The sequence below is a fragment of the Arvicola amphibius genome, chromosome X (genome assembly GCF_903992535.2).
Source record: "Arvicola amphibius chromosome X, mArvAmp1.2, whole genome shotgun sequence".
In the NCBI taxonomy this organism is placed as follows: domain Eukaryota; kingdom Metazoa; phylum Chordata; class Mammalia; order Rodentia; family Cricetidae; genus Arvicola; species Arvicola amphibius.
Window position 1 is genome coordinate 121,522,839 of NC_052065.1, and position 144,179 is coordinate 121,667,017.

At 41.0% G+C, this 144,179-nt stretch overlaps 1 protein-coding gene and 1 pseudogene across 1 annotated transcript; one reads left to right on the forward strand and one right to left on the reverse strand.

Annotated features, from left to right (window-relative positions):
• The first annotated feature begins 748 nt into the window (after window positions 1-748).
• LOC119804474 lies at window positions 749-66,415 on the forward strand (annotated as a pseudogene).
• A 17,504-nt stretch (window positions 66,416-83,919) lies between these two features.
• Window positions 83,920-85,449, reverse strand: Gpr101 (G protein-coupled receptor 101). The gene has a single exon (XM_038315657.1). The coding sequence runs from the start codon at window positions 85,447-85,449 to the stop codon at window positions 83,920-83,922; it is 1,530 nt and encodes a 509-aa protein (XP_038171585.1).
• Between the last annotated feature and the right edge of the window lie 58,730 nt (window positions 85,450-144,179).

Here is a 144,179-nt window from a genome sequence, read left to right on the forward strand (position 1 = left end):
AAGAGAGCTGTTTAAAATCAAAATACTTGATTGACAGTTTCTGCCCCACATTTTTGAGACATGGTTTTATTGTGTAGTCCTGGATGGCCTAGAATTAGCTACGTAGTTTAAGGTGGTGCTTCAAATTCACAGAAATCCACCTGCCTCAGTCAAGCTGGGACCACATGGCCCTGAAATTCTCACACACCCTCCCCCTCCCCGTCCTCCAACACATCTCTGCAAGCTCAGCTGACAGAAAAGATGGGGGTGCTACGGTAATACTATCAAGAGTATTTTCTTTTTACATTTTAATCACATTTATTTTATTTTCTTTTACATTTTAATTACATTTATTTATTTGTTTGGGTGGAGGACATGTGTCATGGGAAGGCCAACTTATGGGGGTCCGAGGAGTACTTGTAGGGGGAGTTAGTTCTCTTCTTCCACTGTTGGTCGTGGGCATCAAACTCCAGTCCCCAGGCTTGAAGGAAGCACCTTGAGTCTTAGAAAATACCTCAGAAGTGAGACTTGAGGTTGAAACCACTGAGATGGTCTACCCTCCCCAGCCTTATACCACCTTGTTGACATGCTCCCTCCACCCAGCTGACTGTGAGGCAGAGCTTGACACGTGACTAAAATGGAGGGATAGTTGGGCCTGTCTCTGGGCAAAGAACAAGGAATACAGGATACACAGGCATGCATTCTTTGCCTGCTCACCAACTGTCACTGCTGGGTGTCCTAGCAACAGGGTCTTGAGCCACCAGCTAGCATGACCCTCTTAACAGTTCTTCTGGAAAGTTCTAGTCCTGCCCACTTGTCTATGGATAGTTTGCATTACAACTGGCCAGTAGTTCCCATCTCATCTCTCGTCCTTAATATGGGTGCTGGTGGTTTCCATTTGGCCACCAAACTCTGCCTTGCCCTCCCCAGGCTAAGGTGGCTGCTCTGGCTGTGGCTCTTGGTTGCCACCTGTGAGGCTTTCTACTTTCCGGGACTTGTTCCCATCACCTACTGTGAGGAGGACCATCCCAACTCACACTGTCAGGTAAGGAGCTGGGGAGGGAAAAGCCCTGAGGGGAAAGGCCCCAGCGAGGTCAAAGGGCTGTTCCATCCCAGGTGCACCGTCTTGGCATGGCGCCATATTTCCTCCTGGGTTTAGTCCTCGCAACATATCCACCGGTCCCCCAGCTCCTGCTTTAGCTTTTCCTTGGCGGTGCCCAGCCCTGCCTGTGAGCTCAAGGGGCTATGGGCTCCCCAGAGGCTCCTTGGCTCACTCTGCCTCCATTCTCTGCCTGCTGCCCAGCGGCCTATTCCACTCTCTCTTTCCTAGGAGTCCTTTTTCCCCCATCACCTCCTCTCCCTCTTCCACCTCTGGCCTCTTCGCTCAGCTTCTCCTCCTTCTTCCCCTTCCACTCACCCCCACCTCCGGTCTTGTCTTTCTGCTCCCCTCACTCGTGGGCTTACACACTTTTCCTGTTCTGATCCTTGGTTTCTCCCTCTGGCCTCCTGGGTCCTTCAAAATTTATAACACTCATTAGTAGTCTACTTCTATAGGCTGAATTTGCCACGTGGGGCATTAAGTCAATTTTCAGGAAATGGAACTGTGATTGTTCTGTCCTTGTCATCCTTTTTCTCCCATCCTCACCCTCCTGTCCCAAGTGCTTTTTCAGTCAGGATCTGAACTTGTAGTCCAGGCTAGCCTTGACCTCGGCAACTTTGCAAGTTTGTACTTCACAGATGTGCACCTCTGTGCTCAACTTATTTTTTTTTTTTCAATTTTGGAGACCTTGTCTCCTGTAGCCTAGAATGGCATCCGCCATCTCCAAGGTGATGAGTGTTAGTTTCCTTCACTGTGGGTTTTATTTGTTTTTTTTTTAAAGATTTATTTATTTATTATGTACATAGTGTTCTGCCTGCATGTATGCCTTCTCGACAGAAGAGGGCACCAGATCTCTTTATAGATGACTGTGAGCTACCATGTGGATGCTGGGACTGAACTCAGGACCTCTGGAAGAGGAATCAAGTGCTTTAATTTCTGAGCCATCTCTCCAGCCCTGTTTGTTTGTTTGTTTGTTTGCTAAGATCTCCTTGAATTGGCGATCTTTTTTTTTTAATGGCAGAGAGGGGAGATCTGGTTTTGGTGAGTAGCCCAGGCTGATTTCCAACAACAGCTTACCATCCCAGTGTTTCAAGCCTGTAGATGTTGGGATTGCAGGGTATGACAATGCATGTCCCGTTTGTTTGTTTAAAAACAGTCTCCTTTGTTTAACAGAGCCTGGCACTGGCCTCAAAATCCATTTGCCTCTGCCTCTCATATGCTGAGATTATAGGGTATGCCCCAGCACTGGACTCGTGCTTCTTTTTATTTTGTTATTATCATCATTAGTATTACTTATTTTGGTTTGTCCAGACAGGGTTTGCTCACTTTGTAGATCAGGCTAACCTCAAACTCAAAGATCTGACTTCCTCTGCCTCCTGAGTACTGGGATTAAAGACACGTGCGACCACTGCCCAACTCTTTTGAATGTTTAACCACTGTGATTAGCTCAACTTTTTGCACCTTGCTTCTTTTAAGAACAGAGCTTGCAGGTTATTTTATATCATGGCTTAAGGTATAGCCCTCCAGGTTCCCTCCCCCACACTTTATCCTTCTTGTTTTTTTTTTTTTTTGGTTTTTCGAGACAGGGTTTCTCTGTGGCTTTGGAGCCTGTCCTGGAACTAGCTCTTGTAGACCAGGCTGGTCTCGAACTCACAGAGATCCGCCTGCCTCTGCCTCCCGAGTGCTGGGATTAAAGGCTCCTTCTTGTTTTTTTACCCCTCCCTCTTCCCTTCCCCTCTTTCCCTTTTCTCTTACTGTTTTCTTTTTTAGACTTTCCTGTCTCCTTTTCTTTGCTCCACTTCTCATTTTCAATGGCCTCCTTCTTTTTCCCTTTTTTGCACCCACCTTTATACTTTTTGTGCATTTCTTCGTCCTTTCCTGTTTCATTATTATTTCTGTATTTCTGGCTCTTTTATTCTTCTTTCCATTTCCTCCTGTGGTTCCACTCACCCTTTTCTTTCTATTTTTCTCCCTCTTTACCTCTTTTTCTTCTTTCTTTGTCTTGCTTCTCTGTTTCACCATTTTTAACTTCTTCTTCTTCTTCTTCTTCTTCTTCTTCTTCTTCTTCTTCTTCTTCTTCTTCTTCTTCTTCTTCTTCTTCTTCTTCTCCTCCTCCTCCTCCTCCTCCTCCTCCTCCTCCTCCTCCTCCTCCTCCTCCTCCTCCTCCTCCTCCTCCTTCTTCTTCTTCCCTTAGCCAATGTCTTTTTATTTCTGTCGTTGTGTTTCTTTGTCCTCCTAATTCTTTGTTCTTTTTTTCTTCTTTGAAACTTTCATTATGTTGTCTTTGTCTGAGCCAGGGTCTCATGTCTTCCAGGCTGACTTAGAACTTGCAGTGTAGTCAAGGATAACGCTGGACTCTGATCCTCCTCTATCTATCTTCCAAGTGATGAGAGTAAAGGTGTACTCTGAGATCTCCTGAGTAAATTGGGAGCATAGGGACCTTGGGGGAGGGTTGAAGGGGGAGGGAAGAGTCAGGGAGGTGAGCAGAGAAAAATGTAGAGCTCAGTAAAAATCAATAAAAAAGGTGTACTCTGGCCTCTTGAGCCTTTTTTCTCACTTTCATTTTTCTTTCCTGTCTTTATTCCTCCTCCTTTTTCAGTTTTTGTTTTGTCTTTCTCACGTTTCCTTTCCATTTTGTTTTATCTTCCCCTTTTCTCTTTGGCTCTCTCGTTTTATTTATTTCTCTGTCTTTTTGCTTCTGTATTTTTCTTTTTTTCTGTTCATTTTCCTTCACATCCATCCATTCTTTCTTTGCTCTCATTGCTCTGTCTTCTCTAATTCTTTTGTTTCCTTTCTTCCTTCCCCTCCCATCACACTTCCTTCTTTTCACCTTTCATCCTCCTCTCCATACCCTCCGCCTCCCTTTTTCCCCTTCCCTTCCTCGCTCCTTTCCTGTTCCAGTTTTCTTCCCCCTTCCCTCTCATCACCTTACACCCTCTGCCTTACTTCTTTCATCCTCTTTCTTTCTTTACCTCCACCCCCTCTTTTTGTCCACACAAGGTTTCTCTGCGTAGCCTTCATCCTGCAACTCACTTTGGAGACAAGGGTGGCCCCAAACTTACAGAGATCCTCCAGCCTCTGCCTCCCAAGTGAGTGCTGGGAGTAAAGGTGTGCACTACCACTGCCCTTCTCTTATGGCTTCTCCTCTTTTTACTTTTTTTCCTTTCCTTTCCTGTCTTGTTTGTTTGTTTAAATTCCATTTTACATCCCAACCACAGTTCTCCCTCCTTTCCTTTTTTTCTTTGTATCTCTCTACTGCTTCTCTTCCTCTGTCTTTTATTTCCTTCTTTTCCCCTGTTACGTCCAGATCCACGAAGTCCCCCCAAAACTGACTAGGAGACCCAGTCCTGTATGTAAAAGCAAGGAGCCTTTATTTTATACAAGTTTGCAAACTCGGTCTCTCCACATTTCCAATGTATTGGAATAACTAGAGATCCCCAAGCTCAGATAGAGTTGGGTTTTTATAGTAGTAAAGTGGGGAGTGATGGAGGAGAGTTATCTGTCTATGTTACTTTCATTGGTTAATTAATAAAGAAAACTGCCTTGGCCCTTTAAAAGAACAGAAAATTAGGTAGGCGGAGTAGACAGAACAGAATTCTGGGAAAGAGGGGGAGACACTTCAGGCAGTCGCCATAGTGAGTCTCCATGCTTCTCCTCTCTGAGATGGACACAGGTTAAGATCTCTCCTGGTAAGCCACACCTCGTGGTGCTATATAAATTACTAAATATGGGTTAAAGCAAGATATGAGAATCAACCAATAAGAAGGTACAGATAACAGGCCAGGGGCCAGACAGTATTTAAATGGATACAGTTTCCGTGTAATTATTTTGGGTAAAGCTAGCCCGGTGGTGGGACACAGCCCTGCTTCCTTCTACAGGGGAGGGGTGAGGGGTTTCTGAGGTTCAGGACCCCTGATTGGCTGACATTTGTCTAGGAGCTAGGAGTGTCCTTGAGAGTGTATACTGGCAGGTGATCCTATCTACAACTTGGAACTTTAGGCATTTCTTTTGGGTGGTCTGTTCTTGGGCTGTGCTCAGGTAATCTCAGTTTGTGGTTCTTCCTGGAACCAGGTATTGCTTCAGGGTAAACTACTGAGACTCAGGCCTCCAGTATACTTATCAATGACTGAGTCCTACTCTGGCTGGTTGTAACGCCTGCATTACTCTCTACCAGTACAGTTTGAAAGCAGGGTGAGGGCCTGGAGATTAAAGGAACACACAAGACACGTGGGTCATTCCTGAGGAGAGAATGCTGAATGCTGTTTATTCAAGCTTAGGAAAAAAAACTTATATACCTAGCTGCTGTACAATGGAGAGCACTCCCCCACCACTCCCGCCAGGCAGGTGGGAAATTACCAGGCTCAAGAGTAAACAAAACCCCTAACCTAAGCACCAATGGGGGCAGAGGGAGCATAGGAACAAACAGGATGTTTAGCGAGAAACTGCAACAAGATGTTTGGCCAGAAACTGTCCTCAAGATGAACCCCTGGAGGAAGGGTAGCCCTGTGGGCCCTACAGCAAGGTGATAATGGTTGGAGAACTTCCTTTGGATGGTCTATTTTTATTTAGCTTATTATGGTTGGCTCCTACATCCCTTCTATATTTATATTGCATTTTCTTTCTTCCTTTTCCATGAACTTTCATTCCCCCCCCCTTGACTTGTTTCTTTACCACTTTCTTTTTTTAATTTCAATTTCATTTTCTCTCTGGTTTTATTCTTAATGACTCAAGTTTTAGGGGACTCCATCTCCCTCTTCTAGCCTCCTTGGGTACTGAATGCAGGTGGTGCACAGACATACAAGCTGGCAAAACATGCATATATGTAAAATAATAAAACTGAAAATGTTTTAAAAAGCTAGTCAGAGAATTTAATGAGTATGTGTTTTTATCATATTCTGAAAGGGTTTTATAATTGTTTTTAAAGTTAAGTATGAAGCTGGGTGGTAGTGGTGCATGCCTTTAATCCCAGCACTTGGGAGGCAGAGACAGGTGAAACTACGAGTTTGAGGCCAGCTTGATCTACAAAGCAAGTTCCAGGACAGGCTCCAAAGCTAGAGAGAGAAACTTTGCTTTGAATAACCAAGAAACAGTTAAGCATGGTGGAAGCTGGGTTTGGTGGTTTATGCCTTTAATCCTAGCACTTGTGGGGGGGGGGCAGAGGTAGGCAGATCTCTCTGTGTTCAAGGCCAGCCTGGACTACAAAATAATTTCCAGGACAGTCAGGACTACAGAGACCCTGTTTCAAACTCCTTCCCACAAAAGAATGGTAGAGAAACTAATTTCATTCATCTAGAGAATCCAGTTGTCTTAGTTGGGGCTCCTATTGCTGTGATAGAGTAGCACGGCCATGACCAACTTCAGGGGGAATTTCTAGCCTTACAGTTGTAAACAGCAGCAATAGGCCAGATTACCTCTTAGTTGTTTAGTTATGTGTTTTGGAAAGACTAGCTCATTGTATTATGAATAAACATTCTTTTCCTTTTTTTAGTCATCAATACAAGTGTATGCTGATAAATTGTACTCAGTGGAAACTGTATTAACTTATGACCATGATAGGTAAGCGTAGCATATATGTTAAAAACACCTTTAGAGTTGTTGCTTGATTTTACGACAGGAGAAAGGTTCATGTGGGAGTTTTTAGTGAATAATGATGTTTTGTTCAGTAATGTTCTGTTTTTATGTGATCAGCCTCAATATGACTTCACAAGTGGAAAAAACGAATTATCTATATTATAGAAAAAAAAGGAAGACATCTTTTGGTGTTACCTTATTTCTACTAAAATCAAGTCTGATATTCATTATAAAGAAAGGCATAAATATAGGGTAACATGAATAAAGTATATAAAATGCCCTGGCTTCTCTTTAGATTGTACAAAGATTTTGACTTTTAAAATACATAAAAGATTTCTATGTATCTTATTTTCTACTTAAATCATCTTATATTCATAATAATTGAAAGAAAATTTTAATTATTTTCATCTGCTATTTTTTGTGAATATATGAGAAGGAGTTTGCACTTAAAATTTGCTTCTGATCAGAACTAATATTTATGGTTTCTGAATATATAGAGTTAGAATTAATATGGACTTGAAATGGCTATTTTTCTTACTTTTGTGTAATTTGGAATTTAACCCACAAGATATTGTTGTGATGAGGCGAGCAGACCTGATTTTCGTCCCACCCGAATCCTGCATGGCTAGCTTTACACCTGAAATAACAACAAACAAATTGTATTCATTTAAACACTGCCTTGCCCATTAGTTCCAGCCTCTTATTGGCTAATTCTCACATCTTGATTAACCCATTTCTAATAATGTGTGTAGCACCACGAGGTCGTGGCTTACCAGGAAGATTCTTACCTGTGTCCATCTCAGAGAGGAGAGCTATGGCATCTTCATCACTGCCTTCTTCCTCCCAGCATTCTGTTCTGTTTACTCCACCTACCTAATTTTCTGTCTTATCAAAGGGCCAAGGCAGTTTCTTTATTAACCAAAGAAAGTAACACATAGACAGATGACCTTCCTCCATCAAGATATGAGTTTTTTTTAAATTGCCATTTCTCGTGTTAAGAAAAGCGAAGAGCTGTTAAAAAAAAAGCCTTTAAGTAATGCATTTAGCAATTACACACTCTAATGAGAAATTTATAGTGTGGTACATAGTTCATAAATTCTAGTTCTTAGTTTTATTTACAGCTCAATGAAAAAAGAAAAAAGGAAAAAAGAAATATGAACATGACTGCTCCCAAGTATGGTGGAGGTAGAAATGTGGGAGAGCATAGATAGAGGCAGAGACAGCAACATCTGGGACAGAACCAGACTTAGCTGTCCTATGTGGGGAGAGGGGAGAGGGGGAAAGGGAGAGGAGAGTGAGGGGAGCCAGGTGCAGCAGCCAGGAAGCACAAAGGTACAAAGAGTGTGGGTAACCAAAATGGTTGAATTATGTAGGGAAGAGCAGCCCAGCTCTTGGGCTGGAGAGTTCAGTAGGAGGCCAGTGTGCTGGTCAGGAGGGCTCTGTAACAGATAGGGATTGAAGGCTGCAGGGAGAACCTGGCCCCCAGTGGCTGCTTTGATATGTTAAATAGGCACCTCAGCCATTTGTTTCAGGTTTGAAACCTAACAGCAGTCTTGCTAACAATGGAGAGGCTACATGAATTATAAAGACTGATTTCTTGCTATTTTAAAGCATCTTACTCAAACCTCCTCTTTCATAGCTTTGACTTCTGCCAAGATCCTTTGAGAAAAACCCCCTCTGAAACTCTTGGAAGAATCCTATCTGGAGGATATACTCATTTTAAAAGTAAAATTTTGTGATTTGAGTTTGGTGAAAATTTAACTTAAATATGTGTAAGATCACATTTATGTTGCTTGATATGGAATACTTATTAAACCTCTTATTAAAAATATTCTTGTCTAGGGTTATTGATAACACACAAGTCAGATGGTGTTATGACATGGAAGATAGAGAACACTATTGCATATTAGGATTCCCAATAGGATGTTTTAAATGTCCAAAGTGACCATTTGAAAAGCCCTTGCCAGATTAATGTAAGTATTGCCATCTTAAAATGGGAGTACAAGAATGTCGCTTCATTTATGCCTTACTTTATATTTTACTCATTTAGAAAACATTAATGGGACACCATCTAGGCTATGTGCTATGTGTTTGGGGATACAAGAACAAATGTACTTTGTCTCTGTCTTCTTAAATTTATAGTCTTAAGTAGAGGAAATAAGCTAGTAAAGAAATCAATGGGTTTACCTTCTTATTTAGATTCTCTAGGGTCACGAATTATAGGCTCAGTGTCCTTTATTTATGGCTAGAATCTACTTATGAGTGAGTACATACCATAGTCATCTTTTTGGATGTGGGTTACCTCACTCATATCCTTGGGCAGCTGAGGACAGGGAGCCTGAAATGGCCCTATCCTATAGCCATACTGATGAATATCTTGCATATCACCATAGAAGCTTCATCTGGCAATGGACAAAGTTAGAGACAGAGACCCAGACTGGAGCACTGGACTGAGCTCCCAGGGTCCAAATGAGGAGCAGAAGGAGGGAGAACATGAGCAAGGAAGTCAGGATCGCGAGCGGTGTGCCCACCCACTGAGATGGTGGGACAGATCTAACAGGAGATCACCAAGGCCAGTTGGAATGGGTCTGATGGAGCATGTGATCTAACTGGACTCTCTGAATGTGGCTGACAAGGAAGGCTGACTGAGAAGCCAAGGACAATGGCACTGGGTTTTGATCCTACTGTATGTACTGGCTTTGTGGGAGCCTAGTCTGTTTGGATGCTCACCTTCCTAGACCTGGATGGAGGGGGGAAGAACTTGGACTTCCCACAGGGCAGAGAACCTTGACTGCTCTTTGGACTGGAAAGGGAGGGGGAGGGGGAGTGAGGAAGGGGGAGAGAAATGGGAGGAGGGGAGGAGGTGGAAATTTTTAATTAAAAATAAATAAAAAAAGAAATCAATGCATCAGCATGCTATATATAGGGAACTGGGGTCAGTGCAGGCAGGCAAATGGAAGGGTAAACATTTGTAGTCAAGAAATTAAGGTGATCCAAAATTTGGAAGTGTGAAATAGCATACTGTAATTGGGAGACTGTGAGTAGCTGAGGATGAGTCTGTGGCATAAGCTTAAGATTTATAGCTACAGAAATAAATAAAAAGGAGTTAAGCAGAAGCCTGTCAGGAGCTATGGAAAATATGATTGAATGCCAGTTACTGTGCAATCTTAGTGTTGCTGCTTATGTCACACGCAGTGATTAATTGAACAGTTAAGCTGCTAGTGCCTAGAACTGCAGTTTTAGAGATGAGGAAGCTGAATCTCAGATAAGACATGTGGCTTGACTAGGATCATAACAGCTGGGAAATGGCAGCGTGTTGATAGAGGTTTCTGTCCCACCCAGTCTTGCAGTCCTTTAATCCCAAAGAAACACACAGAGGTCTACATTAATTATAACCTGGTTGGCCTATTAGCTCAGGCTTCTCATTAACTCTTACATCTTAAATTAACCCATAATTCTTGTTTGTGTTAGCCATGTGGCTTGGTACCTTTTATAAGTGATACATTCTTTTTTATGGTTTATTTTTTTATATTTAAAAATTTCCATCGCCTCCCCTTTTCCTCCCCCTTCCCTCCCCTCCCCTCCACCCATACCCCCTCCCTCCCTCTCCAGGCCAAGGAGCCATCGGGGGTTCCCTACTCTATGTTAAGACCAAGGTCCTCCCAAATCCCCCCAGGTCCAGGAAGGTGATCAACCAAGCTGAGAAGGCTCCCACAGAGCCCATCCATGCAGAAGGATCAAAGCCCAGCGCCATTGTCCTTGGCTTCTCAGTCAGCCTCCACCTTCGGCCACATTCAGAGAGTCCAGTTTGGTCTCATGTTCCATCAGACCCATTCCAACTGGAGTTGGTGATCTCCCGTTAGTTCTGTCCCATCATCTCCATGGGTGAACGCACCCCTCACGGTCCTGACTTTCTTTCTCATGCTCTCCCTCCTTCTGCTCCTCATCAGGACCTTGGGAGCTCAGTCCGGTGCTCCAATGTGGGGCTCAGTCATTTTCTTCATCTATCGCCAGGTGGAGGTTCTATGGTGATATGCAAGAAATTCATCAGTATGGCTATAGGAACTGGCCTTTTCAGGCTCCCTCTCCTCAGCTGACCAAGGAACAAGCTGGGGGCGTCTCCCTGGAAACCCGGGAACCCCTCTAGAGTCAAGTCTCTTGACAACCCTCAGATGGCTCCCTTAATTAAGATATATGCTTCCCTGCTCCCATATCCACCCTTCCTGTATCCCAAGCATCCCATTCCCCCGAGCTCTCCCCATTCTCCCCTTCACACTTTTCTCTCCCCATCTTCCCTTGGCCTCGTCTCACCCTCAAGTGCCCAATTTTTGCCCGGCGATCGTGTCTACTTCCAATATCCAAGAGGATTACTATATGTTTTTCTTTGGGTTCACCTTCTTATTATCTTCTCAAGGATCACGAATTATAGGCTCGATGTCCTTTAATTATGGCTAGAAACCGATTATGAGTGAGTACATCCCATGTTCATCTTTTTGGGTCTGGGTTACCTCACTCAGAATAGTGTTTTCTATTTCCATCCATTTGCTTGCAAAATTCAAGATGTCATTGTTTTTTTACCGCTGAGTAGTATTCTAACATGTATATATTCCACAGTTTCTTGTTTGTGTTAGCTATATATATATATATATATATATATATATATATATATATATATATATGCGTATATATGCAGAGCACCTGGTGCAGCCCCAATGTAGGCCTTGTGCTTGCTGCTTCAGTCTCTGACTTCCTATGAATCTTGCTTAGCTGATTCAGAGGACTCTGTTCTCCTGGTATCCTCCATTCCCTCTGACGTTTAAATTCTTTCTACCTCCTCCTGTATGGGGTTCCCTGAGCTCTTGCTCTTGAGGGGGAGGGATTTGAAAGAAGCATCCTGTTTAGAGCTGTGTGTTCCAAAGACTCTCTGAGTAATGTCTGCCCTTTATGAGTAACGTCTGCCTGTGGTTTTCTGTATTTGTTCTCAAATGCCACAGAAGGAAGCTTCTCTGATGATGACTGAGCAAGGCATTGATCTATGAGTATAATAGAATAGCATTAGGAGTCATTTTATTGATACTTTTAGACCAATAGTATTTGGTTTTATTCTAGGTCTCTGGGCTATCTCATCTCTGGTGTGTAGTCATCCAGGCAGTGTTAGGTATGGGTTCCATCTTGTGAAGTTGGGCCCTTAAGTCAAATCAGGCAATGGTTGACTACTTCTGTGCCACCATTGTCCTCACATACCTTTCAGGCAGGACAGATTGTAGGCCAAAGATTTTGTGACTGGGTTGGTGTTTATGTTTCTCTTTTGGTAGCCTGTGGTGTACTGAGATCCCATGCTTTTTGAAATGTGTCTATGGTATGGCTCTCAAACCATGTTTCTTTTCTTTTCTTTCTTTTCTTTTTTTTAAACGAGAGATGATCTCATATAGCCCCAGTCAGTCTTCTTGCTTCTACCCATAAGTACTGGAATTACAGGTGCACACCATTACATGTGGCAGCTTTTAATATATTTTGTGTTAAAACTTTGAACAATGTTTAGGGATAAATGTGAAATACGAGGGAGAGTATAGACCAACCCTTAATTTCTGGCTTGGTTGAGCAGTTGCTAGTACTCTTGTTTCTTTTTGGTATGAAGGGTAGTTTATAGAAACTCTCATTCATTAATATACTATTCTGGGGACTTTTGCTACATCTGACAACACATATTATTTGCCTAGTTTTTACTTTTTTGTTTTGTTTGTGAGACAGGTTGAACTGGAAGTCACTATGTAGCCCAGGCTAGCCTTGAGCTCATGGGGAGTCTCCAGTATCAGTCTCTTGAGTGCTAGGATTGCAGGTGTGTGCCACATGTCTGATTTTTGTCTGCTTTTTAAAAATTCACTTTTAAATTCAGATTAATTTAGAAAGTAAATTACAATACCTTATAATTTTCAGATTTAATGTACCCCCAACACACACACACACACACACACACACAAGCAGGCACAAATGCATGGACATGCACACTCACACATACAGTGGGTGATTGGCTTTTTTTTTCTTGAGATGGGGGTCTCATGTCACTCTCTGGGCTGTCACAAATTCACAGTGACTCTATGATGACAATGAATTCTTTATCCTCTTGCCTTCACCTACTAAGTGCTAGTATTATAGGTTTGCCCTATAACTCCCAGATTTTAAGTTATTTTATGTGTCTCTGTGTGTGTATGTGTGTTTCCCTTTATATTTTGAGTTTTAATAAAATATATGTATGTAAATATGACTTACATAATCATAAACACTTTAGTATACCTAATTTTTCTTTTAATAATAGTTTTTGAATTTTAATTTTTTCTTTTTTTAGATTGATTGATTTATTTATTATGTATACAGTATTCTCCTGCAAGCATGCCAGCAGGCCAGAAGAGGACACCAGATCTCATTATAGATGGCTGTGAGCCAACAAGTGGTTGCTGGGAATTGAACTCAGGACCTCTGGAAGAACAGTCAGTGCTCTTAACCTCGGAGCCATCTCTCCAGACCCAAATTTTAATTTTTTAATTAAACTATTTTCCATACAATGTATTTTGATTATATGTTCCCTTCTCATCATGCATTCCAGATCTTTCCCCTTTCCTGTGCCCATCCTACTTTATGTTCTTCCCCCACCAAATGCTGGTTTTAAAAGGATACTTAAAATTTAAGAGTAAGAATTATGATACAAAAGAATTCAAGAACTATTGAGACTCTCAAAATCAAAGTGACAAAACGGTTGTTTGAGAGGGGATGTTCATGCTTTTAAATTTATAAACACATTACATTGTCATGCAACTATTCTGCCATGATTTGATTTTAATCAAAACCTGATACTTGATCAAAGCCAAACACAATTTAAGGAAGTACTTGAGTTTAACAATTTACAAATGAGATTCTTTTTCATTTTTAAAAGGTATATTAAAAACAACAGAGCAGAGTAACAATCTAGAAAGGGACCTAAGTACTCTTGGGAATGTAGATTTATCATAAAGGCAATATATCACATCAATAAAGAAAGTTTGATAAATGGAATTTGTACAAAGAAAGTCTTAGAAAAATTCTGTAGGGTGTCTCCATCACAACCTTGTCCTCACCAGGTGTGGTGGCACACGCCTTTAATCCCGGTACTAGGGGGCTGAGGCAGGTGGATCTTTGTGAGTTGGTGGCCAGATTGGTCTACAAAGGGACAGCCAGAGCTGTTACACAAAGAAATCCTGTCTCGAAAAACCAAACCAAACCAAACCAACCAAACAAACAAAAACAAAATCAACCTCCCCCCCAAAAAAATATCATTGTACTCAAATGGAGTTTAAGCAAATGGACCTGAATTTGTTTGTTTGTTTGAAACAGGGTCTCATGCATCCCAGACTGTCCTTCAACTCAATGAGTAGTCAACCAGGACTTCGAACTTATCTTCCTGCCTCTCCCCAAAAGATTACAAGTGTGTATCGCCATATCAGGTTTATATAGTGCTTGGGCTCAAACCAGGTGTTTGGTGCATACTAGCCAAGTGCTCTACAACTGAACTGTATCCATAACCCAAGGATAAAAATTTTCAAACCCCCAGTCATGACCTATTGTTTTTACACAAACTATTATGGAATGTGAACACTCTCCACCCTATCCCCCATAAACAAAACAGATAAAAATGTGATATAATTTTAAAAATCATAATGGTTTAATTTCAGAAAACAAAGACTTAATATTGCCTACTATCATTCTTCAGCATGTAAGCTTCAAAGTAGTCTGTCTTTGGATTATACAGTGTTAGAATGTTTGATTAACAACTGTACTGTTTGAGGGTCTGGAGACGTGACTCAGTAAAGTACGTGCCTAGCTTGCACAAAGCCCTGGCTTTGATGTCCACACTGCACAAACTAGGTATTGTGACATATACCTGTAATTCTAGCACTAGAGAGGTAGAGGGAGAAGGATCAGGAGTTTTTGCTACATAGCAACTGAGAGTCCAGCCTGGGCTACATGAGATCCTGTATTGAAAAAAGTGTGTGGTTTGAGTTGCTGACTTGAGTTTCATAAAAAAAGAAAATCTATTAAAAGGATTGTGGCTTGGAATTAGTATGCAATTACCAACAATTTCTGAAACAGCCTTAAACATTTGCATGATATTTTGTACTATACATTTATATGATGTGACCTTCTTAGTATTGATTATAAAAATCAAAATATTGATGAATGCTGAAAACACTGAAGATATTATTTTCTACAATGTCAATACTGAGCCAGGATTTTAATTCTCTCTAGAAAAATAATTAAGTACATCTATCTAATTAGTATTAGAAATTTCTTTCCTTTTTAATGCATGCTAAAATTATGATACCAAAGGATTATTTTTTAAATGATTTATCAGTAAATGTTTAATCTGCATATCTATTTTATATGCCTAATATACTCAAGGTCACGTAAAAATTTTCTTGGTTGAAAAAACACGGGTTAAATGGGTGGAGAAGGTGGGGCAAGGGAAATGGCTCAGCAGGTAAAAGCAATTATTGTGTAAGCCTGATGATCTAAACTGGTAACTCTCTAACCCATGTAGAAGTTGAACAAAGTGGCACATGTCTGTAATCCCTGCATTTGTATAGTAAGATGGGAAGCAGAGACAGGGAATGTCCCAGGGGCTCCTGCGTGTCCAGCATCTAGCTCACAAGCTATGCCATCGCTATACACAATGTAGCAATAAGAAAGACTCTTCTTCGAGACAAGGTGGAAAACAAAGGAATGTACGGGCGGGTACCGGCGGGTACCGGCGGTCGGAGGGGTTTGGAAATAACCAAAATAGTCCTCCTGGGGCAGCCACGCCCCTGAACGCAGGGATTGGGCCAGCTGCCCCAACAAAGGAAGACTTAAAAGGAGAAAGAGAAGAAGGGAGGAAGGAAGGAAATAAGAAAGAAAGAAGAGAAAAGTTAAAAATCAAAACAAGACAGGTCAAAGACTAGAACCAGTTTCCCAAAACTGGCATGTGCTTGCTCTCTTGCTGACACACTCAGACGTACCATATTTAGCTGCAAAAATAAATACAGTTTTAAAAGAGTGGATAAAGTTTAATAAGCCCTGTCCTTATCATGTCTTGTGCTTGTAGTTCCAACACACTGGAAAATGAGGCAGGGGAATTACTATGAGTTTGAGGCTACCCTTGGTTACTGGCTTTGTTAAGGTTTCTGTTGCTGTGATGAAACACACCATGACCAAAAGCAAGTTGAGGAGGAAAGGGGAGGAAAGGAGAGGAAAGGGTTTATTTGAGTCACACTTCCTATCACTGTTCGTCACTGAAGGAAGTCAGGACAGGAACACAAACAGGGCAGGAACCTGGAGGCAGGAGCTGATGCAGAGGTCGTGGAGGGTGCTGCTTACTGGTTTGCTTCCATGGCTTGCTCAGCCCGCTGTCTTTATTTGTTTGGTTTGGTTTGTGGTTTTCCAGGATAGTTTCTTCGTGTAGCTATCGCTGTCCTGGAATTCGCTTTGTAGACCAGCCTGGCCTCAAACTCACAAAGATGGGTCTGCCTCTGCCTCCCAAGTGCTGGGATTAAAAGCACGCACCACCTGGCTTGAGCCGGCTTTCTTATAGATACTAAGACTATCATCCGCAACGTACTGGGCTCTGCCTCATCAGTACTAATTAAGAAAATGTTCTGTAGCTGGATCTTACGGAGGCGTTTTCTCAACGGAGGTTCCTTCCTTTCAGATGACTCTGGCTTGTGTCAAGTTGACATAAAAGTAGCCAGGACAGCTTTATAGAGAGTTTCAGGCTGGCCTGGGCTACATGCAGAGTGAGCTCTGTGAGAACTTGTCTTAAAAACCCAATAAGCAGCCCTGTCCTAACCTACTAATATTGTATCACTAGTAGCCTGCCATTGTTACCTTATTTTTACTTGAATGTATCTGGAGAGACCCTATGTCTAAATAAAAGTCAGATTCATGGGTATTGGAAGTTTGAACTTGAGCATATCCCTTAAGGAGGTATATATTTTTAGGAGACATAGCCAACCCCGAATAACTTATTGCAAAGCTACCTGCTAATCCCCATTAGAAAAAGGTTTATTCACTCTTCGTAAAGCATTATTACCATAAACCTTTTAGTTAGTACAGTGAGATAGTGCTTATTTTCTTCCAAAATCTGTGGAAAAATGCTTATTTGTTCTTCCTAAAGCATTCTTACCTCTTACCATATTTACATATTACATATTTACATATTACAGTGAAATATTACCTATTTTCTTCCCCCCCCTCTCGCCCCCCCTCTGTGAATGTATTGTATAGCAATCAGAGACTGTTATCAGATGGATATGTTTTCCTTCTTTGCTTTCCACCTAATGTTTGAGACAGGATTTATCACTGAATCTGCCCCTTGCCAATTAGTTATACTAACTGGTCAGTATGTCCCAGAGACCAGCTTCGACAAGGATGCCACAATTTACCAGGATAGGGGCATGGGGATTAGAAAAATAAGTAAAGAGAACAAAGCCATGAGTGAAACTAATATAAAGAAACAGGATTGTATCGGGAGGGAGTCCCAGTGAATATGAAAATCGCCTCTGTTTAATTTCCATTTGCTTAAATACCCCGACCCCAAAAGATAGGGGTAAGATTAAAAACTGCATTCACAAGGAATGAAGAGACCAGGTGAGGGATTACAGGCTACATTCTTAGTTAAACATTCTGTTGCCACAACAAGACAAGTAATGCTCACACCCTAGACAAAAATATTCTGTAGGCAAACCTCTCCCTGAGTAGAATCCATAGTTCCCTCCATAAAGGAGTAGGAACCTAATTGAATCCTTAGACTTTTATTTGAGGGAGAAACAGACCTACTTCTTAATACCTGACATATCAGGGCTGGATATTAGCCATACCTGTTGACAATAGCCTTGAGAGAGAACTCTCTGTTCTAAATCAAGAGGGAATGGAGCCTTGATCTTTGTTTGAGGTAAAATCAGATCTACTTCTTAATACCCGAAATACCAGGTCTGGATATTAGCCATACCTGTTATTTGAACTGTTGAGAATAACCTTGAAGGAACAGAAGTAAGTCCCAACTCTCTGACCTTTAGTCAAAATCAACAGGAGTAAAGCTTACATGAACTTACAGAGGCGGAAGTGGCAAGCACGGGGCCTGCACAGGTCCGCACCAGATGGGCGCAGTTCTGGACAGGTCCTCTCCGTCTGCATTAGGGCTACTGCTTTAGTGCTTTTCTAGGATTCTCGAGTGTGTGTCCAAAAGGGGACAAACCAAGGTCCATACTAATGCAACTCTCTATAGCATATTTATAGCATATCCCCCTTTAAATGTAAAGGAACATTTATAAACAATATTTGGGAATATGGGCGTAGTATGTAAACAGAGACTGCGCTTTCATTTCCCAGCCACCCAGGCCCCCCAAATCACACAAAACTATATTAATTACAACAACACTGTTTGGCCAATGGATCAGGGATATTCCTAGCTAGCTCTTTTACATCTTAAATAACCCATTTCTATTATTTTATATTTTACCACGAGGCTTGTGGTTTGCTACTTCACATCTTTTTTTGGGGAGAAGATACATGGCATCTGCCTGACCCTGCCTTCTTTCTTCCTGTATTCAGTTTAGCTTTCCCGCCTAGCTCTATTCTGCCCTGCCATAGGCCAAAGGAGCTTCTTTATTAACCAATGGTAATCAAACCTATTCATCGCATACAGAGGGGAATCCCACATCACTGGTAAATCCCGGACATCGTTTGCCTTTGCTTCCCCAGGACTGGAAATATCTGTGCTGTTGAATTTAGTTTTGTACGTGGGTGCTGGGGGTGAAACTCAGGTTCTCATGCTTGTTTGGCACCCACTTTACTGATCAAGCATCTCCCTGTCCCCTTTCGGACAAGATTTCATGTAGCTTGGTGTGACCCCAACTTGCTATGTGGCTGAGGTGCCTTTGAACTCATAATAGTCTTGCCTCCTCCTCTTTTTCTTTCTTACCCCTCACTTTTGTTGAAAATGGGGTCTTTTCTTATACAGTATATCCTAAATACAGTTTCTCTTCTTTCTACTCCTCCCAGGTACTCCTCACATCACCTCTCATCTGAATCCATACCCTTTCTGTCTCCTGTTGGAAAAGAACGGACTTCTAAGAGATAAGAGCCAAACAGAACAAAATAAAATATAATAAGATAAAAACAAAACTATCACATAGAAGTTGGACAAGGCAAAGCATCAAAAGGCAATTAGCCCAAGAGAAGGAGCGAGAATCAGAGACCTATTCATTCACACGCTCAAGAATCCTAGAAAAGCACTAAAACAGTAGCCATAATGCAGACGGAGAGGACCTGCCCAGAACTGTGCCCATCTGGTGCGGACCTGTGCAGGCCCGGCGCTTGCCACTCCTGCCTCTGTAAGCTCATGTAAGCTTTACTCCTGTCAATTAGATGGCTTTGTTCTCCTGGTGTTCTCCATGCTCTCTGGTTCTTACACTTTTTTGTCTCCTCTTCTGTGGACTTCCCTGAGGTCCAAGGAGAGGGATTTAATGCAGACATCACATTTAGAGCTGAGTATTTCAAGGTATCTCTCTATCTTTGTGTTTGTCTCCCTCCCTGTCCCCTCCCCTGTGTGTGTGTGTGTGTGTTTGTGTGTGTGTGTGTGTGTGTGTAATGTTTGGCTGTGGGTCTCTATTTTTGTTCCCATCTGCTGCAGGAGGAAGCTTCTCTGATGATGAAGGCCAAACTCATGATGTGCTTAAATTTTATACACTGATGACTTTTTTTTTTAAGAAAGGCTCTCGTTCTAGCCCAGGCCAGTATGGAACTAGAGGCAGTTTTCTTGCCTTAGCCTCTCATGTGTTAGATTTTACAGTCATGAATAACTGCCTGGATCTATTGATATTTTACTAGTTAATTTTATTGCTCCATATCTTTGTATAGTTACAACCTAAAATGACATAATTTTATAACTATTACAATATTATTCTCTTTTTATATTTAATTTTTTATTGATATTTATTGAGCTCTACATTTTTCTTTGCTCCCCTCCCTGCCTTTCCCCTGCCCCCTTCAATCCTCTCCCAAGGTCCCCATGCTCCCAATTAACTCAGGAGAGATTGTCTTTTTCTACTTTCTACCTCCCATGTAGATTATATCTATGTAAGTCTCTCTTAGTGACCTCATTGTTGTCTAAGTTCTCTGAGACTGTGGTTGTTGACCGTGTCCTTTCCTTTAGAGTAGCTTTTCAGTTTCAGAAGGTCCCATTTATTAATTGATTTTCTCAGTGTCTGTGCTGCTGGGGTTAGATTTAGGAAGTGGTCTCCTGTGCCAATGCATTCAAGTGTACTTCCCACTTTCACTTCTATAAGGTTCAGTGTGGCTGGCTTTATGTTGAGGTCTTTGATCCATTTGGATTTGAGTTTTGTGCATGGTGATAGATATGGGTCTATTTTCATTCTTCTGCATGTTGATATCCAGTTATGCCAGCACTAATTGTTAAATGTGCTTTCTTTTTTCCATTTGATATTTTTGCTTCTTTTTCAAAAATCAGGTGTTTGAAGATGTGTGGATTGATATCCGGGTCTTCTATTTGGTTCCATTTGTCTTCCTGTCTGTTCTTATGCCAATACCAGGCTGTTTTCAGTACTGTAGCTCTGTAGTAGAGTTTGAAGTCAGGGATTGTGATGGCTCCAGAAGTTCTTTTATTGTACAGGATTGTTTTGGCTATCCTGGGTTTTTTGCTCTTCCATATGAAATTGAGAAACATTCTTTCAAGGTCTTTGAAGAAGTTTTCTGGGATTTTGATGGACATTGCATTGAATCTGTAGATTGCTTTGGTAAAATTTCCCAATATTATTCTCTTAATAATTATTAAATATTTACAGAGTTGGCTAATATTTTACTAGGCCAAATGCTCATGGTTGCAGTTTTAAACTTATAGAGACATATTAACTCTTTGTAGGCTTAATTTGTAGCACAGTTTTTCTTTAAAAGATATTTAGGTGTTTTTGTGATTTGTCTGTCTGTATGTATATGCACTCTATGTATGTCTGGTACTTGCAAAGATCAGAAAAGGGCATCAGGTCCCTTGGAACTGGAGTTACAGCAGGTTGTAAACCACCATGTAGATGCTGTGATTAAACCCAGATCCTCTGTAAGACCAAATGTTTTTAACTGCTGAGTTATCTCTCCTGCTCCATAGTACATTTAAAAAGTATTAATGTATCCAATTTTTATTGCATTATCAGGTTTTTTTATTTTTTTAGTTTCTAGAAAAAGTTTAGTTTAAAATTTCTTTTATCTTTTTGCAGTCTGAATTCCACAAAAGCAATAGCTTGTACCTCTTCAACCACGTTGATATTACTATTCCATAACACATGGAAAGCAACAGAACCAGGAGTGTTACAAAACTGATTAATTCCAGAGTTGATCCCAAAAGGTAATTATGGAGTTTCTTTTTAATTTGTTCTAATGATTTAAAAGTGGACTTAAACAGTAGGGATTCTTAAATTGACATTTTTACTTTTAGAATACATATGCATACATTACATACTCTATTTCAAGAGCTTAAGCATTCTTTTACTCTGTGTTCCATATGCTAAATGTCTGAGCATCACACAATGTTAGGAAGAATTAAGAAGAAGGATAGATCTATTGAGAGTATTCTAGCTGCTGTATTATTATAAATGGTTAATGAATATATATTTGCATTTATTTTTCTTGAGAGGACAGATTTAGTACCAGTAGAGTCTATTAGGTGAGTGGAAGAATCTGCTAATGATTAGAGCTCTCTTAACAGTTGAATTAGGAAGCTCAAGAATTATTGAGAATTCTATCCCTGCACATATGTAGGAAGAGCCTGGAGGCCCACTTTTAAAGACATTGAACAATTAGAGATCTACCATTGTACCTTGAGCCCTAGTAAATGTCCAAAGAGGTTTTCATTGATCTCCATTTGATATACCCAGAAGTTGGGTGGGTGGATTATAGGAACCTCTAGTCACTTTTCATAATGTCTGTACTAATTTAGCTACCATTAGTAGTATATATTAGTAACAACTTTCATTGCTTAAGCTTGGTGCTTTATACATAGTAGGCTCTCACATATGTGGGTGCTTACAAATATGATTTATTCTTCATGTACTTAATATCTTAGCCCTACAGTAAATTTACAAGATATTGAAAGCAGGTGAGTCAAAAGAAGAAAAAAGCCATTCTCTGGTAGAATTTATTTTGTTTCTCTTCAGGTGAAAGGAATGCTCTTTTTTTTTAAAAAAAAGATTTCATTTATTCACTATGTATACAGTATTCTGCCTGCATGTCTGCTTGCAGGCCAGAAGAGGGCACTAGATCTCATTATAGATCATTGTGAACCACCACATGACTGCTGGGAATTGAACCCACGACCTTGCACTTGCTAGCGCTCTACCACTGAGCTAAATCCCCAACCCCTGAAATTATTATTTTTTTTTTTTTTTTTTTTTTTTTTTTTGGTTTTTCGAGACAGGGTTTCTTCTGTAGCTTTTTGGAGACTGTCCCGGAACTAGCTCTTGTAGACCAGGTTGGCCTCGAACTCACAGAGATCCGCCTGCCTCTGCCTCCCGAGTGCTGGGATTAAAGGCGTGCGCCACCACCGCCCGGCTGAAATTATTTTTTTTGAGGGGGGAGGTTGAGTCAGGGTTTCTCTGTGTAGCTTTGGAGCCTGTCCTGGAACTTGCTTTATAGACCATGCTGGTCTCAAACTCACAGAGATCCCACCTGCCTCTGCCTCCCGAGTGCTGATATTAAAAGTGTATGCCACCATGCCCAGCAGGAATGTTCTTAAGTATAGTTTTAGGTAGTATATAGAGTCCCATTTGTTGGGTACATTTAGAAACAAATGTATTTTAAATCATGAAGAACTATAGGTGAGTATCGTATTCATTAGTGTAACTCCAATATTACAAGTCAAGAGGGGGAGGCCAGTGGATAGTGAGTTTAAAAAGTGCTCTAAATAAGGAACTAATGGAAAGTTTTTCCCCTTTCTTTTTTATTAGCTATAAACATACAGATGAAAATTACCTAACTTGCCGGGCGGTGGTGGCGCACACCTTTAATCCCAGCACTCAGGAGGCAGAGGCAGGCGGATCTCTGTGAGTTCGAGGCCAGCCTGGTCTACAAGATGTAGTGGAGGGGCTGCGGGCCAGCTTCCCGCCGCCAGGCTCCCAGCCACCAGCTAGCTTATAACCCGAAATAACAACACACAAACTGTATTCTTTTAAATACTGCCTGGCCCATTATTTCAGCCTCTTACTCACATCTTGACTAACCCATATCTAATAATCTGTGTAGCACCACAAAGTGGTGCCTTACCAGGTAGATTCTAGCGTACATCCATCTTGGGCTGGAGCTTCATCGCATCTCTCTCTGAGGAGAGGCATGGCAGTCTGCCTAACTTAGGAGAGGCGTGGCATCTGACTGAGCCATCTACCTCACTTCCTTCTTCCTGTTCTGTCTACTCCACCCACCTAAGGGGCGGTCTATCAAATGGGCCAGGCAGTTTCTTTATTAATTATCCAATGAAATCATCAGATAGATAGAAGACACACCTACATCATTAAGAGCTAGTTCCAGGACAGGCTCTAAAAAAAAGCTGCAGAGAAACCCTGTCTCGAAAAACCAAAAAAAAAAAAAAAAGAAAAAGAAAATTACCTAACTTGCAATGAACCCCCTTTGGAAATTACTGAAGAAGATACAAATAATTTTAACATGGTCTACACATATTCTGTGACATTTGAGGCAAGTATTCCATGCTCTCATCTTGTTTTTTATAGACTAGACACATAAATATTACGTATTTATATTAAAGCTGAAACTTCCATCACTTTAAAGTGGTAGGAATGAGATTAGAGCATGCATAAGGCTGTAGTTCCTTCTTGAATTAGTCTACCTGTCTGTCTCTCTCACTCCCTGCCCCTGTCCTCCCCTTCTACCCCTCTTCTCCCTCTTTTTCTACCCCCTTTCCCCTTCTCCCTCCAGTGTCTGCTGTATCCCATCTGTCCTTGAATTTCTGATCCTTTTGCCCTTACCTCTTAAGTGCTCTGATTATAGCTGTGCACCACCATGTCTTGTTCACATCTCATACATTTAATGCTTCTTTTCAGAATATGTAAGAGCAGATAATTTCATAGGGTTGGTATGTTTATATACATATATAGGTACACACATATGAAGCTTTCTAATGACTATTCTCTCTGATGTTCCCATTTCCCATTTTTCGTAAACTGCTTGCTTGCTTGCTTATTTATTTATTTATTTATTTATTTATTTATTTATGGGGATCAGAAACATAGGTTTATCCCTCTATTACGTTTTTCAAACCTACTTTGAAGTTACTACTTCAGAATTAGTTCTGTGAGCATGAGTCAAACTTGGGGTGCCTCCTGTGACTTGTGCCTGTTCCCTTGGTGGACGTATGGACTTCCACATGGGTCCTGTCTCTTTGGCTTCCACATAATATTTTTCCTGCTTCTCCTAGTATAGGAAATTTCATCACACCCTGTGACATGGGTTGATTCTAGACTCCGTCACTGGGTGAACTACAGCGCGGCATCCTGCTTTGAACCATGGAAGTCTTACAAGTGCTTCTGCGGTACAGTCATTCAGGAGATGGGGTAAGGGCACAGGTAGAATCTTGACATGAGGATGGCACAGGGGCATAAATGGAAAACCAAATTCTGTACACACATTGAACCACTTAGTGGAGGTCAGTGCCATGTAGCAACAGCAAGCTCCTAACCACCTGAGTTACAACCTCTGCACCTGGGACTGTTTCCCCTACCACCCTAAGGCAGCCAGTCACCTACAAACTGCTGTCTAGACTTACGGGTTTATGAACTGTGAGTGAGATTGTGATTTTTGAGCTCCTGATTACGCAAATATTGGCCACAGAGAAGTTCAGATGTGGCATGATAATCTTTAGTTTTTTTTTTCTTGTTTTGTTTGCCCGTGTTTTGGAAACGGATGTGAGAAGTATTGAGATAGAATTTTGCTTTGTAGGATGGGCTGACCTGGAACTCATTCTGCAGCACAATCTGGCCTCAGACTTATGTTGATTCCTGCTTTAACCTCCTAAGTGTTGGAGTTAACCAGTAAGAGCCATCATGCCTAGATCTTATTTTGCTTTTAATTTAAAAATCTTTGTGAATGTATTTTAATGTCTTCAGAGAATGATACATGTCCTCAAGTAATACAAAACCAGTTTATAATACATTTATTTAAAAGGAAAGATCGAATCAATTATATTACCATTTGAGTGAATACTGCTTTGCTTTTATGACAAATATTTGAATTCTGATTATGAACTCATTGCCTTCATTTTTACTATTATGAATCAGGAATATTGAGTTTATTATGAACTATTGAACACTGGTCTAAAATGCATGTATTCCTAATGCTCTTATAAATCGTTTTATAGCATTGAAAAGCCTGAGGCAGAGCAATAATGAGTCGGAAGCTAGCCTGAGCTACATAGTGAGACCCTATTTAAAAACAAAAGCAAATACTATACTTCATGTATTCTCATTTAACACACTAGGTTCATTTAGTGTGGGAAAGTAAATTAAGTTTGGGTAGTGGAGGACGAATTTGTTAAAAATATGTCGTATGTATGCAGTGACTTCCCAAACAACTAAAAACCCAGCCAAGCAAAAATAACCCTTACTGATTTGGGTTTTTTGGAGACAGGGTTTCTCTGTGTAACAGTTCTCGCTGACCTGGAACTCGCTCTGTAGACCGGGCTGGCCTTAAACTCACTGAGATCCACCTGCCTCTGCCTCCCAAGTGCTGGGATTAAAGGCGTGCCACCACTGCCTGGCCCTGCTTTCTTTTTTAAAATTTTTAGTGAAAATAGATTCTTCTCTCACCCAATATATCCTGGCTATGGTTTCCTTTCCTTTGACTCCTTCCAGGCCCCCTCAGCCAGATCCACTCCCCCTTTGTTTCCTCTTCAAAAAGGAGCAGGCCTGCCTCCCAGAGAAAACAGCCAGATAGGACACAAGATCCAATAAGAAAAGGCAAAGCTGTCATACTGAGGCTGGACCTAATAGCAGGAAAATAGTCCTAAGAGGAGACAAAAGAGTCAGAGACAACCCTACTCCCACTCTTAGGAGTCCCACGGAAACGCCAAGCTAACAGCTATAACATACAAGCAGAAGGCATATATATAGGTGCAGATCTGTACAGGCCTCTGGCTGTTTTTTTCCACCTCCGTGAGCCAATGCGAGCCCTATTGTTTCCATAATCTCAAACAAAGATCTTTGTGCTTCATTGTAATGATAAACGTTTCTGTTATGAGTTCTAGTTAAATAAGCTCTGCTTGTGAGTTAGCCTGAGGCTGCCTACATTTATGCACCGTATGCTTTGTCTACTTGTGGAGGGTGGAGGGTGGAACTCGGGGTTTTACACGTGTTAGGCACAATTTGTAACGCCGAGCTATACTTTTAGCCCTCATGCCCTCGTTTCATTGGGAAGAGCAGTTTGCATTCTCAGACAGCATAAGCCAATAGCGAATTATGAATCGCAAGTTTTGGGGTCTGGCTTGCCCAACTAATGTTGGACTCTGAGGACATTCATTTTCTCCTTGCCTGGGGCACCAGTTTCCTTCTAATAAAATGAGGGAGATACACTGGATCAGGGAGTTTCAAGTCTCTCAGAGTGATAGCCCTTTAATAACAAATGTTATGGAACGCTCCCTTTACTGTTCTGTGTTGTGACCAATAGGAAAAAAAATCTGTCTGTGTATGTAATTTTAACAAATACCAGTGTAACATCCTAAGGATAACATAAAGGAGAGATAGTAGTAACTTTAAAAAATAATATACCCTTTGTGTATTTTATCCATTTTATATGCTTGCATCTATGTGTATAGTCACTGTAAGCATGATAATGGGAAGACAAGAATATTGCAAATTGTTGACCCAAATACTGCTATTTTTCAAATGATGCTATGACTTCTTGAAATGTCAGTCAGTTTTGGTAACATGCCAAGACAGCTTTCTCCTAATTTAATAAGACAGTTACCTTCTTGAGCGGGAATATTTATTACATATTAAAATCATATGAAATGCTTTATGAAGCAAAGTTGAACTCAGAGGGTAGGCAATCACAAGCCGTTTTTCACCTATGTGACTTTTGAAAGGTGTGAGGCACAGCACAATTCTCCTGGGTGTTCTTTTGTGTCATCTCCCTGAGCCCTGCAGGACACCTGGCTGCTGAATGCCGGTAGCAGACGCATGTTTTCATTATGCCCTGTAGGGGGTGCTGCTCCTCCTGTTGAGAACCGCTGGGCTAGCGATGGAATTCCTGACAAAATTGAGTCTCTGCATAATTTCTATTGATGATGACACATCATGGGGTACTATATTCTGGATAAAGAAGTCTTTGTTTCCCTCTCGTTGCGGTGTCACTGTTACCAACATTAAAAACCAATTTGTCATGTATTATTTTGAGAATTGCAAGTTTACAAAAAGATTTTGATACTTTGGGATAGAAAAACCAAGAATAATTCATTAATTTCAAGCAGTTAAAGATAAGGTTCTCTCTTACTTCGTTATCTTTTTGTATTTGTCATTGTTCTCAAGTGCCTTAGATTTTTAAAATAGTTATTTTTTTCGGGATGACTAATTCACGTTATGACCTATTATTTCCAGCAGATGGCAGTGTTTGGTACAAAAAGATGTTTAAACACTTAGCTGATTTTTTTCCTCCAGATTTTGTTTTTGTTTTTGTGTTTGAGATGAGGTGTCATGTAGTGCGGGCTGCCTTGAACTCAACTATGTAGCCATGGATAACATGAATTTGTAAGAAGCAAAGTTGTTGAGTTATACTAAAAGAAGTTGTCTTTTATTTTAACGTAAATAATATCAATAGCAGCTGTAATATTTGCGGGTGATGTCTATTGGAAAATATAAGGAAATTCTCTACCTTTATTCTTGTATCCCTGATTTGCCTTTCTGAAAGCATAACCTTTGGTTTTTTCCTAATTTATCCTTCCAGAACAATATTTGCATCTGCCATATAGGTATCTAACTTTCTGGGGGCAGGGAATGCGATTTGAAAACGTAAAAGATGATTATTATGTGTTCGTGGTGGGTGGGTGTGTGTGTTTAGGTTAGGGGACTGCTTTGTGGAGTCTATGCTCTCCGTTCCCTGTCCCTTGGCTCTGGGAATCAAACTCACTTTGCCTGCTCATGCAGCAAGCACCTGCTGGGCTGGAGAGCAGAATTTTGCCATATGTGCTTCCCACCTTTTTAAAGTCAGCTCTGTCTTGGATATGTCACTTGTCAGTGCATTTTCCTCTTTCTAATGCCAGCGCAGACCACTACCATCTATCCTTATCCTGAAGAGCCTTTTGGTTGTGGGGATTAAAATTTCCAAATATTACAGGGACTCATTATGTCAAATTTTATGTACTTTTGCAAGCGTCATAAGAAGTTACAATGGAAATGGAACCATGTCAGGATAAAAGGGTAAAGGGAGTGTCTGATGGGTTTGAGACTACACAAAAAATAATAGCAGAAAGATGCTGTTTTGTTGGACAGCAACAATTTTCTTTCTAGGTCTTTCTTTCACCTTTTCCTTTTTGTTTTTGAGACAGAGTATTTCTGTGTGCCCTGCATACCATGCTGGCATTGAACTCACAGAGATCCACCTGCTTTTGCCTCCTCTTTTTTTGTAATGAGTTCAAACATTACTGAGTGAAATTAAGCTTAAGATATAATGGTAGCTATCATGATTCCATGAAGCTGGAAGTATAGGGGCAAAGGCCCATGCAGAATAAGTTTCTATATGCTTCTGAGTAATAAATCACAAATGGTCAGATAAAGTTCAGTCATTTGATTTTATGTTTTCATTTTAGGAAAGAAAAGTGACCAAGTGGTCTTCTGAATGGGATTATGATTTAGAGACCGCAACTGAGATCAATGTTCAGGGGACTGGGTAAGCACTTCGTAAAAGAAAGACAAAGTAGCTGCAGGATAGAAAGCATAAATGATGAATTTTTCTCAGATCTTTGAGGTGAGGGTGGGCACAGGGGATTGAGCCTGGGATCTTGTATATGCAAGACAAGTTCTCTACTACTTAGTTGGATCCTCCTCCTATAAATATCCCTTTTCTATTATTGTTTTGAGACAGTTTCACGTATCCCAGGTTTGCCTTGAAGTTGTTGTATAGCCCAGGATGGTTTTTAAACTTTGGTTCCTCCTGCCAGTTTCCCTCCAGGGGTAGCATATTTATTTTTAAGTTAAGGTATTTTGTCACTGGGATGATACTGAGTGGCATTTCCTTTGGGATAGTTTCCCTCTCATTCTCTTCTTCTACCTCCTAACATATCTGGTGAAAAGAAATATATTTTACATATACTAATTAGTGCTTATGCTGAAGAGAAAGGAAGCTGTGATTTCATAGATTCTGTGTCTTCACATAGACGACATGGGAGGTGGTTGGCAGAACATGTTTGAGGAAGTAGGCTTTATGCAATGGATGAAAACCAGAGTTGGCCATAGTGACACACACGAGTAATCCCAGAACGTGGAGGACAGAAGCACGAGGAGAGACCAGACACCTTGTAAGAAATAGGTAGGAGGGAGTGAGACAGATAGCAAACAAAATGCGAGGGTCTGTTTGTCTGTGGACTCAGATGGTCTGAGAAAACCCAAGAATAAGAAAATGTAAGTAACTGGGGAGAGGAAGGTAGGAATGCCATGAAAACTTGAGACAGAGAGAGAGAGAGAGAGAGAAAGAGAGAGAGAGAGGATGTGATCATGCACATTCCCAACTTCCCCTTTTTCTATCAGAGCCACTCTGACATGTCCCAATAGTTCCTCTGTACTCTCTTTGTTGTGCTAATAACCTACTGAGCACAATTCGTGATGATTGTTGGAATGCTGACTGACTGATCTTGTTGACTTGACCTGGAACAGTGAGATTTTTTTTTTTGGTACAATGGCTTTGTTATATCCCAAAGAAAGTATTTCATAGCACTTATCCCTATCTTTTGGCTCTTATATTTTTTCCATTTCTCTTCTGTGGTGCTCCCTTGCAGGTAAGGGATGATATAAATATCCCATTTATGGCTGACCACTCAATAGATGCTTATTCTCAGCATTTTGACTAGTGATGAGTCTATCAGTTGCTGACCACTGGAGACAGAAGGTTCTATGGTCGTGTCTGAGGGCAGCACTAATCTATGGGTATAAACAGAAATATTTAGAAGGCTGTTTAACAGCATGACATTTAAATCCCAGCCCTCCATGGCTTGTGATCTCTGTGGCCATCATGAGCTTTTGACCAGCTGTTTAGTACCAGGCTTAAATTCCTTCCTGTAGAACAGACCTCAAATCTAATCCCCAAACAACTGCTTTCTCTAATAACTTCCATGCCACTGTCTTAGTCGTGGGCACATCTTGCCTGGCATGGCAATTGAGTAGAGCATGCAGAGTTGGCTATGGGTATGTTTGAGACCTTGCTAGAAGCCTGCCTAGCACTTCTGGCACAATGAAATCTAGCCAGTAGAGAAGAAGTTTTCAGGTCAGTTCGAACTTGACAGAATAACAGATTTCAAATTGGCAGGTTATAAAAACTGGAGGATTGTATGAAAATAATGTCTGGCAGTGAGAGTCTGTTTACGCGACAAGATTTTCTTTTAGTTCCTGTTATCCCGAGTACCAGTACAGTTTCTAAGCGGTTAATGAAGCAGAAAGGTTTCTGCTTAAATGAATCCTCCATTATAGTATCTTCCCGGTAAAAAAAATCTTGATTTTTCAGGAGCCTTCAAGACGGTCAAACTACAAAATTGAAAAGCTGGCCAGGAAGGGGCAGTTTCAGTTTTAGGAACTGAAGAATGGACACACTGAGTGCACATTGATTGGGGTTGCAATGCGAGGAGGCAAAGCTAACAGCTTAGGAGGTCCTGCAGAGAAGAACTGAAGGTACATATTTAGAATTTGTTCCATCATTCCCATTTCCTAGAGTAAAGCAAGTGAGGCCAGGAGAAAGCTGTAAAAGCAAACTGGAAGTCAGGAAAGGGGTCACACTGTGCTAGAATATTTGTGAGGTGTTGATTCTTCTTATCTCCCCACTGCCTTTAAAATGAGACTAGCCTCTTACCCGAGTGTGGTTGCACACACTGAGATCCTAGCACGGACGCAGTTGGGTCATGGTTTTGAGGTCAGTCTACATTACAAAGCAAGATACTCCCTGTCACAGGAGGAAGGGACGGAGGGAGAGAGAAAATGAATACGGTCTTATCTTTATTCATGTTCTTCCCCTTCCTCTACCATACAGTAAATTTCTAGAGAAGTCTTTCATTTAGAAAGCACCCTATGTTGATCATACCCAGAAGTTCCCTTGGGAAAAAGAATTATTTATATTATTTTTCATTTTTAAACACACACGTGAGTGCGCGCACACACAGAGAGACAGAGACAGAGATACACACAGAGAGACTGAGGCACAGACATAGAGAGAGATGCCGGCAGAGAAACAGAGAAAGTGACACACAGAGATAGAGACAGACACGGAGATTTCCTATTTTTTCAAAGACAGCATCTCTTAGACTAGGCGGTCCTTGAACTTGTAATCTTGCTTCTACCCCCAGAGGCTGGGGTTACAAGTATGCATATCCATACCTATCTTATTCTTTTGAGATAGTGTCTCATTCTGTAGGGTAAGCTGGTCTTGAAAGTTTCAACCTTCCTGCATACTGGAATTATAGGCCTGCATCACTGCTCCTGGCTTTATATATTTTATTTTAAATCTACACATAGTAATTGTATTGATTACAGGGACAGTGTGACATTTCAGTGCATGCGCATTGGGGCAATTGGAATACCTATTCATATACATGTTACTTTATTTTCTGACTTTGAAATATACAATAATTGTTGTGAGCCATACGTATTTTACTGTTACTCCTTTTGGTGTCTCAGGAAAATAGTTCCAGCCTTTTCATTAACCAGTAAGTTTTTAATCGTGTAGGTTTGGCCGAGATTGCAAAAGCCATTGGTTTTGATTTTAGGATTTAAAAGAAAGAGGTTTAGTCTTATAAACAGTAATAGTTAATAGATAGGGAATCCTTGGAGCTTTGGCTCTGACTCTCAAGTATAAAAGGCTTAGTCGATTGACTAAGAGGTCAGTAAGCCTGTGACTCCTGGACTTTATCCCACAGTGTCATGATCCAAAATTAAGTTTGTGATATTGATTTTACCTTTATTTTTCCTTGGGCATAGATTTTTTAATTATTCATTATTTCTGCCACAATTGTTGCAAGAGATGGAGCCAGCCCAAATCCCAGCAGGGACGAGGGAGAGACTCACGAAGTTCTCCCTCTTGTTTAGGAGCTGTTGGTACTTGGCAGCTGCTGGGGGAGGCGGAGTCAGTTTGCTTTAGAGATGTGGCACCCGAGAGGCAGCCCATGCTTCTAGTCGGTACACAGACAGGCAGCATCAAGAGGACTCGGTGGGATTACAGAAAAGGAACACCTGAAGCTGGGAAGGAAAGGTGCTGGGCTCTGGAGATATAGGGAGAAGCTGGAAGGCAGGGAAGGGGGGAGACTTGATCAAAACACGTCAATTAAAATTCTTAAACAAAAACAAAACATTTATCATGCATGCGTGTGGGTATCAGTGGACAATTTGTGAGATTCAGTTCTTTGTTTCAGTATGTGGGTTATGGGGATCTAATTTGGATCCTAAGGCTTCCCAGCAAGTGTCTTTACCCACTGAGGTATCTTAATTGCCTGACTTTTTTTAAAAAAAAAATTCTGAAGTGAAGTGTGGTAACTCATGCTTATACATCTAGCACTTCAGGAACATGCCCAGGCTGGCCTCAAACTTATGATTCTCTGTCTCAGCATCCTAAGTGTTACAACCACAGGGGTGTACAAATATGGCTGTCCTGGATGAATTTAGTCTGTGGTCTAAGTTTATCCTTAGAAAATGGATAGATTGGGTAATAATTTTGGATGTCTTTCTTTTATAGCTCACATATTTTCTATTTAGTGTTCAATCAAACAATTTGAAATCAATTGTGATTACTGTCAGAAGTCCCTCACAAGACTGGGCCTGCCAACATCCTGTCATAGGTAGGGAAGGGCTCATGAGCAGTGCCCCCCTCCCCCAGACACACACAGGAGCCATAGGCAAATATGGGTAGCTCATGAAATCCTGCCCTTCCCTGGTTGCTGGGGAGGGAGAGACATTTTCTTCAGTGTGTAGCCAATGGTAAGGAGACCATACTCCCAAGTTTCCTTATCCTTTACCCAGGATTATATAAGCAACCATAATGAAATTCACGAATGAATGAATGAATGAATGAATGAATGAATGAATAAACAAAAGCAGAAGAGAAATTAGGTAGGAAGAGAAGGGTGACCAGTGAGAACAGAAGGGAAGCAGTAGAATGTAATGGGGAACATGCTAAAATTGCATTACATGTATGTGAAATAAATTTAAAATGCAACTTCTCAAAAAAAAACCCACAAAACAAATAAATCAAAATTTAAAAAGAAATTTAACATTCTTCTTTGAACTTTTTTATTGCATTTTTCTAAAGTTGCTTTTCTTTTGCTGTGAAGATATACCATGACCAAAGAAACTTATATGTACCTGTTATATTATATATATATATATATTATATATATATGTATTGTATTGAATGTAGTACAAAGCCTTTGTATACTTTGTTCAAATAATTATATCAATCAATAAATATACATTTTACAATTCTTAAAAAAAGCATTTAATTGGGGACTTGCTTACAGTTTCAGAGATTAGTCCATGACCATCATGGTAGATAGACAGGTATGGTGCTGGATTAGTCAGTAGTGGACAGCTTCCATCTTATCAGCAAGACGGAGGCAGATAGGGAGTGACTGGACCTAGCAAGGGCTTTGAAAATTTCAAAACCCACCCCCGGTGGCATATCTCCTCTAACAAGGTCACACCTCCTAATCCATCCATCAACTAAGTATTAAGCATTCAAATATGTGTGCCTCCAGGGGCTGTTCTCATTCAAACCACCACAGGCATTTACTGTTATTTATTTGTATAGTGTGTGTGTGTGTGTGAGAGAGAGAGAGAGAGAGAGAGAGAGAGAGAGAGAGAGAGAGAGAGAGAGAGAGAGAGAGAGATCTTCAACCATATGGGTCCCAGGATCAAATCCAGGTTCAGTCTTGGTAGCAGGCACGTTCATCTGCTGAGCCACCTTGCCCCACCTTGCCAACTGTAACTTTTTTTTTCCTTTCCAAAATTTTCTAGACTCATAAACTCCTTTTTTTTTTGTACTTTCCTTGTGTGGACTGGTGGTTATCCTCATGTTAAAGAGTATCTGTAAAGATATTGCCAAATACAATCATGTAAAACTTTCTGTAAGTGGAACTGCACATTTTGATTCAACGTGATATATATTCTGCTTAGCTGTCAGCTGTTGAATTCCTACTTAGAGTGTAGTACCTTGACTATACATATTTCTGCTGTGACCCTTTAACACAAGTCCTCCTGTTGTGGAGACCCCCAACTATAAAGTTATTTTTATTGCTACCTCATAGTTGTAATTTTGCTACTGTTATGAATCATATTGTAGATATCTGTGTTTTCCAATGGTCCCTGCGAAACAGCTCTTTGGCTCTGAAGGGATCGCAACCCACAGACTGAGAACCACTGAATTATACAGTCAGAAAGCATAGCGTTGTATGAATTTGTTTAAAAGTACAAGTTGATATAAGGAGTTGTTTGGCAATAACTCTGGTTATATTTGATAGGTATTTCTGATGACTTAAAATATTATTTTAAGAAACTCTTAATTTAGAGTTAGAAATTGAAAGATGAGATAGAATTATCAATGTTTCAGGGTAGGATAATTTATGTTATACCATATTTACTATCTTGGTTCTTGTAAAAGTTTGCATATTGACAAATTTTAAATTTCTATGAATCTGTTGAGTTCCTTAGGTTAAATAACTTTGCTTTCTTTATGAAAATACAGCAAACTGTGTGCTCTATATAATTAACACACCACACTAATGGAAAACATAACTTAAGGGAGTGATTTATTCATGTAGCAGGCTCAGAGGGCATCCGGAAACCTGCTGAAGCAATCCGTAGCCATTGCTTTCCAGTTAGCTTGTCTTGAGTGGAAAATTCCCTTTCATGTAACTTGTCATATTAACTAACATGTTTATTACAGAATTTCTTACTTGCAGGTATATGACTGGAGGCAATTTGGATGGAGAATAATTCATGGGAGTGAATTCAAGCTCCCAGAACATGGAATGTTGCTGTCGGTCCTTCTCGGCCAAGGAACGCGAGTTTTCATAATGACATTTTTTTTCTTTATGTGAGTACATTCAGGTATAACCTAAACATTTGTAGTGAACTGTTGACATGTGTTAGACTTTGATTTATAAGTACAAAATAATTTTGAAATATGTACCCTCAATTTTAAGAAAATTCATGGTTTTTAGTACTTATATTTCTGTCTTTTCAAATTCTGCATGTGAGTATGAGAATGTTCCCCCCATAAGTTCTAAATAATTTGCCTAAAAGCTTCGGCAAAGTCAGGCAAAGTAGCGCACGCCTTTAATCCCAGCACTTGGGAGGCAGAGACAGGTGGATCTCTGTGAGTTCAAGGACAGCCTGATCTACAAAGTGAGTTCTAGGACAGGCACGCTCCATAGTGAGACACTGTCTTAAACAAAAAGCAAAACCAAATAAAAAATAAAAACACCATATATTTCTTACCTTATAAGGTAGAGAGATGCATTGCTGAAAATTGGAACGGGTAGAGTATTTTCAGTGGACTAGTGGACACCTAAAACAAAGGCTAACATTTTGAAATACTATGGCAGGCTTCAGAGCAGGATTTTGATTTTTCTGTTTATTTTTTCCCTCTTTTTGAGACAAGTTTTTTCACTGGCCTGGAACTTGCCAACTAAAGTAAGCTGGGCAGCCAATCAACCCCATGAGAGCCATCTGTCTACCTCCCTGGAGCTGGAATTAGAAACGCACCACAATGTCCAATTTGTTTTTGAGACAGGGTTTCTTGGAGTAACCTTGTCCTGGAACTCTCTCTGTAGACCAGGCTGGCCTCAAACTCACAGAGATTTGCCTGCCTCTGCCTCCCCATTGCTGGGATTAAAGGTGTGCATACCATCACTGCCCAGCCTTTTTTGATAATTTATATTTATTTTATGTTCATTGGTGTTCTGCCTGCACACACACACACACACACACACACACACACACACACACACACACACACACACACATATGGGAGGGTGTTAGAAGCCCTGGAAATGGAGTTATAGATAGGTGTGAGCTGTCATGTGGGTGCTAGGAATTGAACCTGGGTCCTTTGGAAGGACAACCAGTGCTCTTCACTGCTGAATCATCTCTAGCTCATGTCCAAATATTTTAGCACAGGTTCTTGGTATCGAACTTGGTTCTTTGTACTTGCAAAGTAAACACTTTACAGACTGAGCTATGGCCTCAGCCTACAAGAGCAGATCTTTAAGTGTCCAATTAAGATGGCATTCTTATTTTCATTTTTAACCTTGCATTTACTTAGTTGGTTTCATGTAGCTGAGGATGAAATTGAACTTGTAATCCTCCTTCCTCTTCCTCCCAAGTGATGGTACTACAAATAGACACATGTCACCGCAACCATTTTGTGGAGCTCTGGAAATCAAACCCAGGGCTTAGCCTTCCAGGCAAGTGCACTACTAACTGAGCTACAATCCCCAGGCTTCTCTCTTTTTTTAAATTTTTGAGACAGGGTATCCTGTAGCACTGAATGGTCTAGATCTCTGTGTGTAGCTAAGGACTTGTTCTCCTGATCCCCTTGCCCTCACTTCGCAAATTCTGGGACTCCAGGTGTGTGCTACCATGCCCAGTTCTTGAACTGCATTGTTAGAAGGCAGTCTAAAGATGACCTAAGAGCATTCATGTGCTGTCTTAGTTTGTGAGCTCAGAATGGAGCTTGTCACTGCTTGATGGCCAGAGCAATAATTTTATAAACAAAGTTGTGCGGAAAATGGCTTATTAGATGTTTCGAAGGTCAATGGCATTTTAAAAGGTCCAGTATAAAGGCACTTCCCACTCCCGAAACTGTCTTCCTTTGAATTTTTTATTCCTCACTTTGACAAAATACAGAGAAAAGAAATTTTTCATTTGCTTTTAGAGGCAGGGTTTCTCTGTGTATCTCTGGCTGTCCTGGAACTCACTCTGTAGCCCATGGTGGCCTTGAACTCAGAGAGGTACACCTGCCTCTGCCTCCTGAGTGCTGGGATTAAAGGCATGCGCCCCCACCACCCAGCTGAGAAAAGAAATTTTTTTCTTTCTTTTTTTTTTTTTTTGGTTTTTCGAGACAGGGTTTCTCTGCAGCTTTTTTAGAGCCTGTCCTGGAACTAGCTCTTGTAGACCAGGCTGGCCTCGAACTCACAGAGATCCGCCTGCCTCTGCCTCCCGAGTGCTGGGATTAAAGGCCTGCGCCACCACCGCCCGGCGAGAAAAGAAATTTTTAAGGGAAAAATAACTTGCTATTCTTGGGATGACTATTGGAATAGGGAAGGGGAAACTGTGTGACTTTGACCTAGTGAAATTAAAGACTAATTCAACTATCAAACTTCCACATACCTTTAACTGAAAATCAAATCTTCACTTCAATGGTCAGGGAAGTAGATGACTGAATATTGTTTGCTTTCAATATGATTTAAGTACTTCTCTTAGAACATTCCCTTGTCTTTCGTTTTACATAATGCATTAGAGGCATAATATTTAAAGTCTCATGCAGCCCCCATTTCGTTTTTCTGTCTTCAGTTCTGGCTAGCCTGGGTTTTCTTACCCCTGCTGCTCAAAGTGCCTTAATGAACTGTGCTGTTCTGCTGTGGCTCTTACTGGAAATCCCTGCTGGACATGTCTCTGCCAAGATGGACAAGAGTAAGCATTACCACAGTTATTATTCCAGAAAGTCGGTGTGCTAAATGTAGAAATTAAAAGGCCTTAAAGAAAAAAAGATCAGAAAAAAAATTACAAGGAATTTTAGCCAACCTACTCCATTTTAATTTCGTACCATTACCCTACAGTGCAGTTGCAATGTACTGATTACACTTTAGTATTTTTTAAATTAAATTTTATTTTTTTGAGACCTGGTTGCTCTGTGTAACAGCCCTCTGCTGTCCTGGAGCTAGCTCTTATAGACCAGGCTGGCCTCGAACTCACAGAGATCCGCCTGCCTCTGCCTCCCGAGTGCTGGGATTAAAGGTGCGCGCCACCACCGCCCGGCTACACTACAGTATCTGGAAAACGGTTTCAATCAAGGCATTCCACTAACAATTCTGCTTTTTGCTTCCTCAGCATTTAAAGGTGTAAACTGGGAGATGCATTTTTTTTTTTTTTTTGCTGACAACATTGTTATTTCCTGGGTGAGTATCTCATATACTCATCTCTATATACAATTATGTTCTTTCTTAGGTTTCACCTTGGAAAAGACTGTGCACTATAATGAAGAGCAGGAAGGAGCTGAATGGCTGCTGTGCTCTCTGGAGCTGCAGTATTCCCTGACTTTTGTATCTGCAGTCTCCTCTCCATTTTAACTCCAGCATAAAGAGATGGCAATTATACAGTTACATGCTCCGTTTTGATCCTTGTTTTCGAAGCAGATTCTGTCAATGATCATCATAGTTAGGCATCTTGCATTGCACATCATACTGTAGTGACAATTTACACATGGCATTTTGTTATTCGCCTTGTTGCTGCCTTCGGTGATTATTTTTTCCCTGTATCTCCTTGTCACTGCAGCACCATTAGTGACAGTTGTAGGTACATTCAAAGTCAATATGGAGGTGGGGCTGTCGCTGTGCAGTACTTGTGAGAATAGTTTATTCAGTCTCTTAAAGACAGTGTGTGTGTGTGTGTGTGTGTGTGTGTAGGTAGTGTCTCATTGTGTCTTAGCCAGTTAGTTTCTCACCATACTTCACAGATAAAGACAGTGTGTGTGTGTGTGTGGATGAGTGTCCCTTTATGTCTTAGCCAGTTAGCTTCTCACCATACTTCACTGATAAAGACAGTGTGTGTGTGTGTGTGTGTGTGTGTGTGTGTGTAGGTGAGTGTCCCATTTTGTCTTAGCCAGTTAGCTTCTTACCATACTTCACTAATCAAGTTGGAGGTTGCTTAGGATTTTTACCTTCATAAACAGGATAACCTGGGAAACAGAAACATACTTTTACACGGGTCTGCAGGCACATGGGTTTGAGGGTGCTAGCATAGTTGTGTTCTACTGCTCTCTTCCTGGCTTGAAAATAGCCAGCTTCTCTCCAAGTCAGAGAGATTAAGTAGGAAAATTAGGGGAGGAGAGGGAAGGGAAGGAGGGCTGTTCTTTGGAGGCCCTCCTTTTGAGTTTGTGGTGCTAATCTCAGGGCTTCCCACATTCACAACCACATGTAAACCTAACTATGTCTCCAAGGGCCCATCTACAAATAGAACATTGGTGGCTAAGACTTTAACACATCAGTTTTGGAGAACACAATTCAGTGCACATCATGCTTTCTAACGCCAAGGAAAAGTATTCCCTAATGTGTTTTGAAAGGAGATCTTTTATTTGTAAGGAAAATAGTATTGGATTGTATCTTAACTGTATTATGGTACTGTAATTCCTATTTACTTAGAAACACGTCTTTAAAGCTACAGGTGCATCACAGCAGAAGAAGAGCTCCTATACTGGAAATGCCATAGAGCAGATATGAGTGAAGAGTCCAATGTGTCCTGCCTGGGGACAGAATGATGGCAAAGACTCTAATAATGCTGGGACTCTGTAGAGTCCCCTACATGCTACACATCAGTGATGTGGTCACTGGTAATCAGTGATGTGGTCACTGGTAATCATTCTCATCTATATGCAGCTTATTCACACTCCAGAGAAAAGGTTAAGACCGTTGCAACTTTACACATTATAAAATTGCACATCAGATCTGTATTCTTCAGGATTTTTGACTGACTTATATTAGCATAATTAGTTGCTTCCCCTCTTTGTGAGTGGAACCATCTGGTTTTCTGTACCATATGCTCGAATCAGAATAGGTGGTCTTTCCTGAGGTGAGTGGCTTAACCCACCTACGGAAGAAAGTCATGACCTCGACAACTTTCCAGATATATTGCAGATATACTCAGCTATGCTTCAAGTTCAAGACTCAGATGAATAGGAAACTGAATATATTTGGCAACAAACTGCCAGTGCAAGTGTCATTATTTGTCACTGTAATTCTCGGGGTAACACATACAAATGCCAGCTTGTGGGGTCCAGGGAAGTGGCTCAGCAGGTAGGAATGCTTCCTACCAGCCAAGCCTGAAAATTTGAGTTTGAGCACAGGAACCCACATTATTGACGAGAGAACCAACTCCTACAAGTTGTTCTCTGACCTTTACATGTATGCTGTGGCACGTATGTGCATGGCATGTATTTATCCATGCAAACACATTTAAAAGTATATGCTTTAGAAAAAGGATCAGTCACTGCGCTGGATAGTTATTCATTGATCTTTCTTACTGCAAGATTTTGTTGTTGTTGTTGTTGTTGTTTTACTGTATTTAGTAAGTACCTTGAGAGAAATAAATAGAACTTGACTTTGAGATTCTGTTTTTGAATAATTTAGGAGCTAATGCATTGTTGAGATCGGAGGAGGGAGTGAAAATGTATGTAAAATATTAACTCGGACAAATTCTACTTGATAGAAAGCCTAGAGCTTACAAGGGTATGTATTAAATGTAGTGGAGGTACCGTGGAAGAAAAGACTGCTTCAGCTTGACACACCTGGGAAGGCTTCACAAAGGCAATAATCCATAAACTAAGATTGGAAGGCTACTTTACCACTATTGGGATCCTTCCTGTCCCCTTCTCATTTCGTTTAGAGCCTGGCTCATTCAGATCTTGTTCTTCTCTTAGACATCTATTCTACCTTTTCACTGAAGCCATTCTTTTTACTGCTTATAAATCACTCAGGCCTTCCTTTCTATTCCTAAGACGACCACTTTCCTTCCTTCTCTCCCTACCCGTCTCCCTCCCTTCCTCTCTCCCTCCCTCCATCCTTCCCCTCTCTCCATCCTTCCTTCTCTCCTTCCCTCTCTCTCTCTCTTCTTCTATCCCCCCCCCCTCACTCCTAGTTCTACCCAGAGCACTGCTCATGCTAGGCATGTGAAGTGTCTATTCAAATCTTTACTTATTTCTAAAACTTCATTGCAAGTATGTATATATGCAAATATACATGTTTTGTGTTTATTTATTGAGTGTGTTCAAGGGCAAGAGTGTCTCATGCTGAGTGAGGTGTCTACTCAAATCTTTACTTATTTTTTAAAACTTCATTACAAGTATATATATATATATGTGTGTGTGTTTTATGCTTATTTATTTATATATTGAGTGTGTTCAGTTGCAAGAGTGTCCCATGGTGAGTGTATGGAGGTCAGGAGACAACAGGCAGGAACTTGTTTTGTTCTTCCACCATGTGAGTTCTGGAGATCAAACTCAGGCTAGAAGACTTCAAAGCAAGTGCTTTTATCCACCGAGCCATCTCACAATCCTAAATCTTTACCTCTTTTTAATTGGTTCTTTTCTCCACACTTCCTTGTCTACAATCTTCCACTCTTAGACCCTGTGGTGGTTTGAACAGGAATGGCCTCCATAGACTCATGTGCTTGAATGCTTGACCCATAGGGAGTGGCGCTGTTAGGTAGTGTGGCCTTGTTGGAGGAAGTGTGTCACTGTGGGCTGGGCCTTGAGTTCTCGTGCTCAGGCTACACCCAGTGTGGGATATAGTTGCTTCTGTTGCCTGTGGATCAAGTTGTAGAACTCTCCGTAACTTCTCCACCCCATGTCTGCCTGCACACTGCCATCTTTCCTGCCCTGAGAGTCATGGACCAAACCTCTGAAAACTGTAAGCCAGCCCCAATGAAAGGTTTTCCTTTATAAGTGCTGTCTTGTCGTGGTGTGTCTTTACAGCAATAAAACTCTAAGACATCCCTCTAGAGCTGGAATTTCAGGCATGTGCCACCATACCTATCTACAAGTTTCTTTTTTTTTTCCTTTTCTGTTATTGACTTTTTTTTGTGGTAGGGTCTCTGGTCACCCAGGCTATCCTTGAACTTGCCATGTGTCCAAGGATGACCTTGAACTTTTTACCCTCTGACTCCACTTCCCAAGTGCTGGGATTCTAGGTATTCACTACTGCACTCGGCTCTGTGCAGTTCTGAGAATCACAGTGGCCTTTGTGCTTGCTACTCTTATACTCTAGCAATTGAGATCCATACCCACTCCTACTTCGCTTCTTTCTTGTCCAATTTTGAGTTTTTTATGTATACAAGTCATTTCTCTGCTATAGCATTTATAACTATTTCTTGTAGTGTTTGTCTTTTGTATAGCAAAAGATGTGAACATGAATGCATCCTCTTTATCAATGTTTTCTTTATAGATGTGCTTTTTGTTTTGTATGACTTATAGTACTTTTATTTATTTTTTTTACAGCACGGAGAATTAAAACCAAAGCCTTGCACATGCAAGGCAGGTACTTTTCTATTGGGATCTTTCCCAAGGCCGATTAAAATTTTGTTTTGTTTTGTTGAGACAGGGTCTCACTACTATGTGGCCCTTGCTGGGCTGAAACTTGCTATGTATGCCGGATTGACTTCATGTTTGTAGCAATCTCTGCCTCTGTCTCCCAAGTACTGAAATTTGAAGCACAACACCCAGCTTTTGTTTCATTTTCTAGACTGTGATTTTTTTTTACTGCTTCTTTTGCATTATGACCATTGAGTTTTTAATTTATTCATTTTTGGTTTGTTTTTCTGAAGCAAGGTCTTGCTACGTTGCCCTAGGCAGGCTCAAACTTGAGTCAGTCTTCCTGTCTCAGCTTCTCAAGTACTGAAATTACATGCGTGCATCACCATGTTGGGAATCTTTCGGTTTTCTGAACGTTCCTTTAAAATATCGCTTCTCAGGGACAGAGCTCTTCTTACTGACACAGCAATTGCCTAGCTTGTATATTTTGTTACTTTTCTGTTGCTGTCATAAAACACTATGAGCAAGGCAACTTATAGTAAGGACAGGGTTTTGTTTGCTTTTGTTTTTGTTTTTGCTTACGGTCACACAAGGAGAGTCCATGGTGATAAGGAGGGATGGAGAGAATGCCTGAAACAGACAGCGGGGAGATCACATCTTCAACTATAAGCCCCAAAGCAGAGGGAGAACAAACTGGAAGTGGGCTAAGGCTGTGAATTCTCAAAGCCCTCTCCAGGGACATGCATCTTCTATCAAGGCTATGCCTCCTGAAAGTGCTATAGCATCCCTAAACATCACCACCAACTGCGGACCAAGTGTTGAAACACCTCAGCCTACAGGGTGCATTTCTCTCTCACATACACACCAAAACATCTTGTCTGTGTCTCATGGGTTAAGATATTAACGAGCTAACTGCGTATTCGTTTTTTGATGAATAGTGTCATTTCTTTGAGTTTAGTTTAGTTTCCAATTTTGAAAGTTATTTTTAGCCTCTATTTTTCATGTCTTTCCCAAAGGCCTGACAACTGCTGTTTTATATGTATGTATATATGTATGTATGTATGTGTGGGAATATTTAGGCATAATGGTGCATGCCACAATCCCAGCATTTGGGAGACTACTGAGGCAGGAGCTCACCTCAAGTTTGAGGTCAGCCTATTCTAAATAACGAGGTCTTGGCCAGAGTGGGCTACATATGGAGAGCTTGTTGAATGTCTGGGAATAAGATAATAAACACTATCAACATCATATAGAGACATGTGGAGACTCAGATCTTCACTGTATGTTGAACCAGACTCTCTAGCTATTGTTTTGTATTAATTCTCTCCCTCCCTCCCTCTCTCCCTTCCTCCCTCCCTCCCTCCCTCCCTTCCCCCTCTCTCTGGTATATGTGCTTATGTAGAGACCAGAGGAGGTCATCGAGTATCTTGCTTCTATGACTCTCCACCTTATTCTTCTTTTTTTCTTTTTTTTCTGGAAACCTCTTAGGACATTATCTTCAGGGTTTAAGTATTTGGTCACTTTCCCAAGAGACATATTTTCTAGTCTCCTGTCTGGGGAGTTACTATCTGATCATTAGCTTTCTAAGAGATATGTGGGAGAAGACAGAGAGTGTCTAAACCTGCAAAATTTAGTGTGCATTTGGCTACTTTAGCATTTCAGAGTAGCCATTTCTTTTGCCTTTTTTGCTGTTCTCTAGCACCGAGAAGACGCCTCCAGATATCTGCTGCAAGGGAGGGAGGAAATAGAAGTCCCCACTTCTCAAAAAGCTTTCACAAAAGTCTCTTCCTTTAGTCACTTCCCACCTCTTCTCGTTACTCATAGAATACCTGCTGTTATCAGTTTCTGACCCTTTCATGGGCTCCGTAGTGTGAATTATTTTTTTCTCACATTTCTCACTGCCTGCATGGCTTCTCACATCTTTTTTATTTTCCATTATCTGATTTCCTGTTCATTTTACTCGTGGAGACTTTAAAAACAAATGCTTCTTAAATTTTTTTTTATTTTATATGGATGTCTGTGTGCTTGTGTGTTAGTATGTGCATGTGAATGCTGGCATCTGCACCAACCAGAAGACAGCATCAGGTTTCCAGAATCTAGGGTTCCAGGCAGTGGTGAGCTGGGAGATGGATGTGGATGCTGGGTTGGGGTTTTTTGAAGAACAGGAATCACTCCTCTGCTTTTCCTATTCTATTTTTACATTTTTATTTCTGTAATTTTTTTATTATCTGTGTGTGTGCATGCATATGCACCTGAGTATATGCACATAACTGTGTAAGTGATGTGTGTGTGTGTGTGTGTTTAAGTGTGGGTATGGTTGTGTCACAGCATGAGTATGGTCAAGGAAAACTCTTGGGAGTCAGTTCTCTCTTTCCAGTGTGGGATCCAGGGACTGAATTTGCACCATCAGGTTTGCGCAGCAGCCAGTTCTGCTGGAGGGGACATGCCATTGGTCCTTTAGTGTTTTTTTTTTTTTTTTTTGAGACAAGGTCTTACCATGGGTGACCTAGACTTGCCTAGTGCTCACTTTATACAGACAGGGTTTGTAAGGAGTTGCTTACTGTTACTGAGACAGACTCTCACCTTGTAACCCTGGCAGGTTCAGAACTAGCTGTGTAAGCCAGGGTGGCCTCCAGCTTGCAAGTATCTCCATGTCTCTGCCTCCCACATCCAGTTCAGGAAGCACTATTAACTGCTAAGCATCTCTGTATTCCCCATACAAATGATTTAAAGTTTTTATCATATGTATCTATCAAGAATTCCACGCATGGATACAAGATATTTTGATGATACCTATTCCTTTTCTTCTTCCAACTTCTCCCAGATTTCCCACATCACCCTCCCTAGGTCATACCTTTTCTTTTTCTTTATCACCCACTGATTGCCGTCAGTGTTGAATGCATGAGTCAGAGCGTAAGGCCATCCATGGGAGGATGGGAAGAATTTAGGCCCAAGCAGTTTTGCTCAAAAGTAACTATACCACACAGTGCTACTCAGACTTGTGTGATCACTAAGTTGTCTCACATTTTATACTAATTATGAATTATGTTTTGCCAAATACGATTATATATGTTAGGTTTTTAGTATATTTCTTTAAATTGATCTTTTTGAACGACTATTTGTTCTTTGCCTTCCCCACCTTTTATATTCCTGTCTCACTTTTCTCTTCCCAAGCATTTCTGTTACTTTTGTTTTAGGTATGTAGATGTTTTCCAGAATGGAAGCCTGTGTACTACAAGTATATAGTGCCTACGGAGGCCAGAAAAGGGTGTCAGAGCCCTTGGGACTGGAGTTCCATCTTTTTGTTACCTGCCATGTGGGTGCTGGGCATCGAACCTAGGTCCTCTGGAAGAGCAGCCAGTGCTCTTAAACGCCAAGCTATCTTGTTTTTTTTTTTATGTTCCATTTCCTTTAGTATTTTCAAATTTTGTCTCTTTTTCAGAGAAACAGTTTTTGTTTGGTTGGGTTTTTTTTTTTTTTTTTTTGATGCTGAGAATGTAACTGAAGCCCTTGGGTATGCTAGGCAAATACTCTATCCCTGAGATACAGCACCATCTTGTAAAACATTCTCTTAACTCCCCTCCATTTTCCCTCCCGGAGTCTGAATACGCCCCTGCCTCTTAATTAAGTCCTTGTTTCTTGGTTCCTTTCCCCTCTCTTCTTCAAAATGTTCTTCTATTGTTCCTCCTCTACTTTTGACATTTCTCTCTTTAAGTTATGGCAGTAGTTTACATTTAACATAATATTAATCAGGATTTACACTTAATAATTTTGTTATTTTCTATGTATCTTGTGACATTTTTATCTCTGTTCCTTCCCTTCCTTACATGAAAAAAAAAACCATACTTTTCTTTGTGGAACAGGCTTTTTCACTTAACATGTTAATCTTCAGTTTCATCCAATTTTCTGCCAATATAGTTTTATTTTTCTTTATGGCTAAATAAAATACCATAGTTTTGCTCAATCGGTTGCTTATGGGTACTTGTGGTGATTGCATAGTTTGGTTACTATGCATAGTGTTACATAGCAAAACTGTAACCCTAACAACTGTTTTTTATAAAAAAAGGAAAAAAGAAAAGTATATGAGCATCTCCATTGTCATTGTTAGTAAGATTATCTGGTATTTTGCCTTAATTTTGCATATTATATATGTATACACACACTACACACACACACACACACACACACGCACACACACCTGTCAGTTGAATATTTGGCAAATATTTTGTTCCATACTGCAGACGTAATCCCATTGATCAAGTCTTGTAACTGTTTCCTGAGCTATTGGTGTCTTATTCTTCATAGATCTTGAATTGGTTCCCCCTATATTGTCCTGTAGAAGCTTCAGAGTTTAGGTCTTTTATGAGTCAATTGTTGTATAAGTGGAGAGAAAAACATAAAGTTTCTGTTTTCTACTCAGTACTGGAAAGCAGAATGCAGTTGTAAATTCAGAAACCAGATGTGGTTTATGGGGTATCATACGCAGATGATAAGCATCATAAAGTACTAGAATTATTATTTATTCAAATATACTAAGGTGAAGGAGAATTTAATTTTCTCAGTTTATAAATGGATTTAGGGTTATGCGCAAAAAGGCTATATGCTAGTAATAATAGCCTTTGCTCTATGTAACCCTAAAAGCGATATATACTAGACTAACAATATAAATCAATAACAACAGAGTGACGGGCTAGCATATACAAGGTACTGGGTTAAATCCTAGCTCTGTGAAAGAAAACATAAAGCAATAGACAAGGAAGAGGGAACATGATTTGATGGGTATATATTGCGACATTCAACTGGAAGAAAGCTTGAACTCTAAAATTCAGCACTGGTTGAGTGACTTTGGTAAGTCCCATAGCTTCTCTGAATGTCCAATTCTTTGCCTCTAGTGCCCATGTTGCAGTGTTGTTTAGAGAAGTAAACTGATGGATTGTGAAATTGGTTTTTGAGCTTAAAATGTTTTGTCCTTTTCTTCGAGTGTCTCAGTGCCCTCTGCTCATTCGTCTGCGCTAGTATTTCCCACACTGCATTGTAATGTGTTTGTCTGTGGTGTCTGGCTATTACTAGTTTATCTTTTCTTAAAAGCAAGATTTTTATCTATCTTTGAACATCAAAGATTAGCATGTAAATACTCAGCAGATACTTGATGAATATGTATAGAAGTGTTTCATGTGGAAGATGGACCCTGGAGACTCAAGTTTAACTTTAAATTTTCTGCTTATCACATGCTATTAAAAGACTAGAAATAATAAGGTTGACATAGTAGGAAATTTTCAGAATTCAAAAACATGATGTTGCAGAATAGTTATAGATTTATTAAACCTCATATTAACATTCTAGAGCTTTCTTTCTAAAGGAAAATTGTTGAGATGGTTTAATTGAGTTTATGTCTAAGAAGGGAGGCTCTGATTTGTCAAGTGAGAAGTAATTTTCTGGCTAAGGAATGATAACAGCTGAAATGAATCTCAAAAGTAGGAAATTTGGCAAAGGAATATTATGATTAAACAAATTCATTAGAACAGAAAGGTATTAAAAGCATTTTGGGGAGTGTGGTTAAATCATGGAAAACCAGGCTTCCTTATAAGGCACAAAACATTTTAAAGACAGGAAGCAGAGGCTTTGTTATTGCTTGAAAGAAATTGAAGGTGCATTTACAGGAAAGCATATCCAGTTAAAGAGTAGAACAGATACACCTGCTGGAAAGGGTCTCGCTAGAAAAGACCTTAAATACAAGTGTGTGTGTGGGGGTGAAGTACAAACAGTAAAATGAAAGAATAGTGGAAATTTGTTTTAAATGACTTATAATTGTAACTTATAATTAAAGAAGAACAAGTATCCAGTGCAATGTTCTTGAATAAGGCATTGAAAAGAGAGGGCAGGAAAGAAAGCAGCATTAGGATTCTAGTTTTGGACTGGACCTGAGGGAACTTAAAATGGAAGAGTTATTTCCGGAAAAGTATCAAACAAGCTCCGTAGATAGAGCCTGTTACGAACCTGGTGTGGTGCGCTCACCTTCAGCTCCTGCACCCGGCTTGTTCATGCAATTCTTTGCATGTGCTATTGTCCTCTTGTTGCGCTTTTTGCTGTTCTGTTGAGCTTCTCTTTAAGGCATTTTATCAGATATATCTCTCAACCATTTTATTGAGGTTTTAATTCCTCTTGTCATATTTTTAACTCCCAAGAGTTCTTTTATTACCTCAAAAGTCCTTAAAATTTCCTCTTCTTGTTTTATGGTTGTAATATCTCTGTTAATTGCTCCAAGGATGCCTTATGATAGACTTTGAAAATTATTCTCCTGCGTTTGAAGGCTTCTTCCCAAGAGAGTAGACCCTTCAGTCTTCTGCTGAGGTGGGGGAAGGGAGGTTGCTAGGCTGTGGTGGGTACAAAAAATTGTAGGTTTCTTAGCTTCTTAGGCTAACTTTCATAAGTCACCTTTTATGCATGCTTAGAGGAGGACTTGGCCTCTGAACATTCCTCAGCCTTTTTGGAGCTCTCAATATAAATTCAGTTGCCTCTCAGCCCTCCCTGCTATGAGGCTGGAAGGCAACTTTCTCAGATATATTGATTTAGTTACTATTTACCTGACCACTATTTAGAGCTAAAATTTGTTCCAATGTTTTTCTTTCCTATAACATCTAAAGTTTTGCAATTATGACCTTTTATAATTCCTTTACTGTATTTTTATCGTGGTTTTGAAAAGGAAGCAGATCCAAATGCATGAGTTTGTGCTGATATTTTGTTTGTGCTTTAACAAACAAAGCTTGCCTGAATATCAGACTAGCCACACTAGTTAGCCATAGAGGCCAGGCAGTGGTGGCACACACCTTTAATTCCAGCCGGTAGGAGACAGCGGCACACAGATCTCTGAGTTCAAGGCTATCCTGGGCTACACGAGATTGAATCAGTCTAAAAAAGAAACAGAGCCAAATGGTGGTGGCTCACACCTTTAATCCCAGCGCTAGGGAGGTGGAGACAGGAAGGGACGTGGCTGGGCAGAGAGAGGACTATAAGGCAGGAGGAGACAGGAGCTCAGAACATTTAGTCTGAGGATTCATGAGGACAAGATCGCCCCTTTGGTCTCAGGATTCAATGGAGGTAAGAACTAGTGTCTGGCTGCTCTGCTTCTCTGATCTTCCAGCATCAACACCTATATCTGATTTCGGGCTTTTATTATTAAGATCAATTAGAATTCATGCGACATGAGTTCAATATGCTATCTTTAGTCTGACTCTTGTCAGCTAGGTCTTTATATCTTGTGACCATCCCCTTTAGGTTTTAATTGCCACATTATACAGACTCTTTCTATGTTTAGCTTTCTTTTGTCATCTCCCCCCACAGGTTGATCGCCACCTGCCACACATGCACTCTGCCACACATTAATCTCCCCCCCCCCAAATTCACTTAATTATAACAAAGTGGAGTTTTAACCTCTTCAGCTCATTTTTTTAATTTTATTTTTGAGCAGGAAAAATGTAGATTAGGAAAGGTGAGAGGGAGCTCTTGAAAGTAGGAGTGTCTCTAAACAGGATGAATACCTCTTTAATTCATCCTGGATTTTGATGGAATAAAGTCTGTTTTCCTTAACATTCAGAGGCTTCCATAAGTTAGTCTTTGTCTGTGTCTTTTCAAGTTTGTATTTTGGGTATTCTAAAACAATCATAGTCATCCCCACACTGACACTTTGAACAGTATGGAAATTTATCTGGAACAAGTGGAGACACAATTAGTATTGCCGCTCTTGTAGCTAGTCCATTTAGCACTTGTTTTATTGATTCTGAGTGCATCACACAGCCTATTTCAGTCTGGGTTTCAAAAACCTGTTTTCCATATATGTCGCTTCTTCATTGGGTTCATTATATTGTATATTGATATATTAATCTATACATTATTTCTATTTTTGCTAGATTTTGAAGATGTAAAGACGAGAGGTTTGTAATCATATTTGTAAATCAACTGCTATTGCGTGATAGCATGTTTAAGTCTCAGCTCAAGGACCAATTTGTGCATTGTGATGTAATATGTTTCGAGGGCTTAACATTGTAATTAATTATTCTCACCAAAACAATGTTCTGACATTCGCATTAAATATGTTTATAATATTTTTCTGGCAGTATATTTTGTAATGGTATTCTCCACCCCTTTCCTCAGAATTGTCTTCACTGGTATCTTTATTATGAATCTAATTCTTTGGATGGAAAATTCATCAGCTTCTGTATCCTTTGGTTTATTGGCGAGTCTGTTTGCATTTTGCTTTGGAGTTTCAGCACCACTAACATTTTTGGGAGTGTACTTTGGGGAAAAGGAAGAGGTAAACTTTCACAACATTGCTTTTGACTTTTGACTGATGCTTGAAACACCTTACCGTGTATGTGGTATACACAAAATACAAAAATACCAATAAAAACAACCTTAAAATCATTTTTGAATTGAAGATATAAGAAAAAGTAAAGACAGTAGCACTTTAAGACACCGTTTAGTAGACATTCCACATCACAGGACATTTATCTTTGATGGACAAAATTAAAAGGACATAGTCTAGAAAGGCTAACATCAACTGCCTTGGACTGCAAATGTTTTTATAGTGGGAGAAGAGAGCAAAGACACAACCGAGAAATGGGATGATCAGTTACAGATTTGAAGTTAGCCTAATTCTGTGTATAAGAGAAAAGGAGCAGATGCCCGCCAAAGACTAAATGTGCCCGCTCTGCAAAAGGACTGTCCAAAACTAGTTTGAGATATAGGCGGAGAAGAGAGAAGTAAAACAAACAAACAAACAAACAAACAAACAAAAAACCCTAATGAAGTGGGAAATGGAGTTCTACAGAAAACAGGGAAAAGAAAAAAAATTGAACACTGTTGACAAATTCATGGATAAATTTATTTAGAAGGTAACTTTTTAGGTAAATTTGGAGGGAGCTTTTAAAGATGCCTATTTCATATTAGAATGCGTTTGGAAAAGCAAATACCCAGGGCTGCATCTGGAGATCAGTAGATAGAGTGCTCGGCTACCAAGCAAGAAGTCCTGGGTTCAATCCCTAGCAAAATCGGGATTTGATGGCACGTGCCTGTGTGTAAATCGCCACGCCTGACTTCAAAGGCTAGTTGTTATAGCAAATAAAATAGACTCCTGTTATAGCAAATAAAATATACTCTTAAAATGATTTTACCTGTTACTTTTTATATTTTTATGTAACCACTAAAAAAACCTTAAAAACTATATATATAAATATGTATCATATTTTTATTTACATTGTACTTTCATTGCACAGTGGTGCTCTAGTCCTAGCCCACATGACGTTCATGTGTTGTTCAGTTTCAGGATTCTGAATTGTATTGTCATTATGTCTGTGAATTTGTCTCACTCACTCCTATTGTTGCTTTATGTATTTTTAAACAGTTTGAGTTTCCAGTTCAAACACAAGAGTCTCCTCTTGTGAGTCCCAAAAGGAGTTTTTTTTTTTTTTTCCAAGCCAACTATTATACTTGGTAGTCTTTTACCCTTTGGCTGTATTTTTCTGCAACTTTCTTACATTCTAAACCATATTTGGTGAGTATCACATCTCAATAAACTCAAGTTTGGTTTAATCCATAACACTAGTGCATGTTTATATGGTAATAGTTCAGTGATAATGTAATGGTTCAGGACTTGTGTGCAATGTTCGAAGATAAAATCAAGGAAGATAGATGATGGGTACCAAAATAAAATTAAATTAGTAAGTTCTAATGTTGTACAGCATAGTAGAATGGCTTTAGTTTATAGTAATATACATATTTTATAAAGACTAGAAATTTTGTGTTGGTAGGATTGAACATAGGGCTTTCTTCATGCCAGTAAAAACCTCAAAGTTTTAGTTTTGTTGATTAACTTTCTATCATTTCAAAGAGGTTAAATTCTTGTATAATATTTCATCTATTTTTACTTCATTCAGGAAATATTAATTTGGCTTTGGGTAATTTCCTAGGGAACAGATTTAATTTGCCACTTTTAAACATGACGCTAATGGAATTCTCTATGAAGATTTACTTTAAAAAATTAATAACTAGGGTTTGGGGCTGGAATGATAGCTCAGCAGTTAAGAGTACTTGTTGCTCTTCAAGAGGACCCAATTCAGTTCCCAGCACCCGTGGCAGGTGACTCACAACTTCCCGTAACTCCAGTTCTAGTAGCTATGAATGACACAGTCTTCTAGCCTCTGTGGGCACGGGCACACACACACACACACACACACACACACACACACACACACACACACACACACTTAAGCAGACATCCACATAAATAAATAGAGGTCAATGAGATTGCCGGTCCACCTGCGTTTGATCATTGAATTCAATAATCTATGGAAGGAATGAATTGACTCCCAGCAGTAATCCTGTGCCCTCCATACAAGTGCAGTGGCATGCCTGCACCCCCACACATAGACACACAGAAAAAAATTAAAATTGGAAAAGTAACCTCTTGGTAAGCTGTTTTCCATGCCTTAGAGACATTTTCCAGGACTTAACTGAACCTTGTGAGACAGCAGGCATACGGAAACCCTAGGGTGGGAGATACCTAAATATGGAAAGGGGAGATCTGATTTTTATATTTTAATATTGCCCTTCCAAAGGAACATTTCATGCTGGGAACTGAATTGGGTCCTCTTGAAGAGCAACAAGTACTCCTAACTGCTGAGCTATCATTCCAGCCCCAAACCCTGGTTATTGATTTTTTTAAAGTAAATCTTCATAGAGAATCCCATTAGAGTCATGTTTAAAAGTGGCAAGATTATTGGCTTTATTGGCTTTTGAGTTTTCATGTGTACTGAACTGTACATAGTCCTTTTCTGTTTTCCTCCTGTCAACTATGAGATCTGGTGTCAGAATACCTGTTTCTTATACCGTTTTGTTTGCTACTTTTAATCTGTCGTGATTTAAGAATTATGATAAGGTTATGTTGATATGTATTTGCAAAATGAGTAACTGTGCCTTCTGTTTCAAAGCGCGTTAGCTTGAGCTGGGGAGGTAGCCTAGTAGTAGAGTGCTTGCTTAGGATGCACAGGCCCTGGGTTCTATGCTCAGAAGAAGAAAAGTCAGCTGTGTGTGATGGCAAATGCCTGTGACCCCTGCCATCCCAGCAATTTGTGACGCCGAGGAAAGAAGAGCATGAGGACAGGTCCAGCCTGGGCTACATAGAGCAAGACCCTCCAAAAGTATGGGCAAGAGCTTTACTACATTAGCTTGATGACCACTCTCTCATTTCTTCTCTATCGTCCCTTTCTTCTTTTTTTCAAGATAAGCTTTCTTTGTGTAGTCTTAACTGTCCTGGAACTAGTTCTGTAGGAACTCATAGAGCTCCGCCAGCCTCTGCCTCACGAGTGCTGGGATTAAGGTTGCGCACCATCATGCTGGCTTTACCCCTTTCATTCTTTCTGGTTCTTAGCTGGATTTAGAAACTGGCCAGCTAGCATATTGCTATGGAGAGGTTTGGAGACAGACAAAGGCAATAGGCAAAAGTCAGTAGTGACAGTGCTTGTGGGCACTTACTGCTCTTCCAGAGGTCCTGAATTTTGTTTCCAGCACCCATATGAAACAGTTCATAGTTGCCTAGAAGTCCAGCTCCACTGGATCTAACACAGTGACATGCACACACACACACACACACACACACACACACACACACACACACACGCACACACACTAAATACTTTTTTAAAAAACATTAGCTTTAAAAAAGAAGTAAAATGCAGTAGCTATGTTTTTATTATTTTTTATAATACTTTTTTTAACCGTAGTAGTCTTTCAAACAATCCTGTCCTAGAACTTGCTCTGTAGACAAGTCTGACCTTGAATTTAGAGATCCTCCTGTCTCTGTCTCTCAAGAGTTGGGATCAAAGGTGTGTGCCACCACTGCCTGGCTCAAACAAATCTTTTAAGTCCTCAAAAGTCAGAATTAGCTATGTCCATTCTAAGGCCTGACTTTTGAACTAGGACTGGGACAAATTGGTTTGAAAGGCAAACGGTCGACTCTGGGGCTTTCATGCTGCCTTTCTAGCTCCATGGGAGAAGGCCTGCTTAACACTTCCAAGGCCCTAGGTTCAACTTCAGAAAAAAAATCTTTCAAAAGGTGTCAAAATGAGAATCAATATTTTCTACATTGAAAATGGAGTGTGTACAACTTGTAACATGCTTATTAATTAGAGAATATTCCTTCTAACCTTGCTTATTATCCTCACACCCAAATATATTTCATAATATACTTCAGTGAAGTATTTACTAATTTAATGGTTTTTCTCAATACTCTCAGCTTTAAAAATGAACCACAGTTGATTAATTAATTTAATTATACTGGGACCTGGAATGAGGGCTTTCTGCATTCAAAGGAGGGGCTCCTCTGCCTTCCTTTTTACTACTAATTTTGAGTCAGCCTCACTAAGTTACATAAGCTGCTCTTGAGTTTGTGATCCTCCTGTCTTAGCTTCCTGAGCAGCTGAGTTCCCTCGTATGCCTGTACGAGTAGCATGTTACTCGATGCTCGGATTCAGGGGGCTTTTAAAGATGTTTGTTATTCTTTCCTATGTAATCAGTTCAGCTTTCCAATGACAAAGGTAGTCATTGATTTCTTTTGGTTTGCCCTAAATACAACCCACACACATATTTTTAAAAGATGCCTGTTTGAAAGATTAGTTAATAGAATTCCTTGCACCACACTATGAAGACATAGTTGGAGAGGCATCTTTAGAGCTTCAAAGGCAAAGGCATATTTGAGTCTGTCATTTTCTGGTATATAATATGTTTAGCAATATTTATGGCAATTACAAATCTTTCATTTCTAAAATGACAACTTCAATCTGTGTAGAGATATTGATGAGTCTCAAGTTTAAACTTAGTAATGTAAACAAACACGGGTAAAAAGTGGTGAATACTTCTAGAGAAGGTGGGGCTAAAATTTGAAAATATGTTAGTAAGAGATTACTTTTAGTACTATGTGGATGAATGAAGGCTTGGAATAAAGAGTTTAAAGGATTAATGGTGCTACACACCTTTAATCCCAGCACTTGGGAGGAAGAAGTAGGCAGATCTCTATGAACCTGGTCCACAAAGTGAGTTCCAGGACAGCCAGAGTTATGTAGAGATCCTAGATCCTATTTCAGAAAGGGGTAGGGGAAGATGAGAAAAGGGTGGGTTAGTGGGAGTAGGGGGTAGAGAAGGAAAAACATTTGAGAATTGTGTGATAGTCTTTTTCTATGTAATGTTAAAAATTTAAATCTTGTGCTTGTTTTTAGGTCTGCTCATATGCACTCCCTGTTTGCCTTCCTTCTCTTAGTCTTTTTAATTCTTAGGATTTCCTGTTCAGAAGTTACAGTTCTGCTATGCTATTTTCGACTGTGTGCTGAGGTAAAGACACAGATATTAATGTTACTTAAGTATTCTAAAATTGCATTATTGGAATTAGAGTGTGTTCTTAGAAGGGTATTGAAATAAATACTAACTTCGTGATTTTTACTACTTGAGATAAGTTCTATATTATACTTTCCTAATGATATATTTCGACTTTGATGTAGCTACCGAGTGCTACTTTAGATGCAAGATTTAAAAAGAAAGCAATTTCTCTTTGGGTGGTTACTGTAATTTCTGCTTGTTATTCAGTTAACATTGAAAAAATATGGCAGTGGGGGGCTGGTTTGAGTTTAAAAATATGGAGGTAGGTGACTAATTTTTGTTTAGACATGTAAAAGACATTGTACAGTGATTTTGAAAAACAATTAAAGGATTCTTTGTAGTGTCAGCAAGGATTATATTTTGTGGGATTGAGGTCCCCGCTGCAGGTCCTTTTCTCTTCTTCTAATATATTTCTCTTCTTCTATATATGTTCTGGAATTCGCTCTATAGACCAGGCTGGCCCTGAACTCACAGAGACCCACCTGCCTCTGCCTCCTGAGTGCTGGGATTAAAAGCCACCACCACCCGGTTATGTCTTTCTTAAAATCTATCTATCTATCTATCTATCTATCTGTCTGTCTGTCTGTCTGTCTGTCTGTCTGTCTGTCTGTCTGTCTGTCTGTCTATTTATGTGTGTGCCCTTTTAATTGCTAAGCCATCTCTCTAGCCTCACCTTGTTTTAGGGTTAGCACTAGGGTTAGGTTAAATCTCATAAATCATTTTATTATTGTTAAATGTCATTGAAGGTAACAATGAAGAATTATGAGAATGATTATAGTACTTGTTGCTTTGCAGCATTTTATTCTTTAGATGTAGGTATGAAATATATAATTAAATATGTATTATATTTAGCTACTGATAAATTTTCTGGTACATTTTTGTCATAAATAGAAGATGTAACAATCATTAATGAGCCTAAAGAAGCAAGCATATGGAACGGGACTGATGGAACATGTGACCAAACCAGACTCTCTGAATGTGGCCGAAGGTGGAGGCTGACTGAGAAGCCAAGGACAATGGTGATGGGCTTGGATTCTGCAGCGTGGACGGGCTCTGTGTGGGAGCCTTGTCAGCTTGGTTGCTCACCTACCTGGACCTGGGGGGAGTTGGGAGGACCTTGGACTTAACATAGTGAAGGGAACCCTGATGGCTCCTTGGCCTGGAGAGGGAGAGAGTGGGGGTATGGGTGGAGGGGAGGGGAGGGAAGAGGGAGGAGGAGGGGAGGAGATGGAAATTTTCAATAAAAAAATTTAAAAAAGAAAAAAAAAAAAGAAAATATTTGGGACATCTTGAACATCAATAATTAACCAGAAGATGTTGGTACCAAACATCAGTATACATGGGGCTAGAGTTTATTACAGAAGAAGGCACATCATAATGAGCAAGGGAAAAAGACACAGTTCATGAGTCATGGCAAGATCAGGCTTCATATTGACCTCAGTCGTGTCCCCCATAGATGCTGAATTTAGCTAGAAAATCCCATTAGCTACAAGGTCTATCTTTAATTTCCATAATATTTTTTCTAGTATCTGACCTAAGTCATCACTAGACATAGTATTACACTTTTTAAAATGGGTTTCATTATAAAATTTTCTTCTATTTTTTAGATTATAATTACATTTTTTCATTTCCTGAATACCCTCCCTGAATACCCTTCCTTATACCCTTCCTTGTTTTCTTTCAAATTTGTACCATCTTTTTAAAATTGATTTGCGTAATACATGTATATGTGTGCGTGTGTGTATGTGTACATATAAATCCTTAAATACAACCTGCTCAGTCTGTATAATGTTACTTGTATGTATGTTTTCAGAGATAACCATTTGGTATAAAATAAGCAATTGGTGTACTCTTCCGGGCAAAGACTGTTTCCCCCATCCTTAGTGTCCCTTAGTTGTTTTTGTGTAGTGTTGAGGCCTCATGGGTTTCCCTTCCCCATCCACTTCGATATGTTTGTGAAACTTCTCTTCCCAACAGATGGAGAACACTACAGCAGATCACACCAATCAAAACACAGAGTTTTGGAGCCCAGTTCTAACAGATACATCTGCAAAACACTTCTGTACCTAAGGCTCAGTGAATACTGAGGAAGACGGTGACAAAAATATTTGTAAGAGTCAGAGGATCAGGGAGCTTGCTGTGAGACTTCCTAGTAATGCCAAAAGCTGTACCCATGAAACCTCCACCAACATAACTGCCCAATCATGAGCTTTTCTTCTATTTATATGTATTTGGTCATATTTATGCCATAACTTTTTCTTTTGTGGCCCTTACTCCCTTTGATACCATTCTTTCCAACTCGTTCCCCCTTCGCTGTCATATCTTTTCCTTTTGGTAACCCATAGAGTTTAGTTAGGATTTCTTACAGGAGCATGGGGGAGGGGTTATGCATAGGACATGTGTAACTTACAGGTGGCTATATCACTGAAGAAAATACCTCTCCCTTTTCTAGCAATCATTAACTTCATTTACATACTCGGTGAGGGCGGGGTCTTGTGATCTGTTCTCTTCTGTGATAGAATGTTAATAGTCTCAGTCTTGTACATGCCTGGTGCTGAGAATCACAGTTTCTGAGAGTTCGAGAGTGCAGTGACCATGCCACGCACAGTAGAAAGCAGCCTATAATACTCTGCAACTTTCCTCTGACTTTTTTTCTGCTCCTTATTCCCATGTCTCCTGAGACTCAGCGGTGGTTATATAGGTGTCACATTAGGGCTAAACAGTAGATTCTTGCCACTACTGTTGGTTGCCCACTAGTATTAGATAGTCATTTGGTCATAAGACATGGATGAATCAAGCTGAAACTGACCTGGCATCTCCCTCCCTGTTGTATGGTTCTTATAGTAGTAAAGAGGATAGAGATTACCATAGGAGAATTGTCATATTAGCAGTCCTACTTAGCTATGGACCCTTCATGTTATATTATCAAATAGCCAGGCAATGCATCTGGCCATTGGTGCAATAGTGGCAAGTCTGTTACTGGGGAAGCCAATTGATTTTTACTGGACTTGAGATACTGTGAGCAGGCAGAAATTCATGCCTTCTGTAGTAAGCTTAGTCAACATCCTATTTGGTCAGATTATTAGCCCTAGTTGTGAACCATTGCTATTGCTTTCCTTAAGTGGGCAAGATGTGCCTGCCATATTTCCGCCTGAATATTTTTATTACCATCGAGCAGTGCTACTGTCCGCTTTTGCCAGAGAGACTTAGTTTTTGCAGTAGATGATAGTTACTACAGAGACTCCAAGCTGGGCACAACAGAACTCATGGCAGGAAAGGAAGTTGAGTTGAATGCCTTCCAAGGCTGAGGCAGTCTTAAAATTGCATTCCTTATGAATTATAACTCCATGCTTCAGAAGGCACATGTGATATCCCTGGAAATAGAGTTTACAGTAGCTAGAGCATCTCAAACATGACATAATTACGTGTTTTATTAAATTGCTTCTGGAAAATCAACTTTTCTTAATTTTTTTAGAAATTTGTATGGGTGCTTTGCCTGCATGTATGCCTGTGCACCATGTGTGCGCCGTGTCTGCAGAGGTGAGAAGAAGACATGAGATTCTCTAGAACTGGCGTTAGAGAGCCACCATGTGGGTGCTGCGAATCAAACCTGGGTCCTGCGAATCAAACCTGGGTCCTCTGGAAGTGCAGCCAGTGATCTTCACCACTGAACCATCTCTCCAGCCACGACATTTTCTACTTTTAATTAGTAATGCTATAGAGTTCATCTTGTGTTATAAATATAACTGCTAGTCCATTTATAGTTAAGATTTCACCTAAGCAGTGTTTATTTCTGTTTTTACAGGATTGTGGTTGGTGGTGGAGAGCCTTTTGGACCGGCAGTTTTACATCCATTTATATTCTTCTGCAGTTCATTACTTCTTTGCCAAACTCAGGTCACTGGCATCAGAAGCACCTTGATGTCCTTTGGGTACACATTGATTCTAGTGCTAGTTTTCTTCCTTTTCACAGGTACGGGACGACAAAATTATGCAGTATATTTTAGTATCTCTAAAAAGTCAGGCATTTGTAATCTTGTAAGCGTCAATAACTATTAGAGGAAGGTACAAAGAACAAAGTCACCATGTCCATTCATATGTTTTTGGCATCGAATATTATGACGCCTGGGGAACTAAATGTACCTTCCATACTTCCTTGTAAGATTTCTTTTCCTTGTGGATATTTTTAATCATCAGGGACATTTTCCAAACCACAGAATTGGTTAAATGTAACAAACTTTGAATAGGCTCCAAGTACAAAAATTAACAGATTTAAATACCTTTTGAATTATTAAAATTAGATTATTTGGCCACATAAGCAATTACATGTCAAGGACAAGATGTATATACTTGTAAGGATTAGTGAGTTGATGGCTATTATTTGCTTCAAATGTGGTAGAAACATTTTTCATACTTAATGAGTGCTTGAATTAGGTGAAAAAATGAAATGTTTTATAAAATGGCCTAGTTGAAAATATAATAAAATTTCAGAGGCATTAGACCTTCTGAACACAAAAGAATGTTTTAGCTTGCCTCACTAAGTTTGGGTTTTAGTAGCTTAGATTGTATCATTTTTATAAGACAGAGTAGAAAACGTAAGTATTTTCTCAGAGTTAACATTCAGGTTCAGCAAATACATAAAATGAAAACTGGGAGCTGGGGAAGTGCGTCCATGTCTAAAGTGTTTACCATACAAACATAAGGACCTAATTACAGGTGTTTGTCCATTATCATCATGGCAGGGAGCATGGTGGCATGTATGGTGTGGGAGAAGTAGATGAGACCTTTACATTCTGATACACAAGCAACAAACAGGAAGAGAGGGGGAGAGAGAGAGAGAGAGAGAGAGAGAGAGAGAGAGAGAGAGAGAGAGAGAGAGAGGGAGGGAGGGAGGGGAGGAGGGAGGGAGGGAGGCGAGACAGAGAGAGACAGAGAGAGACAGAGAGAGACACAGAGAGAGAGACACACACACACAGAGATACATAGAGAGAGAGAGAGAGAGAGAGAGAGAGAGACAGACAGACAGACAGACACAGACAGACAGACAGAGACAGACAGAGAGAGAGACAGACTCTGGACCTGGCATGGATTTTTGAAATCTCAAAGCCCACCCCTGGTGACATACTTACTCCAACAAGGCCATACTTCCTCCAGGAGGACACACCTAATCCTAGTCCTTTCAAAGCTGTCCACTTCCTGCTGACTAAGCATTCAAATGTATGAGCCTATGGGAGCATTCTTACCCCATCACTACACATGTAGCATCGCTTAGCTACCAGCAGTTCTATTTACAATAAAAGACAAGAGCACTTTTATCATTGTATTCTAACTCAATTCTGCATGTTATTTTCTTTTACTTTTCCCTCTGAAGTACGCAAATAGGGCCAAGGAAAGTAGCTCAGTGGCAGCGCACTTGAGTAGCATGTTCAAGACCAATCCTAGTTTCAGTTCCCAGCAGTACAAGAAAAAACGTTAGGCATATGAATCATAAGCATACATACACCTTGATGTGTTATCATAAAGTGAAACACCATTATTATTAGCACTCACACAGCACCTGATCACCAGCCCTGGAACTGCAGTGGGGCCTTTCTACTCACTTTCTACAAGTGTAGCTACTGCCTTGACTCTCAATAGCAGAGATCAATTTGTCCTAACTTTGAATATAGAAGTATGTACATGTATACAGAATAAAATCTTTTATGTCTGGTTTCTTTAGCAGCTGTTTTCTTTCTCTCACTATTGCTTGTGAGACTGATCATTACCAATGTCTATAGATGGAGTCTGAGTTCCTCATTTATTTTGTTTTGGATTACTCCATCCGTCCTCATAAGTTACTGGTTATATATTTATGTAGTGTACAGTTAGATACATAGTAATTTCCCCATATTCAGGTGATACCAGTCTAAGACCCCAAGTGGTTGCCTGAAATCATATATAATCCTGGGTCATATATACATATACCCACATAGTGTTTCCTTATACCTACAACTCTATAATAATTTTACATATTTGGCACAGTAAAGATTAACAGTGCTTGTTAATAAAATAGAAAAAATAAAGCATTTATAGGAATAAGTTATGTGACTATGATGTCTCACTTATTTCCTAAATATCTTTTGTACTTTTTTTGTGCTGATGTGAGATGATACAATGTCAACCTGATGAAGTGAAGTAAATGATATTATACATTTTGATATGGTCTTATATGCAAGGGTTACATGAACATGTTTTGATAGTTGACCTGAAAGCTGAGACACTTACTAAGTGAATAATAAGGTAGTTAGTATACACACCACAGTGGACAAAGGGATAGCTTAGCTTAGATAGAATTGAGGAAGGATGTAAAATTTTATCATGCTATTCAGAATGGCACACAATTTCCGAGTTATGAATTATTTATTTTTGAAATTTTCTACTCAATATTTTTGGATCATTATTGATTCATGCCTGGTTTTATTTGTTTCTTTTTCTTTTCTTTTCTTTTTTTGGGACAGGGTTTCTCTGTGTAATAATTCTGGCTGTTCTGGAACTCACTCTGTAGGTCAGGCCTGCCTCTGCCACCAAAGTGTTGGGATTAAAGGCATGTGTCCCCACAACCTGGCCAAGCCTGGCTTTCTATGTGGATGCTGGGATCAAACTCAGATCTTCATGTAACTAAAAGCAAAGCAAAGCAAAGCAAAGCAAAGCAAAGCAAAGCAAGCAAACAAACAAAAAGCCTAGCAAGACCACATATAAGAGTCATTTACCAGACAAAGCATAATCACTTCTGGCTTATTTTCTTTCATCAACAAGTACTTTAACTCACATTGCCTTTTCCTGGGAACCATATTGCAAGTGCTGTTTTATTTTCTTCCAAAATAGATGTAATCCTGAATAATCATGTTTTCTAATAAATCACCTTCCCCATTGGTGTCTCCACCAGCTGTTAACTTGGCTCTCTGTTTATCATAGTATTCTGAATAGTGACTCTCAATGATAAATAGCAATCTCTCTCTCTTTTTAAAGATTTTGTTTATTTTATATGTGTGGGTGTTTTGCCTACACGTATGTTTTCATACCACATGTGTGCAGAGATGTGGAGGCCAGAGATGTCAGCTCCTCTAAAACTGGAGTTACAGATACATTGTTAGCAGCTTTGTGGCTGCTGAGAATTAAACCGGGGTTCTCTGAAAGTGCAACCAGTGTTCTTACCGCTAAGCCATCCATCTCTCCAGCTCCTGAATATGATCTCTTGACAAAACAAATAGACCTTCTCTGGTTCATTCCTTGACTCCACTATATCATTTCTCAAACCTATTCTGTGAAATTCAACTTTTGCATTCTTCCCTGGTTCCCACTCCATGCTTTCTGCTTTCCTTTCGTGTGTTATCTAACTCCAACTTTATTACCATTTTAATCTTTCAGTCCTCCGTTCCTATACATTCACATCTTAGAGCTTATCCATTCTCAGTGTTCTCAAGGCTTACTGTCCTCTGTCCTCCATTCTGTATCTTTATCACCAATTGTATTTTGAGCAGTTGTGTGTCTTGTTGGTACTTCACATTCCACACATGATCCCAGCTTAAATAAGTGCTCCCTTTCCTTCAAGCTATGCACCTTAATCTTTTTCTCTCTTTCCTGGCTAAGCTTTTTGGCTGTTTTGATCTTGTATAGGTCTTGTGCACATAGCCACAGCTATTATAAGTTCATGACTATGATAGCCGTGTCATATACAGATGCCATTTCACAGCCTCCTCCGCATCTCACTTGTCCGCTGAAGAACTGAAATCCCGTTGAGATCAGGACCTGCTATTGCCTATTCAAGAGCATCATTCTTGAAGTGCATAGAGCATGGACGGCAGGAGATACTATCAAGTCACCATATTTCTGTATCCGGTTTACTATTAAATCACAGGTGTGAGAACTGTGTTAATTGTGGCTCTCAATCAGATCACGGAAACGTTATTAGATAATAAAGTGTGATTTTGGCATCTCTTTTTCAAGACAGTTCTTTTTGGAGCTCTGTTTACCTGCATTATCTTAAATGGCATGCTTTTTATATATATTTAAATCTGTATGTTTTGATCATATTCTTTCTCTTCCCTCAACTCCTTAAAGATCCTTTCCCAACGCCACTCACCCCCACAACACCAAAAAAACCCATGGAGTCCAGTTTTTGTTGACCTATTACTTCCTTAGCATGTGGCCTGTCCTGGAGTGTGGTTGATATACCCAATGTCTCTCCATTGAGGAAAACTTTTTTTTTTCTCCTAGCAGCTATAAAGGGAAAATAGATTTTTGGTTGGGGCAAGACCTTGTGTCCTCTTGCCTTTCTTTAAGTTTGGATTTTGTCTGGCTTGAACTGATGCAGTTCTTGGATATGCTTTTAGAGTCTTTGTGAGTTCATATGTGCATCAGTCCTGTTGTTTCTGGAAAATTCCACTTCCTTAGAATCATCTACTACCTCCAGCTTTTACCATTGTTCCTCCTCCTCTTCTGCATAGATCCATGAGCCTTGAGAAGAGGGGTGTGATAAAGATATTCCATTTAAGGCAGAGCAATATAAAGTTTGTCACTCTCTATACATTATCCAGTTCTGGGCCTCTGTCTTGATCACCATCTACTGCAAGAAGAAATTTCTCTGATGAAGACTGAGTGACGCACTAATCTTTTGGAATAGCAACATGCCATTAGGAGTTGTTTTACTTCCATTTTCACTTAGCTGAATACTAGCAGGATTTCTCTAGAGCCTATGACTTATTGAGTCTCAGGTCATTGGCCTTGTTAATAGTGCCAGATATTAATTAGCTCTCTTTCATGGAGCATAAACCATACCTAGGTCCTCTGCATTATTGCTCTTAACTTCTGAGCCATCTCCCCATACCCTCAAAAACTTGATTTTCAAACTATGCATACCACGTCAATGAAATCATAATTTCTGGGCTTGAAACACACAGGTTACATTTCACCAGGCATTTTTAAGTTGAAATCAGTGTTGAGGACTGCTGTATTTAGATAAATCCCACGTATTGATATATTTCAAGTTCCAAGACAGAATATTTGTGATGTTTCTTTAGTAACATTGGAGAGTTCTTATAATATGAAATTATATATGAAAGGAATATGTCCTGAAGTATATAATGATAACTTATACTTTCCATGTTCTAATTTATCCAATCCAGTTTATACTAATATTGGTGTGTTTTGGGGGAGTTAAGGTCTAAATTTCTGTCCACCTAGTACCATTTATAAAGATTGCAGCCTGTAATCCCAGCACTTGAAATACTGAGGTAGGAGGATCACCTCAAGTTCAAAGCTAGTAATTTTAAGGCCTGCTTTGAACTTTTTTCAAAACAAACACCCTAAAAATCATCAACCAAAGAAATTTCTTTATACTGTTATATTAGTTTTTGTAGTTGTTATTTTTGTTGAATAATTATTTCACTGTTTACATAGGTCACAGTGTAGCTAATGACCTTTTAGAGGAGGTTTGTTTGTAATTATTCAATGTTTTAAGCCATAGTATTAAGATTAACTTTGTGTTGGTGTTTTTTTCTATAAGATTGTAGGTTATTTTCATAAAAATCCTCACAAATAGGATATTGTTCCTGTTTATAAGACAATTTGATTTGAAAACTAATAGGTACTCTGGATATATATTTCATTTCCATTATTATATAATAATAATGATATTTTATATTTCTCTGTGTGTGTGCATGAGTGTGTGTGTGTGGGGGGGGGGCTAGAGTTTCATGTCAGGTATCCTCAGTCATTCTTCACAGTATTTTTTGAAACAATTATTGAACCTGAAGCTAACCAATTGGCCATACCAGCTGGCTGATCAACTACCAGGGTCCTCATGTTTCTGCCTCCCAACATTGTGATTATAGGCAAACACCATAGCACCCAGAAATTATAAGGGTGTGGGATCTAAACTCAGTCTCTCTTTCTCTCTCTCTCTCTCTCTCTCTCTCTCTCTCTCTCTCTCTCTCTCTCTCTCTCTCTCTCTCTCTCTCTCTCTCTCTCTCTCTCTCTCTCTCGGTTTCTCTGTGTAGCACTAACTGTCCTGGAACTCACTTTGTAGACCAGTATGGCCTTGAACTAACAGAGATCTGCTTGCCTCTGCCCCCGAGTGCTGGGATTAAAGTCATGTGCCACAATTGCTTGGCCCAGTTCCTCGTTTTTGTGTGGCATACACTTTACTGACTGAGCCAGCCATCCTCAGAGCCGGTTACTTATATTTTCTAAATTCTGAAACAAATTACAAGAACTTTATATCAGAAAGTGGTCTTGAGCCTCTTTGAAATGGAGAACATAAGATGATAATTTTATTTAATATTTGGGTCCGGTTAGAGACTTATAGAATTCAATCAGAAGGATGCTCTCACCTGTTTATAGGTGACTGCTTCTGGCCTTGTTGCTCACCCTAATTGCTTAGCAAGAGAGCCTGGTGATTTATCTTGTTTTGGTACAGGGTCTCACTATGTAGCCTAGGATGGCCTTGACTTAGTTTGATTTTCCTGCTTCAGCATCTTAAATGCTAGGTATACTGGTGGGTACCACTATGGCAGCTGAACCTGATGACTTTTATTTGATCATGTATAAATCTTGAGATTTAAAGATTCGGTACCCTGCCTCGAAGCAGCCATATTTGTATTTTTAAGAAATCTTCATTTACTGACAATGATACATGGCTAACGAAGATATTTTACATTGTGTTTCAGGGACAGTTGGATTTTTTCCTTGCTTCTGCTTTATTGTTACAGTCTATGGTGTGATGAAAGTAGATTAATGAATTTTCCCAGAGATGTGTCAAAGCACATAACCCTTGCTTTCAAACACCTGTGTATCTATGTAAATATCTGCTGTGCTACATATATATGTATTCTCTAAGTTACATTCAGTTAAAGAGTTCATAAAGGCAAAATCTCACTGTCTAGCCTCAGTTTCTTTGACATAAAATACTGATTAGTGGAAGAAAATAGATTGCTAAAATGATTTATTCTCAGTCACAGTCCCTTGAATAAAAAGATTTCATTTAAAGTAATCAGATCAGTCATTTTCTCCATCCAACGCCAGGTGACGGTTCTATGGTGATATGCAAGATATTCATGAGTATGGCAATAGGATCTGGACATTTCTGGCTCCCTTTCCTCAGCTGCCCAAGGAACTAGCTGGGGGCATCTTCCTGGACACCTGGGAACCCCTCTAGAGTCAAGTCTCTGCCAACCCTAGAATGGCTCCCTTAATTAAGATATATAATTCCTTGTTCCCATATCCACCCTTCCTATATCCCAACCATCCTATTCCCCCAAGCTCTCCCCATCCTCCACTTCACACTTTTCTCTCCCATCCCCCCATCCCCCCATCCCACCCCACCCCCAAGTTCCCATTTTTTTGTCCGGCAATCTTGTCTACTTCCAATATCCAGGAGGATAACTATATGTTTTTCTTTGGATTCACCTTCTTATTTAGCTTTTCTAGGATCACGAATTATAGGCTCGATGTCCTTTTCTTATGAGTGAGTACATCCCATTTTCATCTTTTTGGGCCTGGGTTACCTCACTCAGGATGGTGTTTTCTATTTCCATCCATTTGCATGCAAAATTCAAGATGTCATTGTTTGGAGCACCAGACTGAGCTCCCAAGGTCCTGATGAGGAGCAAAAGGAGGGAGATCATGAGCAAGGAAGTCAGGACCGTGAGGGGTGCGTTCACCCATTGAGATGGCAGGACAGAATTAACGGGAGACCACCAAGTCCAGTTGGAATGGGACTGATGGAACAGGCGACCAAACCTGACTCTCTGAATGTGGCTGACGGTGGAAGAGGACTGAGAAACCAAGGACAACGGCGATGGGCTTGGACTCTACAGCATGGATGGGTTCACTGTGAGCCTTGTCAGTTTGGTTGCTCACCTTCCTGGACTTAGGGGGAGTTGGGAAGACCTTGGACTTAACATAGTGAAGGGAACCCTGATGGCTCTTTGGCCTGGAGAGGGAGGGAGTGGGGGTATGGGTGGAAGGGAGGGGAGGGAAGGGGGAGGAGGAGGGGAGGAGATGGACATCTTTAATAAAAAATGAGGAAAAAAAGTAATCAGATCAGAAAAAGGAGGCATATTTTATTTTATTTTTTTTCCTCATGGTTTATTTTTTTTATATTTAAAAATTTCCATCTTCTTCCCTCCTCCTCCCCCCTCCCTTCCCTCCTCCTCCCCCTTCCCTCCCCTCCTTCTCCCCCTTCCCTCCCCTCCCCTCCACCCATACCTCCCCTCCCTCCCTCTCAAGGCCAAGGAGCTATCAGGGTTCCCCACTCTATGCTAAGTCCAAGGTCCTCCCAACTCCCCCCAGGTCCAGGAAGGTGATCGACCAAGCTGAGAAGGCTCCCACAGAGCCCGTCCATGAAGAACAATCAGAGCCCAGAGCCATTGTCCTTTGCTTCTCAGTCAGCCCCCCCTGTTGGCCACATTCAGAGAGACGGGCTTGGTCGCACGATCCATCAGTCCCAAGGAGGCATATTTTAAAAAACGATATACATTGGGATTTTTTTCACATGAAGTTTTTTTTTTCCCAATTCTGCTTCTTGATGCTGTTTAGAGTGCCTATTTTCTCTGTCAGAACAATATTTCATTAGCACTATATGACAACTTTTAGGTAAAATGTTTTTGTGACTGAAATTGATGATACAAGCTATATTATATTTTATATCTATATGGCTGTTTTAAAAAATGTACGTGTGTTAGTTTGGGTTACTACTGCTATTATGATGAATACCATAACCAAAAGTAAGTTGGGGAGGAAAGGATTTATTCAGCTTCCACTTCCATATCAGAGTTCCTTTTCAAAAGAAGTCAGGAGAGGAACTCAAGACTAACTGGAACCTGGAAACAGGAGCTGATGCAGAGGCCATAGAGGGGTGCTGCTTACTGGCTTCCTCTCCATGACTTGCTCAGTCTACTTTCATATAGAACTCAGAGCCACAAGTCCAGGGATGGAACCACCCAGAGTGGGCTGGGGCCCCCGCCATCAATTACTAATTAAGAAAATTCCCAACAGATTTTTCTATAGCTCCATATTATAGAAGTATTCCCTCATTTGTAGCTTCCTCCTCTCTAACGACTCTAGCTTGCATCAAGTTGACATAAAATTAGTCAGTAGAGTAGTTAGTTTAAATTGTAGAGTTTATAAAAAGATTCAATGCTACTATCTTATTGCTCAGTAAATCCTACACATTTCTAGATATTTGTATTCTATCTCCTCTAGCTTAAAACACATGTTTTGTTAGTCTATTTCTGTTTACAGTCATTTGGAGGGCAAGACTGTTCGATTTGTGTCTTAGTTTTACATAGGTAACATATCCTTGGATTCCAGGTTTATAAAATTTATCTTCCTTTACAATTTTCCATGAATGTGGGAGATGGGTGTATGGATCTCATGGAGCACGTGTGAAGGTCAGAGGACAACCACAGGAGTCAATGATCTTCTACCATGTGGGTTCCAGGGACTGAACATAGGCCATCAGGGCTTTTGTTAAGTGCCCTTATGTCTAAGCCATCACCAGTCACTGCTGTCCATGTTTATAATTACTACTGCTATTATTATGTCTTACTTTTCCTACATGGATGTGTGCGGGTATGTACATGACATGGCACACAAGTGGAACACAGAGAACACTTTGTGGGATTCTGTTCTCTCCTTCCATCACCTGGGCTCTAGGGATCACACCCAGGTCATCAAGCTTGGTGGCAAGTCCTTTATCCACTGAGCCATCTTGATGGTCCTTATGTATTGATTGATTTAGACTAAACAATAGGTTATTCTCTGAATATTGGACATTTCTATTACAAATATTCCTCGATCTTATTTGTGGTTTTGAGGGAGCAGTCACAAAAATCATATATATTTCATGTAGTAAATTTTATTGATAACTGTCTCAATTAGGAAAATATTTGAAAAATATTTATTCACACTCTTCAATTTATGAACATTCCCAACATATCCTAAAGATGAAGAATTGTTCTTGTGTGCCTGGCTCAAGGGCTCAAAGAGGTCATATTACCTTTCAGGGAAAGGATGGCTAGACTGAAATGGGGGAAAGAAGACATGAGACATTTGTAGCATGGGGGCCTGCTTGTTTGGGTTTCTGTCCTGCCCGGTTCCCACATCAGGTAAGCCCCAAAGAAAATTACGCGGTGGTCTCCATAAGTTATAAACTGATTGGCCCATTAGCTCAGGCTTCTTATTAACTCTTATAATTTATATTAACCAATTATTCTTATCTATGTTAGCCACATGGCTCAGTACCTTTTTCAGCAGGGCAGGTCACATCTTGCTTCTTCGGTGTCTGGACAGGATCAGGGAGGGAGCTTCTCTCTTCCCAGAATTCTCCTGTTCTCATTGCCCTGTCTCTACTTCCAATCTGGTTGTCCCGCCTATACTTCCTGCCTGGCTACTGGCCAATCAGCATTTATTTAAAACATAATTGACATAATACAGAATTGTTCCGCCCTAAAGATTTCCATTCTGAGAGAAGGAGAGGGCAATTAAGGAGTGATTGGTTGACACTTGGAAGAAAATCAGTCACTTTCTCGGTAGCAAGGCCTGCCATTATCTAAATAAGAAGGATCTATATTGTGACTTATGACAAATGAGCCTGACTCTATTGCAGAATTATTGGAAGGGTGGGCACAAAAGGGCCCAGAAGGTCTCCTGACTGGAGTTTTCAGATTCCTCATAATCTAGGGCTTAGGTCTTGAAGCCTGCCTAAGGAAAAAAAAACTGCTTGTTAGGATTCTTTGGAGCTTATTCCATTCTACAAATATTCTAAACTAAACAGTGTTGCATGGAGCTTCAGGGAGCACATTTACCACCAGTTTAGCTGCCTGAAAATGTTATGTAGGCTTCCACTACTTTTTTTTTGTTTTGAAAATGGTTTTCTAGAAAAGAAAATTTATTGCTTAAACAAAATAAAAAAGGTGTTGTTGCACGAGTGGTGTTCATAGATTAAGATAAAGGTAGGTCTCAGGACAACCATCTTTGAACATCTTGAAAGTGTGTAAGTCAATATTAGATTGGCTTTGTAGTTAAGTGGAGAAGAGCTCTTTAATTTGATTGAAATGAGGTTGAATAGCAACCTGAGCCTCCTTGTATAGGTTCATGAATATAACTTCAGCAGTATAAGCCCTGCATTTGCTTATACCACTGCTAATGAGAGGATCAAGAGAGAAGCCAATAGTAGGCCAAATGCTTTGTCTCAAAAAGAACTAGAGGTTCTTAAATACTAGACATATTAACCCATCTTATCTGTGTACTGTTTTCTTTTTTCTCTTTACATTTATTTTATTTTTTAAAACAATCCTTTTATTTTGCATACCAGTTCTAGTTCCCTCTCCCTCTTCTCCTTCTGCTCCCCATACCTTCCTCTCACTCCACCTCCCATCACTCCTCAGAGAGCGTGAAGCCTCCCATGGGGAATCAACAAAGTCTGGAATATCACTTGAGGTTGGACCAAGACACAACCCACCCCCCATATCTAGGCTTAACAAAGTATCCCTCCATAGGAAATGGGCTCCAAAGAGCCAGTTAATGCAGTAGGAATACATATTTGTTCCACAGCCAGTGGCCCCACAAACTGTCCAAGCCACACCCAACTGTCATCCACATTCAGAGGGCCTAGTTTGGTTCTATACAGGTTCCCCAGCTGTCAGTCCAGAGTCAGTGAGCTCCCACTAGCTTGGGCCAACTGTTTCTGTGAGTTTGTCCATCATAATCTTGACACCTTTCCTCATAGTATCACTCCTCTCTCTCTACCACTGGTCTCCAGAAGCTCAGCTCAGTGGATCTCTGCATCTGTTTCCATCAGTTACTGGATGAAGGTACTATGATGACAATTAAGGTAGTCATCAATCTGATTACAGGGGAAGGACAGTTAAAGCACCCTCTCCACTATTGTTTAGACTCTTAGCAGGGTCATCCTTGTTGGATTCCTGGGAATTTCCCTAGTGCCAGGTTTATCACTAACCCCATAATGGCTCCCTCTATCAAGATATCTCTTGCCTTGCTCTCCCATTCTGACCTTCCCCATCTCGACCTTCCCAATCACACATGTTCTCTTCCCTTCCCCTTCTCCACTACCTACTCCCCTTTCACTCTTTCCCCTCTCACCACATTCTCAATTTACTCAGGAGAACTTGTCTATTTCTCCTTCCCAGAGGGATCCATATATGTCTCTTTTAGGGTCCTCCTTGAATCCTGGCTTCTCTGGGGTTGTGGACTGTAGTCTGGTTATCCTTTGTTTTATGTCTAATATCCACTTATGAGTAAGTACATACTGTGTTTGTCTTTCTGGATCTGGGTTACCTCACTCAGGATGGTTTTATCTAGTTCCATCCATTTGCCTGCAAATTTCAAGATGTCATTGTTTTTTACCACTGAGTAGTACTTCATTGTGTAAATGTACCACACTTTCTTTATCCATTCTTTGGTTAGGGGCATCTAGGTTGTTTTCAGGTTCTGGTTATTATAAATAATGCTGTTATGAACATGGCTGAGCAAAAGTCTTTGTGGTATGATTGAGCATCCTTTGGATATATGCTCAAGAGTGACATTGCTGGATCTTGAGGTAGATTGATTCACAATTTTCGGAGAACCTGCCATACTGATTTCTAAAATGCCTGTACAGGTTTGCACTCTCACCAGTTATGGAGGAGTGTTCTTGCTCCATTTCCTCTCCAGCATGAGCTGTCCTTAGTGTGTTTGATCCTTAGCCATTCTGACAGGTGTGAGATGGAATCTCAGAGTTGTTTTGGTTTACATTTGTCTGATGATTAAGGATGTTGAGCAATTCCTTCGGTGTCTTTCAGCCATTTGAGATTCCTCTGTTAAGAATTCTCTGTTTATATCTGTACCCCATTTTCAAATTGGATTATTTGGTTTGTTCATGCCTAGTTTCTTGAGTTCTTTATATATTTTGGAGATAAGCCCTCTGTCAGATACGGGATTGGGTGAAAATCTTTGTCCATTCTGTAGGCTGCCATTTTGTCTTGTTGACATTGTCCTTTGCCTTTCAGAAGCTTCTCAGTTTCAGAGGGTCCCATGTATTAATTGTTATTTTCAGTGTCTGTGCTACTTGTTTTTCTTATATTTAGGAAGCAGTCTCCTGTGCCCATGTGTTCAAGTGTACTTCCCACTTTCTCTTCTATGAGATTCGGTGTGGCTGGATTTATATTGAGATCTTTGATCCATTTGGACTTGATTTCTGAGCATGGGGATAGATATGGATTTATTTGCATTCTTCTACATGCATCCAGTTATTCCAGCACCATTTGTTGAAGATGTTTTCTTTTCTCCATTTTAGCTTCTGTCAAAAATTAGGTGTTCATAGGTGTGTGGATTAATATCAGGGTCTTTGATTCGATTCTATTGGTCCTCCTGTCGGTTTGTGTGCCAATACCAAGTTGTTTCCATTATTATAGCTCTCTAGTAGAGCTTGAAGACAAGGAGTGTGATGCCTCCACAAGTTTCTTTATTGTACAGGATTGGTTTGTCTATCCTGTTTTTTTGTTTTTGTTTTTCCATATGAAGTTGAGTATTCTTTCAAGTTCTATGAAGGATTATGCTGGAATTTTGATGGGGATTTCATTGAATCTGTAGATTGTATTTTGTAAGATTGCCATTTTTATTTTATTACCTATCCAAGAGCATAGGAGGTCTTTCCATTTTCTGATATCTTCTTCAATTTCTTTCTTCAAAGACTTAAAGTTCTTGTCATACAGATCTTTCACTTGTTTGGTTAGAGTTACTCTGAGATAGTTTATTTTACTTGTGGCTATTGTGAAGGGTGATGTTTCTCTGATTTCTTTCCTAGCCCATTTATCATCTTTGTAAAGGAAGGTTACTGATTTTTTTAGTTAATCTTGTATGCTGTTTCTTTACTGAATGCATTTATTAGTTGTAGAAGTTCCTTGGTGGAATTTTTGGGGTCACTTATGTAAACTATCATATCATCAGCAAATAGTGAGTGTCTGACTTCTTTTCTAATTTGTATCCCCTTGATCTCCTTTTGTTGTCTTATTGCTCTAGCTAGGAACTAAAGTACTATACTGGATAGATATGGAGAGAGTGGACAACCTTGTCTTGTTCCTAATTTCAGTGGGATTGCTTTGAGTTTGTCTCCATTTAGTTTGATATTGGCTTGCTGTATATTGTCTTTATTATGTTTAGGTTTGTTCTTTGTATCCCTGCTCTCTCCAAGACCTTTATCATGAAGGGATGTCATATTTTGTCGAAAGTTTTTTCAGCATCTAATGAGATGAGCATTTGTTTCTTTCAGTTTGTTTATATGGTGGATTAAATTGACAGATTTTTCATATGTTGAACCATCCCTGCATCTCTGGGATGAAACTTACTTGATCAAGGTGGATGATTTTTCTTATGTGTTCTTGAATTCTGTTTGCCAGTATTTTATTATTTTTGCATCAATGTTCATGAGTGAGATTGGTCTGTAATTCTTTTTCTTAGTCATGTCTTTGTGTGGTTTGGGTATCAAGGTAATTGTAGCTTCATAGAATGTGTTTGGCAATGTTCCTTCTTTTTCTATTGTGTGGAACAATTTGAGGAGTATTGGTATTAGTCCTTCTTTGAAAATCTTGAAGAATTCTTCACTGAAACCATCTAGCCAGGTTTTTTGGGGGGGTGGGTTGAGAGACTTTTGATGACTATTTCTATTTCTTAGTATTTATAGGTTTATTTAACTTGCTTATCTGGTTTTGATTTAATTTTGGTAAGTGATATTTTTCTAGAAAATTGTCCATTTCCTTTAAGTTTTCCAATTTTTGCAGTACAAGTTTTTGAAATATGACCTAATGATTCTCTTGAGTTTCTCCATGTCTGTTGTTATGTCCCTCTTTTCATTTTTGATTATCTTAATTTATAAATTCTATCTCTGTCTTTTGGTTAATTTGGTTGGTTTAGATAAAGGTTTGTTAATTTTCTCAAAGAACCAACTCTTTGTCTTATGAATTCTTTGTATTGTTTGTTTCTATTTTGTTGAGTTCGGGTCTCAATTTGATTATTTCCTGCTGTCTAGTCCTCCTGGGTGAATTTGCTTCTTTTTGTTCTAGAGTTTTTAGGAGTTCTGTTAACTCACTAGTGTGGGATTTTTCCAACTTGTTTATGTAGGCATTTAGTGCTATGAATTTTCTTCTTAACACTGCTTTCATTGTGTCCCATGAATTTGGGTATTTTATTTGCTCATTTTTATTGAATTTTAGGAAATCTTTAATTTCTTTATGTCTTCTTTGACCCACTGATGATTCCAGTAAGAATTGTTTTCTTTCCATGAGTTTGTGGGCTTTCTGAAGTTAGCATTGCTGCTGAATTCTAATTTTAAGCCATGGTGATCCAGTAAGATGTGTGGGGTTATTCTAATTTTTTTGTATCTGTGGAGGTTTGCTTTGTTACCTAGTATGTGGTCAATTTTTTAAAAAGATTTCACGAGGTCCCAAGAAGAAGGTATATTCTTTTATGTTTGGATGGAATGTTCTATATATGTTTGTTAAGTGCATTTGAGTCATAACATATGTTAGTTCCCTTATTTCTCTGTTAATTTTCTGTCTGATAGATCTCGCCAGTGGTGAGAGTGGTGAGAGTGGGGAGTTGAAGTCTCCCCCTATTAGTGTGTACCATTTAATGTGTGATATAAGCTTTAGTAGTGTTTCTTTTACATATAAGGATTCACTTGTATTTTTCCTGTAACTAATATGAAATATCCTTCTTTGTCTCTTTTGATTGATTTTAGTTTGAAGTCTATTTTGTTAGATATTAGGATATCTACACCACCTTGTTTCTTAGGTCCATTTGATTTGAAAAGTCTTCCCCAACCCTTTACTCTGAGTGATGTCTGTCTTTGAGGTTGAGGTGTGTTTCTTGTATGCAGCAGAAGGATGGATTTTGTTTTAGTATATAATCTGTTAACCTGTATCTTTTTAATAGGTGAGTTGAGCCCATTTATATTAAGGATATTAATGACCAGAGATTGCTAGTTCCTGTTATTTTAGTTTTCATTGTTGGTGATGTTATTTTTTTTCCTCATGGTTTATTTTTTTTATATTTAAAAATTTCCATCTCCTTCCCTCCTCCTCCCCCCTCCCTCCCCTCCTCCTCCCCCTTCCCTCCCCTCCTTCTCCCCCTTCCCTCCCCTCCCCTCCACCCATACCTCCCCTCCCTCCCTCTCAAGGCCAAGGAGCCATCAGGGTTCCCCACTCTATGCTAAGACCAAGGTCCTCCCAACTCCCCCAGGTCCAGGAAGGTGATCGACCAAGCTGAGAAGGCTCCCACAGAGCCCGTCCATGCAGAAGAATCAGAGCCCAGAGCCATTGTCCTTTGCTTCTCAGTCAGCCCCCGCTGTTGGCCACATTCAGAGAGACGGGTTTGGTCGCATGATCCATCAGTCCCATTCCAACTGGAGTTGGTGATCTCCCATTAGTTCTGTCCCACCGTCTCCATGAGTGAACGCACCCCTCTCGTTCCTGACTTTCTCCCTCATGTTCTCGCTCCTTCTGCTCCTCATCAGGACTTTGGGAGCTCAGTCCAGTGCTCCAATGTGGGGCTCAGTCACCTTCCCCATCTGTCGCCAGCTGGAGGTTCCCTCACGGTCCTGACTTTCTTTCTCATGTTCTCTCTCCTTCTGCTCCTCATCAGGACCTTGGGAGCTCAGTCCGGTGCTCCAATGTGGGGCTCTGTCATTTTCTTCATCTATCGTCAGGTGGAGGTTCTATGGTGATATGCAAGAAATTCATCAGTATGGCTATAGGAACTGGCCCATTCAGGCTCCCTCTCCTCAGCTGCCCAAGGAACTAACTGGGGGCGTCTCCCTGGAAACCTGGGAACCCCTCTAGGGTCAAGTCTCTTGACAACCCTCAGGTAGTTCCTTAAATTAAGATATATGCTTCCCTGCTCCCATATCCACCCTTCCTATTGTGTGTATTTTTTTCCTACTTTGGGATTTGCTACTGTGAGATCATCTATTGTCTGTGTTTATATGGATGTGGTTAACTTTCTTGGGATGGAGTTTTCCTTCTAGTACTTTGTGTAGGGCGGGGTTTGTGGCTAGGTATTGGTTAAATCTGGTTCTGTCATGGAATATCTTGTTTTGTCTGTTTATAGTCATTGAAAATTTTGCTGGGTGTAGTAGTCTGGGCTGGCATCCGTGGTCTCTTAATGTCTGCATTATGCTTGACCAGGACCTCCTGCCTTTTCTTGTTTCCATTGAGAAGTTAGGTATAATTATGATAGATCTGCCTTTATATGTTACTTGATTTTTCCTTTGCAGCTCTTAATATTTTTTCTTTATTCTTTATATTTAGTTTTTTATTATTATGTGGCAAGGGAACTTTTTTTTGATTCAGTCTATTTGGTGTTCTGTAAGCTTCTTGTATCTTCATATGTATATCTTTCTTTAGGTTGGGAGAGTTTTCTTCTATGATTTTGTTGAATATATTTTCTTTGCTTTTGAGTTGGACTTCCCCTTCTTCTTTCCCTATTATTCTTAGGTTTGGTCTTTTCATGCTGTCCCATATTTCCTGGATATTTTGGGTTAAGCTTTTGTTAGATTTAATGTTTTCTTTGACCAATGAGTCTATTTCCTCTATTGAATTTTCAGCGCTTGAGATTCTATCTTCCATCTCTTATATTCTGCTCTTTATGCTTGTATTTGTGGTTCCTGATAGTTTTATCATAATTTCTGTTTCTATAATTCCCTCAGTTTGTGTTTTCTTTATTGTTTCTATTTTGGTTTTCAAGTCTTGAATTGTTTATTTCAGCTGTTTGATTGTTTTTTTTTCTTGGTTTTCCTTAAGGAATTTGTTGATTTCTTCCAATTTTTTTGTCTTTTCTTCTATTTCTTTGAGGGAACTTTTCATTTCCTCTTTAAGGGCCTCAAACATTGTCCTAAAGTTATTTTTAGGTCATTTTCTTCTGCTTCATCTTTATTTTGGTGTTCAAGTCTTGCTGTGGTAGGGCCAGTAGTTTTTGTCAGTGTCAATGTTGCTCTTTGTGGTGTTGAGTGTGTTGGAGGATTGTTGAAGGATTGCGGAGGCTGCTCTGAGTTCTTTGGGGCTTTGATGGGTGGGGTGGGACAGTAGGGCCTAAAGAGCAGGGCCCTCCAGTCTGAAATTGAGACACCTCTCCAGGTACAGTCACGGCCAAGGCACTGGTGGTCACAGTTGCAGTGGGGGATGATTGGGAGCATGGGGAGGCTGATCCCAGGTCTTTGGGGGCTTTAATGGGTGGGGATGAGGTGGGGTATGGGATATGCCTCTAGGGGATAGGACCTAGGGAACAGGAACCCAGATACTCACCTCTCCAGGTGCAGTAAGGGCCACGGCTCTGGTGGCCACTGATGCAGTGGGGGATTGCTGGGTGTGTGGGGAGGCTGTTTCCAGGTCTCTGGGGCTTTGCTGGTTGGGGGTGGGTCATGGGATGTGTCTCTGGGGGGGTTGGAACCCAGAAAACAGGTTCCTCCAGTTTGGAACCCAGATACTTTTCTCTCCAGGTGTTGTCAGATGTATGGGAAGGTGCTTCCGAGGTCTCTAGGGCTTTGCTGGTTGGGAATGGGGCATGGGTGTGCCTCTGGGGTTTAGAACCTAGAAAACAGGGCCCTCCAGTTTGAAACCCAGATACTTCCCTCTCTAGGTGCTTTCTGGGCCAGGGCTCTGGTGGCCACAGTTCCCCAGTGCACTGTTTTCATATGTGGTATCTGTATCAGGCTTAGGACTCCTTTCTGAGGCTAGGGGTTGGAGAAGGGTGCTTTTGTTCTCCTGTCCTATAGACCCTGGCGAGTTGGGGCTGAACTAAGAGACGGGAGTGTGGGTAATGAAGGTGAGCTAAACTGAGAGGTGATGAATGAGGTGCTCTGAGCTGAGATAAGAAAGCACGGACTTGAGCCTAGTGGCCGTAACTGAGGGACTGGGTAATTCTGTTCATTTCTTTATTTAGAGTTTTAAATTATTAATTCATTTAGTCTATGTGTCTTTTACATCATGTATCTAGATCCCATTCTTTTCCCACATTCCTTCGTATCTACCCTCCACCCCTGCACACCTCCAACATTAAAGAAAGTTTAAGATAAAAAAGAAAAGAAAAGAAAAAAAGGGAAAACCTTAAAAATCTCATTATGGAAGCTGCAGTATGACACAGTGAGTCACGCTCTAAACCCCTTTGTCCTTTATCTTTACTTGGAGGTGTTCATTTCAAAAGAGTCAGTGGTTTGACTCAAGGCCTTTGGTTTCTACTACCCTATCAAGGTTGGGCCCTTGCAGAGCCCATGTTGTGGAGATCCTGCAGATTTGGGTCTGCAGGTGAGGCCCCTTCATGTTCTTGAGCAGATCCTAGATGGTGGGGCAGACCAAGTCATGTCCTTGGGTCTGGGCCTAAGCAGCTGTAGGGTTGGTCAGCCAGGTGTGAAATGGGGACAGTTTTCGCATGGTCACAGTCTTGGGGCTGGCACACCCACTCCTGCACTAACAGGGTTGGCTCTATTGTGCTGCCCTGGCAAGGTGCGGGACCTGCTCTTGTAAGTGTTACAGCTGGCGGGGGTCAGGGGTCACTCTCCCACTCTTATGACAACAGGGCCAGCTCTCCCACCTGCCCCATACATTAATGGGAGGGTAGGGGAAGAGGGCAACTCTCTTCTGCCCAAGTTGCCACAGGACAGATGGGTAATGGGGACAGATCTCCCATGCTCACAACTTCAGGGCTGGCTCCCCACACCTGCAATAGCAGGATTGGCTCCAGTGTGTTGTCTTGGTGAGATGCAGGGCCTGCTCTCCCGAATGTTGCAGCTGGTGGGGGTCAGGGACAACCCTCCCACTCTCATGACTACAGAGCCAGCTTTCCCACCCGCCTCAGCCATTGATGGGTAGGCAAGAGGACATCATTCCCTTGTCCGTGTCACCACAAGACATATGGGTAATGGGGACAGTTCTCCCATGCTCACAGTTTCAGGACTGGTTCATCCACCTCTGTACGCACACCGTTGGCTGTATTTCGTTTTGCCCTGGTGAGGTACAGGGTCTGCTCTCCCAAGTGTTGGAGGAGGTGAGGGTCAGGGATGGGTCTCCCACACTTATGACCACAGGGCCTGCTCTCCCATCGACTTCAGGCATTGAAAGGCAGGGAAGCCTCATTGCCCTGCTCATGCCCGTGCTGCTGCAAGACAGCTGAGAACTGGGGACATCTCTCCCATACTCTCAACTTCGGGGCTGGCTTTCTCACACCTCTGCTAACAGGGTTGGCTCTATTATGCTGCTCTGGCATGGTGCAGGGCCAGTTCTCCTGGGTGTCACTGCCGGTGGTGTCAGGGATAGCCCTCCTACTCTTATGACCACAAGGTCAACTCTCCCACCTGCCACAGGCCATGTTGCCACAGTACAGATGAGAAATGGGGAGAGCTCTCCCATGCTGTCAACTTCGGGGCTGGATTGCTCACAGCTGAGTTAAACAGGGATGGCTCTCTTGTGATGCCCTGACAAGGGCCAGACCTGCTCTCCCAAGTGTTGCAGCTGGTGGGGGTCAAGGACAGTTCTCCTGCTCTTAAAACCACAGGGTCAGCTCTCCCACCTGCCCAGACATTGATGCCTCACCCACACCTGCACTAACAGGTTTGGCTCTGTTGTGCTGCCCTGGCAGGGTACAGGTTTTTTTTTTTTTATCCCACTTGAAAAGCTGGATCCATGGTTAAGAGAACTTGTTGCTCTTATAGAATACCTGAGTGTGATGTCCTGTACCCACTTGTCAGCTCATACCTGCCCATACCTCCAGTTCCGGTGCATGTGATGTACTCTTCTGACCTCTGAGGGCACCAGGCACACACACACACACACACACACACACACACACACACACACAGTGAACAAACACGCAGACAGAACACTCAAACACTAGGAGTTTCTAAAATATTAAAAAGTTTTTTAAGATTAAAACGCCCCCATCTATTCAAACCTCATTGCCTTTGGAATGAACTTGACAGGTGAGAACCTTAGGTATCTGGCCCCATTCATGTTTCCTCTCTGCTCACCCCATTTCACTTTGAAATTTTCTTTATTCATTGAGCACAAAGCTATGTGTCTCTCCCAACAAACCCTTTCTGATGACTACTGCTCTGTACTACTGCATAATTTTTTATTTTTATCTTAAAAAATGGTGTATGTATGTGCACGTGAGTGCAGTTGCCCATGGAGGGAATTGGACACAGTGAGTTGCTTATTCTGTCTCCACAAAAGAGGAGGGATGGGAATGTCATGTGTCCCCCTTTTTTCTCAAAGAGCACAATATAGAAACCAGGTGCACACATTAAATCACACTTTATTTAGAATATTTCAGAAGAAAATACCAAGGACAGATTAACAGCACCTATTTAAGAAACACAAACATTTAATAATAGTTAAATCACAAATGTTAATCTAACTGCATTCCCCAAGCAGGAGTCTGTTATTCCTGTCCAGTGATAAATGCATCATAACCAGTTTAGAAAGAATTCAATTAAAGCCATCCAATCCATGAAACCTTGACTTTGGGCAGAGTCTCTGAGACTACTGGCCTATGAAACAATATCAATTCATAAATTTGATTGGACTGTGAGGGGATTTCTCTTCTTCCTGAAAGTGGACAATAAATTCCACCCCATTTGTGCACCTGAAGGTAAGTTGTGCCAGTGGGAACTTGGTCCCAGGACTATAGTTTTGAAAATCCTTTGAAAAGGCACTTTTAAATTACAAACCCTTTTTAAAGGAAACTTTTAAATTTAAAATGGAAAGTAGTAAAGAGAATTGTTTTATTGACTGAGTGCAATTTTTCTATTGTTCTCAGTCTCAAAATAGCACATGAAATTTGGTATTAAAGGCAGTTTTAGAAACGATTTAATGAGTATATATATATACACATATATGTATATATACTCTTGTAATACTTTTGTTCTCAAAATATAATAAAATAATACTATTTCTTTTGTAAATATATTTGATCTACAACTGTAACTCTTCAAACACCTGAGCTGCAACCCGGGCCCCCACCACGAGAAATCTCACTGTCCCTTTATCAATACTGCGTCATGTCTGAGACAGCCAAAGTGGGTAAAAAACAGAGCAGTCCTTTTCTGGGTTTTGGCACTTATCTAGGGGGGCAGGGATGGTCACAATATAGGTCAATTCAGTACAAGTCCAATAACTTTCCAATCAGGTACCGGTTCCTGTTTAAGTCTTGAAACTGCAGCGTTCTTTTCATCTGCTCTCAGGACTCCAATAGCCTGTCCCGGGGTTCTTGCTCTTTTATGGGGAAAGGACTGTCTTCTTTGAGTCTGCATTCTATGCATTAAAGAAAACAGGTATACCAGTGCCAGGTGCATTGTGGAGAACTGCCAGCGTGGACTTCAGCCAAGATGATAATTTAATTCACATCAATTACCGCTTGTACCAAAATAAGTTCCTGCTTGTCACGTACCAGGGATTTGAGGAACGAAGGGACACCTCTTCCTGCTGCACCGTCTTGGAGCCGTCTTACATATCCAGCAGTATACACTTTCAAAGGTAAAGAAACGTACTAGGTTCTACTTCAAAAATTGTGGCTAGAATACTGCATGCATTTTGTTAACTAACTTCACATGTACACATCACTCACTGTTCACTGACGACACTAGCTAAGAACACACACAACCTACTATCTAGCTCCACAACTCCAAGAACACATTTTATTTACAGTTAGAGCTTACGTCTAGAAGAAGTACCACGAAAGAACACAGCACTAGCACAAGACAAAAGTACTGATTTTTCACAAAGTTGTAACAAACGAAGAGGGGAAATCCACTCAAGTTTGAAGCATCAAACCAAAACCATTCTTGTTTTTGTCTCCTTATGAGCAAAAGAAATAGAGCAATTAGTCTTCACCTGGCAAACCTCCTTATATGTACAAGTTGTTGTGGTTTCCCCTTAATGTGTATAGTCTAAAGACATGGAGGCTTTGGGAGGCAGTGATGGAAACCTAACTCCTATTGTAACTGTCGTGTTCATTGAGGATTCTTACCCTACTTACCAAAAAGCAGTGAACTTGCCAGTGACCTCGCAGTGGCCAAGTTCAGTGTATTTGAGTTTTCCTGTTTCTTCCTCTAACCAGTTTTGTTCCTTATAACCTAAGTGTGCTGTCAAATGAACTTACTACCTTTGGACAGGTTCTGGTTCCATTTGGATTTTGGATTTGGGCAAACAGTTTTCTTTGTTACACTTTGAAGGGGTTGAGCTTTAAAGATAAAATAGAAAGTTCAGTTTCAACAAAATGTTAGAAACACATTTGAAATCCTGTTTTCTATGGAGGCGTTTCTACCAATAGGCTAGGCATTGCCACCTTTCAATGCCTTTTTCAAACCTGTAAGGAAATACCTCTTGCCCCACAAGAAAACTGATCAAATAAGCCACTTCACCCAGGTATCTTTTAAGCTTAGCGATAAATCACTGTCAGTCACAGCCCATGTAGGCACCTAGGGGAGGGGAGGATGGAGAAAGAGGGGAGAGAGAGAAAGAAAAAGAAACACACAATTGTTTAGCTCCATGGCTACATCTTATTTCTCCGCTTCTTCCTTTGGACCAACTCCCCATTTCCTGTATGCATTTTTCTGGATCCATTTGGAGGACCTAGAAGTTTTCTTTATATACTAACTTTATAATTCCCCTTTGTTAAGGTTTGCATTATAGTCTTTGCACCATATCGTGGGGCTCTTCAGTACAGAAATCAACTCATACGATGACCTGTCCACCTCGCTCTGCTTTGGGGGCTCCAAAAGTGATTTGATCAATTGTGTTTTCTGTCAGTTGAACACAATATGTAGCCCCAGTCCATGAGTTCTTGACCTGAAGGCCAAATAGTCCCTCTGTCCACAGGCACCACCTTCCCTTTTACTCCGAGCTAAAGCTGCCATGTTATAGCTCTGGGGAGGCAGGCAAAATAAACACCAAGAACAGTTCCACACCAGACAGCCCTTGTTTTAGGAAATTTAGAGCCTAAAAAGATATATAGATATATATATTTGGTAGGAATCCTCAAGTCCAATCTTTGACGGGCTTTTACCTTTCAGGAAAGATTCAAGTCTCTACTTCTTCCTTACCTGCCTTGTCGTGGGAAAGGACGTGTGCACAACACCTTTGCCTGAAATGGTAAGGATTGGCACTAATGAGACTGGGGGTGGTGCACTGAAAAGAAAGCAGCTTTTGTTTTTGTTTTGTGGACACTTAAACGCTTGCCTTAGAACTAACTTTAAGGTGAAGTAGCAGAATCATAGGAGGGGACAATCCTGCCTTCAATACCTCCCTCTATGCCAGCTTCGGTTTCATGCAGGTCACGGCGGCTGACTTCTGTAAAGGGCCTATTCTTACGGAGTAGCTTCCTCAGGACCTCGTTGATTTCCTTCTTGATGCCCTGGTGCATGTAGCCATAGACATAAGGGTGAATGCAACACTGCAGGAAAAAAAGCCAGATTATTATGGTAATCACCCACTGGGGTACCTTGGTTTGGACATCCACCCACACAGCCAGCGCAGCTATGAAGCAATAGGGCCCCAGGGATATCACATAGGAGAAAATGATGATGAAGATCACTCTGGCAGCTTTGCACTGATAGCACGGGGGCAAAGGTGGGTCGCTGTTGCTGTTTCGACGACTGGCTGGAAGGTTCTCCGGGATGTTCACTGCCTTGGCATCATCTTCGCTGAAATGGGTTTCATCCATGCCAGATTCTATGTCATCTTCGCCCAAGTCAATATTGCACTGATTGCTCTCTGTGCGGCCAGTGCTGCCTATTAGGAATTCGCTGCTGGTTCCCAGTCCCTCCGTGCTGCCATTACTGACCTCTTCACTGCCCTTGAACTCAGAAATACCTGCACTTAAATATAGGCTTCTTTCTTTGGTCTTCTTGACAATGCCACTGGCTTCCATGGGACCCTCTTCCACCTTGATGCTGCTTTCCTTAGTCTTGGCCTGACCTTCATCTTCGCTCTGGAACTCATTCTCATCCTGGAACTCATCCCTTTTCTTTATTCCCCGTCTATTCTCAGTCTTCACAGAGTCCTTGGCTATCACCCCCAAGCTGCGGCTCTTGGCATTGTTGTACAGGAGAGCATGCTGCCGACGGGCTACACCAAACACTGCAGAGTAGCAGCCAATCATAACAGCCAGTGGAACAACGATGAAGCATGCCACACTGAAAATGGTATAGACGGGGCTGGCTCCCCAGATCATGGAACAGAGAGCATTACGTTCATCAAAAGTAGCCTGGCCCCAGCTGTAGAGAGGAGGTGTGCTCTGCAAGAGAGCCACAATCCAGGTGCCTTGGAGGAGCCTATAAGCACGTCGGCTGGTCATCATTGATGGGTAGGAAAGAGGGTGGATGATGCACAGGTAGCGATCTATTGACACCACCACAATGGTATTGACACTCGCGAAGGCAAATAAGTGGGTGAGGCTAACCAGGGCTGTGCAGAACTGGCTGTTGAGAGGCCAGAAGGCAGGAATGGAGGTGGCCATCACCCAGGGAGCCACGAGGGTAATCTGCAACAGGTCCGTCACAAGAAGGTTGAAGACGAACCTGTTGCTCACTTGCATTAACTGCGGCTTACAGTTCAGTACATAACCGAGAACGACGTTGCCCACGAAGGATACAGCAAGGAAGGCAAACAGCACAGTGGCCCGGATGATGCCGTGAGCTAGACTAATAGGCATCTTGGAGAGGGGCATGCACGCTTGGCTGCTGTTGTTCTCTTCAGTGCTGTTGGTGCAGGTGGGTGTCATGGTGATGGCGGGCAGGCGGGAGACAAGGTGCGGCTCAGTTTCTGCACCAGTGGGCAGCCAGATGCACAGACTGCACACTATGCTGTGAAGGAGAGAGACGTGGGAGGGTTAGTGCCCTGCAGAGACAAGCCTCTGAGCCCAGCAGCACCGCGGTGCAGAGCCCCTCCCTGAGACCCTTGTGCACTCTCAACCCCAATCAGAGCAGTTTCTCCTTTTCCAACTCTTGGGGTCTTGCTGCCAGTCTCTCTTGCATTCTCTTCCTCTTGCTTGTCCTTCCCGTTAGCTCAGTGGGCACTCCCTCAGCCTGTCTCCTCCATGTCTCTTAGAGATCTGTTCTCTTTAGATGACGCATGCACTTGCACTCTGTATCTGCCTGCTTGTGACTCTAGATTTCTGTCTCCAGTGTTTTACTGGGGGCACTTTCCCCCATCACAGAGCGCATGCCCCTATTTCCACGGACTTTGTCTCACCTTTCACTCCATAGTCTTTTTTTTTTTTTTCAGTTTCCCACCAGCATATATACAGTCTGCCTATGTCCGGCTGTCGCTGTCCTCTGTCTGATATGCTGTCTCTCCCTCCCACTGACAGCTCTCTGTCTCTCAGGCTCTGCGTGGTTTTTTTTTTTTTCCCCACTAGGGAACTTGCTTTGTAGCTGTGTGCGCGCCTCTTCTCCCTGCTTCTTTCTCTCTTGGTGAATTTCCCTGATCGTCCCTTTGGGCTCCTAACACACCTATTTGGCATCTCTGACTCTCGAGTCCGTGGTTCGCTCAGACTTACGTGTGTCAAGTCTCACAACAGCGCTCTTCCTCACATTTCTCTGAAACTCTCCTTAGTTTCCTTTACTGTGTTTCCAAGTACCAAAGTTTTATGTCTTGCCACACTTGTCCCTCCTCCCTCTTGTTCCCTAACACTCTGGTGTCTTTGTTTTTAAAACGATGTCTCTAGGTGTGTACTCTAGTGTACTCCAGTTCATCCCCGGCGTTCATTCTCACCAACCCAGTACCATTCAGTCAAACTCTTTCTCTGCTTCTTTGAATATGCGTACATCACTATCGCTCAGCATTCTTCTCTGGGAGCCTCCCCCCTCAGCTTTCCTCTGCCTGGATCTTTGTCTCCATGTACCTCTTTGCTGACTTTATCTTGCTATGAAAATCAGTTGCCCCCCCCCCCCTTGGCCGCCAGAGCTTTATCAAATAAAATGCGTAGTTTCTCAATGCGCAGTGGCGGCTGGAGCATGCAAGGTGGATACCTATTACACTACTTCATGCCGCAAATTCGCCATCCTCCCTATATTTTCCAGCCGGCTAGGAGTCTGAACCGCAGGGTGGTGGGGGTGAGAGGAGCGAGCTGGGGAGATTGAAGAATAGGTAAAGAGACTGGGGTGCGCAAGGACAGGGTCGGGGATCTGAGAGGGAGAGCGCTGGAAACTTGGAAAGGTAGAGAGAGGGAGAGAGAGAGAAGGGGAATGAGAGACGCAGAGAAAGTGAGAGAGTAATTTGGAAGGAGAACCAAGAAAGAACAAATAGGATCCTTAGAGTGGGAGAGAGAGAAAAAAAAAGATTAAGAATGTGTGTGTGTGTGTGTGTGTGTGTGTGAGGGGGGGGGGACAGTAAGAGACAGAGGCATGGAGAAACGGGAAAAGAAAAAGCTAACCAGAATTTTAAAAGAGAGAGAGATAGGTTTGAGAAGCAAAGAATGCAGGAAGAAAACATGAAAATTAGGGAGAGGGAGAGGACGCAGGAGAAAAAGTGCCCGGGATAAGCCAGGGCACCTGGAGAGCCCTGGCGGACCTCGCGCGCAACGTTATTAACCTTCTAGCCTTGGCAAAAGGGTGTCCTGGCGCTTGGGTTAAGGGATCGGTTGGGTTTGGGGACCCGCGGCGACCCAAGCGGAGCTCAACAGCTTACCTGTTGCTGCTGGAGACGACGCGCTGCAGGAGCTGAGGACCGATCCCTCGGGGCTCGCCGCTCGTCTGGCCACCTTTCGGGGCACAGGCGGCTGCAAGCTCGCACCGAGTGGAAGGAGCTGCGGGCGCGTCTGGAGCCGGGCACCGAGCTTGTGCCCGCAAGTCCGGCCAGCGCGCAGCGCCGCAAGCTCTGAGCTGTGGCGGGGGCGCGCGGCTTCTTAAAGCTGCGCTGTGCCCTCACCTTGCAGCGCCCCCCTCCTCCTCTCTGTCCCCGCCCGCGCCGGTGACGCACGAGGCCACCGAACCCAGAGGAGCCAGGCTGGTGGCAGCGACAGTGGAGCGGGAAGGAGGGAGGGGGGATGACTCGCAATGGACCCACACAGATTTTGTCACCCTGCATCCCATCACAAGCACTCTGAGGCTCGCAGACTGAAGCTGTCACCAGGATGAGTTTTCATGCAAGCCCTAGCTCCTAGCCCTTAGCCCCTGGAACTGGGGCAAGACCACTGCTTCTGACTTTCAGAGTCTTTATAAAGAGAGTGGGGAGACTCTAGTCTGGACCTCTGAAGACCTCCCTCCTAATACGAACTGTCCTCTTTCCAGAGCGGAATCGCAGCTTTGATGGCAATTATTTTTCCCTTGCTCGCATAAACAGCAGTATCTTACCTTTAGGTTTCAGGAACATTCCATCTTGGACAAGTTAAGCAATTATTTATCCACACTATGCTTGAAGTCTGTGTGCCTGTCGGTCTCAGGCTCGCGCGCGCTCTCCCTCTCTCCCTCCATCTCTCCCTCCCTCCCTTCTTGCCTTCCTCTCCGCTCTCAGCTCTCCGCTCTCCCGCTCTCCGCTCCATTCCTCCTTTTCCCCTCCCTCTGCCCTCTCCCTCCCTCTCTTTCACCTCCTCTCTCCTTTTTCCTCTCCCGTCTCCCCTATATTATCTTCCTTTAAGTACGGCAATTACTTTCATTTCTTAAAGACAGAAGCAGAAGCCAACTTGAATTACTCAATTTGCCCAAGTTGAAGTGAATGTCGTACCTATTTGAGTAACTAAAACATTCTACTCTCTTGAAATACATTCAGCGTATATGCATATCAGGCCAAAGGACACACCCTCCCCCATCCCCATCTTCTCAGGATCGGGGAGAGTTTGGGAAGGTGTCTTTGATGGATCAGGAATCATTTTGATTTGACTGCCTCCAAGAGAGGAAGGCAGCTGCTCTGTTATGTGGAAGTGCATGGTCCAAGATAGGGCTGCATGCCAAAGTTGGGAAATACAGAAGGCTGTGTGCTATGGTATCTTACAGACAGCCTGAGGGACCTTGAAGGCAAACCTGAAGTCTCTGGGCTTTAACTTGACATCCTTGAACAACCGTTGAAGATCTGTTTTATTATGCGTAATTTAGAGTATACACAAGCATAGTGAGAATAATTAAATATTTAAATAAGCATGTTCTTATCACTCAGCCTGAATATTGACACAATAAAGCATTCTTGTTCATTTTTTTAAGTAGGGCAATATGAGGAGGTTTCTGCTTTTCCATGCTTTCCCAGATGCAATGCTTGCATGGGGGCAGGTGGGTCACTGGGTGGAGAAAGGGCAGAAGGAAATGCTGCCATAGGAAACACAAGAGGAGCTCAACAGGACACACAGAAGGGTCTAGCAGAGTCTTCAGGGTCTAGCATTGAGAAGAACAAGCAAGGGCCAGGAGGTATTAGGGATAGCTCAGGATGACCACATGATTCTGAGATGGGGCAGGGAGATGCGGCTAGTGCATAGTCATGTCCCAGGATGCTCTTTGGATTTCAAGTCCAGCTTTTGCTCTTAGATCATTTGTCTTTTTCTGCTAGACCCGATTTTATCTTCCCAAGGTTGAATGGTAAAAAAACCTGGTCGTTTTTCCTGGAGACAGTTTCTATGATAATCACTCACTATTATTAATTCCCAGCCTCACACTGGCCATGGTGCAAGATCCTGGGTGGCATGCACTGTCAAGCATCAGTTGGTTCAGATTTGATTACTTTACAATTGCTTGGGAAGCGTTGCTTGCTCCAAACGGCCAGAGACAAAGTCCATTTTTTTTCTGACCTTTCTTCCTCTTTATTGGGGTTCTCCAGAGTGCCCTAACTTGCTGGGAACCAGAAGGAGACAAAGAGCCAACCTCTCTACTTACCTGTTTCAGGACCAGTTCATGGAGTCTACAGCTATATTCATGGGAACAGTGAGAGGTGATTGGGATGGTGTGTGCGTGAGTGCGTGCGTGCATGTGTGTGTGTGTGTGTGTGTGTTTGTGTGTGTCTGTTGTGGGAGAAGTTAGGGAGGTGTAAGGCCTTACAATGCAAGCAGTCTGCCTTGTTTGCATTATACTACAACCAGAAGGCTTCCTTAGCTAGTGGGGGCGATATTTGAAATGAACTAAAGAGAGTTTGCGAAGATGACCCAAGAAGTCACAACAACAGTTTCCCACTATTATAATTCAATAGTACCAAAGTTGGTGTTAAGATAATGGTATTTATAGGCTTAAAATGGAGGGCAAAATCCTTCTAGCAAGAAAGACCGAGGGCTGAACTACAGTGATAATTTGTTATACTGGTAAGTGATGGGGAACTTCAGCCAATCACATTCCATTTAGGGTGTGTTCCCCTGGGGTCACAGTAAAACAGATAAAACATCCAGGTGTGCTTGCCCCTTCCTCTTTTCCTTCCTGCACTCCTGGATCGCTGGAACCCTGGTTTTGTAAGTTCCCTTTCTTCTGTTTATTAAAGCTGAATATTTTATATTAAGCTGGTCTGGTTAATTTTTACTACCGATCGACCACACCCCTTCAGGTGAGCAGCATGATAGCCTCCAACTTGCCAGACAAGCAGCTCCAACTGTGTATCAACACTCAGAATAGGGAATTTGGAAGGCCTGTGACCTGATCAGGTATTGCTTCTTATTATTGGTGATGATGATAATGATGATGATGATTACAACAAAAACAACAACAACAACAACAATAATTACTGATGATTTCTTCTGGCCTCTGTGGGTGCCGCATGCCCATGGTGCACAGACACACAAGCAGGCAAAACATTCTACACATAAAAAAATAAAATAAAATAAATCTCAAAAAAGAAAGAAAAAACCTGTAAAGTTGACTGTTGTTTGAAAGGTGTTAACATTTGAGTTAAATAATTAATTACAGTGATGATGTGCTTCAATGCCAGCCAAAGCCTTTACAGAGAGGTTAAGTCACATTTCTGAAGTGCTACAGTAAGTGTTGAAGCTAATTACTAAAATCTTCTCTAGTAGACTTTGAAACCAGCATTTCCTAGACTGTTTTAAGGAGGGTTATGACAGCAGGGTTTCTCAAGACTTAGCCAAGCCATTTTTTTTAGATCAGGTGAAAGGGGACTAGGAACCACTGGACTTGTGGGGGCACACATGGAACTATAAAAAAGTTGACTTTTGTAGGGAACCAATCTAAGTTCTAAGTCATATCTTTTTCTACTTAAGAAGTTCACAATAAATCAGCGGGGTGGGGGGGGGAATATATAGTTTTGTCCTGGATTGACTGCCGTGGAAGTGTTTTAAGTTTTCAATGATTTGAGCTATTTTGGTAGTATTTACTTTCAGCCAACCCCTAGGAGTTGTGGCTGCAAAACTTAATCGAAATGAAATAGTATCTAGGTGGAAGCTAATGATTGCCCATTCTGTAGCCTGGGGAAGCATCAAGTTTGGATTTCAAAGCTATAATCTATCCAAATAAACTGGGTTGTAAGGAAAAGTGAGTAGGAAAAAAATCACTGTATGAATTAAAAATAGGCTTGATTTCTGTCTTATTTTTGTGGCTAGTTTGCAATATGACTTTGGGAAGAGTCTCCCTTTCCTGATCTCTGTTCTGTAATCCATCCAATGAAACCTGAGGGGAGATGAGTGGAGAGGACAATCCAAGGTCATCTTTAAGAACCCTATCAGTTTAGGACTCAGAATTTTTACTTTTTACCTGGTATTACTAGGAATCCAAAACCTAGTCTAAGCTGATTATGTGGAAAAATGGAGAGCAACTCTCTGATACATAGAAGAGTAACAGGAGCTGGATTTAGTCCTTTACCTCAAGGAACTTGATTTTTTGAGACAGGGTTTCCCTGTAGTTTCTAGAGCCTGTCCTGGAACTAGCTCTTGTAGACCAGGCTGGCCTCGAACTCAGAGATCTGCCTGCCTCTGCCTCCCGAGTGCTGGGATTAAAGGCGTGGACCACCACCGCCCGGCTCTCAAGGAACTTGAAAAATGTGCAAAACATGTGACATAATGGTTGTCAGGCATTTGGAAAACATGTTGTACAAGATTGTGATCCGTGCGGCGGGGGAGGTAGTTCTACAGTTGTTCTCATGTGTGACCTAGAGAGAGTTCCCATGAGGCCCAGGATGAACCTGCACATCCCACAGTTGAAGAGACAGATTTTAAGAACCCAGGAGATAAGGACGGCTCCAGAGAAACTCTGGATGTCTGTAATATGTTCCCCACAAGTCTCTCGCTGCATCTGGATCACGATCACATGAAGAATTTGTACAAGGCTGGGAGAAAAATCATTCTGAAGAAGCAGGGAAGTGATTTCTAGAGTCTTACACTATTCTGAGCTGCTTAACTCCTCAATACTCAGGCAGAAAAAAAGCCCTCATGATATCCAAGGCATCAGGCTGAGTGTTCATGAGGCTACCTCAGTGATAGAGCCCAATGAGCCTTGGTGTAGTTTGTCTGATCTAACATAAGAAAGCTTATATCAAGCATTGAAAGGCTCCAGCTATTTCCAAAAGATTTTGCTAAAACTTAGAGCAAGGCTCATCAATACTTAAAGGGGTATTCTAGCACTCAACGATACAATTCCTCAAGTTGGAAAATATCGTAAGGAATGCAAAATAAAAAAAATGTGTCCCATAGTGCAAAAAGGAGCTCTTAAGTGGTAAGTAACATAGGTGAGAGAATTGGTAAGCAATTACATTACAATAGTTTCTTACAAAACATGCTTCCTATGCTGAGGGAGACACAGGTTCGATTCTTATGTCCACAGATAAAATAATGCCAGATGTTTTTATTACATGTATTATAATAGTATAATACATTGTAGATTAAGACCCTAGTGACATTGAAGGCCTAGCAATAGAAAATGTCCAAAATAAAACACAGAGAGAAATAAGTTAGAAATAACTGAGCAGAAGAGCAGCAAGATGTGGGGCAAGTTTCCATGGCTTTAGTGCAAGTGGAATGGGAGCCCCAGATATCCATTATTTTAAGAAGCAATGGCTGAAGTTTTTTCCAAATTTAATCACAATTCTAAACTGAAATCTCCAAGAACCCCAACAAAACTCAAGTGTAAAGAATGTGGAGAAAACCAAGTTGAGGGAAATCAAAATGTTGAGTTTTTCCCTGACTCTTCACATACAGCTAGTGAGGACTCAGAGACATTCTACATCTCCACACTGCTTTTGGAATGGAAAACAGTACAAACATATTAGAAAGTAATCTACTTAGTTTAAACAATGCTAAAAAGAAATAAAAAGGTTTGGCCTCCACAAAGATATAGACAAAAGCATGTAATACCTTCATTTATATAGACTAAACCCTGGGAGTTTTTTAAATATGTGTCAACAGGTAACAATATATACATGGATGAAAATGCTACTCAGCCAATAAAAAGAATGAATGTTTAGTAGATGGGACAGTGGATGATTATCAAAATAATGATGCTGAATGAAAAAAAGCAGACCCAAAAGATTATATAGTTGTATGATTCCATTTATGTAAAATTCAAGAAATTTTAGCTAAAGTGTCAAAAGTAGATCAACGATTACCTTGGGATGAGAGATGAGAGGAAAGGAAGGGAGGCTCAATTAAAAAAGCTCACGGAGAATCTTTTGGTGGTGACACAAATGTTCATCATCTTGATTGTGATGATAGTTTTATAAGAATATGCTGCTATCAACATTCATCAAATTGTACTCATTAGGTATGTACAGTCTAATTTACATATATTACACTGAAAGAAAATTTTTAAAAGATCATGAAAAATAAAACCCAAAGTCAATGGTTTGCCTTCCAATGTTCTTACCTCCAGTGCAAGAACACTGGATGGCTTTCCCTAATGGAAGCAATTACCTAATGGTAGCACCTCCACCTTGGGTCTCATCTGTTGACCACTGTGTTTTAGAAATTAGTATTTTCCCCCTGTCTTCTGCCTGTGACCTCTGCCCAAATGCTTGCAGAATAGCATCCACTCTCTGTGAGCTGCCAAACAGCCCCCAGTTACTGAGGACATGCACTCGACCTCTTTCAGCTGCATTTCATGACCACTGTGAGGTAGGTACTATGATTATAGATGGCGGGCTGAAGGCTAAGAGAGGAACCAGCACTGATTTAGAGTTAGTTGCTCAGCAATAAATATGTAGGGCTGATAGTTCAATTTAGGACCGATTGACTTTAAAACCCGTGTTATTTTGTTTCTATATCCTAAGGGTGTTTGGATGTCTCACTGATGTGTAAGAAATTTTATTATCCATTTTGTCTCATCTGTTCTTTAGCAACTGTGAAATTTGTTAATATTCCTTATTGTACATATGTGAAAATAACACAGAGAAACTGCATAACTTGCTTTCAGCTGTTCCAACAACATGTGGATAGCAGCAGAGTTTATTGTCTATAGCTACTTGGCCTACCATCATGCTTAGGACAGGCAAGACTTAGCTGCACGAATCTAGGAATCAGACCTTAACCTTTTTTTTAATCCATTTGCCCACAGGCAGCAATGTTCATGACCTAAGTACAGTAAGTATCAGGTGCCATACTGAGCATACCCCTTTCCAAGACCTGTATCCCTCCAGAACAAGTGGGGGTTTTGTGATTAGAACCAGCACAGTGTTGGTTAACACCAAATACTCAAAGTATCAACTACATCACCCTTGTTAGGACTCTGCATTTAGTAGCAGGACTTGGGAAGTTTTTCAAAGACTGGTTGATATTTGCTTTGTCATTGCATCAAATCATCTTGACGTTTGACTTCAAGAAACAGTACAAGTACCGAGATTGATGACAGTTAGGAATCCAAAGAGCCCACGGCCTAACCACAGAAAGGCCGTCCTTCATGTGCACTCAGGTGCTTTGTTGAGTTGTTGGTGGGGCTTGCTGGGTTGAGAAATAGTTCCCACGTGCCTGAAAACTATCCACAGAATAGAATTATGTTGCTACAACCAGGAAAATACTTCCGCTAGGCTCAGATAAGCAGTACTAGAGGAAGAAATAGAAACCTGCTTAGGCCACATAAGCACTTGAATTCTGCTCAGTGGAATGCAAATGGCGGCACTTTCCGGAATATTTACATAAAACCTTCAAAGGAAGTGTTCCTGAATCACAGTACAGTGCCCATTATCATTCTGAACTTGTTTATGGGCACTTAGTGTTAAATCTTCATGACTTTTACAAATAATAATTAAAAATAAAATTTCAAAATTATAGTTAAATGTATTATATTTAAAACAATGGAAATAAACAGTCAAAGCATGCAATTTTCTAACTCCTGCACCATCTTACATTATACACCTTGGTATATTTACTACTTTGGTTTATTATGTATGGATGGTTTAAATACTGTGAGAGCAAGCAGCTCTATGTTTCTTCCTATCAACACACTCACCAATAGAGAACTCTCTTCTTAAAAACAAGCAGGGGAATATTTTCCCTCATGGAAGCACTAAACACTCTAAGTCAAGACATTTTTTTTCCTGTATGAGAAACAGAAGCAAATGTTTTCTGCATTTCTGCCTATATGACACTTTATTGTTATTTTCTTTAACTTATTGAGATGTACTGTACATACCACACACCCCATTTAAACTCATTTATGGACATGTACAATCATTACCAAAGTCAACTTTAGAAACACTGTACCTCTTAGCTAATAGTTCTCTGCCCACACCTCCCAGTCCCCAGAAACCACTACTTTCTATTTTCTATGAATAGCTCATTCTGGAAGTTGCATACAAATTGTGCTGGTTTGAAAGAAAATGACCCCCAAAGGGGGTGGCATTATTAGGAGGCGTGGCCTTGTTGGAGGGTGTGACATGGTGGGGGCAGGTTTTGAGGTCTCTTTTTTCAAGCTTCACTCAGTGATACAGTCAGTCGACTTCCTGTTGCCACTGAGCCAAGATGTAGGACTCTCAGCCCCAGCACCACATCTGCCTGCATGCCACCATGCTGCCCATCCTGATGATAATGGCGTGAACCTCTGTAACTGAGAGTGAGTCACCTCAATTATAAGTGTTTCTTTACAAGACATTTCATGGTCATGGTGTCTCTCCATAGCAATAAAAAAAAACCTGAACTAAGATAGCAATTGGTACCAGTGTAGTGGGGGTATTGCTATGACAGACCTGACCATGCTTTTGGAAGGATTGTGGAGGACTTTGGAACTTTGGGCTAGAAAAGTCACTGTTGAGAGACCTCCGTGGGATGGTCTGTGGGAACTTGGAAGATAAAAATATTAAGAGAAGTGCAGAGGATTCAGGCCTGGCTTGCAAAGTTTCTGTAGGAAGTTTTAAAAGATTCTATCAGGGCCATTTGTTATTTTGAATTAAGATTCCGTGATTCCAGTTAGCTGGGGCTGAAGACTCGGCTGTGATTAACAAGATACCAGAACTACTAAAGCAAAATTGTGCTTGGCTGGGAAACTTGGTGCTGGTCAGCTGGAGATAAGAAATTAGCAGTGATTAAGAAAAGACCAGCATGATTGGGGTGACATCTTCTGGGAAGTGTTTCCTGAGAGAACAGAGAAGCTGTGTTGCAGAGGCAGCCAAGGTCGTACCTTGTGCTGGTAGCAGGACTTGGTAATGTGTAAGGGTCACCCAGGTGATACTGGTTTTGAAGGCATGAAGGGGTCATGGAGAACAGCTCAGGCTCAGCACTGTGAAAGGTTGGAAGAGGCCATTGGTGAAGGCCTCAGTGGCAGCTGAAGGCCCAGGGCTGAAGGGGTCATGAAAAGAAGTTGAAACTTGGCAGCATGAAGAGAGCCTATGAGAGGTCATTGGTGAAAGTGCGGCCCAATTGCAGTGAGGGACCCCAACATTTTGGAGATGCCAGCACCATGGAAAGAGCACCAAGAACAGCAGCAACAGTGGAGTGGAGCCAGCCGGAGAACAGGAGACAAGCTCTGTATGCTGCAGAGGGCAGAGCTGGAGAAGCGACCCAACCCTTTGGAGGAGTCCAGAAGAGTGTGAGTGGATTCTAGGCACTGGCTGGTTAAAATTTTGTTTTGCTTTAATCGTGACTATGCCCTGATTTTGCCCTCTTGAAGTAAGAACATGTATTACTGGAGCCCACAATTGAGAGACTGAATTTTGAAAAACCTTGGATTTTAAAATATTGGTTACTAACATTTTAATGTGTTTTGATTTGCAAAGACTGGGGGACTTTTAAAGTTTTTTTTTTAAGATCTTAGGGATGAATAATAAAGAAAGGGCTACTGCTTAATAGTGTTGTCTTTGTATGTCAAGTTGACAAGAGGTCAGTTGTACTGGCTGGTTTTGTGTGTCTACTTGACACAAATTAGTGTCATCAGAGAGGAAGGAACATCAGTTGAAGAAATGCTTCCACGAGATCCAGTTGTAAGGCTTTTTTTTTGTTAGTGGTCGATGAGGGAGGGCCCAGTCCATTGTGGGTGGTGCAGTCTCTGGGCTGGTGGTCCTGGGTTCTATAAGAAAGCAGATTTAGTAAGCCATGGGAAGAAAGCCAGTAAGCAGGTCCCCTCTATGGCTTATGCATCAGTTCTGCCTCCAGGATCCTGCCCTGTTTGCATTCCTGTCCTAACTTCCTTCAGTGATGAACAGCAATGTGAAAGTAAAATAAGCTAAATAAACCCTTTCCTCCCCTTTGGTCATGGTGTTTTGACACAGCAATAGTAACCCTAAGACAGAAAAGAAATGTTTCTGATGGTTACTATCACACAGTGTGGCATTGTCAACTTTCATCCAATGTTGACACATCTCAGTCCTTCATTTGTTCCTAGGGCTAAAGAGTATTTTCTTTTAAGCCTGTATCTCTTTGGTTTATTATTTTATTAGTTGATGTCCACTTGGGCTCTTTTAAATTTTTAGATATTGTAAATAATACTTCAGGGGACATTCTTATAAAAGTCTTTCCAATATCCACTTCCACTTTTTTGGGGTATAGACCCAAGACTGGAATTTCTGGGTCATGTTTTATTTATCAAAGATATGCCAAATTGTTTACTATAACAAGTGTGCCAATATTTGTGCAAACTGGTACAGCCACTTTGGATTTCAGTATGGCGATTTCTCAGAAAATTAGGAAACAACCTACCTCCAGACCCAGAAATACCATTGTTGGGTATATACCCAAAGGATGCTCAATTGTGCCACAAGGACATGTGCTCAGCTACGTTCATAGCAGCTTTGTTTGCCATAGCCAGAACCTGAAACAACCTAAATGTCCCTCGATCGAAGAATGGATTAGAAAAATGTGGTACATTTACACAATGGAGTACTACACAGCAGAAAAAAAAACGACAACTTGCATTTTGCAGGAAAATGAATGGAGCTAGAAAACATTATTTTGAGTGAGGTAACCCAGACACAGAAAGACAATTATCACATGTATTCACTTGTACGTCGTTTTTAAACACAATGCAAAGAAAACTGGCCTACAATTCACAATCCCGGAGAACCTAGGCAACAATAAGAACCCTAAGAACAGACATACATGGATCTAATCTACACGGGAAGTAGAAAAAGACAAGATCTCCTGAGTAACTGGGAGCATGGGGACCATGGTAAAGGATAGAAGGGGAGGGGAGAGAAAGGGAGGACAGCAAAGAAAAATATATAGCTCAATAAAAACAATTTAAAAGGGTCCTTGTTGAATTCTCTTAAAATGTTTCTTTCATAATAACTTTGAAGAATGTATGTGGTAGTTGCATCCTACAGATGAGGCAAATGATACACTAAGAGATTAGGGCATTTGGTCCACTTGTAGAAAACTAGAAATGGAGCTAGAGTGGAATGGATCTAGCTTGGGAAGTCATGCTTTACCCATTATACCACGCCACTTCCAAGACCCTTGATCTTCCAGTTGGTACTTAGAGACTAATTTACTCTTAGCCAGTGACTGACGGTCTGTTTAAAGTGTTCTGGCTTGGGTTCTACTCCTCTGCCCGTCCCTGGGCCTCTATAGCCTCATCTCTCAAAAGCAGACTTTAAGCAAGGTAACTTTTATACTACTCCGTTGGTCTAAAAGTAGATTTGGCCCTTTCGTTTGGGGTACAGGCATCCTAAGGAGTTGTACAAAGGAGGCTTGATTGCTTGATGTGTTATTTTGAATGGTTAATGGGATTCTTCTTCTCGGTGCATTATGTTATACTTGCCTACACTGATGTTCACCTGCTACTTTTCAGCCCACTCACCTAGCCTCTCAGCATCTTCCTGCAGTTTAAACTAAAAAGTTTAACATGTTACTACCCAGAAAGGTTGGGTGTTGCCTAGAAACCTGATTTTTTTTTATTAGACTGACTCTGTTTTTACATAGATTTTGAGTATGCCAAATAAGACAGATCCCTCGACTACTATATGGGAGGAGGTTACAACATCTCCATAAAGAAAGTCATGTTTATGCCTGTTTCTTGTCCCTATGTCTGTTATTTGCTTCATTTCTTAATGAACTTCCCTGCAGCATAGACTATTTTGATTTCAGAGGAAACTGTTACACAATACATACTACTGATGAAATTTATTATTTTTCGAGAAAATGATTCTTAACTTTACAGCTTCCTTTTGGAGAAGGGCATTTCATATTCATCAAAGGAAAAATTTACCAAGCTAAGGTCTCAATTCTGAACATCTATGCTCCAAGTGTAAGGGCACCCACATTTGTAGAAGAAACATTACTAAAAGCTTAAATCACACAAAGAACAACACAAAATAATAGTGGGAGACTTTAACACCCCACTCTTACCAATGGACAGATCATTCAGACAGAAATTAAACAGAGAAATAATAGGACTAACAGACATTGTGACTCAATGCACCTAACAAATATCTACAAAACATTTTACCCAAACACACAAAATGCCTTCTTCTCAGCACCTCATGAAACTTTCTCCTAAGTTGACCATACACTCAGCCACAAAGCAAGTCTCAACAGATATTAAAAAAATGAAATAACCCCCTGTATCTTATCAGACCACCATGGACTAAAGCTGGATTTCAGCAACTAGAGAAACAACAAAAAGCCTACAAACTCAGGGAAACTGAACAACTCTCGACTGAGTTATCACTGAATCAAGGAAGAAATAAAGAAGTTAAAGACTTCCTAGAATTCAATGAAAAGTCCAACATACCCACACTAATGGGACATGGTAACAGCGGTGCTGAGGAAAGTTCACAGCACTGAGTACCTTCATGAAGAATGTGGAGCACTCTCACACTAGCATCTTAGCAGCACACCTGAAAGCTCTAGCTTCCTTTTGGATTAAGGGCTTCATTACGAAATTGAGAAAAGCTAAGCGCTGTGGTCTATGCAAAAGTTTTGTGATGGAACACGCATGTACTCGCATAAACACAGCATCATTTCAAAACATTTTTCAAGAGTAGTCATTGGAGTATGAAGTCAATCTATTGACTTTTGGGGCAGGGACTTATGGTTTAGTAACTCTTGCTGAGAAAGCTAGCTCCTGGCACGCTCTGAGCTTAGTGTTCTGGCTTGCAGCTTGGTTATGCTCTTACATACTAGGACAAATATGGATGATCAACAAACCACTAGAACGGCTGCAGAACTTTTATTGTTTCTAGAAGGAGCCACTTACTCTTAGAAATTCTACAGCTAAGAAACTATAGTAAGTCCTTCCAACACTGAAAGGACTGAACGGGTGCTGTGTGGGAAGATTCCTGTAATACCTTAGGGCCAAGGAACTTTCCTTGGTGAAAAGGTTTCTAATGTGTGTGGAATGGCCAGGGAATGTTTTTCTGAACAAAGAAAGAAGAAAGAAAGAAAGAAGAAAGAAAGGAAAGAAAGAAAGAAAGAAAGGAAGGAAGGAAGGAAGAAAGGAAGAAAGAAAGAAAGAAAGAAAGAAAGAAAGAAAGAAAGAAAGAAAGAAAGAAAGAAAGGTACTTCTTTATATTACACAATCCCTGTCGTGGAATAATCCTTTGTACATGGTGAAGAAGTGTCACTTTTGTTTAATAAAGAACTGAATGGCCAATAGGTAGGCAGGATTTCCAGGCAGAGAGAATGCTGGGAAAAAGAAGGACAGAGTCATGAGGAGACACCAACGATGTAGCCGTGCACAAAGTAAAGGTAATTGAGCCGCATAAAAGATAGAGAAAAAATATGGGTTAATTTAAGTTTTTAGAACTAGTTAGAAACAAGCCTAAGCTATTGGCCAAGCTTTCATAATAACTAAGAAGTGTGCATGTGGCTATTTGGGAGCTGGCAGGTGGGACAGAAAAATCTGCCTACAAACCACAAATCTGCTTTAAAAAATCAGCCCCCTACAAGGTAAGGCAAATGAATGTGCAAAATGAATAGAATTAGAAAGCAAGAAACTTTAAAAAGAAAGCCTAAGAAAAAAGTATTTTAGTAGAGGTGATTTAACGTTCTTAAGAGTTTCTCTCACTCTGACTTCTTGTTTTTCAGTGGAGATGTCAAGATGCCCTCTGAGAGAGTGTGTTTGCTCATCTGTGCCACAGAGCCGAGGGAGATTTCAGGGAAATGTTAGGAACCAGAGCGTAGATGGCAGGTCATAATCACAAGGCATGTCTGTCCTGCTCAATTGGAAGAAGCTGAGCAAAGGCCGCTGAGGAAGGAACTATGCAGAGTCCGCAGGTCCATCTTTGCTATAGCTGGATTTTGTCCATTTATCGAGCAGAATATCTTTCCAAACACATGCTGGGTTTCCTATTGGTGCTGTAGACCACGAATTGTGAATGATTATGTATAGTAGCAAGGATATAGCTAGGCTAGTATTAGCACAAACAAGCTCTTTTGGAGTAAATGAGTAGAAGAAAAAGGCACCTGCTACCTGGAGTTGGTTACGTCAATTAAGGACACGTTTCGTGGAATCGTGAACTACTTCAGTGCTGAACCCTTCCCAAAGCTGGAGTGCTGGCTAGAGAAGAACTCTAACCGGAGGAAAGTCCCTGGGGCATATCCAAGTGGGTCAAGCCAATGGGGCTTGGAGGTTCAATAGCTTTCTTTGCTCGGATGTAGCACTTTCCTTGCCTAAGGCAACATGCCATTTCTGTAGGTGGTTGTGAATGCACTTGTCGGGTAAGAACCCCGGAAGTGTTTATAATCAAGCATTTCAGAGGCAGCCGTCGTGAACTGCTACTAATGAGCCACTTACCACCACTTACTTGTCCCAGCTCAAGTAGGCAGAAAGAGGCCTGGTCCTCCCAAAGTCTGGTTTGCTTTCCCTCCTTTTCCCCTCCTCTCTTTCCTGTCTCCCATCTCTTTATGGCCAGGATTTTGTGATCATGGTGAAAGTGTTAAGGGCTGCTGGCAAGCCTGGTGAAATTGTCAATTCTCCAGCTTTGTGGTCGTCCCTTGATTCTCCTTTGTTCACACTTAGGTGCACTAACCCTTCTGAAGAAGTTTGACTTGCCCTGGACTCTCCCGGGCTAGACTGGGCCACTTGCCACGACTTTCCCTCATTTTCATTTGATGCACTGTGCTCCCGCTTTTCAGACCCAACTACCAGAGCCATGCAGCAGAAACCATGCTAGAAGTGGAATCCATTTGTTCCAAGCTCTGTAGATGGTAAAGATGGGGCCTGTGTGGAGCATCCTAGTAGTTCCTGTGTGTTCATTTCAAGCTCAAATGGTTTGTTCTACAGCCCTTTGCCCAGAGATCTAGGGTCATATAACTTTGTGTCTTAGATTTGTTTTTGATGCTGGTGTGTACTGTTTGGGCAAGAAATGGGTAACTGACCCAAGACCGATGATCATTATGTAGCCAGGTACCAGGATTTTTGGCTAACAGTAGCCCTGACCAGGCCATGTATACCATAGGATTTGGGCTAGAGAGTGTTAAGAGATTGGGTCAACTGGTTGGGAGAGGATAACAGGCAAGAGACGCAGAGCTACGTGAGAGGAGAGCAGGCAAGAGATTCAGAAATCCCATGAATGACAACGTAGAACTGAAGCAACAGATTATGAGAAGATCGGGTCCTTGGAAAAGCCCCTGACCTTGATGACTTTAACCTCTAATTCCTCCACTTTTAAAGGCTGCTCTTGTGAAAAAATTCAAGCCTAAAGCTAAAGATGGTAGCCTAATAAATCCCATGTATTCATCACCCAGTCTAAGCAATACCAATTCACAGCCAATGTTGCTGCATTTATTTCCTACCCATGTGTTCCTCCCATCCCCTATAGCATTAAAAGCAGAACAGCTTTATTGAGGCATCATTTCTACTGCATAAAATTCACTCATTATGAGAATGAAATCCAATGGCTTTATGTAAATTTACAAAGTCACAAGAATATCGCCACAATCAGGCCAGCGCGATGTCTCAGAAGGTAAAGCTGCTTTTTGCCAAGCCTGAGGACCTGGGTTCAATACCCAAGACACACATGCTAGGCAAGAGAACGGACATCTGCAAGTTGTCCTCTGACTTCCACATGTGTCCCGTGGCAGACATGGCACATGAGTCCTCCCCCCCGAAATAAAATGATGTAATAAATTTTAAGACCCCCCCACTCCAGATTTAGAAGACGATTGCTCCAAGAAAATTCTTTAGACCCATCCTCCTTAGCTTTCCTTTCCACTCTTACCTAGCAACTACTAATCTTAGCGTTGTTCTTACAGATTTTCAATAGGACTACTTACACTAGTCAAATGCAGAAACAATCCACATTTCATCTACTGGTGAATAAAGATAATATGCTATTATTTAGACCTAGATGCAAAAGACTGAACTTTTGCGACTAAGTTTCTATACTGGGTGGAATATTTTTAAAGCTGACATACCAATAACTGTTTCCTCAATCAGTAGTGCAAGCATTTTATAGCTAAGCAATAGTCCACTGTGTTGATATACCGTGTTTCCTTTTTCTAGTCACTAGTAGATGAGCTTTCAGGTTGCTTCCACTTTGAGCTATTTTAAGTAGTGTGGTTGAAAACATTCACTTTTAGAATATTCTGAGGCAAACTTCTAATCCATTGTCTCATCTACATGCATTTCAGTGTGCATGTGCGTGTGTGTGTGTATGTGTGTGTGTAAATTAAACAAAGGAGTAGTTTATTTTTAGAGGAGGATGGGTTTATTTTGTCTCACAGTTCCAGGTTGCAATCCAACATAACATGAAAGCCACAGCAGCAGGAACTTCAGGGAATTGATTATATCAGACATGTAATCAGAAGACAACGAGTTACACACACACCACACACACACACACACACACAACACACCACACACACACACACCTTTAAGGATAAACACTCAGCAAGTCACTAAGCATTTGATCTGCTATGTGTTGCTGCATCAACTGCTTGCCATTGCAGAAAAAGGCTTCTCTGAACAAGGGTACGACCATTCCAGGTCTATGGGTATAAGCACAAACAGAAAGCAGTTTGACATATCCATTTAGCAAAACAACAGTACTAGTGACACCTTCATGTCACTTCATGTACCCAATGGGTACATATTGTCAGGCAGGTCACAGAAGTCTTTTTAAAGGAAGCACAGTATCATCATCACATTTAAAACGATAGAAAATGTCACAAACTCTCAAACAAATGTTGAATTGTCTCTTAAATGCCATTGGAGTTTTTCATTTTGTAAGTTTTTGAGTCATTATTTAAATAAGCTCCTACCCATTATGGTTGGTTGATATGTGCTTTAAGCCATTTTTTATTAGATTCTGTCCCAATTTATTTGTTGGAATACTGAGATCATTTGTTCTGGTAGAGTTTCCTAAAATCTAGATACTGTTGATTGAATTCCTGCTATGGCTTTTTGACATGTTCCTCTGTCCTTTGTATTTCCCCGCAATTGTTGGCTTGATTGGATCTTGATCAGATTCACACTTGCCTTCTGGCAAGACTTCTTCATAGATGGTATTATGGTGCTTCCATCAGGAGGCTGATGATGTCTGATTGTCTCTCTTTCTGTGATGTCAGCACCCACTGGGGCTCATTGACTAGATTCATTCATTTTCGAGGTGGACTCTTTTCTGAATGCAGCCTGAATGAGACTCTTGCTGTGCCATTCAACCCAAAGTAGCTAACTTGCCTGAGGACCTCACATTTAAACCTGGTAGCAGCTCAGCATGAAGTGGTCAATCTGGAAACTCTGCAGCCTCTGCACTTTGGATGGGATCACTTGGGTAGTTTTCATGGTCTACGAGATGCCCCCACACCTTTAATTTCTGGAGGCCCAGTTATTAGCATCTATGACACTCAAACTGCCCCCCCTTTCAAGTCTATTTCCCAGTCTATTCTGTCTTTTCCAGCTTGTGTCTCTATCAATCCTCAATTACTCTCCCTCACTACACATCTTCCATTCTTCCCTGGTAGCAGTCAGTCTGGGTACCACCTTATGAAGAGATGGGAGGCGCCCAGTACAAAGGGCCTGATCACAGTCTACATAACTAGCAATGGTGAGCAGAGATCTACTGTATAGAAGCATTTCTGCTTAACGTCAGTCTATATCTGTAATATAAATAAATACCTCGAATCAAAGTCAAAGTCACAAAAGAGATGAAGTATGGACCTAAGTGGAAAGAGAAGACAAGCCATACACTGTGCTATGCAAAGGAAACAATTCAGAGTTTTACAATTTCTGGGTTTTTCTGTTGTTGTTGTTCTTTTTTTAATAAGTTATACTTGTCACTAGATCTCACTGTTTTAAAGAAGCAATCCAAACCCAGAAGAAAAAGCAAGCAAGGCCGTCCTGTTTAAGTGATGGGAAGCGGTAGATGTTGCATGCGGGGATATAGTCATAATTCAATATCCCAAGTCCGAGAGTTGCTGCCGGTCCAGTGATGACATGGCCTCTGCTCCTGCAGTTCTCATCAGCTGGCTGGTGAGTTAGAGACACAAGAGAGAACTGGAGAAGAAGAGATGGAATCAAGCAAGGTGCTGCTCGTGGGTTCAGAAATTGAGGGCTGGGAGGAAGTCAGAGGCAAAAGAAGCTAGTGTGGACCAAAGACTTCTTCAAAGACCTTGGCAGTTTGTTTTAGTGTGGTTGGTGATGCTTCTGAGGCAAAGGGATACTTTTCCATTCCCTTCTGTGCCGAAAGGCTCCTCACATGTGTGCCGCCACCTCTTAACTTAGGCCAGAGGCTCTCTTAAAGAAACCTGAGATCCATCAGCTAGAGAGCTTCTGAGGATAGTGTGTGTGCATTTCCAGAATGGAAACAGATAAGAATTATAGACACTCTGTGCACCATAGGAACCCTTTTACCTCCCGTATTTCCTGACAGTTTGAAGAAGGGCGCGAGCAGCCATTTGGACATCCGCATTTCTCATCAGGGAAGCAGCGCCCAGAAATGGAAAAAAAAAAACCAAACAGGGAATTTCTATGAACTTGAGCAGATTTTATAACCCATTTAAGCCTCAGTTTCTCTATCTGCAATTGGTAACTAAGAATGTCCCCTGAGATCGCTTGGAGAATTAAATGAGAGACATAATATGCAAGAGCTCAGAGCCCTGGATGATGCTGTCCTGATTAGGAAACAATTCCATTCAAAACCCTCCTGGGTGTGTTCGGGCCTCCACATGGGTGAAATGGAGTGTACTTTAGGATTCAGCCATCCCTGGGAGATTGGAATGTGCCAAAGGAGAAAGTCTGATGATAACAAATGCTCATCCTAGGCGATTTACAAACGACATTTGATTCAGCCTCTGTACAGGCTGCAGATGCTTCCTCTCCTTCGCAGCCTTTGCTGCGTTGTCAATCTAATAGCTCCTCGGATGTTCCCGGTGTGCGTCTTAGGGAGGCCTGGGGGCGGTGTGGGCAACGAGCTGAGGTTCCGGTGGGTTAGTCCCAACTCCCGTCTGTCCCCACCCTCTGCAAGCCCCTAACTGCAGCCCTCACCCTCCTCACAGCAACAGCAAACCAAGCCCAAGGCGCCCTCTGGTGCTCCAGGGGTCTCACAGCGTGGGTTCCGGTGGTCTCAGTCAGCCGGGACCCTCTAAGGGGGATTTACTGAAACCACCGGCTGGCTGCGATATACACTTTGCTAGACTTGCAGGATGTAGATTTAGTGTCACCTGTTTCTTTATTTCTTTAGCAAAACTGCACCCAAACCCAGGCTCTTCATTTTCTGTGCCTGTGCCCCCAGGGGCTTTTTTTCTCACAACAGCGGCAGCTCCTGGTTCAGCCGAGGTTACCCGCAGCATCCTGAACAGGGCTGTGGGGAGGGCTATAGAGCGTCCCAGTCCCTTGTCTCCCAGGGCCTTTGCAGCTGTCATTTGCTGCCCTTGCCACCGTATTTTTGTTTTTGGCTTGGGGGAAAACACTCCAAAGAGGAGGGGCAAGCTACCTATAAGCAAACAACCCTGTAGCCCCCTAGCACAGCCCCATCTCTTCCGAAGACGTTTTTGCTGCCTGCCGCTGGAGTTCCGGTGCTGCTGCTTTAGAAAAAGCCGGTATCTGATCAGAGGCAGACATCGATTTCCACCCCCGCTCAGCTTCTGTCTACTGCTCGGCAAACTATTAAAGTAAACTGGATTTAACAAAGGGAAAATAAATTTGCGAGGACCCGCTGTGCCGAAATGTGGCTTGCTATCAGCACCGGCGCTTAACGAGGACTGAATTATCATTAAAACGTGGACAAAATTTATAGTGCATCATTAATACTTCTGAAAGACAACATTCCAGGCGTTGTCTACCTCTGCCTTCTGCAAATGTGGATGGGATTCAAAATGGGTGTCTGGATCGCCTATGTGTTTTGAATGGCAATCTAATTGTCATTCATTTCTGAGTTTGGCCCTGGGGCTTGTAGCACCAGCCGTCATTTTCCCTTGCTCCCTGTTCTTAATGGTCCTGCCCGTTCCTAATGAATTGTGGTATTGAATAGCAGAGGCTGTAAGGAGGTGTATTCATACCTTGAAATGTTAGAATGTTTTTAACTTCAACAGTGAGAATTATTACCATATCAATTACAGCATTATCATTTCTTATACGAGTTCCCCTCCTCTCTCCTTTTATATAAACTCAACAGGAGAGCATCCTCTTTATATAAACCCAACAAGTTGAACATCCCGATTCAGCACTCGACACTAAATGTGGTGGGGGGTTTGTTTGTTTATTGAAAGTCAGATCTGTAAGATATTGGAAGGAAAAAAATGCTAAGAGAAATACAATCGCACACAACTGAATGCCACCTTCACAAACTCCAAAGCTTTTAGAAACACTTAGATAATAGGGAGCCTTTCATGTTTTAAAAATTTTATTTATTTTCAATTATGTGTATGTATATTTGTGTTTCTCTATGTTTGTATATGCAGATGCCTGTAGAGTCCAGAAGAGGGAGTTAGATTCCCCGAGAGATTGGAGTTGCAGGTGGTTATGAACTGCTAGGAACCAAACTCTGGTCCTATGAAGGGGAAGTCTGAGCTCTCCAGTCCTTGGTGGGAGGCTTTTAAAATGTATGTTCTCTCTTGCTGCCGTTGCTTTTCTCATATTTTCCCCACACTTCTAATTTTATTGTTGTGTATGTGTGAAGTTCAAGGTTCAAATCTGCGTTCAAACCAGTCTCTAAATGTTCCCCGGGCAGCCGTGCAAACTCCTTACAAGAAAGCGAATTGCAAAGATTAATAGGCAGAATATTGACAAGCTTGTATGCTTTGGGAGGTGCAGATAGGATGCCTGAGAGAAGTAGGCAAGTCTGGAGAGCCACCATGACTGTTTTTAAATCCATTTATTCTGTGCTTAGTGCCAGCCTTCTTTGAAGATTGGCTTAAGAGGGGGATTGCAGAGTGGATTCACAGAAAGGGCTATTTGGGGTGCTTCCACGGTGTCACTAGCAGTTTTGAAGGTGACAGCCATCCCTTTGATCTAGGGTCCTTGATCTCCAGGCAAAGTAGTGATGATCTGGGCGAGCCTGGGCTTCTGAGGTCCTAGGGGTGTCTTAGGAGTTCAGCTTGGGATCTTGGTTCTTTCAGTGTTTCCACTCTGACTCTGAGTCTTGGTTTCCTTGCGTGGGCATGGAGAACAAGCTGGAGTTTTGAGTGAGGATCAAAGAGTCTGATGAAACACAAAGCTCACAGAACTAGTTTGTGCCATTGTTCTTTCTGCTGTACTGAAATGTGCCTAGTGGGTACTCTATGGGGCTGGGAGCTGGAGGGAAAGGAAGGCTGCCCATCAGGAGTTTTTCCACACAGAGATAATGAAGTGCAGTGACTTGGAGGGAAGTTCATCCATGTTTAGGGGGACGAATTCTAGCTAACATGATTGAATGAAAATATTTCAGTCAATAAACCAATGGGCTAGGCTGGATTAGAGAGCAGAGGATTTATCCTGGATTGGGCCAAACCATTATCAAGTCTAAAGTCCAATGTAAGGAAAATGATTCCCAAAAGATGAGAGGTACTGAACCAAGAAGGAAGGAAAATGGAAGGCAAGCCAGAAAAAAAAAAAAAAAACCTTTGAGTGCTTGGCAAAGGTAAAAAAAGCAGGAAAGCAAGAGAAAGGAAGGAAGGAAGGAAGGAAGGAAGGAAGGAAGGAAGGAAGGAAGGGAGAAAGAAAGAAAGAAAGAAAGAAAGAAAGAAAGAAAGAAAGAAAGAAAGAAAGAAGCTCATGCTGCAGAAACCAAATCTTTTCCAAAGAGCTGTATCCCGGAGAGCAGCCCTGATGGTGGGAGAGCGGTGGAGCTGTGGAGTGGATGCTTTTGGGAGAGGGGCTTTCTGTTTCACATTCCCCCCCCCCACAGCTCTGTGTTTTTTTTTGGTGGAAGCTGAAATTGGTATCTTCTCTGCAGAAGTAGAGTGAGCACAATCCATTGAGAGACAAAGTTCCCCTTTCCCGATCAGTGTTATCCCTGAAATTGATTTTTATTGCGAGAAGCTTTCTATTCATGAACTCCCTTCCTGTCAAACAGCACACAGGCTTGCACATTGGAACAATTTTCATTTCTACCAGGCCACGAGCAGTTCAGGTTGCTATGGTATCTGTCAGCATTGTTTTCACTATTGAAGCTCTTTCTAGAGCCTTCTTTTCTCTAAGACCTGCGCAGGACTTCAGTCCTACAGCTGTTCCCCCGCCCCCAAATGTGTGACAGTTGTAGCATTTCCAAAGCTTTCCCCGAGTAATTCGCCGCCTCCCTCCTTTTCAAAGATGAACAATGCCGGGGAGCTGTGATACTGCTGTTCTTTAAAACTCTTTATCAGGACTTCTGTACAGATGACGACTTTGAATGTTGCATTCTTTCTCTGCCTGGCTGGAAAAGTCAGCTTCTGCAAACACATTTGAGGGGACATTAATCTGTAGCTAAGTGGGACCAAGGGAGGCATGTGACATGTTATATAAGCTCCTAAAACCTCATCTCTCTTCGCAGACACAATTGAGAAAATCCGCTCTGTGACTAAAAGCCAGTTCCTTCTGGAAGTGGGATTAGCTTTAGGGAAGGGTGGTGGTATGTTTCCTATTAATTATTAACCGACAGGTTTCCTCTCTTCTGGCTGCCTCCAGGAAGCATGGGATCAGCTTCGCACTCCAAGTCGGTTTGTTGGTGATGTTGTACACGCACCAAGGCAGTATGAAATGGTGTGGTTACATTGTGAGGCTCTCTGGGCCTAGCAGGGCAAGCACCGGCTAGGATCCACTGGAAAGAGCTGTCTTAACCAGGTCATCTGTGCAGGTTCCTATTTTCAGGCTTACGTGCACTGGGGGTTAGGGCTTCGGCATCTCTGGGGTGATGCAGTTCAATGCAGAACACATTGGAAAGACCTAGTACAATAAAAAGTCATGCAAAATATCTCATTCTGTGCTGCCGGTTACACATTGAAATCAGAACTTTTTAGCCATTGTCAGGTTACATAAACATATTATTAAAATTAATTACACTTGTTTCTATGGACTCTTTAAAATGCGGCTATTGGGAAAAAAATTTAAATTATCTGTGTGGTTTACAATTGTGTCACAAATTGTACCTCTATTAGATAAGACTTCTCTAAAACAAGCGTTGGCAATGGAAGGCCTGCACACCAAATCCAGCCCCCTGCCATTGTCGCAAAGGAAGTTTACTGGAACACAGCCATGTTCATTAGTGTAGAGATTGCCTATGGCTGCTTCCATGTTGCAATGGAACACTGGCTGCTTCTAACAGCCATCATATGGCCTGCAAAGCCTAGAATCTTACAATCTGGCCGTGGACAGAAAAAGTTAGCTGGCATCTGCTCTAATACATTGCTTTTATACTGTCACAGCTCTGCTCTGGAACTCAGAGTCTCCCTATGGCATAATGGGAAGTGCCTAGCCATCCCGCCCCGGTTCCCATTGGGCCTCACTCTTCCTGGTGACCAGTAGAGAGTGAGTTCACTGTAGCTAGGGGCTTCCCCCTTGAGTCATCTTGAAGAGCTGCCATTGCCTAGCCCTGTCTGGTACTCTAAGGACATAAAAGAGAGTCATGCATTTCACTGAAATGTCGCAGGCATCAGATTGTGGCTATGATGTGGTATTGGGAGAGGGGAAGAGTATAAACAGAATGGAGCTTAAAGGGGCTTTCATTACCTCTCATCAGATGTCTGAGGGAAAACACACATCCAGACAACACCACGGTTCCACCGCAGCACAGCAGGCTTGCATGGATTTTGACGTACCATTAATGTTTTGGATAACTGCAGCCATCATTTATTGAGAGCTTATCATGTGGGTCCTTTTTGCGAAGAAGGCATTATCCCATGGTACTATTTTGGGTAATCTTCCCAAGTTGGGAGGTTAGGACAGTCATTTCTGCTGTACAGTCCTGTTTTGAAAATTGAGAATTGACTCTAATGCGATTGATGTTTAGGGGACAATTTGAGCACATAACGCGCGAGCACCGGGTTTGCTGATGTGCCATTTCTTCTGCTGGAAGCATTGGGGATGAGCACAATAAGCTGTGCTAGTTAAAGTGAATCATATAGAAACACAGGAAGTACACGTAGACAACATGCACACAAGTGCACATGCTTCATCACCCACTCCCATAAATCCCCGAAATGTGCCTCGCTCCACTTGCAGTTCCAACCTTGCGAGGGTTGTTCCTTCTGCTACTTCACAAGTGCCTACCAACTGCAAATCTTCCACGCCCCTCCCATGCTCTCACAAACAAACTCCAGGTCTTTTAAACACGCAATGCAAAACTGTGCTGTTGTGTTTATCAGTCCCTATATGGTAGGATGAAACTTTTGCAATATTTTACCTCTTTGGCCACCATAAATTCGCAGTTTGGAGCACAGGCTTTTGCATAGGTGTTGATTTCTAGGGACACGTGTACATATTACAGTAAAGCCAACTGTGCCGATATATGTTCCCGTTTGGCAGGTTGGAAGGACGTGGGCTGAGAGACAACGTAATGACTCTGAAATGATAGAGGTAGGACTTTTTATTTATTTACTTTAAAGCTTAGTGTTTGAATTTAGAATCTCTCCAACTCCATCGCTCTAAGATTTAACTGTCTCACTGTATTGATTTACAGCCTACAAATAATAAACCATGTTTGGGCTATTTGAACTTTAAAGCAAAAATTGGAGAGCCCTGGTAGAAGGGAGGGTAAAGCTATAGTTTGCTTGTGAAACTTTTGATTTCAGGGTCTTAACAAATATACCTCGGGGTTCTGTTGTTCCCTGCATTTGTCCGATTTCTGATACTGAGGGTGAGGAGGAGACTGGAGTGGAGGGCGGGCGGGCGGGGACGATGTGAACAGGAACCTCTTACAGAGGACTTGGAGAGGAAATCAATTCTCTCCTTGCCTGGAGATGCAAACATAACGGAAGGATTTGGGCGTCATAAGAGACCACAGAGTGAGTCAGCAAATCAATGCTGGTTTGTTTTTTGAAAGCTAATGTGATGCTGTGCTGTGTAATAATAACAGGAATACAACCTGCAGGAATCATAAACATAACTTCTAGCATTGATCAGAGCCTTATTAGAGTGGTGGGAGCAGCTTGGGGTCTGTAATTGAAGAGAAATATGAAAAAGTCACAGAGGAAAGGGGGCTGTAGTGGCTTGTTCCTGAATTCGCTGTGTTGCCAGAACTCTGCTCACCAACTCCCCCTCCCCAACTGTCACATTTGAGTGTTGCAATGATGTCATCCTGAGCCTATAGGTTTGAGGAAGTGAGAAATGGGATAGGTCTATGGGAAGAGTGGCTTGCCCAGAAAGCAGAGAGCCTGAGTGGCAAAAACCGAGAAGGGTTAGACCAAAATAGAGCAGAAAGCCGGAGCCTGCCGGAAGTGCTGTTTATGCAGCAGTTTGGAGGAGGAGTGGTATGTCAAGAGAAAATCAGAGTGGGTGGTCCCAGCAGGCAAATACGTAAGGCAAATACTAAGGATTGGACTTGACCGTTGATTTTCCAAATCTTTGGTCTGCTAAAAGCAAAACAATTCATTAAAAATCTGAATATGAAAGCAATGTGTAATTATTGTAAGAGATTTGGAAAATGAAGAAAGCAAAGGCTAGAATGTTAATTTCCTCCTGTCCTACCACCTAGAGATAAGGCACCGGCAATATTCTGGTGTTTTTCCTCCCAGCCTTTTGCTGCTAATGTATGCATAAATGTGCACAATAGCTAACGTTAAAAAAGCTCTGGCTCCAGATTGCACCGTTTCGGCTTGAATCCTTGCCCTGCCAGTTAGTAGCCATCATGTGTCTTTGAGAAAAGTCACCTGCCCTTTCAGGTTTTCAGGCTTCTAACCTGTAAAAGCTGGGACCATGCCAGTAACTGGCTGACTAAAGACTGCGGGGAAGATTAAGAAAGGTATGGAGGCCATGGGAAGCCTTAACACTAAGCTGATATGCTGTGAGAACCTAATGGTTTTAGTCATTTAATGACTATACTCTGCAGAGCAGATTGTTCACATGTACAATGTATTGAGCCAGGCAGTACCATGTACCATGCATCTTCCTGGGAACTTTCACACTGTCATAAAGAACTCCAAATTAGTGCATATTACATATATAATTTTTGTGCTTTTCTTTGTCAATTTAAATTGTATTACAAGCATTTCTCTGTGCTGCTAAATATTCTTTGAAATTACAATGTTCACTGGCTATTTAGTATTCCTTATATTCCTTACAAAGTACCTGATTATTGGACATTTTTTACCTTGGGATTAAGTATCTTTTTCTGGGTTTTACACAGTCCCTACTCAGCCCCGATGAAAAGAGCATCCTCCTGTCATTACTAAGCACTTTTATTTTCAATTTGCTCAGACTAAAAATTTTTGGACATAATTCTTATTATTTTTTTTTGATTTTCTATTTCCCTGCCCCTTAGATATTTATGGAAGGGTTCTGAATCAAAGGCTTCTGATGTAAAAGGCCAGAATGCTTTTCAAAAAGATTTTGTCAAGGTCCATCTATCCCCTTCTCCTTTTAACTGCCTTTAAGACATTAGGAGAGGCCTTATTTTAATGTTTTCTGGTATGAATATAATCTGTGGGGAAAGGAAATGGCCTGGAACGTTCAGAATATAACCATTTTCTAGTGTGGCAAGTCAAGGACTGTTCACCATAGTGAGGTGTTGGTAATGCACAGAGCACAAGGAAGATAAAATTGTATGATGGGCTTTTCTTTCCTTTGTCCTTTTCTTTCACGGTTGATCTCCTTTCTTATTGACCTAATGCATTCACATGAAGGAATGACCTATGATGCACCACTAAGACCATATTGTGAATGATTGGGAATCATGAGAAATGTTGCCATTTAAAATAGACGCAGGAATATAGACACAGGTGTTTCTAAAGTTGATACTTAAACACCATGATGAAAAAGTCATTCTTTGATGTATCATATCATAATATAAAGGCAGTTGTCTTCTCTTTGACAAGAATGAATGAGGCATTATCTGTGCTTCTAGGAGCTTGCAATTTAGACATAAGACTATTTACTTATATATATATGTATATAATAAAATATATTACATAATTTTCATATATGTGCATATATATGAATACATAGGAAAATAATCTCTTATATATACATATATAAAATGTGTGCATGTGGGCCGGGCGATGGTGGCGCATGCCTTTAATCCCAGCACTTGGGAGGCAGAGGGAGTTCGAGACCAGCCTGGTCTACAGAGCTAGTTCCAGGACAGGCTCCAAAGCCACAGAGAAACCCTGTCTCAAAAAACCAAAAAAAAATGTGTGCATGTGCCCACATATATGTGTTTACGTGTTTATGTGTTTGGTGTATGGAGGTCAGAGGAAAATTTTTAGGAGTCAGTTCTTTTCCTTCTTTATGTGGTTCCTAGAAATTGAACTCCTGTCATAAGGCTTGGCAGCAATCACCTTTACCCACTGAGCTGTCTCTCTGGCCCTCAGCAGGTTAGACTACTTAAGACCCATAAGTGTTCTGGATAGACTAAGATACATGTATGAAGGGAGATACGGTATGGTTTCCTGGTATACTGCATGCAAAGTTTCAAAGCAAGAAAACACTTAAGGATACAACCAATTTTTTTTATCTGAGCAGTTCAAGAATAAAAGTGCTACTTACTGAGATGAGGATACTCCCCAAAGGCACTAAATAGGGACTGTGTAAAACCCAGAAAGAGAATGTCCCCTGCCACACAGTCTTGAATCCATATAGAAGGGTAATGGATACCTTCTAAGTGTACACAAGAGTGCATTTGGTCCTGTGTGAACCTAGTGGAAGGGTACTCATGGTTGGATTAGTACATGACTTCTGAAGAATACAACCTGCTGGAGGCCTTGACTGTATCTCTGTTATGGGGGTGGTCCCATATGAGAGTCACTGCTAAGGTGACTGAAAATCTTTGTCAGGCAATTTCATGATCTGTTTTGTGTCCAGATGGCCACTCTGTTGTTTTGACATATGGTTCCAAATTCTTTGACCCACTTCCCGATTGAGGTATGGTAGTCATTGTTCCAACCTTTGTGTATGGCAACTAACTTTTGATTATTAAATTACAAGATCCCAGCACTTGGGATCCCATGCCTTTAATCCCAGCACTGGAGACATAAAGACAGGAGTGATATGGCTGGGTGGAGAGAGGAATATAAGGTGGGAGGAGACAGGAGCTCAATGGAGTCTAAGAATGCAGTCTGAGGTACAGTCTGAAGCAGTCAGTCTGAGGAGGCAGCATGGAGATGCAGGCTGGGGACAGGATCACCCCTTCCGTCTGAGCATCAGTAGAGGTCTCTCTAGTGGCTGGTGGTTCTACTTCTCTGATCTTTCAGCTTTCACCCCCTAATATATAACTCTGGGTTTTTATTATTAATACCAATTAAAATTCATGATACATGTTGCTTTTTAAATACCGTTAAATATTGAGGGGCTGTTTTGTTTGCAGTAGTAGATAATTGGAAAAGTCAATCTGACTTCTGAATGGAAAATGGATTGGGGGCAAGAGAGTTGAACTAGAAAGTTGTTACTGTTGGAAGAATGGCCCCTGTGTTAAGATAGTGGAGAGAAGGCAGAGAAAAGCATATACATTTGAGAGATAGATAGGAAGTTAAGCCCAAAGGACTTAGTTATTTGTTGGAATGGGGAGTAAGGGAGAGCAAAGGTTCAAGATGATGTCTTGGTTTTAGTTTGAATGATTGCTTTATACAATAGTGTCTTCAAAAAATAAGGAAGACTGAAGGAGGGGCAAGAAGGAATAGAGTGGAGGGATATCATTTTAAGGTCTACTTTGTACGTCAAAGAAGGTCTTGCAGTAATCATGAGATATTGATGGAGCTTAGAGTTGGCCATTTACAAAAGGGAGATAGAAAAGAAGATGGTTCAGATTCAAGAGCAATTAAAGCGGTGAGTCATGAGGTCTCACAAATGAATTGGATTCTTAGGACACAGAACACAAAATTATAAAAGAAAAAAATCGTAAACTAGATGTGATTGCTCATCTTCACTGACAATTTAGACTGAGAGATGCCTGGGAGATGAGGAAAAGGACACTTTTGGATATGTCCGTGAAGAGGTGCAAGACTTATTTTGAGTGTGGGTGGCATTGTCCCACAGGATGTGAACCTATGTGGAATAAAAAGGAGGAAAAGAGAAAGCCAGCTAGTATGGGCCTGTAGTGTGGAGCGGTGGGCTGCATTCCCGCCTGGCTCCCGGCCGCCTGGCTAGCTTATGCCCTGAAATAACAACACACGAACTGTATTCATTTAAACACTGCTTGGCCCATTAGTTCCAGCCTCTCCTTGTCTAATTCTCACATCTTGATTAACCCAATTTTAGTAATCTGTGTAGCACCATAAGGGGTGGCTTACCGGGAAGATTCTAGCCTGCATCCCATCTCGGAGAGGAGAGTCATGGCGACTGCTTGAGGCATCTATCTTCCCTCCTTCCCAGCATTCTGTTCTGTCTACTCCACCTATCTAAATCCTGCCCTATCAAAAAGCCAAGGCAGTTTCTTTATTAACCAATGAGAGTCCTCCATCATGGGCCACCATGAGAGGAGCCATTGCCCCACTGCAGCATCCCTGCCATGATGTACTCCACCTTCTGAAACCACGAGCCAAATAAGTCTTCCCAATCATATGCTAACAAGCAGCAGATGAAGTATAGGTACCGCCATAACTAACACAGTGAGGGGAGGCTGACAGTACGCTGCAGGGAGCAGGAGCTTAGATTCACAGGCTATAACAGACTCTGGGATCATTTAGTAGATGTTGCCACTGAAGTGACTTCTCTCTGGCAAGATTTCTTTATTGACCTGACCAAAAGGGCTACCTATTACAATTTGGAGAGAACTTAAGGATCCATTGGAGCACAAGAGATCCCCTCCACCTTTTTTCTTTCTATTTTTGCTTTACAGGAAGGACCATTGGGACTGTAACTGTATTTGGGAGATGGGAAATTTCTCAAGTGAACCAGATCCCACCAGTTCTCAGCTCTACTTCAGTGCTCTCCTCCTATCAGATTACAACTCTCTTCCATTTGGAACAAAGCAGTTGTTAGACTTCAAATTTGCAAATTTGCCTAAGGACTTTTTTATGATCAGCTCAAACACAGCAGGGAGAAAGCACTTTTGTATATTTTTATTATTTTTATTGATTTTATTGACCTATACATTTGTCTCTGCTCCTCTCCCTTCCTCTCCCCTACCCGTCAGCCCTCGCCCATGGTCCCCATGCTCCCAGTTTACTCAAAAGAGCTTGTCTTTTTCTATTTCTGATGTAGATTAGATCTATGTAAGTCTCTCTTAAGGTCCTCATTGTTGTCGAGGTTCTTTGGGATTGTGATTTGTAGGCTGGCTTTCTTTGCTTAATGTCTAAAAACCAATTATGAGTGAGTAGATATGATATTTGTCTTTCTGTGTCTGGGTTACCTCACTCAATATGATGTTTTCTAGATCTATTCATTTGCCTTCAAAATTCAAGATATTATTATTTTTTCTGCTGTGTAGTACTCCATTGTGTAAATGAACCACGTTTTCCTTATCCACTCTTCAGCACTTAGATAGTTACAAAGTTCTAGCTATGACAAACAATGCTACTATGAACATAGTTGAGCACATGTCCTTGTGGCATGATTGAGCATCCTTTGGGTATATACCCAAAAGCGTTATTGTTGGGTCTTGAGGAAGGTTGTTTCAATTGCCATACTGAATTTCAAAGGGGCTGTACCAGCTTGCACTCCCACCAGCAATGCAGAAGTGTTCCTTTTACTCCACATCCTCTCCAGAATAAGTTATTATCAGTGTTCATTCATACAGGTATAAGATGGAATCTCAAAGTTGTTTTGATTTGCATTTCTCTGATTGCTAAGGATGTTGAGCATTTCCTTAAGTGACTTTCAGCCATTTTAGATTCCTGTTGAGAGTTCTCTATTTAGGTCTGTAACCCATTTTTTATTGTATTATTTGTTCTTTTGATGACCAATTTCTTGAGTTCTTTGTATATTTTGGAGATTGGCCCTCTATCCAATGTGGGGTTGGAGAAGATCTTTTCCCATTCTGAAGGCTCTCGTTTTGTCTTGTTGACCATGTCCTTTGCTTTACAGAAGCTTCTCAGTTTCTGGAGGTCCCATTTATTAATTATTTCTCTCAGTGTCTGTGCTACTGGGGTTATATTTAGGAAGTGGTCTCCTATGCCAATGCATTCAAGTGTACTTCCTGCTTTCTCTTCTATGAGGTACAGTGTGGCTGGCTTTATGTTGAGGTCTTTGATCCATCTGGACTTGTTTTGTCCAGATGAATCTATTTTCATTCTTCTACATGTTGATATCCAGTTATGCCAGCACCATTTGTTAAATATGTTTTTTTCCCATTTGATATTTTTTGCTTCTTTGTCAAAGGTGTGTGGATTCATATCTGGGTCTTCCATTCAGTTCCATTGGTCCTCCTGCCTGTTTTTATGCCAATACCAGGCTGTTTTCAGTACTGTAGCTCTGTAGTAGAGTTTGAAGTCAGGGATTGTGATGCCTCCAGAAGTTCCTTTATTGTACAGGATTGTTTAGGTTATTCTGTTTTTTTTATATGAAGTTGTGTATTGTTCTTTCGAGGTCTGTGAAGAATTTTGCTGGGATTTTGATGGACATTGCATTGAATCTGTAGATTGCTTTTGGTAAGATTGCCATTTTTACTATGTTAATTTTACCTATCCAAAAGCATGGGAGATCTTTCTACTTTCTGGTGTCTTCTTGAATTTCTTTCTTCAAAGACATAAAGTTCTCATCATACAGGTCTTCCACTTGTTTGGGTAGAATTACTCTGAGATATTTTTATGGTATTTGTGGATATTGTGAAGGGTGATGTTTTTCAGCCCATTTATTATCTGTGTAAAGGAGGGCTACTGATTTTTTGAGTTAATCTTGTATCCTGCTACTTTGATGAAAGTGTTTATGAGTTGTAGAAGTCCCTTGGTAGAATTTTGGGGGTCACGTATGTAAACTATCATCATCAATGAGAGTTTGACTTCTTCTTTTCTGATTTGTATCCCCTTGATCTCCCTTTGGTGTCTTATTGCTCTAGCTAGGACCTCAAGAACTATATTGAATAGATATGGAGAGAGTGGACAACCTTTTCTTGTTCCTGATTTCAGTGGAATTGCTGGGAGTTTCTCTCCATTTAGTTTTATGTTGGCACTTGGCTTGTTGTATATTGCCTTTATTATGTTTAGGTATGTTCTTTGTATCCCTGTTCTCGATAAGACCTTTATAATGAAGGGATGTTGTATTTTGTTGAAAGCTTTTTCAGAATCTAATGAGATGATCATGTAGTTTTTATTTTTCAGTTTGTTTATATGGTGAAATGTTGTAAAGAGACCGTTTGTTTATCCCAGCCACCCAGAACTGAAATAACCACCCAGAAACTATATTAATCAAAACACCCCTTGGCCTTTTAGCTCTAACTTCTTATTGGCTAACTCTTATATTAATTTAACCCATTTCTATTAATTTGTATATCACCACATGGCAGTGGCTTACCAGCAAAGACTCTAACCGGTGTCTGTCTCAAGCAGAGAATCCATGGAGATCTTTCTCTCAGCCTCCAGTCTAGTTCTGCCATATCAACAGGCCAAGGTATTTTCTTTATTCATTAATGGAAATCACAGCACAAAAAGGGGACTCCCACATCAGTGGATTACGTTGACATATTTTTGTATGTTGAACATTCCAGCATCTCTGGAATGATGCTGACTTAATCATGGTGGATGATGGTTCTGATGTATTCTTGGATTTGATTTGCCAGTATTTTATTGAGTATTTTTGCATCAATGTTCATGAGTGAGACTGGTCTGTAATTCTCTTTCTTAGTAATGTCTTTCTGTGGTTTGGGTATCAGGGTAATTGTAGCCTCATAAAAAGAGTTTGGCAATGTTCCTTCTGTTTCTATTGTGTGGAATAATTTGAGGAGTATTGGTATTAGTTCTTCTGTGAAAATCTTGTAGAATTCTGCTCTGAAACCATCTGGTCCTGGACCAGATTTTGGTTTGGAGACTTTTGATGACTGGTTCTATTTCCTTAGCAGTTATAGGTCTGTTTAATCTGCTTATCTGGCCATGATTTAATTTTGGTAAGTGATATTTATCCAGAAAGTTGTCTATTTCCCTTATGTTTTCCAATTTTGTGGAGTACAGGTTTTCGAAATATGACCTGATGATTCTTTGGATTTCCTCCATGTCTGTTGTTATGTCCCCCTTTTCATTTCTGATTTTGTTAATTTGGATATTCTCTCTCTGCCTTTTGATTAGTTTGGATAAAGTTTTGTCTATTTTGTTGATTTTTTTTCGAAGAATCAACTCTTTGTCTTATTGATTCTTTGTAGTGTTTTCTTTGTTTCTATTTTTCTGATTTCAGCTCTCAATTTGATTATTTCCTGCCATGGGGAGAAAGCTCTTAACTGCATATTTTTTTTTTTTAGTAACTGGGAGTGCTGAGGAGTGTGAAAACCACTTGTAGTGCTTTTTGTTGCACGACTGCTTTATTTGCAACCCTTTTCTAGTGCCAAAGTTCCTAGTGTCACCTGTGCATGAATATGAAAAGAACAATCAAGTTTCTGACCAATAGGTGCGTAGGCAGATCCCAAAGAGATGCAAATCAGCGGAAAGAGAATGAAAATGCATTTATTTGCTTATTTGCTGCCACTATTGCTCTAATGAATGAACCATGATATTCTTTTTGCACTTTGATTTTTTTTTTCCTTCTTGTTCTGATGCTGAGGAATTGAGTGATGTCATATGATGTCATAGAGTCTATGCAAGCATAATTCTGGAAGTTAGGATGCTAGACCTCAGGCCAGAATCAGCAGAAACAAGTGTCAGAGGAAGAAGAGGTCCAGGGTAAATGTCGGTAGTTTTGATAGAATAAAAGGAACATGCCTATTACTTGCAGCAAAAGAAAGTCTGTGTTTGCACTGGAAAGATCAAAGAACTTTCTGTGCCAGTGCTGCTGCATGTCGGTGAGCCAGTGGGTTTGGTGGTGCTGATGTGATCATTCCCATATCTCCTTGGTTTCTTCCCACCTACACTGACTACAACTCCCTTTTTTCTTCAGTAATGGAACAAATATTAACATGTTAATATCTGAGTGAGTAGGGGTTCCAGGCCTGGTCCTAGACAAGGCAAAATGTGTAACACTGTTGTCATTTAGAGAAAGAAGAGGGTAGCAGCAATATCACCCACCTTGTCTCAGAGCTGTTGAGAAGAAACACATGAGACAATATGCAGCAAAGAACTTCATGAGACTATAATACAAATATATGAGTATATTCATGAAATGTTTATCTTATATACAGTGCACTGAAGAATATCCAGTGGCAATTTATTATTTGGCTATTTGTACTAGAATTAGGCATAAACACTTGTGTGGAGAATAGCTGGGATGAAATGGTTTGGCCATGATCTGAGAGCTGATTGCCATCTAGAATGCATTTGTGAGCCCCAGGAGAGGAAAAAGCGGCTCCATCCACAGACAGGCTATGGGACTAGGATGGTCAATAGACAACTGGCTGCCAGCTGGTTGTTTGCAGGTTGTGTAAAGAGCTCATTCTCTATCACCTTCCACTCTGTTTGCCTTGTCCTTGTTGGTAAAGATGTACTTTCCTCTTGGGAAGTAGAAGCTATTTTCTGAAGTCTGCGTGCCAAACTGTAGGCATTTGATGCTTGGAGAGAAAGAGTAAAATAGGATCTGAATTAAAAGACACTTGGTTATCTCTTTTACTCAGCCTTATTGGGGTGGGGTTGTAGTTAATGACTACTTTGTCTAAAAGGTACCATATAAATGACGCATGCTTAAAAGCATGAGAATACAGAAAATTATACTTACTCTGACATAACATATATATATATATATATATATATATATATATATATACATACACATACATGTGTGTATATATAATCAGATGTACCTTTATTAGTTTGAGTAGCACTTTGAGATCTCACAGATTCTCTTAACAACCATACGAACTTAGGTGATCTTTATGATCGATGTAAAACCACCTCAAATTTACAAAAGGCTTTAGAATGTATATTCAGTGTGGGGGTCTATTCTAGCATAAAACCTTCTCAATTTGATTTTGAAAATTGTATTAGCCCCATACAAAGAGCAGTGTGACTTTCTGTGTTCAATAGTCAGGAGACGTTTCAGAGAGACAGAGTGGCTTGCCTTTTGCTGGTACGGCTAGAAGAGAAGGAACTGGACTTGGATCCAGATGATGTGGCACTGGGATTGAATGAGCATCAACATGGCTATTCCGAGAGATTAAACTAAGTTATCCATTGTTTACAGCATGGCTATCAGGGGGTGATAAGCTCGGTTACCCTGTCTCTGCTTCCTTTCTCCATGTCCGCCTCCATGCTCAGTCCTACCCTCTGTAAGAGTGGATTGGGGCTGATAGCTTTAAAGAGAAACTGAGTACAGTTGCAGGCACTTGCTTATACTGCTCTATGAAGCATTTGGGACTGTCCACAAACAGGAGAAGGAAAGAAGGCAAATGGAGGGCTTCCTTTGATCAGCAAGTTTTATCATCAATATGCAGTTGAATATATTCTATGCAAGTCAAGAGGGAAATGCTTGCTGAACCAATAGTGAGCACTAGTCTTAGTCTTAGCATGTGGCTAATGGAGACCTCTTAGCCATGGTAAGAGTGGGTTCTCTTTCACTTGTATTGACTTTTCTGAGCTCATACATATACTTGCTAGTGGTTCTAAATACCTTACAGGATAGGGACAGACTTCCTATTTATCTTATAATCATTAAAATTTCAACTTATAATGTGTCCTCAGAAGCCTTCTCGGGGATTTTCTTGTCACCATTACTCCCATAACCCAATATTTAGACTGCTCCCCTGAAGAAATGGCACATAGGGAATTGCAGCAATAGCAACCTAGGATATTGAACTGGCAGAGCAATTGTTCTAAATAGAGAATGGTACTCTGTTGTCCGAAGATGGGGAAGGAATTTTCTAGCCAGGTTTGAGAGTGCTCCAGGAGGCTTTACAAGTACCATTTAGGACTTGGCGTAGAAACTGCTGAAAGGTTTGAGATGTCAATAGAAACTGTCTCACAGCTCAGATGTTGAAACAAATATGTGATATTTTGAAGAGATATGCAGGAAAAAAATTGTTTCTGGTCTCAAATGAAATTACTTTTTCTCAAACCTGATGTTTCTATCAATTTCAGCAGCCTCAAATCAGTCTTTGAGAGAGAATATGTTCATGGTCCTTGATTCCTGGCAACACACCAGGCTAAAAAAAAAAATGAACAAATGGAGAATTTCTCTGTAGCTGACTGTTTCCAGAGAGTCAGGGAAGTCATGAATTCCTCATGATCAAGTTGGTTCACTTTACAGCCTACCAAGAAACTCACTCACCAAGAGCCAGAAGGTTCTGTGGGGGAAAACAATGTGGCAGAAGAAAGGTCCATTGGCTGTTATAACCTAGGGCAAGGAAAGCGAAAGGCATGTGGGGTCATAATGCCCTCTTAGCATCCCTCAACTGCTGATGCACATGGGTCCTATTTACGGGACAAATTACAGCAAGAACAGGGAACGTTGGTGAACTTTGCTTTGTAGCTGCACTTATTACAGCACTTTACCAGCTCACGGAATCATCTGGGCATCATCTTGTGCTCAGGCTGCAGGCCAGACAAAACTTTTCCCTTGGAGAATGTTAGCAGTGGGCTAGGGGAGGAGAAGGACTAAGTACCTGTTGGAGGCTTGCACCTTCACGAGCACAGACAAAACAAAGGGTATTTTCCTGTGCTTTAATTGTGGTACAAGCAGCCCTGTGGAAGAAATCAACCACTTCCAGGTCATGCAGGGATGCGAATTTTATTCATAAATGAGAATCTTACAGATATGTTTAGCATAGGGTGTTATTATCATATCAGATCCTTCATTGTGTATCTCAGATGGATTTCCCTCAAGTCTTTTACTTCACAGAGTTAAGTTATTCCTGGGATGCATCTGAGACTGGCCCTCTGAACCTTGTGTTACTTGAGATAGCTATCAGAAGACAGGGAAGGCTGGGAGTGAAAGACAAAAAGAGAAAGCTGATAGAAAGGTTCAAAAGCCCCCAGAGGATCCAATAAGTTGCCCCAAATAGTGCTCCCTATCTAGTTCTGGGTGAGATTTCCAAAGGCGTCTAAGGACAAATGATAGACTTCACTAAGCACTTCTGATGAATGGTTCAATTCGCTGTTTGCAGTAGTTGAAAACAAGACCGTGAAAGTCTTTTTCTCCATTGCTTGTTGATTACCGGGCTCCCAAGCATTTCAAAGGAAGCATATAATCCACGCGTAAAGCATGGCATTCAGTTACAGCGTCAGTCACACTCAGAATGGCTATTGGGTCTCTTTTGCATTTGCTCTTGGGTGAGCCATAGTTTGGTCATACCTTGCTCAAATCATTTGAAGTCCTTCCTAGTCCTGCCTCCGCCATCCCCCAAGTCTAAGATTCAGAGTGGTTCTCTTTGTTTGGCCCAGGGCTGTTAGGCTGCTATAATATCATCAGCTTCTAAGTAACAATTTCTCTCCAAGACCTTTGTGACACTCAAAAGCAAAATGTTTGTCACTTAATGGGAGTGTTAAATTACTGTGATGTGTTATTTGCATGAGGGCCATTGATCCGTGGAACATATTTCTTCCTTAGCAATGTGGCTCAGTATAGCCAGCTTATATTGAGATGATTACTTCCTGAGCAATAAATATGCTAGAATGTTTTATCAGGAGGGGCAGGAAAGACAACTTGAAATATGCCCTTAAAGGTACTGGCAAGGATGACCAACTGGCAGTTGGTTTGCCAGGGCTCATTTATCTCCAAGAGGCCATATGGCAAAGGGGCTTGTTCTCTCTTCTCATAGGCATACAACACAGAGAATAGGAATCGAATTTTATGCTAGCAATTAACTTACTGCTGGAGAAAATAGTTCCAAGGAGCATTGCGGGGTGGTGGGGGGAGTAGTTATTTCCTGTTTCACTGTGAGCAAGTCCTTGGAGGCCAGCTGGATTCTGGCTACTCCAAATGAAAGGGCAAATAGCAACTGGTTGTCATTGATTTCCCTTCTAGGAGCCAGGGCAATCTGATGGAGAATGCAGGTATTTTGTGGCTGGTCATTGCATCCAGAGGGATTTTTCAGGGTAAAGTTAGTTTGTTTTCTAGCTCAGAGAGGAACTTCTGAGTCCCTGTTGCCTGTTCACGGTGAAATTTTGAAAAGACAAGCTAGATGCTAGGTGGTTAAATTGCATTCAGAGCCTGTCACATCGAATCTCCTTGGTGGTGACGAATCTGTGTCCTCCGAGAACAGGCTATATTTGAGCAAGCAGCTAGCAGTCTTTAGAGCCCACACTGGTGAACAAGGTGGCTAATTATCCTCGGCAAGGAATGTTTTGGATTTAGAAATGAGCTGTGTCTCTCTGTTAAGGACACAAATTTGCCTGAGCGCATTAGAGGTGAGCTTTGGAGACAGTCCTGATGAACAAGAAACAGAAAGCTTGGAGCACTGTGTATATCCTTAGAATCAGTGTTATGTCTTCTCGTGGGGGCCACTGATAGTGGCATCATTCACTCAGATGCAAAAGTTCTGGCCATCGGTTAAACAATAGGATCTGCATTTTAATTTGTAGCCACGCATTGCATGAATATGGCCTATAACACCCTGAACTCCTTATGGCATTTGCTTGATTCTGAAAACACAGTTTTATAGCATGGTGCGGCATGGGGAGGTAGAAAGAATCAGACATATCTAGCTCGGTACTAGCTCTGTTATGGCTTAACCAAACGGCTCTGTGTATTACGCTTTGATTAAATTTTCTTTGTCTGTGAAGGATGGTAACAATAGTAAGCTGCTTGGTAATATTTTTAGGAGCTTTGAAGAACACCATGTACAATGAAAAGTAGTGCAACCAGCACATAGGGAGGTGTTCCCCATCTGACACTAGCAGTTTTGTTTCAGAAACAATGGTGTCTAGGTGTAGCACTGTTCTGCCGTTCAGGTTACCTCTCTCCTATTATTCTTCAACTTTAAAAACCCCTAGTTTACAGAGTAGTAGGTTTCCGTATGCTGTTAATCGATCCTTCACTTTGGTTCACTCCTCCTCTCAGCCTCCTTGTCTCCCCTGTTCCACATCACCCCCAATTTGCTTAACCCTTCTCACCCCTAGTGTTCTGTCTCTCTTCTTCCCTATCGCCCGTGCTCGACTAAGACATCTTCCTGGTAGGCATTCTCATCAAATGGCTCTAAGTTAAACACACACACACACACACACACACACACACACTCACTCACAAACACCTATAGATTCAGATATTGTACCCACACCTGAGCAAGAACATGTGGCATTTATCTCTTTAAGCGTAGGGTCATGGAGGCACTGGAGACTTCCAAAACGATGTATGCTATTTCCATTCCTCTTGCTTGCCTAGCGGAATTAGGTGGTCAGGCACTAGTGCCAAAGACACCATGTCTCCTGGTAGCTAGATACAGGGAAATCAAGCTGGAACTGAGTTGGAAGCCTTCTTCCTGCTGGCTAGCTGTCATGATGCCGGCAGATTCTACGCAGGTTGCTAGGGGGAGATAAGGCATTGATGATCTTACCCAGCTGTGAACTCTATGAACTACAAATGCCAACATACAAAGCAAGACATGCCCACTGGTGCAATAGCAGTGTGACTGGTATGGGGGTAACCAGCTGCTTTCAGTATGGATTTGAGGCCCAATCCACAAGGGAGAATCCATACTGGTACTGTAAACTCAGTTAACTGGGAAGGCCATAAATCCTAGTGGGAAGCTCATTACTATCATTTAGCTAAATTGATAAGACGCCAAACTACATTATAAATATTCATGTTTATACACACTGACAAATGTTGATTCTATCCTTCATCAAAGAATCTCATTGCAGTGAATGGTGAGGAATACAGAGACTTCTGGCTATTCAAAATGCTAAGTGTAAGTGACAGTTAAGTGGTCAGCCCTAAGCAGAACATTTACACCATAAGGCTTAGAGAACACTGCAGGGAGAAAGGCCCAGAAAGGTTGCCTTTGGGACAGGACACAGCCATTGAAAGCATGATCTCACAACAGCTGAGATTGTCTGCATTGGCACTACATAGAGATTGGGTTTGCCAGCAGTGCATCATGGGTTTGGGAGGGCTCATGGAGACCCATTCCTAATGAATTATTGGCTGCTGAAGTATTCTTGGGCAGGCACAGTCTTCAGTTGTATGCCCAATGGTGAGCCGTTAATATCCAGTGGAGAGTTCCAGCCCTGTGGACACAAGACAAGCCTAGTTAAAATCAGTGGGTCATAAAACCAAATAATATGACTGTGGGAAAGGGGCCTGGAGGGAGAAATGGGCTATGACAGGGACGGGGAGGTGGGGGGAATAAGTGAAGATGGGGCTGAGAATATTCAGAATGAACTCTACGTGAAATTGTCAAAAAAAAAAAAGAAATTTAAGAAACAAAAAGATAAGCTGGGCGGTGGTGGCGCATGCCTTTTTAATCCCAGCACTCGGGAGGCAGAGGCAGGCAGATCTCTGTGAGTTCGAGACCAGCCTGGTCTACAAGAGCTAGTTCCAGGACAGGCTCCAAAAGCTACAGAGAAACCCTGTCTCGAAAAACCAAAAAACAACAACAAAAGAAACAAAAAGATAGTTCCATGCCTAAACATAATCAAGACTTAATAAAAAAACAAAACTATCATCATCGTCGTCATCACCACCACCACCACCACAATTACCCAGTGGCTGAGCAAGGAAGAAGGGTATATTTTTAAACGTTTTTTGAAAGGACGGCATTACTAAAGGCTTAGCAGTTGGAATTGTGTGCGTGTTGGGGGGTATGGAACAGAAGCAAGAAAGCCCATTGGCTTACACTGAGACCAAGGAAATTGTGAAGACCGGATGAAGGTGAATCAAGCTCTCTCAGCTTTATCTGTTTATATTTTTTTTGTCTTTCAATTTTTAGCAGATTAGGACTGATTTTGTTAGGGAGGTTAGTTATGAGAGATTGATTTAGAGTTTATTAATGCAAATGATCAGGGGTCGCAAAGCCATATTGGTGCTCTCCTCAATTAGGCAGGAAATATATAAAAAACAATTAACCAACTAATGGTCCTGTGTGTATGAACACTGTCATAAATTAAAACATCACAGATGGGCCAGACAACAGCTCACCAAAACAAACAAGCTAACAAAATCTTTGCTTCAACAAAGTGAAAAAATTTGTCAGAGCAGAGGTGTCTGTTCTCTCCAAGGCACTCCATCACCCCCCCCCCACTCTGCGCTGTTAGGTCAATTTCCGCCTTTGAGTCTCCCCTTCCTGCTGATGAGTTCTACGGTAATGAGGATATTTAAAGGTAGGCTCTGGGGTTTTGAATATGTATTCTGAATACATTTCATCTGCGGACAGTGACTCAGTTGATCCATGAGCTTAGCCGAAAGCTCGCGTGGAATGACTTTGAGACCGCTTCCGGTAATCAGGGGCTACAGTTGAGATGAGCAGCTGCAAATTACTGTGTGCCATTCCTTAGAGGGAGTGGAACTTCTCTAAATATCAATTGGAAGGCAATTGGTGGGGAAATGCTTGTTTCATGCTCTTCTGCCTCCTTAGTCTCCTACCCTGAAGCGAAGCTCACTACTGGGGTCATAAATAGAAAAATGCAGAAATCATACTCATGAAGTAGAGGCAGGCACGCTGAGTAACGCCTGCATCTGAAACAAACTGCAACCTGGGGCATGACTGCACCTGCTGCATGCTGGCTACCCAGTATGTGCAAGTTCCCATGAAATCTTCATCTCCTAACCTTTTAATTGTGGCTCCAAAAACGAATCTTTCCATAATAATGGTTTTCAACGACCAGTTTGGTAATGTCAAGTATAGTGACACAGCGGTGCAAATGATCTTCATAACTCCTTCCATCTTGCAAAACCAAAACTCATGATCTATTAAGCATCAACTCCTGTCCCCCTCAGCCCAGCTCCTGATAACCACCATGCTGCTTTCTATCTTGGCAAATTTGATTGTTCTAAGTACAGTACGGAAGTGGGATAATGAAGTACTGTGTCTTTTGTGACTAGCTTACTTCACTTAGCACAGTGTCATCAAGATTCAACCATCTTGTAACATGTGACATTATTTCTTTTTCTTTTTCTTTTTCTTTTTTTTTTTTTTTTTTGGTTTTTCGAGACAGGGTTTCTCTGTGGCTTTGGAGCCTGTCCTGGAACTAGCTCTTGTAGACCAGGCTATTATTTCTTAAAGAAAGGATAGTTTCCTGGGCCTGAATAATATTTCATTATATGGATGTCCCACATTTTGTTTATTCATTCATCCATTAGTGGACATTAGATGCATATTCTGGTTTTTAGGGAATTTTTCCCTTCACTGCTCCTACCTTACATTCCTACACAATATAATATGTCAAAAAAAAGAGAGAGATGATACTGAACAAAGCTAGGTGACGTGCATTGCAAGGATTAGCGAAATGAAAGAATAGAGAGAAAAACATTTTTTTATTAAATATCTTGATCCCTGTATAATCATGGAGACTTAACAGCTGAAGTATAAGTCAAAAATGTTGTAGGCCCGGAGGTTTCTCCAAAATCACTTTTTACAGACACCAAAGCCCTTCTTTCCCTTTAACACAAATTCTAACAACAATAAACAGCTTTGTACATATGTAGAGTCATAGTTGATCAACATTTGGATGAAAATAGAGAGTATGTGCTGTAAAATATAACACAGTGGCTAGAAGAGGCTCACTAAATAGTGGACAAATATTAGCACACAATTAATGATTCCATGCAATACATACTGATCTAATGCCTCCTCCTGTGTGCAAGGCCCTAAAGAGCACCCAGGAATGTTGGCAAGTCGGAGGAAGGCATGCAACAACGGATTGACATCGCCACCATTTCTCCTTCCTGTCAGAAACACATTTTGAGACACAATTAGCCAAGGCTGTTTCCTCACAAACCTGTAGCTAACACTATTGTTACAGCAGGGCTTTGAAATGAAAAGGCAGTTTATTATAGATAATTAAGAGCAGGCACAGAAATTGCCTTTGATTGACAAATATGCCACCAGGCTAGGAAGTCTGAAAGTAAAGAATGTTTCAACTGGTTTTCAGAAATATCTGGCAGTGTTTGGTGTTGGTGGCGAGGTGATAAGAACTTTGGGGCTGTTTACAAAGCATAAAGATCATTAAATGTTAAGAGTACACAATGTGGCCAGCTGCTGGCTTGTGTTTTTGTGGTCAAACTGTTATTATAGTCCTTAGGATTGAAAGTCACCATGGGAAGCTGCTCTCAAGTACTTCATACATGCACCGGGTTCCTTGTACAAGTTAAGTCGTTCTAATTACCGCAGCTGAAGTGACAGAGGGGGGTACTATTTTCATTTTGAAAAGCGGAAAGCGGCAGCACAAACAGGTTACATAACTTGCTTGAAGACACGCACATGGTAAATAGTAGAGTCAGGACTTGAATTCCCTGCTCTAAACCCATCTGCAGTATTCCCTGGAAACGGTCATTTCCAGACCAAAAAAATTGGGAAAGAAGGATGCTGCCTTTTGTAGAAAGTGTGGCTGAAATACTTGAGGAGGGCGTTTTGCTACTTTCATTAAAATCATCTTCATCATTCTATTCTATAATATTTATTAAGTACCCTAACTCCATGTGCTCTATAGGCCTTTGGGATACTAAGAAAAGAAATAATAGATTTGTTTTTCTCGGTAAAAAAGGGAACATTTTGTGATTTCTGTAGTTTTTTTTTTAAGTTTGGTCATGCACTTTTTTCTTATTTTAAGATAATTTGACTTTATCTTTCTTCAATTGCTATTGCCTCTAAAGGGGAAAATGAAAACAATTGCAGAACAAAACGCTTCTTTGCATAAATAATCTGCACTGTCATTTCTGAGAAGTCCCAACAAGAGATTTTAAAAAAAAATCCTTTATGAGCCAATGAAGGAAGAGAGGGGGTGGTTCGCATCTTAGGCGTTTAACCAAGGTTTAGCTAAGAGGTTTTGATTTTGAATTTGATGGGTGAGAAGGCACATGAAGTACACTCTGCTAAATGCCATTTAGCACTCACTAAGATTTGATTATGGTTTAATCCTCGCAAACACTCAGGTTGAGGCATCGTTTCTCATGAAAATTGTCAAGAGGTAGGTTTTAAGGTTGTAACTGGTTAGTAGGGTACAACCGTGGTGAATGGAGTGGTGTTTTCCAAGAGATCGAATCAGTTTCCCAAGACTGTCTTGTGTCTCTTGGAGCAAGTTAGGTCTCTTGAGGCTGCATTGCTTACAGGGAGAGGGAATGAATATCAGACAAGCGTGACATCTCCCCTCTATGGTTCACAGACAACCTTCTTTTGTAGGTGCCTGTTTCCATTTTCCGTTTTTCCTCTCTAACATGCTGCAGTAAATGTTCTCATCAGAAATCCAACGGGAGGCAGCTGCCCAAATAAACCTCTTTATAAAAATTAAGTATCACAGCTTCAGTTATTTTTTACTATAGTAACAGAAAATGGAATGAGATAGAGTCCTAAAGCCCTGGAGAGAGGCAGCGGGACGTCCAGAAAAGTTTTTCCCTTTCGTATTCTTTGAACTAAGTGCTGTTGCTCCGAACAGGTGCTGAAAAGGAATTAAGTCAATTGTTCTTTTTTTTTCTTGCCTACAGGGCATTTCTAAAGCATTTTCTGCAAACATCTTTTGGAAAGAAAAAACATAGAAAAAGTAAACAATCACAGGCACAGTGATAATCACAGTCCCCAAACAAGTGATTCACTGACTCTCCCTGAGCATCCCCCCAGCACTGCCAGCGTTACCATGCAGGGGGCCTACAGATGAATAGATGGATAAGATTCTGAGTAAGACAGGCAGACATATGCCCTTCCACCTGGGACAGGGGCAGGGAGGTGATGGAACTTACCATCATTTGCTTGTTACTAGATGTTCACTATGCCTTGAGAAGAGCACACAATTTATGTCACAATCCTCAGCAGAACCAAATGCAGTAGGTACATTGACATGACATTGCAAATTTGCCTCAGCTGAAACACTTGGTATAGACTCTTCTCTGTCCTAAAGCAGCTATTTGATCTAGTTTCTGAGATATATAGTCTGCAGTCCAAATAGAGGTGCATAATGGCCACCACACATAAGTTTTGAGTGACTCCTTGTACCTGTTATAGAACCCACAGATTATCTGGACATTATCATCAACATTTTTGTTTGATGTATATAATGAATCCATACAGACAGTCAAGCATGCTTTTTATTGCCCATCCCCAATCCCCAATCCCTTGTGAACATTTTACAGAGGTACTTTTATTCCCCATATCTGCTGTCATAAGGTTTCTGGAGAAAGTTTAATACTGCTATCCCAACAGAACCAGGTCGCTAAGGTCTTTCCTGGCCTTAGTTGCCTTCTGTTACAAATGTATTGCCCTTGTCTCTCCCACTCATTCCTAGGGAAGAACCTCTCTACCTTGAAGAAATAGAAGAGCAGGTCTGGAGAAGCGGATGTTGGGGGGATGGGGGTATTTTTTTTTTTACCTCACTTCTTTTCAAACCCTGGATGGTTGAACCAATGCTAATTGGCACAGCTGGTTTGATACTTCAAGTATCAAATAGCTGGTGGAGTGGCTGGTAGGGCACAGGACCCCTGGGAGAGGTGGGGATGTGGGCCGCTGGTGGAGGGGGTAGAATCTAGCTGAGCTTGAGCTTCCTAGAGGCTGCTAGTGAGGAAGAATAAGGATCTTCTCTTTCACACCCTGCTGGGATTTGGTACTCACCCATCTACCTAGATTCCAACAACGTAGGACCACCACAGTGATTGTTAGGACCCATTTTAAGTAACTGACCTAGGAAAGTACAAATCTTCACAAAGATTTAAGAATTGTTAAGATCATAGGTCTCAATTCTGATCACACATTATACCAACCTAGGGTTGGGGATAAACGCTCACACTGAATGACAGTCTATTTCACATAAACCAGAATCTCCTCCATGTGATTCATGTATAATCCATCTTAATAAGCATTTCTGTAGTGGTTGCTTATATGCGTGTCAGTGTTTATGTTTTCAGCAAACATTAAGTTATTTAATTCTCATTAAAGTACTGTGAAGACTGTATCGTCCATGTTACAGGTAAGCTTATTGATAAAAAGCTTCCAGTCTAAGGTTCAACAGCATTCTAGATTTCATGTCTGAGCCCTTTACTCCTTTATCAGCTGCTTTTCAAGGTCTGGTTAATTGCATTCATTTAGTTTCCATGACGATGCAAATTATAAATCTAAGAATTTGAAGCTAGAAAAGCACCAAGACCTGGAAGTTGCTGTGTTTTTGATAATTGCCTGTAGTGTGTCTTGGATTCTAGCGTATTGGATTGCTTTCCTTGAGCCTATCTTACTCCCTGCCTTCTTGGATTAATTCTGTAAACGTCAATGGTGTCTAGGGCTTTTTCCTTTGCCGTGATCTCCTGAATTCCAAAGCTACACACACCCATCCCTTTGTTTGGAAACTGTTTCTTCTCTGTTTTGTATCACGAAACAGACAGTGAAAGCATCACTATCCATTCAATCACCCAAGCTCAACATCTGGGACTTCAGACGTTTTCCTGCCATAAAAATCCTAGCAGTTTGAGTTTAAGATGATTCCCAAGTCTCTGGCTCAGCCCTCATCTTCAGCAACAAACACAAAAATCACAGTGTTTACCTGGCAGCTCCCTCTGAGTGAACTGCAAATGGTCCAGAGCCATGGTTATCAGCCTATGCTTTGTGAGCCTCTCACTGGGGTCACATATCAGATATCCTGCATATCAGATATTTACATTACAGTTTTTATAACAGTAGTGATATTACAGTTATAAAGTAGCAGCAAAAGTAATTTTATGGTTTGGGGGTGTCACCACAACATGAGGAACTGTATTAAAGGATCTCAACATCAGGAAGGTCGAGAACCACTGGTGTAGACTCAACAAGTGTCAGGACTTATCCGCTCATAAACCTGGGTGGGCCACCAGGCAGTGGTGGTGGATGCCATTCATCCCAGCACTCAGGAGGCAGAGGCAGGCAGATATCTGTGAGTTTGGGGCCAGCCTGGTCTACAAGAGCTAGTTCCAGGACAGGCTCCAAAGCTACAGAGAAACCCTGTCTCAGAAAACAAAAAACAAAACAAAACAAAACAAAAAACCCTGGGTGGGCCTATGGGGTGTGGGAGATGGGAAACAGAAGGGTAAGATGCAGGGCTGTTGCTTTGATATTCTGGCTTAGAGTTGCCATTGAGAAAAGGCACTAAAACTCTTTCTTCCTTAGCTGAGGAGTCATCTCGATGGTAAAGCTCTCATCTAGCATGGAAAAAGGCCTTGGTATGGCATCAGACAAACAAAATTCACTTGTCTCTGGATAGGAAGCAGGCACACTGAGAAATCTTCCAATAATCCAAGGAAGGATTCTCAGTGCAGTGGGGGCAGGGTTGAGCAGGGGAAAAGCCAAGTGAGAGTAGTCAGTTACTAAAGCCTTGCGGAAAGTTATGGAGTATAGCCCAGAAGTCCTTGTTTTTGGACTTCGGTGTTTATCTTAGCTTTTTTGTGCAGTACAATTACACATTCCAAATCCTTAAACTCAGGATAGCTATTACAGAAAATTACAACAGCAATTTTCCCCTAAGATACTGACTTTGTTCTGCAAATGGCACATTCATAATTATTTTATGTTCCATCATAAAATACCAAGAGTCATCAAATATTTCATTGACAAAGATGAGGTTTAGAGAATTTAAAATGAATTGGTAAAAAGTTAGATGACCCTTTTTTATCTTTATTCATTTCAAACCAAAGCTGCTGCACAGGATTGAAAATCATGTGTGATTGGAAGAGTCTGCTCAGAGCCTTGCAGGAGTTTTCAAATCAGAGAGGAAGGGGAAACACTGTTGGATTTGCGCAGTCTCAAAGTTTATCCTCGTGGTCCTGGCTTGTCTCTTTACTGCCTGCTCTTGCCTGTTCTGAGTTCTCCTCTGGGTCTTTCTGCTCTGCTCCCCTGGTCTCTGGGTTAGCCAGGTCCATTCCCTAACATATTTCCAAGGTTATCTGTTTCTCAGGCCTCTGCTAATGCTGTGTTCTATGTCCACTGGCAATGGGCTCTTTCCCAGAACCCGCAGAAATCTTTGTGAGGCAGTGGGATTCTAGCATTTGTAGAATAGTAGTTATATATTTCATGTACTTGTAAAGTCAGAAATAACAGCATTAAGGAGCTATAGATACATGGTGATATGGGTAAGTCTTAAAACTATGTCAAATGAAAGTAGAAAGACACAAAACCTTTTTGATTCTAGTATTCCATCCTCAAAAGTAGAGACACAATATGCCTCCTGTCTTATTTTTCAGCTTCCTTGGCATTCCGACGGAACCCACCAAACATGTAAATCTTCAAATGAGTAAAAATGGCCAGCTCCTATTTTGTTAATGTCTATTCACACTTCTGGCTGGTAAGTTAGCTGTCACTCACTACAGGAAGTACTCCCTTTGACTCCTCCTTCACACCCTCTTTATATAGTCTTTCTATTGTCGCTCTTCTAACAAAGGTGTGTTTTAAAATAATAGTTTTGGTCTCTCTCTCTTTCTCATGTTAAAATCCTAAGGCAGGGACAGTGCTCATCTTGGTTGTCAGTCTGTCCTTGGTGCCCACTATAGCTAATCTACGGATTCGATGACTAAGCACAACCTTCCACTGATCTGGGTTAAGTTATTCTACCATATATTTGTGTTGTGTTTTGCACAATGGGGACTTGTGATTATAGAGCAAAAGCCATGATTTTTAAGTCTGTCTCCCATTCCTTGATGGGCATTGTAGATATAAACCAAGCACAATTCATGATGGGTGGAATCCCCACACACAATGACACAATTATCTTCCTTCTTACTGGGACCAGTTGATAGGAGGTTTTGCCTCTGATGCACAATGGCAAAACCAATTGGGAGGGATTAAATCAATATATGCAAATATTGATGGTCTAGGCTGACGAATAGAATGCTTCTTAATGCATCTTATCAAAGTGTTGGCAAAGCCAGGCTCAATCATTTTCATTATGATTGTGACCTTTGATTCTCATCGGTGGTCCAGGAAAACCCCAAGAACTGCTAGCAGTAATAAGAGTCTTGCCTGAAAGACTTAGCATGTATGCTAGTTAAGGACAGTAGAGGAGAATATGAAGGAACAGGATGGCCAAGACAGGAGAAGGACAGAGAGGGAGAGCAAGGAAAGAGATATCTTGATTGAGGGAGTCATTATAGGGCTAGCAAGAAACCTGGTACTAGAGAAACTCCCAGGAACCATAAGGATGACCCCAGCTAAGAATCTAAACAATAGTGGAGAGGGTGCTTTAACTGTCCTTCCCCTGTAATCAGACTGATGACTACCTTAATTGTCATCATAGAACCTTCATCCAGCAACTGATGAAAGCAGATGCAGAGATCCAGAGCTAAGTACTGGGCCGAGCTCTCAGAGTCCAGTCAAAGAGAGGGAAAAGCGATAATATGAGCAAAAGGGTCAAGACCATAATGGGAATACCTACAGCTGACTTGAGCTAGTGGGAACTCACTGACTCTTGACTGACATAAGACCAAACTAGACCCTCTGAATGTGGGTGACAGTTGTGTGGCTGGGGCAGTCTGTGGGGCTACTGGCAGTGGGACCAGAACTTATCTCTAGTGCTTGAACTGGCTTTTTGAAGTCTGTTTCCTATGAAGGGACACCTTGCTCAGCCTAAATATGGGGGGTTGATACTACCTCAAAGTAAAGTGTCAGACTTTGTTGACTCCTCATGGGAAGCCTCACCCTCTCTGAGGAATGGATGGGGAGTGGGGTGGGAGGAAGTTGGGGGAAGCAGGAGGAGGGAATTGATGTGTAAAATGAGAAAAGATTGTTTTAAAATAAAGGGAATAAAATTTGAAAATTAAAAACAATAATAAAGTGACCTCCTTTAAACTGCAGTCTCAGAGAGGCCTGTGATAGGGAGCCATCTGTCCACATTGTGTCTGCAGGCATTGCTCTGCCATGTGCCCGAAAGAATGTTGGGGTAGAGTTACAGGAAGAGTGGCCTCTGAGTCCAGGAAGACACAGTGCTTACGCAATTACAGGAGCAGATGCTGAAGCAGCCTAGCTCCTCATGTAAATGAACCTAGAAGCTGTGAGACGAGGCGACTGGTACCACTCTTAATTTCCCCAGTGGTTTGCTCCTGTGCACTATGTGGAGACACAGACACAGAGAGAAGGAAAAAAAGCATAACTTATGTCTTTCTGCAACCATAACAGATGCTATTGTTGAGAGAGGATTAAGACGGTTCTCACTTAGGATTTTTTCTTCTCCACAATGAAAACAAGTAAGAAGCACATTCTTTACTAGAATGACCATATAACTTACTGCCCAAACCACTGTTCACGCAAAAGTGACACAAAACACTGTTAATTATGTGGATCCTTAAATATAACTTGGTATTCTCCCAAGCAATTTGAAATGTTGGCTTTCTCTAACCTTGACTATCATCTTAGATAAGCTAAAGGGCTCTCATGAGCCCTGATATCCAGCAGGAAGGAGTGTTTTAACATGCCTGACAAATTGCAGTAGCAAATAGAACAGTTGGATAGATGTATAAGCATTCTGTAAACAACAGAGTCATGCAGCTATGGGACTGGCACATGAAAACCATCTGATGCTTAGGCGGTACTGGTTTGTCATTCATGAGATTGTAGATGGAGACTGTGCATTTGTTTTCTGGCTTCCCAGACCCAAATAACCACACAGAATCTATATTAATTATAAGCTAGCTCTTACATCTTAAACTAACCCATTTCTATTCATCTATGTATCACCACAAGGCTGTGGCCTACACTTTAGGTCCTACTGTATATGTTTGATGTTTACTATCTTATGTGTATATCTGTAGAAAGTTTTTGAAGTCAGTGATTACTTTTATATTCACAATCTTTTTCATCCAGGGACGAAGGTGTTACTATTATAGTTGCTAGATGAGACCACAGGATTAGAGAAGTCAAGTAGCTTGTAGATATCGTTCTTTTTATTGACATTATTTATTTATTTTGTGGTATAGAAAGCAACAAACAAGATTTAAAGAATTTACTACTTCAATGGCCCTTTAACAATTCTTGCTATAGGCACTCTATTAAGTAGTACGTGTATAATTACTATTCTGGGTTTAAGCCATGAAAAAAATGGCTGATTCGAGGTGACTCCCTTTCTTTTTCCTTAATTAAATTTGTTCATTGGCAATTTCAGACATGTATCTAATGCCTTGCAATTGCTCATATCTGTATCATCTCTCATCTCCCTCCTTCCCTTGTTTACCCTCAATTTGCCTCTTATTCTCTTTTCTACATTCATGTCTTTTGTTTGTTGCCCTCTGGATTTGATCAAGTCCTTCTGTGTTACCTGGAGATTAAAATCTCCACTGGAGTCTGGCAGGCACACCAGTGAGTACTGAAGACAGTACCTCTCTCTCTGCATCTCAATAACTTGAAGTATAATTTGAATCCATGTTTGTTTAACTGAAAAGTCTATGATTTTTAAATACCATACCTTATTAATTTATCAAATGAACACATATCTGTGGATTAGCTGTGATGTGGTATATGTTGTTTGATGCCATGTGTATAATTAAATATTAAGACCTGGGTCCAACCAATTCCTGCAAATTGTTCTCTAAACTCAGTATGCATGCTCTGGCACATGGGACTCTCCCACATACCCACTCATCCCTCTACGTGAAAATAAATGAATGTAAAATGAAATCAGAACAAGAGTTAAGTTCAAGCCATGAGCTAAAATGGAAAAATGTCTCTGCCTGGAAGAGCTTCATCTTTAGTGGGAGATAGACGCATATGCATATAATTTAAGTACGACACACCAAATATCACAATCATTGTACATAACGCTTTAATAAATTGTATAATATGATGTATTGATAATGTATTAATGTTATCTGAAATCAGTATTCAGTATGTTCCACCTATTCATGTGTTAAACCAAGCTTGGATCAAAAATACCTGAAGAGAAAAATTACAAAGAGTTATTCAAACTAATAATAGGACACAGAGTTGGGAGGTGATGGAGAGGCGTAGAGTGATTCTGGGACAAGTTAAGGGAAGAAGTAGGGGTAATGATGCTCAAAATACATAGTATGAAATTCCCAAGGGATTAATGTAATATATATATATATATATATATATATATATATATATATATATATATGGTATCTGTACTAAGTGTGTGCATATTTTTTTAGGGTATTATTCTGTAAATAACACACTGGAACTAGTTATGTAGGGTTTACATTGTATTAAGTATTTATTGAAAAAAAATCAATGATGAGTTAAAGAATAAAGGAGGATGTATGTAGTCTATATGAAAATCCTGTGTCATTTTGTGCAAGGGACCTGAACATCCACCGAGTTTGTCATGTGTGGCTGTGGGACAGAGGCTGTGGAGCCAGAATCAATCCTCTGCCAGTACCTCCTCACAACATCTCTTGAGCCTGTTACAGGAAGATGGACTAGACATGAAAGGATGAGCCTGGATAGAAATAGGAGGATGAAGACAATTGCTACACTCTTGATGGTATGACTTGATGTGTGTATGTGGCAGCAGAGTTGGTAGGGGTAAATGGACTTGGGAAATGGGAAACACAATTTTCAGGAATTTGCAATTGACTGGTTGATGAGGGTTATAACACAAGGAAGAATAAAATAGATTTCTTGAGTTACTGGGGCAAAGAATGAGATAGAGGGTAGGAACATTTACTGAGGTAGGACACATAGGAAAAAAGGAGAGAAGATCTATAACATGAAAAGAAAATGGTAATTGGCAATGATTTTTATCAGTGTATACCTTTCTGTGTTAATTTTATTCTGCTTTCTTTGCAGTACTAGGGATTGAACCCAGGGAACCCAGGCAAGTGCTCTGTTAATTGATTTGCTTTTCATTTCACCTCCCTGGAACTCAATATATTTCACTAGACTTTGATCTCATATAGAGGTTACAGAAAAAGTAATTATACCACAAGGCCTTCAGTTCCCATTAACTACTACAAATAGTTTCAGTGTATTATTTAGTATTCTATTGTCTAAAAGCATAAACTGTCATACAAAACATGGCAGTATAGGAATCATCCAGGCTGTTTTTTTTAAATGCTATTTTTTTATTGGAGCCTGGAGCAGGGAACTGATTTCCACAAGGTCATGGTTTATAGTAGGTCAAGATATAGAAGGCAGGTATCTTCACTTGCATCTTCCTTGTCTGTTCCTGAATCATAGAATCAGAGTTGGCTATGTTCTTGGCCTTCTACTCTTTTCCTTGGACCTGAGTCCTGCTGTGGGACAATGGTTTTACCCTGTAAAGAGTTGTTTCTTGTACTTGTTTAATAAAATATTGGTTGGCCAGTAGCTAGGTAGGGAGTATAGGCAGGGGCAACCAGACAGGAAGTAGAGGTGGGGCAAGGAGAACAGGAGAATTCTGGGGGAGAGGAAAGCTCAGTCTGCAGTCGTGACCCAGCCACAGAGAATGCCTCTTAGATAAAGGTACCAAGCCACGTGGCTAACATAGACAAGAATTATGGGCTAGTTTAAGATGTAAGAATTAATTAATAAGAAGCCTAAGCTACTAGGCCAACCAGTTTATAATTAATGTTTTTCTTTGGGGCTGAATGACTGCAGAACCAGGTGGGGACAGAAACTTCTGTGAACAGCGTACTCTGCTTAAACATATGCATGAGGAAGTCTATTTAATTTCCTTATCATCAGGCCACATAATACATCTTTTATTTATGAATATAAATGACAGTAATATATTCTATGGCCTCTCGAGAATTTAGCTTTGAAGGTATTAAAAGAAAGAATTTAGATCAGTAAAAATGTTATCTCAGAAAACAAAACATACACACAACAGACACTTTCCCTCATTCTGAGTATGGTACACTGTTTACTCTGTATTCTAACTTTGTTTTCTGTCTTCTTCCTCCTTCCTTTCCTTCCTTTCTTTCTTGGAGGCAGTCTCTTGGACACCTCTGATCAACAATGCTAGGGGATACTAGTTATCTCTCCCTCAGCCCCTCCTCTGTCCTACCCTCCCTTCCCTCTCCCTTCTTATACCTCCATCCTCATTATTCTTCTTTCCACCTTCGTATCACCATGCTCTACCAATCCCACCACTTCAAGATATTTCTTCTGCTTCGCCATCAATAGTCCCTTTCTAGTTTTCTTGGTTCTTCAGGTACTACACAATAAACACATATATCTAAAGGTTTGATACTAAGATCCATAGATGAGTGAGAATGTGTCATTTGCCTTTCTGGGTCTGGATTATCTCACTAGCTAAAATGCTTTTCAGATCCATTTACCTGCAAATTTCATTTTTCTTTATAGCTAAATAAAAATAAAAGTCCATTGTGTATATGTACCGCACTTTAATTATCCACGTGTTAGTTGAGGGCTATCTAGGGTGCTTCCATTTCCTAACTGTGAATAGAGCAGTGATGAACATTGCCTAATGTGGTGGTTTGAGTAAAAATGCTCCCATAGGCCCATAGGGAGTAGCACTATTAGGAAGGGTGGCCTTGCCAGAGTAGGTGTGGCCTTTTTGGAGGAAGTGTATCACTGTGGGGTGGCTTTGAGGTCTTAGATGCTCAAGTCACACCCAGAGTGCCATTCTCCTCTTGGCCTGCAGATGCAGAAGTAGAACTCTCAGCTCCTTCTCCAGCACCATGTCTGCCTATAGGCCACCATGCTTCCTGCCAGGAAAATTATGGATTAAACCTCTGAAACTGTAAGTCAACCCCAATTAAATGCTTTTTTTTTTTTTTAAAAAAAAATAAGAGCTGCTGTGGTCATGGTGTTGGTCACAACAATGGAAGAAACCCTCACTATGGCACCTAGCAAGTATCTATGTGTTGGATATAGAGTGCTTTGGGTATGGCCAAGAATGGTACAGCTGGGTTATACAGTAAATTTGTTTTTTTTAGGCACCACACCACTGATTTTTATAGTAGCTTCACTAATTTTCATTTCAAACAACAGTGTATGAGTTTCCTGTTCTCCACAGTTTCTCCTTAATTTGTTGTCAATTTTCTTAATCTTAGCCATTCTGACTTGAATAAGATGAATCTCATGACAATTTAAATTTGCATTTCCCTTGTGGCTAAGGATAGTGAACACTTTTAAAAACATTTTTTTCATTTGTATTTCTTCTTCTGCAAACCTTCATCAATTACAAGCCCGTTATTTTCTTTTAAAAATTTTATTATTATTATTGACTTTTATTTTTCCTTTTCCTCCCTTCAAACCCTACTAAGTATCTCCTTCCTTGTTCCCTCTTGAAATCATCGGCTTTTTTCTCTTTACTGTTGTTATTGGTGTGTGTGTGTGTGTGTATGCCTAAATACATAAATCTATACTTGTAATTATATATTTACAATATAATATGTTTATAATAACTAGATTATATTTATCATCTATAGTTACTTGTATGTATATGAGTTTAGTACTGACCACTTGGGATTGGATAACCAATTAGAATAGAAGGCTTAAAACAGGGGAGAACTATTTTTCCCACATTTAATATTCCTTAGCTAATACAGACATTTAGAGTTACAAACATCCCTGTTAGGACTATTTCACTATTATTTTATTCTAGGATTTAAAAAAATCCGTCTTGATTTCTGCAATAACCCAGTATTCAATATTATGTTATTTAATCACTGTTCTTTCTTTTTCTAACTTCTTTTTTTTCATGACATAGTTTCACGTAGCCCAAGACAGTCCTCCAATTCACTGTGTAGATAATGATGAACTCCTGATCCTCCTGTTTTTTTATTAATTTTATTGAGCTCTACATTTTTCTCTGCTCCCCTTCCTTCCTCATCCCTCACCTTCAACCATCTCCCATGATTCCCATGCTCCCAATTTACTCAGGAGATCTTGTCTTTTACTACTTCCCATGTAGATTAGATTCATGTATGTCTATCTTAGGGTCCTCCTTGTTGTCTGGGTTCTCTGGGATTATGATTTGTAGACTGTTTTTCTTGGCTTTATGTTTAAAAACCACTTATGAGTATATATGATAATTGCCTTTCTGGGTCTGGGTTACCTCACTCAATATGATGTTTTCTAGATCCACCCATTTGCCTGCAAATATCATGATGTTGTTATTTTTTTCTGCTGTGTAGTACTCTATTGTGTAAATGTACCACATTTTCTGTATTATTTCTCAGTTGAGTGGCATTTAGCTTGTTTTCGGGTTCTGTCTATGACAAACAATGCTGCTATGAACATAGGTGATCACATGTCCTTGTGGTATGATTGAGCATCCTTTGGGTATATACCCAAAAGTGCTATTGCTGGGTCTCGAGGAAGGTTGTTTCGTAATTTTCTGAGAAATCACCATACAGATATCCAATGGGGCTGTACCAGTTTGCACTCCCACCAGCAATGCAGGAGTGTTCCCTTTACCCGTTATACTCCTCAGCATAAGTTGTCATCAGTGTTTTTGCTGACCCTTCTGTTTGAGGCTGCTGAGTTCTAGAATTACAGGCATGACCCACCACCAATTCTCCCTTTCTAACCTTCAAAAGCATATCCAATGCAAGTATCTTTTTCAGAAGGTGTGACTTAATAGACTTGCCCTTATAAAAGCATTTGTTGCTTTAGCTGTAG

What these genes read in the sequence shown, in the direction of transcription:
- Gpr101 (XM_038315657.1), bottom strand. Translation starts at nt 85,449, where the DNA reads ATGACACCCACCTGCACCAACAGCACTGAAGAGAACAACAGCAGCCAA.